The 117,880-nt window shown below is 38.1% G+C and overlaps 21 protein-coding genes across 26 annotated transcripts; 9 read left to right on the top strand and 12 right to left on the bottom strand.

The window, feature by feature from the left end:
• Positions 1 to 5,955: 5,955 nt before the first annotated feature.
• Positions 5,956 to 7,763, bottom strand: LOC137735100 (uncharacterized). Its single transcript, XM_068474477.1, has 3 exons — positions 7,292 to 7,763; positions 6,864 to 6,982; positions 5,956 to 6,298 (listed from the first exon to the last, which is right to left on the bottom strand). Exons 1-3 carry the CDS (start codon positions 7,628 to 7,630, stop codon positions 6,247 to 6,249), a joined length of 510 nt encoding a protein of 169 aa, XP_068330578.1. The 5' UTR covers positions 7,631 to 7,763; the 3' UTR covers positions 5,956 to 6,246.
• A 639-nt stretch (positions 7,764 to 8,402) lies between these two features.
• On the bottom strand, positions 8,403 to 11,579 carry LOC137733665 (protein SGT1 homolog). Of its 2 annotated transcripts, none has more exons than XM_068472813.1 (10): positions 11,328 to 11,579; positions 11,099 to 11,168; positions 10,521 to 10,645; positions 10,264 to 10,396; positions 9,929 to 10,025; positions 9,718 to 9,783; positions 9,315 to 9,450; positions 9,150 to 9,235; positions 8,962 to 9,066; positions 8,403 to 8,805 (listed from the first exon to the last, which is right to left on the bottom strand). In XM_068472813.1, the coding sequence occupies exons 1-10, from the start codon at positions 11,485 to 11,487 to the stop codon at positions 8,698 to 8,700; spliced, it is 1,086 nt and encodes a 361-aa protein (XP_068328914.1). In that variant the 5' UTR covers positions 11,488 to 11,579; the 3' UTR covers positions 8,403 to 8,697. The 2 variants fall into 2 exon arrangements, with proteins under 2 accessions (XP_068328914.1, XP_068328916.1); XM_068472815.1 differs by having other exon boundaries at positions 10,264 to 10,330.
• A 2,450-nt stretch (positions 11,580 to 14,029) lies between these two features.
• On the top strand, positions 14,030 to 16,849 carry LOC137734808 (pentatricopeptide repeat-containing protein At5g52850, chloroplastic). Its single transcript, XM_068474091.1, has one exon. It carries the CDS (start codon positions 14,043 to 14,045, stop codon positions 16,749 to 16,751), a length of 2,709 nt encoding a protein of 902 aa, XP_068330192.1. The 5' UTR covers positions 14,030 to 14,042; the 3' UTR covers positions 16,752 to 16,849.
• Positions 16,850 to 16,979: 130 nt separating this feature from the next.
• On the bottom strand, positions 16,980 to 18,725 carry LOC137734809 (probable NADH dehydrogenase [ubiquinone] 1 alpha subcomplex subunit 5, mitochondrial). The gene is made up of 2 exons (XM_068474092.1): positions 18,320 to 18,725; positions 16,980 to 17,389 (listed from the first exon to the last, which is right to left on the bottom strand). Exons 1-2 carry the CDS (start codon positions 18,630 to 18,632, stop codon positions 17,190 to 17,192), a joined length of 513 nt encoding a protein of 170 aa, XP_068330193.1. The 5' UTR covers positions 18,633 to 18,725; the 3' UTR covers positions 16,980 to 17,189.
• A 5,015-nt stretch (positions 18,726 to 23,740) lies between these two features.
• LOC137733448 (probable WRKY transcription factor 27) lies at positions 23,741 to 25,253 on the bottom strand. The gene is made up of 3 exons (XM_068472599.1): positions 24,580 to 25,253; positions 24,352 to 24,468; positions 23,741 to 24,266 (listed from the first exon to the last, which is right to left on the bottom strand). Exons 1-3 carry the CDS (start codon positions 25,251 to 25,253, stop codon positions 23,753 to 23,755), a joined length of 1,305 nt encoding a protein of 434 aa, XP_068328700.1. The 3' UTR covers positions 23,741 to 23,752.
• A 2,814-nt stretch (positions 25,254 to 28,067) lies between these two features.
• On the bottom strand, positions 28,068 to 31,297 carry LOC137735105 (uncharacterized). The gene is made up of 8 exons (XM_068474481.1): positions 30,690 to 31,297; positions 30,368 to 30,462; positions 30,187 to 30,266; positions 30,003 to 30,044; positions 29,804 to 29,931; positions 29,522 to 29,702; positions 29,091 to 29,269; positions 28,068 to 28,945 (listed from the first exon to the last, which is right to left on the bottom strand). The coding sequence occupies exons 1-8, from the start codon at positions 31,109 to 31,111 to the stop codon at positions 28,429 to 28,431; spliced, it is 1,644 nt and encodes a 547-aa protein (XP_068330582.1). The 5' UTR covers positions 31,112 to 31,297; the 3' UTR covers positions 28,068 to 28,428.
• A 1,981-nt stretch (positions 31,298 to 33,278) lies between these two features.
• On the top strand, positions 33,279 to 38,077 carry LOC137733975 (dnaJ protein ERDJ2A-like). Its single transcript, XM_068473199.1, has 11 exons — positions 33,279 to 33,378; positions 33,987 to 34,210; positions 34,338 to 34,433; positions 34,596 to 34,716; positions 34,839 to 34,945; positions 35,067 to 35,284; positions 35,560 to 35,737; positions 35,828 to 35,947; positions 36,260 to 36,346; positions 36,737 to 36,847; positions 37,138 to 38,077. Exons 2-11 carry the CDS (start codon positions 34,025 to 34,027, stop codon positions 37,972 to 37,974), a joined length of 2,061 nt encoding a protein of 686 aa, XP_068329300.1. The 5' UTR covers positions 33,279 to 33,378; positions 33,987 to 34,024; the 3' UTR covers positions 37,975 to 38,077.
• A 108-nt stretch (positions 38,078 to 38,185) lies between these two features.
• On the bottom strand, positions 38,186 to 40,450 carry LOC137733976 (pentatricopeptide repeat-containing protein At4g21190-like). The gene is made up of 5 exons (XM_068473201.1): positions 40,144 to 40,450; positions 39,934 to 40,032; positions 39,538 to 39,681; positions 39,068 to 39,280; positions 38,186 to 38,893 (listed from the first exon to the last, which is right to left on the bottom strand). The coding sequence occupies exons 1-5, from the start codon at positions 40,225 to 40,227 to the stop codon at positions 38,519 to 38,521; spliced, it is 915 nt and encodes a 304-aa protein (XP_068329302.1). The 5' UTR covers positions 40,228 to 40,450; the 3' UTR covers positions 38,186 to 38,518.
• A 947-nt stretch (positions 40,451 to 41,397) lies between these two features.
• Positions 41,398 to 42,781, top strand: LOC137735194 (protein SAR DEFICIENT 4). The gene has a single exon (XM_068474595.1). It carries the CDS (start codon positions 41,513 to 41,515, stop codon positions 42,533 to 42,535), a length of 1,023 nt encoding a protein of 340 aa, XP_068330696.1. The 5' UTR covers positions 41,398 to 41,512; the 3' UTR covers positions 42,536 to 42,781.
• A 322-nt stretch (positions 42,782 to 43,103) lies between these two features.
• LOC137735193 (uncharacterized protein At3g49140-like) lies at positions 43,104 to 46,533 on the bottom strand. The gene is made up of 11 exons (XM_068474594.1): positions 46,337 to 46,533; positions 46,124 to 46,208; positions 45,786 to 46,008; positions 45,339 to 45,441; positions 45,174 to 45,241; positions 44,896 to 45,054; positions 44,680 to 44,811; positions 44,096 to 44,437; positions 43,850 to 44,002; positions 43,528 to 43,623; positions 43,104 to 43,391 (listed from the first exon to the last, which is right to left on the bottom strand). The coding sequence occupies exons 1-11, from the start codon at positions 46,413 to 46,415 to the stop codon at positions 43,302 to 43,304; spliced, it is 1,530 nt and encodes a 509-aa protein (XP_068330695.1). The 5' UTR covers positions 46,416 to 46,533; the 3' UTR covers positions 43,104 to 43,301.
• Positions 46,534 to 62,519: 15,986 nt separating this feature from the next.
• On the top strand, positions 62,520 to 65,519 carry LOC137735640 (DUF21 domain-containing protein At5g52790-like). Its single transcript, XM_068475084.1, has 13 exons — positions 62,520 to 62,700; positions 62,781 to 62,857; positions 62,950 to 63,033; positions 63,152 to 63,265; positions 63,397 to 63,483; positions 63,572 to 63,711; positions 63,818 to 63,905; positions 63,992 to 64,065; positions 64,214 to 64,344; positions 64,436 to 64,704; positions 64,786 to 64,832; positions 64,990 to 65,341; positions 65,454 to 65,519. The coding sequence occupies exons 1-13, from the start codon at positions 62,520 to 62,522 to the stop codon at positions 65,517 to 65,519; spliced, it is 1,710 nt and encodes a 569-aa protein (XP_068331185.1).
• Positions 65,520 to 68,143: 2,624 nt separating this feature from the next.
• On the top strand, positions 68,144 to 68,895 carry LOC137733172 (uncharacterized protein PAM68-like). Its single transcript, XM_068472331.1, has one exon. It carries the CDS (start codon positions 68,144 to 68,146, stop codon positions 68,696 to 68,698), a length of 555 nt encoding a protein of 184 aa, XP_068328432.1. The 3' UTR covers positions 68,699 to 68,895.
• A 3,683-nt stretch (positions 68,896 to 72,578) lies between these two features.
• Positions 72,579 to 73,696, bottom strand: LOC137735313 (heavy metal-associated isoprenylated plant protein 39-like). The gene is made up of 3 exons (XM_068474729.1): positions 73,601 to 73,696; positions 73,346 to 73,421; positions 72,579 to 73,159 (listed from the first exon to the last, which is right to left on the bottom strand). The coding sequence occupies exons 1-3, from the start codon at positions 73,607 to 73,609 to the stop codon at positions 72,849 to 72,851; spliced, it is 396 nt and encodes a 131-aa protein (XP_068330830.1). The 5' UTR covers positions 73,610 to 73,696; the 3' UTR covers positions 72,579 to 72,848.
• Positions 73,697 to 80,528: 6,832 nt separating this feature from the next.
• Positions 80,529 to 83,957, top strand: LOC137734674 (protein REVEILLE 6-like). Of its 3 annotated transcripts, none has more exons than XM_068473940.1 (8): positions 80,529 to 80,811; positions 81,564 to 81,621; positions 81,784 to 81,907; positions 81,992 to 82,168; positions 82,290 to 82,394; positions 82,955 to 83,064; positions 83,274 to 83,333; positions 83,439 to 83,957. In XM_068473940.1, exons 1-8 carry the CDS (start codon positions 80,582 to 80,584, stop codon positions 83,535 to 83,537), a joined length of 963 nt encoding a protein of 320 aa, XP_068330041.1. In that variant the 5' UTR covers positions 80,529 to 80,581; the 3' UTR covers positions 83,538 to 83,957. The 3 variants fall into 3 exon arrangements, with proteins under 3 accessions (XP_068330041.1, XP_068330040.1, XP_068330039.1); XM_068473939.1 differs by having other exon boundaries at positions 82,281 to 82,394; positions 83,445 to 83,957; XM_068473938.1 differs by having other exon boundaries at positions 82,281 to 82,394.
• A 548-nt stretch (positions 83,958 to 84,505) lies between these two features.
• Positions 84,506 to 87,650, bottom strand: LOC137733806 (heat shock protein 83). Its single transcript, XM_068472995.1, has 4 exons — positions 87,324 to 87,650; positions 86,926 to 87,067; positions 86,339 to 86,619; positions 84,506 to 86,252 (listed from the first exon to the last, which is right to left on the bottom strand). Exons 1-4 carry the CDS (start codon positions 87,459 to 87,461, stop codon positions 84,702 to 84,704), a joined length of 2,112 nt encoding a protein of 703 aa, XP_068329096.1. The 5' UTR covers positions 87,462 to 87,650; the 3' UTR covers positions 84,506 to 84,701.
• Positions 87,651 to 89,080: 1,430 nt separating this feature from the next.
• LOC137734546 (probable serine/threonine-protein kinase At1g01540) lies at positions 89,081 to 90,212 on the top strand. Its single transcript, XM_068473790.1, has 4 exons — positions 89,081 to 89,418; positions 89,498 to 89,584; positions 89,795 to 89,956; positions 90,080 to 90,212. The coding sequence occupies exons 1-4, from the start codon at positions 89,081 to 89,083 to the stop codon at positions 90,210 to 90,212; spliced, it is 720 nt and encodes a 239-aa protein (XP_068329891.1).
• An 821-nt stretch (positions 90,213 to 91,033) lies between these two features.
• LOC137735282 (probable polygalacturonase) lies at positions 91,034 to 93,840 on the bottom strand. Its single transcript, XM_068474696.1, has 5 exons — positions 93,734 to 93,840; positions 92,824 to 93,147; positions 92,310 to 92,605; positions 91,904 to 91,974; positions 91,034 to 91,784 (listed from the first exon to the last, which is right to left on the bottom strand). Exons 1-5 carry the CDS (start codon positions 93,755 to 93,757, stop codon positions 91,081 to 91,083), a joined length of 1,419 nt encoding a protein of 472 aa, XP_068330797.1. The 5' UTR covers positions 93,758 to 93,840; the 3' UTR covers positions 91,034 to 91,080.
• A 3,210-nt stretch (positions 93,841 to 97,050) lies between these two features.
• On the top strand, positions 97,051 to 99,684 carry LOC137734713 (beta-carotene hydroxylase 2, chloroplastic-like). Its single transcript, XM_068473978.1, has 7 exons — positions 97,051 to 97,545; positions 97,657 to 97,716; positions 97,978 to 98,049; positions 98,352 to 98,486; positions 98,732 to 98,857; positions 99,240 to 99,296; positions 99,438 to 99,684. The coding sequence occupies exons 1-7, from the start codon at positions 97,144 to 97,146 to the stop codon at positions 99,513 to 99,515; spliced, it is 930 nt and encodes a 309-aa protein (XP_068330079.1). The 5' UTR covers positions 97,051 to 97,143; the 3' UTR covers positions 99,516 to 99,684.
• A 6,299-nt stretch (positions 99,685 to 105,983) lies between these two features.
• Positions 105,984 to 107,449, bottom strand: LOC137734998 (septum site-determining protein minD homolog, chloroplastic-like). The gene has a single exon (XM_068474347.1). It carries the CDS (start codon positions 107,227 to 107,229, stop codon positions 106,237 to 106,239), a length of 993 nt encoding a protein of 330 aa, XP_068330448.1. The 5' UTR covers positions 107,230 to 107,449; the 3' UTR covers positions 105,984 to 106,236.
• A 1,761-nt stretch (positions 107,450 to 109,210) lies between these two features.
• LOC137733422 (uncharacterized) lies at positions 109,211 to 111,899 on the top strand. Of its 3 annotated transcripts, none has more exons than XM_068472573.1 (2): positions 109,211 to 109,393; positions 110,514 to 111,899. In XM_068472573.1, the coding sequence occupies exon 2, from the start codon at positions 110,922 to 110,924 to the stop codon at positions 111,564 to 111,566; it is 645 nt and encodes a 214-aa protein (XP_068328674.1). In that variant the 5' UTR covers positions 109,211 to 109,393; positions 110,514 to 110,921; the 3' UTR covers positions 111,567 to 111,899. The 3 variants fall into 3 exon arrangements, with proteins under 3 accessions (XP_068328674.1, XP_068328673.1, XP_068328675.1); XM_068472572.1 differs by having other exon boundaries at positions 110,511 to 111,899; XM_068472574.1 differs by having other exon boundaries at positions 109,211 to 109,410; positions 110,511 to 111,899.
• A 285-nt stretch (positions 111,900 to 112,184) lies between these two features.
• On the bottom strand, positions 112,185 to 115,260 carry LOC137733421 (deSI-like protein At4g17486). Its single transcript, XM_068472571.1, has 4 exons — positions 114,701 to 115,260; positions 113,786 to 114,047; positions 113,351 to 113,418; positions 112,185 to 112,747 (listed from the first exon to the last, which is right to left on the bottom strand). Exons 1-4 carry the CDS (start codon positions 114,833 to 114,835, stop codon positions 112,463 to 112,465), a joined length of 750 nt encoding a protein of 249 aa, XP_068328672.1. The 5' UTR covers positions 114,836 to 115,260; the 3' UTR covers positions 112,185 to 112,462.
• Between the last annotated feature and the right edge of the window lie 2,620 nt (positions 115,261 to 117,880).

Below are 117,880 nucleotides of genomic sequence, written 5' to 3'. Positions count from 1 at the left end.
CCGACCATCCGGCGATGGTTCTCGTCTCCAAGCTTTTCAACTAAGACAATTACTCCACTTGGTGTCGTTCTGTGAAGCTTTCTCTGAGTGCTAAGAACAAGCTGGGTTTTGTGGATGGCACACTAAAGGCTCCTGATGAAAGCAAGAAACCAGATGACTTTGCTTCCTGGAAACGGTGCAATGACATGATCGTTTCTTAGATCTTGAATTCAGTTGACCAGACTATCCATGATAACATTGTCTACTACACCACACCCCAAGCGATTTGGCAGGATCTTGAAGATCGTTTCAGCCAAGGTAATGCACCTAGAATTGATCAAATTCAACGAGAAATAGCTTCTATTTCTCATGACCAATTATCTGTTGCTGCTTATTATACCAAACTGAAGAGTTTGTCGGATGAACTTGCATCCTACAATGATCATAAGTCTTGCACCTGTGGTGCTTTAAAGAAGCAAGGTGATCAAATGAAGAGAACCAAATTAATGCAATTCCTCATGGGTCTCAACGAGTCTTATGGTGCTACACGTGGCAACATCTTGATGATGAGTCTATTGCCCTCTGTGCGTTCAGTGTATTCCATGATTGTCTAGCAAGAAAAACAGCGTGATGTGAACGATTCACGTGAAGCTGCAGAGGTATCAGCAATGGTGGTTCGTCAATGGTAGAAGTCGTAAACTGGCAGCCAAATTGGTAGCAGCGCATTTTCCCGTAAATAACTCCACTGCACTTTTTGTGACACCACCCACCATACCATTAACACATGCCACAAACTGCACGGATATCCTCCCAAACATCGTCTTCATCATAGCAACAAAGGTGGTGGGCGTGGAAACAACGGCGGTAAACGCAACAAATGCCATGGAATTTCTGCCAACAATACCACAAATGGGGCTTCTCTGCAAGAACTGCATTCTGATGTACCTGGTCTCTCTGACATTCAATTACAGCAGATATTATCCATCATGAACAACAATGAGACAACACAGAATGCTCCTAAAGCCAATGTCGCTGCCAATGCCACTGAAAACTCATCAGGTTTGTTAAAACCTCTGAAGCGTCTTCGTCGATGGATAATCGACAGTGGTGCGATGGACCATATTACATCTTCACCAAATTCACTCACTCGTTGTACCAAGAGTGTCACCTTACCACCTGTTCAAATGCCTAGTGGGCAGGAGGCTCCTATCACATCCATTGGGAATTTATCTTTAAATTCTTCAATTCATTTGGAATATGTAATATATGTGCCAACTTTCAAAGTTGACTTAATGTCTGTAAGCAAGGTCACTAGCGCCATAGCTTGTTCAATAACATTTTTCCCTTACTGGTGCATTTGGCAGGATTTGGCTACGAAGAAAACGATTGGTTTGGGTAAACAGCATGGAAGACTGTATCACTTGGTGGCGCTCACTTTAGAAAGGCCAACATCTTTTGTCAAACCTTCATGCAACCTTGTCACCTCCTCCACTGAATTATGGCATCGACGTTTGGGTCACATATCACCATCTCGATTAGAATTTATGGCAAAAAATATTTTGCATATCCCTTTTAAGTTGAATGCTGCTTGCGACATATGTCTATTGGCCAAGCAGCATCGTCTTCCTTTTGGCATTAGTTCAATTACTACTAAGAAACCTTTTGATCTCATCCATTGTGACATTTGGGGTCCTTATAAGATAAGTTCTCTTTCTGGAGCCAATTACTTTTTAACAGTGGTAGATGATTGTTCTAGGTTTACATGGGTCTTCCTCATGCATCATAAAAGTGAAACACAAAGCCTACTCAAAAGTTTTTTTTCCTTTGTGCAAACACAATTCCAAACATAAGTACGAACAATTCGAACCGATAATGGTGGGGAGTTCCTTTCTTTACGTCCTTTTTTTAAGGATATTGGGGTTGTTTTTCAACATTCATGCGTCTATACGCCTCAACAAAATGGGGTTGTAGAACGCAAGCACCGTCACCTTTTTGAAATGGCACGTGTTTTGCGTTTTCAAGCTCATCTTCCATTACCTTTTTGGCGGGATTGTGTGTTAACTGCTGGACATCGTATAAATAGATTCCCAACCCCTCTTCTCCATTACAAAACACCTTATGAACTACTTCATGGTAAACCTCCCACTTTTTCTTATATACGTGTGTTTGGATGTCTTGCCTATGCGACCAATGTACATGTTTCTCATAAGTTTGATGCACGAGCTAGGCGTTGTGCATTTCTTGGTTATCCTTTCGGGCAAAAGGCTTACAAACTTTATGATTTAACAACAAAACAAATTTTTACGAACCGGGACGTCATTTTTCATGAAAATACCTACCCTTTTCAGACCTTGCCATCTTCTCCCACGGTAGAACCTACTACAAACCTGCATCCTTACCCTATTGTCGACCTCATTCCTTCTCCATCCATCCTTTCTCCATCAATTCTAGAAACGTCTAGTCCACCATGTCTCCATGCCTCATCCCATCCTACCCTTTCAAACACTTATCCACCCACTTCACCCAATACAACCACCTCTGACACATCTCCACCCAATCCCATAAATCCTCATTTTTCCACTGATGACAGTATAGCTCCACCAGACTCTACTGGGCGACCCCAACGTCATCACACTACCCCTGCTTACCTCGGTGATTATGTATGCTCACAAATGACGTTGCCCACACCCAAACCATCGTCGTCTTCATCGTCAAGTATTTGTAAAGGTACACGGTATCCATTGAGTAATTTCTTATCTTATCACCGTTACTCACCCGATCATTTTGCTTACATTGCTTATGTTACTGATGATGAGGAGCCTAGCACATATACAAGGGCCGCTTCTAGTCCTCACTGGCAGGCCGCAATGCATTCTGAATTACAAGCATTGGTAGAAAATCACACTTGGACTCTTACTTTTCTTCCTCCCGGAAAATCTCCTATTAGTTGCAGATGGGTTTATAAGATCAAACGACGTTCTGATGGAACCATTGAGCGTTACAAAGCACGTTTGGTAGCCAAGGGCTACACTCAAATGGAAGACATTGACTACCATGATTCTTTTTCACCCACATCTAAAATGACTAATGTTCGATGTTTATTAGTTCTTGCTTCTGCTCAAAATTGGTTCATTCACCAACTGGACGTTAATAACGCATTTCTGCATAGCGATCTTCATGAGGAAATCTATATGTCACCCCCTCCTGGTTTTTTGCGACAAAGGGAGAGTTTAGTGTGTCACCTCAACAAGTCGTTATATGGTTTAAAGCAAGCTTCTCGTCAATGGTTTGCTAAGTTCTCCACTGCTATTCAAACTACTGGTTTTGTACAATCCAAAGCTGATTACTCTCTTTTTACTCATAAAAAAGGAAAGTCATTCACGGCCCTTTTGATTTATATGGACGACATCGTCATTACTGGAAATAATATGGCTGCCATATCCTCTCTTAAAAGGTTTCTACACAGTCGCTTTCGAATCAAAGATCTCGGAAACTTGAAGTATTTTTTGGGGATTGAAGTGTCACGTTCACACAAAGGTTTTTCCCTCTCACAACGGAAATACGCTTTGGAGATTTTGAAGGATGTTGGCCTCTTGGGGGCACGGCCAGTGGACTTCCCAATGGAACAAAATTTGAAGCTTTCAGACAAAGGAGAACTGCTTAAAGATCCATCTTAGTATAGAAGAATTGTTGGGCATTTGATCTACTTGACTATCACCTATCCTGACATTACTTATTATGTGCATTTGTTGAGCCGTTTTATGCATGAACCACATAAGCCACATATGGAGGCAGCACTTCGTGTTCTAAGGTATATCAAAGGCACACCAGGTCAGGGCCTTTTCTTTTCCTCACATCACAATTTAGCTCTGACAGCTTATTGTGACTCGGACTAGGCATATTGCCAAATCACCCGAAGGTCTACAATAGGTTATTGCATATTCTTAGGATCTTCTTTGATTTCTTGGAGATCAAAAAGACAAAAGACAGTTTCCTTATCTTCAGCTGAAGCTGAATATAGAGCTATGACGGGTGCTTGTTGTGAATTATCTTGGCTTCGACATCTTCTCAAAGACCTGAGCTTATCACATCCAGGTGCCGCGACACTGCATTATGATAACCAAGCAGCTTTACACATAGATGCTAACCCCGTCTTCCATGATAAGACTAGACATATAGAGATTGATTGTCACTTCATCAGAGACAAAGTGCAAGATGGTTCCGTTGTTACAAAATATGTCTCTTCCTCACACCAACTAGCATATTTGTTCACAAAGGCGTTGGGAAAGGATGCATTCTTAACCATGTTTCGCAAGTTAGGAGTTCTTGACATACACTCTCCAACTTAAGGGGGAGTGTTGAAATAATAATATAAGAACCCTAATGGTAGTCGGTGAGGCCCTCTATCAAGGAATGTCATGTAGTCCCCTTAATTCAAGGGATCTTGTATAGCCTTACAAAAGCTTAAATTCAGGAGTTGCACGTGCAGTGCTTTAACTCTTTCCCCCTTTTATATTTACTTAAAGCTTGCGTAGATTTCTGATCAATCAAAATACAAAAAAATCTTTTACACCATTCTTGATAGTTCTTGCCCATTTCAATTGTCCTTTTCGATGCAAAATTTCAAAACGAAATAATCCATGAAAATAAGGAAAACTAATGAAAATAACTTGAAAACTTTGAGTTTTAACAATAATGGCAAAATAAACGGTAAAATGAATAGTACCATGATTGACTTTTTAGTGTAAAAATATGGTTTTTCGTTAAAGTGAACAGTACCTGAAGTTTTTCGTTAAAATTCCCATGAAAATATCCAATCCGTTATTTTGGTGAAAGACTCGGAGGGATAAGGAGCATGCGTGCGGAAATTTGGAATGAGTCCAACTTGTTCCACCAACTGCACGCAGGTAGGCATTGCCACCCTTGGACCACGGTTGGAGGTGAGTGAGAGTTTGAACACTATTTATTAAATTCTGGAAAATAATCAATTTCCGTAATTGAATGTATCTCAATGTAGCCCTAGTTTCCAGAATCAAGTAGCTTTCAATGCAACATTCGAACAAAATTCCAATCCACGAGAATTCCAATCCGTTTTCTTGGTGGAGGACTCATGGAGGAATGAGAAGTATGCGTGCGTTGATATTAGAGCGCGTCCACCAACTACCGCAAGTAGTGAATGTTGTAGGATTATTCCAATCCATCGCCACCCTTGGAACTACCAATTCATTTTGAGGAAAACTAATAAAAAGAGTTTGAAAACTTTGAGTTTTAACGATAAGGACAAAATAAAGGGTAAAATGAATAGTACCAGGTTTGACTTTTTAGTGTAAAAATGTAATTTTTCGTTAAAGTGAATAGTACCGCAGGCTTTTCGTTAAAACTCCCTTCATTTTGTTTGTCCCTTTTCCAATCCAATCGTTACCAAACACCAATGACATTTTTTGAGGAGGGGAGGATGCGAACTAGGAAATTCGAGCACAATAGTAAATGTTCTTAATCAACTGAACTACAAGACCCTTACATGGAATGACAATTAAACACTCCCGTTGGGGCTGTGGATAATTATTCACTCCTTAATTCAATCTTTTCCATTTCATTCGATCCTTCCATCTATGATCTGTCCCCGCTGACAATGGTGTGTTTCAAGGTTGGCGAAGGAGGTGAGGAAGGGAAAGAGACGGTGCCTGCGTCGATGAGGGGCCTGGTAATGGCATGCAGTCCGACACAGACGGAGGCAATGTATGGGGCTTTGTCATCGTCTCAGTAGGGCAGTATGTGGATGCTTTGCAACTTAGGGAAGGATGGCGAGTTAGCATCAGCTTGCCTGGCTCTTCTGGCCACCAAGTGGCCAATTGGTGGTGATGGGTAAAGGAAATTGCGACATACATGATATCCGAAAAACCAATGAGGAGACTAATTGAAGCCTACGGCAAGAGGTATAGAAACACTAAAAATTTGATAAGAAAAGCCAAACAATTCGGTAACTGATGACAATTAACAAATCATGCTTCCAATATTACATCAAATCAATTTGTCATAATCAAATTGGACACTACATGATGCCACTGAACACATCGAGTCCGCACGGATGAAAATGTACGCTCATATCTCATTGTAATACTCTTAGAATCAAGTTGCAGAAAATATCCACGACATGGTACATTTCAATGACCTACATCTGAATGAACGCAAATGTCCATCGGCTTCGGTCCAAGGTAAGAGTAAATGTCGGCAGAAAGAATGCTAACTGAATGCTTCCTTGAGCTTCTATGAAATGCTCCTGACGTACTGGTCAAGAGTCGTGTTGAATAGCTCACACCTACAAGGAAAACTTACTCTGGAATTCAAAAACCTTTTTCCGATTGTGTGAAAACCGTACAAAGTATACAACCACACATTTAAAAAAGAAATCGCAAGAAACTACAAGACTTTCTAGTGGTGTGACGGAATAAGAAATTGTTTATAGTATCATGACGTCAACGAGTCAGGTACATACGAAGTATCTAAGATGTCTAAGCCACCAAAAATAAATACTAATTCAATATGCCTACACAAGGAATAGACAGACATGTTTCATACATCAAGACACATTTCGACATGCCTACTAAGAACGACTACTTCAAAGATCAGATTTGTTATAATGCAACACAACATATAAGGACACATTTTTTTCATCATTACTTGACCAACCCAACGGGATGCATCGGCGTGATAAGAAAACAAGGAAAGAGTTTGATATATGTTAATGCGGCAGGGATTGCTATCTACCAAACTTCTCACTGTGATTAATTATACGAATAACTATTTGTGACCTATCACATGAAACTTCTTGGTGTGAAGATTATCATTCACCACATTATAACGACGAGAACAGAGTCAGTTACCTGATTGGAGTTCCGGGAGTGTAAAGCGGGTTCTTCACAACGTACTCCACATACAAGTTGTAAATGTACTTCAACGACTCCCTCAAGTCACTAGTTCTAGGATGAGTAACCAATATGATCTGCACACCCAAAACAGTAAGCAGAGCACGCCAATTATAAAGTTAAGTTTTTTTCCATCACATTAACAGTGGATTAAGAATAATCATACAAAACTTGGTATAAACAACGAACACGCATCAAAATTGCCAAGCCAAGCACAAATTCAAGATCAAGAATCTAAATTGCTAATTGGGTACATCTAGTATAATCAAATAGCCAACAGAATCAGCAAATCCTTTCATTCCAATCAAAATTCAAACCCTTTTTTTTTCTTCTCAATATCTAGATCTGAAAGGCAATGAAAAATGGAGAAAATTGAAGAAACAAACCTTAATGCCGGAAGGGGACTCCATGAAAGTGAGCTTGTAGGTGTTGGTGCGGAAGCTATGGAAGGAGCAGCCTTGCCCGGGCAGCTGAGGGACGCCGAGGTTGGACTTGTCCTGCGTGGTGGGGTCCATCTTGGCGGTGAGCGACTTGAGGGAGAAGAGGAGACCGAACATTAGCTTGTGATCCTGCTGCTGGTTCAGGGTGTGAAGCGGCCGATTCCACTCGCGGTAGAGCAGGCACACGCCGTTGCGGTTAAAGACGTACATCATGTGCCCGTTGTTTCCCGACGCCGTCGACGCCGGCAGCGACGGGCTTATCTCCGTTCCTCCGAAGAATTGCATTTCTCCGTGCTATTCCTGCTTCTAAGTATTTCAAAGTCTGAAATCGGAATCCGATCGGACTGATTGATCTTATTTTCCGAACTCGCCGTCGCACTCGCAGACCAAAGAAACAGAAAATGATCAGGACGATGGTGATACTACATAACCTGCAGGTAGAAGGAACGCGGCGTTTTATGCATAGGAATTTAACTAATTTTTACTTTAAAAAAAAAAAAAAAAAAACGGTATTTCTTATTATTTTATGTTAACAAGATGATTCTATTTTTTTTTTTTTTTTTTTTTAAAGAATCGATATTATTTACATTAAGGTTTGAAGGTGGATTAAGTCTCACAATGAATTAACAATAATATAGTTCAGAATCAAACTTAAATCTCTCACTTACGAATGAAAAGAAATATCGCTAATCCGTACTCCATAATACTAAGTGGCAACAAGTTGGTGGATTTTATCAAAAGAAAATGTGTACAGATACGTCCGAAAATTAGATGCATCCGAACTTAACCAAGTATAACAATGTACTCTCCACTCTCAATCAGCACCAGGTTAAAGTTGTAACCGGTTCTATTTGCTCATATCGTCTTAGATGAATAGTACAATTTATACGGTCAAGTTAATTATAACAGTGTACTCCGATCTCACTCAGCACCAAGTCAAAACTGAAGCCGGTTCGATTGCGCATACCGTCTTAGATGAACAATATGATTGATACCTGGTTATCCGTGCCGCGGACTGGCAGGACAGGAGTGCAAGAAGTTAAAGCAGAACTCGGCATCAACGACGCAAGAACAAAGCAATTAGGTATTAAACACTTACAATTTGTCCAGATGGGATCGGTTTTGAGCGTACAAGGCACAAGAAAAACACAAAAGAAAATACACCAATGCGAGTTAATTTCACAGGAGAAAGAGACTAAGAGAGTCATCATCCAAACAGCCAGAGTAGTGCCAAAGACTAACTGCAAAACTATTGTCTGTCCAACCAACAAAATCACACTCCCAAATAGGTTACAAGCACAAAGAAAAAGCATATCACTCAGTTCCAACTAGTACTAGAGTGCAGCAACAGTCTAGAACTCCCATTTCTTCATCTCCATGCCGTCCGGAGCACTTCCCTCAACCTTTTTGTTTCCCACTTCTTTCCAGTTTGTCGAAAGCACTGTCCCGTTCGACTCCACCTGTACAGTACAAACACAAGGATGCAATATGCAAGTCAATATAACGTAGACTGGTTTTACTCCCAAAACCGTGGTGGTTCCACTCGAATCTTTCATGGTGACCGGAATTATGAATTCTACTGGCTATCAAAATACTAGATACGGAAAAAGTCTTACAAAAGATTTTCTCATGGCCCTTCTTGTGTCCTCATCAGCATCCTTGTATATGTCTTGGAAAAATTTGTTCAAAGCTGCATCACCATCAAGCTTCTCTTCTTTTTCCTGGAGTCACAACGCACCGGAGTAAGTGGTCATGCAGTGAAACATACAAGAGTAATGTCAAACCAATTGGGTTACGAGCAAACCTCCTTCTTCACTTGGGCCTCCAGCTTATCCCAGTCGACCCTTTTTGGTTTCGAGGATGGGTAGGATGGCCTTGGCGCTAAAACAACTGCAGGCAGTAAACACATTTTAGCAGCAAATTTCTAATCTAGTTTTAGAATCAGAGGGTTGCAAACATATTAACATACCTGGGCCACTGACCCTTTGTGGAACAGGGCTGTCCTTGCTGAATTCAAGAGATGTCCAGTTTAATGGTTCAATTTTAGCCAAGCGAATTTCAACTTTGGTGGACAGAACGTCAAATCTACACTTTTCAGGTATTATCTGTTCGCAAACAACCAAACCGCACAGTTATTCGAAAATGTAAGCCTTCTGTCATGCTCTCATACATATATAAAATCAACCAATAGCTCAAAAGAATACCAACTGCTCAGGCCAGATTAAATTCAAAGCATACGATACTGCCAATTATTTTAAAAATATAAATAGGAAAATGGAAAGGGCCATCATCTATTTCTCTCATCTTCTGTATATATCCTTGTTGCAAACAAAAAAAAAAAAAATCTCACCAACATAGAATAGGTGCACTACCTTCGCAAATAAACGAGGCTGAAAATGAAACGTATCTTCACCAGCAACATCAATACTAACACTTAGCTGGAAACAACCAATAAAAGTGATTCGTCAGTCATAAAACTTGTATAAATATCCACAGAACTTTTTTACTATGTAGGTTCTCGACAACTATAAAATCAATATTCACAAATAATAAAAAGAAGCATTGGATCAATGAGAACCATACTATTTGTTCACCAAAGTCAACATTAACATCTTTGGCTGGTATGCCCTTGGCGAATATGGTCACAACCACTTCTTCTGGCTTCTGGTAGAATTCATGCCTGCATAAAAAAATTTCCACCAAATCATGCATCTCAGTGACTAAGGAATAAGGATACATAAAGCAAATAAGAGGGTATTACCCAAGCATGCATAGATAGCACGGAGCTTCAACATACACTGTACAAAAAGGTAAAAAAAAATAACAAGAACTGCAAATAGAATGTTTTGGTGATGCTCCTTAAAAATATCAAGACTAAAACACTTGCTGCAACAGAAATTAAATTGATCTCGACTAACCTGTATTTTGGTTTGACAGTTGCTACGGTCACCTGATTGGAAGGTTGACTCACAGGCTGAACATCTTCTGCAGGTATAACATTCTCTGTAATGTTTTTCTCCAACGAAGATGTTGGTAGAACACCAGTTTCCTCTGATTGGAAGGAAACAGCATAAATCAGACCAAAAAAGAAAGCTAAATATCTAACTGTGTGAAAAGGCCCGTCATTTCCATGAATCACTACAAAGGTGCAACTTGAAACAAGCAACCATCGCACCTGCAATTTTCTCATCACACTCTTTTATCAATTCAGCGAATCTTGTCTCATGCGGGGCCAGAGAAGCACCAATTTCCAGGGTTGCCTTTGCAGTCTCATATTCCTCGAGCTTGATGCAGGCAATTCTGTAACCAACAACAGCAAAGAATAAAAATTGTAAAACTAGCGATGACATTGGCAATCACATGTAGAAAGTGCAGAACATAACTGATACCAAATCAAAACCCACACGTAGTACACAACGAGTTTCACAAATGGACTCCACGATACCCCGCCATGAGCCCTCCAAGATTTTGGCCAAAAACAAAAACAAAAGTTTTGAAACACTCAAATTAGCATTAAAAGCCTTTCCCTTTCGCAAAGGACGAAAGATCCACAACAAATACCAATGATCAGCATGACCTTTATTAATTTTCGAGTTGATAGTTACAAGCTTAGACAAAATTGAACACCCTATTAGATTACAGTCCGAAAATATCAAATACAAGTTGCAATCTTTATTGTATTCCATACAAATAGGTGATAAAAAAACAACAAACAGAATTACGAGTTTTCGGTGTTGGTGCATTCGAACTCACCCTTTGCGCAAATACGCTTTGTACAGTGATGGATCGAACTCAATTGCCTTGTTCGCATCCGCAACAGCCCCTGAACAAACAAAAAAAAAAGCACAACAGATAAAAGAGAATTAGAAGACCCAATTGACCATTTTCTTGAACTTATTTCAATTTTCACAGGCTTTCTTGGGAACCAAACAAGAAACAAAGAAAAGGGTTGGCGCGAAATCGCAAGAGGAAAAAGGGGTACCAGTGAGATTGCTGGATTTGATGTTGGCCTGCGCGCGGTCGGAGTGGAGCTCGGCGCTCTGAGGGTTGAGAGCGATGGCCTGGGTGTAGAGGTCAACGGCCAACTCGAAGTGGTCGTCGATGAACGCCTCCTTGGCACTCTTTTCGAGATCGGAAGCCATTGGCGGAGCAACCGTCTGGACTGAGGGAAATGGAAGAGTCTAGAAAAAAAGTAGGGAGACAATATGATTGACTTGGGGTGGCAAATATGAGAGAGTAAGCTGATAAATATCGTATACTTAAAATTATATTCGCTTAACTTAAGGCTAATATTATATGCTTTTATTGTTTATAATTAGATAATTAATCATTTATTAATGTACTTATTTTTTTTTAGTGATACGTTATTTGCAAATATAGTCTAAAAAATTTATTTAACTAGCATTACTCATTCGCTTAATCCGATGGGGAGAGAGAATAGCGTTGGTGGGGCTTTTGGGCTTCGTCCCTTGCTAGTTGTGAGTATCATCATCATAACTATAGTGTATGCTCACTATGCACTTAAATATTTGTCATGTGTTATCTCACTTAACTCGAGTTAATTTTCACATCAAATGTTATCTTTTCAATTTTGAAAAAAAATTAACTAGGGTTAAGTGAAAGAACATGTGTCAAATGATTAATTGTATGATGAGCATACAACATAGTTTATGGTGGTAAAAAAAAATGCTCCTTTTGTAATTACCAAAAATATATATATGGGTAAAGTGTCGATTTAGTCCCTAAACTATCATGTCAGTGAAAATTAGTTTCCTGAATTATTTTTTCGGTAAAATAACTCTCCAAATTCATTAAAAATTACTATTTTCATCCTACTATTATATTCAAAGCTATTTTTCTTCAACTTATATTACTTGACACATTTTAGAGTGTAATATCATTTTTTTCTCACCTATTAGCCCTTAACATTTCATATAGGTTGCGAATCTAACGTCTAAAGCTTCAAAGTTAACTCCATACACTATTTCTTTATAGAAAATTACAATCTACCCTCCAATGTATATCACATGCAAGTAACATGACTTAAATTGACGGAAAATTGAATATAGTAGCTTCGAATCTAATATTAGGGATGTAATTGGTATATTTTTATAATTCAATGACTGATTTTTCTGGAAAAAAAAAAAAGTTTAGGGACCTAATTTTCACTCGTGTAATAATTTAGGAACTAAATTGACGGTTCATCCTATCAAAAATAATAATTATAGAAGATAACAAAATCTATTTGTTGAGAAGGGATTCGAACTTGAGTTAGCTCCATTTTGTTTTAGTTAATTTTGCTAAATTTAAGTATGCAAGAAAATCTATATTCAAATTAGTATGAAATTCTCTATATTTTAATCTCATCTGACCTCACAAAGTATTTCTAGTAAGATGGACATGTCAAAACTTCCTCGCTACATTGATGACTTTGTAATTAGAAAATAGCACTAAATGAAACTCACAACCAAAATGCTCTTTATATAAAACTTACAATTATCAGCGTATTTTACCGATTCATTTAAAAAATTATTACTAATCACACAGTAATCATAAATGATTGAGGGAATCATGCTATAGACCTATCTAATTCTAAATCATCACTTTTAGTCTTGACATGCTTAGCTAAACTATGATTGGATGATATTCGTAGGTATTTTTATATTTCTTGCTTTTGGTAGGAAAGTAAATTTCCAAGAACAACCAAGCAAGGAAGGCAAGTTTACAAACTTTTCTTGGCTTCTTCCATGTTTCTATGTACTTTTATTTATTCCCAGCATATAAATATTATCAATGTGATGTTATATGTAACGCAATGCAAAAAGGAATATAATTTTTTTAGATATTAGTTTTCGTGCGAGCTTCCATATTCACATACCAGAAACCCAACTATTGAGAAAGGAAGCTTCCATTTGTACATGACTATATAAATAATGTTATATGTCTACCAACGACAAATTTTTAACATAAAATTTATATTTAACAGTCTATGTGATCTTGACATCTTTTAAAGTTTTACTCTCAACTCGATATTTCAAATTAAATTGTTATTTTATTACAATTTATTGCATTGAACTATTATAATAAAGATGTGCGCTATTCACATACCTCTTTTTACTTCTTACACGCTTTCTTAATTTCCAATCATCAGATCGAATGAATTGAAGAATATCAAATGAGAAATTAATAAGAGGTATGTGAGGAGTAAAAAGATGTATGTGGATATCACACACCCATAGTAAATACTTTAAAACAAAAAACAGTAATAAATTAATATAATGTATTTAATAATTAATTAAAAAAAGTTGATGCTACAGCTAATTTTTGCGTGAGGGTTGCCAAATATCATGCCACATCAGATTGGGTTTTCGGTTAAAAAATAGGAAGTTTTAACGAAACACTCCTAGTACTGTTCACTTTTAATGAGAATGATATTTTTACTCTAAAAAGTCACTCCTAGTACTATTCACTTACAACATTTTGTCATTTTGATTAAAATTTAACGTTTATAAGTCATTTTCATTAATTTTCCTTAAGAAATATTGTTGTTGTTTTTTTTTTTTACGATTATAATATGACATGTTAACATCTTCTTTGAAAGTACTCTTAGCTTTTTAAAGTGTGACAGTCAAAACGTCACGTGGTGTTTAATCTTTTTATCTCTCAAATTCAACCATACGAAAATGTTGTGAATTTGATGTCTATAGCAAAAGTCACCAGGTTCGTTGTCAACACAAATGAAGTTAACTGTTTCAAAGAAACTTGCCTCCGGGTTCTTTCAGCATGCAACTCACAGTCCCTGCCAGAGGGCATCTGTGTGCACAGCCCAATTACCAAACTGGGTCTTGACGATGACCTCTACTTAACCAACAACCTGCTGTCTCTCTATGCAAAATGCTCTGGAGTTGAGGCTGCACGCCACTTGTTCGATGAAATGCCTCGCAGAGATGTTGTATCATGGACCGGGATGCTGTCCGCGTATGTCAGGAACGGACACTATCATGACTCGCTTGAATTCTTTGATTCGATGATTGTTTCCGGTCAGTGCCCCAATGAGTTTACACTCTCAAGTGTGTTAAAATCATGCTCGTTGTTGGGAGAGTTGGATTATGGGACTCGAATCCATACGTTTGTGATCAAGCTTGGATTCGAGCCAAATCAATTTCTTGGTAGTAGTATGATTGATTTGTATGCCAAGTGTGGTTTAACCGAAGAGGCTTGTAAGATATTTAGGGATATGGAGAGTGGTGATACTGTTTCTTGGACTGCAATCATCTCTTCATTGGTCCAAGCTCAGAAATGGAGACAGGCTCTAGGCTACTACATGGATATGATATATGCTGCTAGGGTACATCCAAATGAGTTCACTTTCGTAAAACTTTTCGCTGCATCCTGCTCTCTTGGTTTGAACTATGGGAAATTACTACATACCCATTTGATAAGATTCGGAATGAGGCTGAATCTGGTCTTGAAGACAGCCATGGTCAATATGTACTCGAAATGCCAGAAGATGGAAGATGCTATCAAGGTGTTGAATCAAACACCTGAATATGATGTGTTGTTGTGGACCTCTGTTATTTCTGGCTTCGCTCAAAGTTTGAGAGTCGCAGACGCTGTTGCTGCATTGCACGAGATGGAGCTCTCTGGAATTGTACCGAATAATTTTACATACTCTAGTATGCTGAAAGCTTGCTCAGCGGTTTTGTTACTGGAATTAGGAAAGCAGATCCATTCGCGGGTGCTCAAGGCTGGATTGGAGGATGATACTTGTGCCGGAGGTACAGTAGTTGATATGTACTTGAAATGTTCTGACCTCATAGAAGATGGTTTGAAAGCGTTTAGGGAGATAATATCGCCGAGTGTCATCACTTGGACTTCATTGATTGCCGGTTTTGCTGAACACGGTTTTGAACAAGATTCTTTTCAGTATTTTCTGGAGATGCAAACAGTAGGAGTCGAGCCAAATTCCTTTACTTTCTCTAGCATGCTTCGTGCCTGCAGTACTGTTAAATCTCTTAGTCAGACACGAAAAATCCATGGACGTATAGTTAAAACCAAAGCCGGCAGTGATATAGCTGTTGGGAATGCTCTTGTGGATGCTTATGCTGCACTGGGGATGGTGGATGATGCGTGGCATGTGATTAACTCCATGATCCATCGAGATGCTATCACGTATACAGGTTTAGCCACACGAATGAATCAGCTAGGTAATTATGAAATTGCACTGGATGTCATCACCCGTATGCAGACTGATGACGTTATGATGGATGGGTTTAGCCTTGCAAGCTTCTTATCTGCATCAGCTGGCTTGGCATCAATGGAAACTGGGAAGCAACTTCATTGCTATTCTATCAAAGCCGGTTTAGGCAGTGGGATATCAGTTTTGAATGCCTTAGTGGACTTATATGGGAAATGTGGGTGCAGAGATGATGCACACAAAGCTTTCAGTGAGATTTCTGAGCCAGATATAGTGTCATGGAACTGCTTGATTTCTGGATTGGCATCAAGTGGATATATTTCATCCGCTCTCTCCTCCTTTGACAACATGAGGTTGGCAGGATTTAAACCTGATTCCATTACAGTCCTGTTAGTGCTTTTCGCTTGCAGCCATGGCGGTTTGGTTGAACTAGGCCTTGAGCATTTTCAGTCAATGAGGGAAAAGTATGGTATAGCTCCACAACTGGATCACTATTCCTGTTTAGTTGATCTCCTTGGCAGAGCCGGGCGACTAGAGGATGCCATGGAAGCGATCATGACCATGCCCTTTAAGCCAGATGCCTTAATTTACAAGACACTATTGGCTGCCTGCAAGTTACATAAAAACATTTCCCTCGGGGAATATACAGCGAGGCGAGGGATGGAACTTGACCCGTCTGATCCAGCTTTTTACTTGCTGCTTGCAAGTATTTATGATGATTCTGGTCAGCCGGATTTAGCCAAAAGTACAAGACAAGCAATGAGGGAGAGGGGATTGAAGAAGAATGTCGGGCAGTGCTGGATGGAAATAAGGAACAGGGTTCATCTATTCGATGCAGGAGATCGATCACATCCACAGATAAATGAAATCCAAGAGAAGGTAGAATCTCTTATTACAGAGTTGAAGAAGAGAGGCTACTCGTATCAAGATTACGAAGATTCATCATATCACATTGAGAAGTTAGCCATTGCATTCGGTCTTCTCAAAACACCGCGTAACGCCTCCATACGCGTGTCTAAGAATGTGCGCATATGCGGCGAATGCCACAGCTTTATAACGCTTGTAACTCAAATTGTTGGTCGGGAGATCATTGTGAGGGACGGGAACCGGTTGCATATCTTCAACAAGGGTGAGTGCTCGTGTAGGGGTACAGGTAATTTGCGGCAGAAGGATTCCATGGACGAAAATGTTAGCCTGTTGACGATGTAGCCTTCTGGTTGCTTTTCCGTGTAAAACGATAAGAACTCAGAAAGCCACAACAAAGAGTTTACATTAGTTCATAACCATGCAATTGTGAGACCAAAATCGAAAACAGAAATCGAGCACAACAATGGAACCACGCACAACCCCGATGCCAAAACTCGAACTGCTAACACGGTGTTACATTACTCATTCTCAACGGAAATCAAGGCGGTGTTACATTGCTCATTCTCAACGGAAATCAAGGGCCGAATTTATGAAAACAAGATCGTAATGGTACCAACACTCGAGTGTAGATTATTGAAAAATTAAAGCGTCCCTCCCATGATTAAAATTTATACAGCCCTGCAAACAGGAAAACTGTCACCAACAATAAACAGGAGAATACAAGAAAAAAAGACTTCAATTCAAATCTGGAATCCCTAGATGCATATGCCGACCGATAGTTTACTCCTTTGCTTCCGACCCAATAGAGGCGACTTTAGCGTCATCCAATTTTGGTTGGTTTGTAGTAAGGCCGTCCAGCGTTTTGTAAAACTCCTCAGGAAGAGGACCAGGTCTGTGCAGAGGAACATGCTTCGGAACTGGAGCATCATTCTCGATCACCTCACATTCGTAATCATCAGGAACACCCCATGGATCCCACTCTGCAATGCAACTCAATACAGAATGCAAACTATTACAAACAATCCATTGTATATCTCGTATATCAATTGAAATAAAAGCTTGCGATGAGATAAAAATTTCAAGGAAATAATCTACCATATCAGTTTCGTTGACACAACTACTTCAGATAACGACAACAAAGCTACAGGTTCCAAATCCAGAACAATAAAACACTGAGACAAAAGAACTAAAGACGCCAAATTAATTCACGCATGAGACAACGACGTCTAGTGATCATTGTTCACACAAACAAAGATTCCCACTTTGGTATTGACCGAGGGTTTGAAATGCATCAAAGCAAAGAAAACGGCATTTTCTTATCATGTGTTCTACTTGAGTTCACGCAAAACTTGTGCACAGTCAGCTAAGTGAAAATGCAGTTTCTTCGGCTGAATGTAAATATCACTCTCTCCCAACTTACTATGCTTCGACCACCTCATATGATATGCATTAACAACACGGCATTCTCCGGATATTATATCTTCTTCGGAACTGATAAAATCAAGTACCCGCCTTTCGTTTCATGACTTGGTGAACATAAATACGGTTGATAACAATTTACAATCTTTACTTTTCCTACCTAATTTCCATGACAGGAATGCACAAACTGAAGTTACCATCACGAACTACACAGGCCAGACCTAATCACCAAAATTTCCAATTCCAATTCGATTTAAGTTTTCGATTTCTCATCAACCAAAAAAAGCACAAAAATTCAAAATGACAAACAGCATTTCCGAGCAGGCACTGATTATTTTGAGCTCTTTCAGCTCAATTCCAATGCTATATGACCGAAATGTCAATCGCAAAACACAAATAAACATTTTCAATTACATTTATTTTCAAAAATATAAAGCTAAATAAATAAAAAACTGGTTTATCAAATAATAAAAGCAATAAATTGTACGGACCGATCATCTTGCCGATGAGGGTGAGCTCGTCGCGCGCTTCCTCGATGAGCTCCTCGACCTGGCCGCAGCCGAGCTTCTTCTCGATCGCCTCCCAGTCCTCCTCTTCGCGGCAGACATTGAGGCGGTGGCGCGTGAAGCTCTCGACGGCCTTGCGGTAGCCTTCGTCCTCGGGGACGGCCTGGATCTCCTTTAGGGTTTTGGAGTAGAGCTCGATTAAGACCTCCCTCGCATTGGGGACCACGTCCAGCCCGACGATCCCCGTCGTCTGCTTCACCCTGGCCAACAACGGCCGTCCGATCGCTCGTAGGAACATGTTTTCGAACACACACTCTCTCTCTCTCTCTCTCTCTCTCTCTCTGTGCGAGGTGAAAGCTCTGAGCGAGTCGGATCGGTTCTTCTTCTCCTTTTCAGAATTCTGTTTTCAAGTAATTTCTGTTGCCACTTCGTCACAAGCCCAATCATGTAAAAGCAATCAAGGCCTGCAAGCCTAAAGCCCAAACACCAAACGTAAGCCTGATAACGCACCCAAGAAGCTTTCTCTAATCCACATCAAAAATGTCATTTCCTTTTTAAAAAAAAATTGACAACTAGTGGTAAGTCTTGATTATCTACTCATTTTGGGTCTGAAGAGGCTATGAGGAATTTCACCATGCTCGTAGCCACAATTAAGCAGACTCACTAGCTAGGATCATCGAACCCGGGACCTCCCACATTTTTTGTTTATCGTGGAGTCACAGCCTGCCCCCTTACTACTGAGTCATTTATTGTGGTTCATCAAAACTGTCATTTAAGTTACACATCATAACAAGAGTTAGGGAATTATTTGATCTAATGAGATCTAACGGCTCTTATTTAGTTGTGTAACTTAGATGTCCACTTTTGATGTAGATTGGAGAAAACTCAATGGAGCACAAACTCGTTTTATTTTGTTTATATTGTTATTGTGGAGAGATTTTTCAGTATGTCCAGAACATGAGGCGGAACACCACATGATATTATACAATTGGAGAATTTTTTTTTTCAAGTGTCTCTCTAATTGTTTAATGACATGTGATATTTTGTCATGTGCTTCGCGCGCACTAAAAAATCTCTCGTTATTGTGTAGTTTGACATATTTATAATTAAGTTGTTTTTGCAATTTAAGGTTGCGTGTCTATTTTAATTCATATTTACCTTTTTTTCTACTAAATTTTATTTGAAATTTGTTACATGCATTTCAACATTATTTGCTAAAAACATGAGTGATTGTATGGTCAAACATAACAACGTTAAAGTGATTTTTTGGTATGGCCACACGGTGGTGGTTGTGACATCCCACATCGCCCAGGGGAGTGATCCTTAAATGTATATTCCCATCCCTACCTAGCACGAGGCCTTTTGGGAACTCACGAGCAACTTCCCAGTGGGTCACCCATCATGGGATTGCTCAAGCCCCCTTCTCGCTTAACTTCGGAGTTCCTATGGAACCCGAAGCCAGTGAGCTCCCAAAAGGCCTCGTGCTAGGTAGGGATGGGAATATACATTTAAGGATCACTCCCCTGGGCGATGTGGGATGTCACAATCCACCCCCCTTAGGGGCCCGACGTCCTCGTCGGCACACACGCGACCAGGGTTAGGCTCTGATACCAAATTGTCACATCCCGGCCCGGGGCGGATCACTTCCCGGGCCCGCTCCAGCACCGTAGCACGATATTGTCCGTTTTGGGCTTACCATTCCCTCACGATTTTGTTTTTGGGAACTCACGAGCAACTTCCCAGTGGGTCACCCATCATGGGATTGCTCTAGCCCTCTTCTCGCTTAACTTCAGAGTTCCTACGGAACCTGAAGCCAGTGAGCTCCCAAAAGGCCTCGTGCTAGGTAGGGATGGGAATATACATATAAGGATCACTCCCTTGTGCGATGTGGGATGTCACAATCCTTGTCACATCCCGACCCGGGCGGGACCCTTCCCGGGCCCGCTCCACCACCGTAGCACGATATTGTCCGCTTTGGGCTTACCATTCCCTCACGGTTTTGTTTTTGGGAACTCACGAGCAACTTCCCAGTGGGTCACCCATTATGGGATTGCTCAAGCCCCCTTCTCGCTTAACTTCGGAGTTCCTATGGAACCCGAAGCCAGTGAGCTCCCAAAAGGCCTCGTGCTAGGTAGGGATGGGAATATACATTTAAGGATCACTCCCCTGGGCGACAATCCACCCCCCTTAGGGGCCCGACGTCCTCGTCGGCACACACGCAACCAGGGTTAGGCTCTGATACCAAATTGTCACATCCCGGCCCGGGACGGATCACTTCCCGGGCCCGCTCCACCACCGTAGCACGATATTGTCCGCTTTGGGCTTACCATTCCTTCACGGTTTTGTTTTTGGGAACTCACGAGCAACTTCCCAGTGGGTCACCCATCATGGGATTGCTCTAGCCCCCTTCTCGCTTAACTTCAGAGTTCCTACGGAACCCGAAGCCAGTGAGCTCCCAAAAGGCCTCGTGCTAGGTAGGGATGAGAATATACATATAAGGATCACTCCCTTGTGCGATGTGGGATGTCACAATCCACCCCCTTTAGGGGCCCGACGTCCTCGTCGGCACACCACGACCAGGGTTAGGCTCTGATACCAAATTGTCACATCCCGGCCCGGGGCGGAACCACTTCCCGGGCCCGCTCCACCACCGTAGCACGATATTGTCCGCTTTGGGCTTACCATTCCCTCACAGTTTTGTTTTTGGGAACTCACGAGCAACTTCCCGATGGGTCACCCATCCTGGGAATGCTCTAGCCCCCTTCTCGCTTAACTTCGGAGTTCCTAAGGAACCCGAAGCCAGTGAGCTCCCAAAAGGCCTCGTGCTAGGTAAGGATTGGAATATACACTTAAGGATCACTCCCCTGGGCGATGTGTGATGTTACAATCCACCCCCTTTAGGGGCCCGACGTCCTCGTCGGCACACCACGACCAGGGTTAGGCTCTGATACCAAATGTCACATCCCGGCCCGGGATGTAGTCCCGCCCGGGCCGGGATGTGACAGTGGTTCTGGAGAGATTAAAATGCCTAAGTGAATTTTTTCAATTTCGAAAATGATGAACTGTCGTGACAAAAACTACTAGCTAGTCCTCCTTATGCAAAGGATAAAAAACAAGAAAATACAAGTAAGAACTATGGGCAAATCAGATCTACTTCTTTCTCTTTCTTTTTCTTTTTCGATCCTACTCCTAATTCTTAGATAACATTTTAACACAAAACTATTATTTACGAAATAATAAAATTGAAATTACGAGCAATAGTCTAATAGAGCGAGCAGGTTCAAAAATTAAAATATTTTACAATACTAAGAAAAGTATGACTGAATTATTAGTTTTATTTTAACACAAATGATATTTTATATTAATCTACAATTAAAGTAAAAGTTTAATCTTGAAACGCAGTGAAAGATGGCCTAATCACTTGCAAATTATTAGTTTTATAAGTATGAAGTAACTGAGATTTTTTTTTGTTCTTTTAATATAAAACTATAACCTAGATCTTCTATTTAGTAAGAGATACATAACATTAACAAATAAGGACTCTTTATCTTATTTTTGTTGGTTTATAAGTCTTGTTTTAGACATGGACTTCCTCATATTTCTGGAATATAATAACCCAACAACTTACTTTCCTGGTATTTTCTTCAACCTGGCTATTAATATTTTTTTCAAAAATATTATTATTATTAAAGACAACATGAAAGTTCAGAATTATTATAATAATTTTAAAAAGTTGAAGGTTTCAAATTTGAAACGCATGATGATCTGAATATTCCTTTCACATAAAATAATCAATAATATTGTCTAAATTAAAATTAACGACAAAACCCTAAGTAAATATATTTGACTAACTCCAATCCTTATTACCCAAAGAGATTATTTAATTAATCCGAATTTTGTCTTCATTGTATGATCAGACAAATAGAGGATCTAGTGTTTGTCTCGTGACAAAGGAGACTGAACCGGAGCGGTTCACGGTATGACAAATTAAACCATGGGGCTGACAAGTATTTAATATCCCATGATTTATAAAAGGATATAAAAGAATGAAAATTAATGAAAATGATTCGAAAATTTTGAGTTTTAACGATAAGAACAAAATAAATGGTAAAGTGAATAGTACCAAGATTGACTTTTTAGTGTAAAAATGTGATTTTTCGTTAAAATGAACAGTACCGGAAGTTTTTCGTTAAAATTTCTTATAAAAAAACTTCTAAAAGAATGAACATTTCTCAAATAAAATTATTACCTCAGAAATTAGACATTACTGACAACTTCATTAGTATAGGTGACTGCTATGCATCTTTGTATCTAAGTTTTAATGTGGTCTAATTAAAAGCAACATTGATACATAATCTACTCGAATTTTTCACATTTTCTTAAGAAAGTATTGAAACTCAGTTTATAGAATGCTTTTTTTATTGGATATTGTCATAAATACCATAAACTTAAAAAGGAGAGAAAAAGTGGATTGCATATAATTACAAAATAACCTTAATTTCAAATGATTTAGTAAACAATTTTTTTTTTTTTTTCATTTGTAAGTGAAAAATATCTTAAGTTCAACTCTCATAAATAGCAAATTTGATATCAATTATTGATGTGAATTTATAGTTGAACTTTTGACAGTTATTGATGTGAATTACCTTATTAAGATTTGCACAATCATATTTTCCTACTCTGATTAACTTACGTGAATATGATGAAAGCTGGTTAATGAGTTATAAATAGTTTTTATTATTAAAAAGAAACGCATATCTAAGCTTTTAAAGTTGATAAATCAATTATAAGCATCATATCTGATAGCCATATTACTATCATATTTCTCCACGCGAATTAGTTTTCTGTAATATGATGAAATTAAAGTTGGTAAATTTGTTGATCCTTATAAATAAGATATTTTTCTCATTAAATGTTAAACACCGGAACTATTAGCTAAAAAAGGAGACCATTCGTATTCAATTTAAAAGAAGAGAGAAATACAGCTGAACTCTACGAGGAAGAAGGAAAAGATTCTTTTCTGTCTCTTCTATACAATCTAATAATATAAGAACCCTACCTCTCTCTCTATCTCTATCTCTCGTTGCAGAAATTTGTCATTGTGACCGGAACATGAGTGGTACACTACTTATTTTTATAAAAGTGATGGGAAATTTTATTTTTTAAGTTATTAACTTTTTAACACACATATTACATCATTCGTATATTGACATATGGTGTACCATCCCGTGTACCGATCACACTAGAAAAATCTCTCCTTTCATAGAACTAACACCGTAACACGGTAACAAAAGGTTAAATAAAAAACTTACGCATCTTCCCTACTTGTTGGCTACTAGGAACCACCGCCAGCGGAGGAGCAATTAGCAGCAGCCCAAGAAGACTCCAAACTCAATGCCCTATTATCCGAAAAAATAATCACCGGAAGCACAAACCAGAGAAACTTCCACTCCCAGTGCCATTAGAACTAGTACCACCCAGTTCCTTCAGCCCCAAGAATATCTCATCCGACATGTCCATGTCCGGGATCACAACGTCATCGTCCTCGACCTCGTTCTCGTCCTCATTCTCATGATCCGTCTCCTCCTCCTCATCAAATTCCTCATTTTCTTTGTCAATTGAATTGTCAGAATTGACCTTATTGGCTACAGGCACAGCCTCAGCTTGGACTGTCATGGGTAGTCCGGTGGTGGGAGACGAGGGGTTGGGAACAGCTGTCGAACCGGAGTCGTTGTTGATTGGCTGATTTTGACTCGCAGATGCAGCTGACAGCTTGTTCCTGGAGCTCCCGGCAAGCGAGTTTCGATGAGTCGGGCGAGCGTGAGTGTGGTCCCCGGTGTATGTAACTATGAAGATGTTGGGTTCTGTCGTGCTCTGCTCCACTTGCCTCCTCGCCGGGCACCCTTTTGAGCTGCTGCATCGGTAGTAGTTCCTGCAAAGAACCATGATTCAGAGAGAAAATCGCAAAGAAAAGGAAAGAGAAATTGAAAGTGGAAAAAATTAACCTAATTACGTACCTTGGGTGTGGAGAACCCTTGATAGGTTTTTGGCCGTACTTCCGCCACGCCCATAAATCCGCGCTGATGAGATCCTCCGCCTTCACTTCATGAACATTTTTCTTTTGCTGGGTTTTCCTGTGAGTCAATTCATGTAATCCACATCCACACCATGCGAAAAAAGCAAAAACAAGAGCATAGACTAATTGTCGTTCAATTAATGAAGAGCGAATTTTTGAGTATATATACCTTCTTCTTTGTGGGCGAGTTGGTAGCCGAGGATGAGGATAAGCGGGATTGATGAACCTGGGCCTCCTAAATCCCTGCTGAGTTTGGAGCTGCTCGGGTTGAAGATTTTGATCCCCGGGTTGTATAATTTGTTGTTGTTGTTGTTGGCCATAGATTCCTCGAAAACCAGGAGCCGGAATTCCCCGGGTGAAACGAGTAGGCATCGAAAGATGTTGCTGCTGCTGCAGCTGTTGTTGTTGGAGTTGTGCATGATGTTGCTGTTGTTGTTGTTGTTGATGTTGGAGGTGATGTTGGCCACTACCACTAGATCCTCCAAAGTCAGAAATAGTGGGGGAATTTGGAATAATATTATTAGGTCCAAAGGTGGTGTTGTTAGTGGTGGGATTGTGGTCGTTGTTGGTGGTGGTGGTGGGGTTGCGAAAAAAGGACTGCTGCAGCTCTTGGAAACCATTGGCTTCTTTTGGGTCGTCTAGATTGGTAAAAGAGAACAACGGATCGGTTAACTCGTCGGAGTCCAACAACTCCCAAAAAGGATCGTTTTCGAATTCATCCGGCGGTGTGTGGATGGGGTTTGTGGGTGCGATACCGGTGGCGGTGATGGTGATGTTTCGGGTGGTTTGGGTGGTTGATTTGCAACCCCTTACCACAGCGTAAAGATCCCAATCATCTGCCATTTTCAGAACGGTGGCGGCGGCTGCGGTGTTTGTGGAGTTCTTTTTGTTGCAGCTAGAACGAAAGAGAGGTGGAAGGGACGGCGCTGACTTGGAGGAAGGGAGACATAGACACAGAAATGGACATAGATTGTGGCTAGTGAGAGGAAATGATGCCGCACTGACTTGGTAAATTGTTTAATTATTTATACTGGAATTTAGTACTAATTAATTAACCCAAAAAAAATTGAAAAATAATGAGTGGTTTTGATGGATTTGAACCGCAGCTTTTGATTGACTTTTGGAAAAATGTCAGAGACGGAACCGGACACTGACGAAGGCACGGACAGTTGTTACATATGTCCCAGTCGAAAACTGATTGGATGTCGAAGTGCGAAACCGTCGTGTGTGAGCGTTGGAAAACCACCATGCGAGCACACGGCACCACTGCCCTGTCATGCCCTACAACTGGAGGGTATATGGAGTGCTGGGTTTAATATCTGTATAACGCATACTCAGTGGTTGCGAGTTCATAAAAAGTATTATTTTTGAGAGAATTGTACTTTTTATTGACTTGCTGTCAACTCACAATTTAACTTTAATTTTCGTTAATCGAACAGACATGAAAAGTACCTCTTCAATGAATTGAATAGACATGAAACAATTAAATAAACAAGCAACGCTTATGGTCGCAAAAAGATGTATCAATTGACATTCTTATTAATAAACAATGTCAAGTAATTAGTTGAAGGAAAAAGATGTCCTACAAAATGGTACGTTGAATTAGCCAAAGCACAATTATTTTTTGTTATTTTAGATCAATAACTCGTGTTTTTCACAATGAACATAGTCCTGGGGAAGGATTCTCTCTTCACCTATTTACATCTCCTTCTCTCTCCTCCTCACACATATTGTTTTTTGTCTTATTGTCTCTATAAAAAAATCAATATAAGATTTTGACATGACTAAACCGTAACCGTTCAAATAGAAGGGGAGGGAAGGAGAGGGAAATTAGGAAGGGAGAGAATCTTCCTTCCTTAGGACTAGGAGGGAACAAAACTTTAGCATTTTAGTATGACGATACCATACTCTAAAATAATCTATTTATAAATGATAACTCAAATTTAAGTGCCACAAAATAAACATATTGACCTAACTTACGTATACAAAATAAAATTTTAATTAAAAAAAAAAGTGATTTGGGACCACCACTGGTCCACTACCATGCCCTTACCTTCTTCTTTGTATGGAGGATCCAAATCTAGTTGGGGGAATAAGAATCTGTGATTGATAGTTCTTCATGTCTTTTTTTGTTTGGTTGGAAGTTGAAAGGGCATTTGAACCTTTTCAAGTTTAAAGTCTATTACATATAGGAAGCTAATGAATGCGTAGCATTATATATGAAGGGGGGAGCAGGTTGACTTTGGGTTTGCCGAAACAAATTCTCAAGCAGGTTGACTTTGGATTGTGGATGACACTATAGAGCTTCATGGCTTTGTGGAGGTTTAAAGATTGAGGAGATGAGTGATGCGATGCTCTGTTGTCAATGGAGAGAGGGAGATGGATTTGGCGCAGGAGGAAATATTAGGGTCTATTTGATACTCTACTTCACCAACTTTTTAAACTTAAAAACAATTTTCAAATTTTAGGTCTTAAAAACTTGTTTGATATGACTATTTTAAAAAACTGAACTCAAATACTAAGTTAAAAATATAGTCTATTATCTAAAAATATAAAAAGTGAGTTTTTAGAGTTTTTAAACTTAAACTCACTCACTTCTTTTTTCTCCCTCCTCCCCTCTCACTTCAAATCTATCTATCTTTTCTTCTTTCTCTCTCCTCTTTTTTTTTTTTTTACCTTTTTTCGTCTCTCCTCCAATCTGCTATCTTCATTCTGTCGGTTCTTTCTCTCACTCATCTTCCTCTCTATCTCATCCGATCCTCTCTCTTCTTTTTCTTTCCTTCAATCATCTTTTACTTTCTTTCATTATCTTTTCTCTTTCTCCCTCTCCTGCGACCCCTTCTTTTTAGATCTCTTTGTCTAAGTTGTAAGATTTAAAATTTTTAAATCGCAAACCAATCAAGTTTTTGAGTCTTAAAGAAAATAGTTTTCAAGAAATGTTTTGAGAAATGATAAAAATTTTCAAATAGGATATCAAACAGGCCCTAGTGATCATGTATGGTTCTTTCAAGGGATGGATCTAGAATAATTTACCTATCATAATAACAAAAAAACTGACTTGAACGGTCCTGTGTTAAGAGCTAAATTGGCTAAAGGGATGGGTCAGCATAGCCAAACGATCTTTTATATACTTTTTTGTTTATACACCTTATTTTACGTATTCAGACATCATTTGAGGATACAATTTTTTGTTGTACCCAAAAAATTTATTTTAGTTAGAATCATGAACTTAACTTCGTTATCGTATTGAAATACTACCATCACCTTTTGCATGCTGAATCATGCTAACATTAGCCTTTCACACACCGCAAGCCATTGATGGATGCATGTTGCTAGACACGCATGCATTAATGACTAACAATCACTCGGCAACTATGGTGGAAAGGCTTTGAGCAAGATTGGGCGTGGTCATTAAAATCCACTTTATGGTGTGGGAAAAGTGTGCCACACTCTAGGAGGTAGATGTAGATTGTAGAGGGCTCTCACACGCCAATGCACCAAGGGAACCATCTCCACCACCACGACCACCACCATTCGTTATTCCACCACCACCACATTTGTTATTGTTGTACGTATATCATAAAGAAGTGGGTAGAAGAGAATAAGAAAGAGGCGGAGTAGTCCTTGACCGTTCCTTGTTAACCCGATTCACATCCGTAAACACCAATGTAAATTACAGTTTTTATTTCACTCCAGGCGAACACTTTCTTATCTATTCCATTACACATCTGCTCTTCTACCCCTTGTACAACAAGGGTGCGATAACAATGGCATACCGTGAAAATACATGATACTTCGAAATGCACAAGAAATTTAGAGATATCAACATCCCATCATCAGAAGAAATACGCGGCCTCTGAACAATGTATTTCCGTTTGATTTGGGGGGGGGGGGGGGGGGGGGGGTGTGGTGTGGCGGGGGCGGGCGTGGGGGTTGGAGGGAGAGGCAGTAATGTATCATAAGTATATTCTCCATCATACCCGAAGAGAACACAAAAATGTTGCCACGGTGAGGCCCCCTAATTGTTTCCTCCACGAACCCACCTAGCTGAACGCGTCTTTGCCATGCCAGAATAATAATCACCTACGTTTGCCACAAACAGTGGATCTCTATCTTCAAATCTCAACTCATTACCTGTATCGCTACCAAAAGCATTTCCCGAATCCGTCTGCTCCAATTCTTTTGTTAAATCCTCCATCGTCTTCTTTAAATTTGCTTTACTCATCGGCCCTGCCTCACCAGTTGAAATGCCAACCATAGTAATCTTCGGAAGGTTTGGATTTTGCAGTGTGCTCTGCTTTATGCATTCCTTTGGCAACTCTTCATTTTGGTCCTTTTGTTTTGACCACAGATGACTAAACCAATCACTGAAAGGAAATCGTAGATCTGTTTTGTTTCCTTTATTGGTGTGAATATCATCCTTTAATTTAATCTCCGAAGTGCTACAATCTAGAGAATCTTCGTTATCATTTACTGCTTCCCCATTGGTAAGGCATCTGGCTGACTGAGAAGCTCTAAGAAAAGAGGCTGCACTCCTGCAGCGGAAGGAACATAATTTTGTTAGAAAAGCCTGAAAGATAGAACAAGCGAGTTTACCAATGTTAAAATTCAAAGAAAGATTTAATTAGAAAACAGAAGGTATTTGATATCCGAGAAAGCAACTGCTAAATTTTAATGTACCTTCTTTCGAAAGAGTCAACCATATAAGGGAATTTGGGTTGAATGCCTGTTGCTTTCCGTAGCCACCTATTACCCAGAAGTACTTTATCAACAGCATAAAGGAGCTGCATTTCAGCGGCTTTAGAAATGACACTCAAGGGTATTCCAGGATTCCCTATCTCATCCATTACTTCCTGAACCTGTCAAGAAACATATATTCCAACGAACAAAATACAAATACGTGAGAACTGGAAGAAGGTGAACTGGGTTGTTTTAACTTCACAAACTTATACATCTACATACGTAGTTATGTCAGACAAATGATAATAATTCTAAGCGTATCATTGACGATGGGAATCCAATTCTCGATTCTTCATCTTAAAATCTTGTACATGTCTCACTACCAAACTACTTGCTACATCAAAATAATACTTCAGTATTGGATTCCATACCTCTGGAGGCTCCCACAAGTTATCGCTCATCTCTTCAATTACTTCTGCTGGTATGTTGTCATCAATCACATCATGTCGCCGCTGTGTGTGCCGAGTTTGAATTAAAGAATGGAAATGCTGATCTACAGATTCCTCAAGAATGTTATCAAGCATGTTTTTATCAAAAAAGTAGGGAGTATACCTGTTGGAACAAAAGATAACAATAGAGCATCAGCCATTCTACTTAAAATTCACCAAAAGAACAAACTTGATTAGAAGCAAGCACGAAACATTAGAACACACCATTTGATCCCATCCGAGCTTGCTATTGCAATATCCAAGTTTTGAGCACTAAAAACCGGAACTCCGTCAACCCTTTTGCATTTGCCACTCTGCGGCATTGTCTTGAGAAGTTTGTTAGCTGCCTTGACCTGTAGGAGCATACAATTTTGAGAAATGTATACAACGTTAGCGAAGACGGTTGTCACTTGTTATATCATACCTGTTTTTCATTTGGAACAAACTGGAATAGGTGCGGCTTTTCCTGCATAAAACATGGAGAACGACTTACTCATTCATCCAAGATCATCATAGCATGCCACAGAAATTACTAATAAAAAAAAAATCTCAAAAACATAATTAAAGTATCAATAAATCCCTGATGTGGCAGTACAAGTTGGGATTACCTTGAAATGTTCATATGCTAAATCGAGACGACAAGCTCCCACCACGCCACTCGGAATATTCAGTCGTTTCACATAAGTAACTAAGAACAAAATCTCAGTCAGAATGCCGGTCACCTCCAGATAGAAATAAATTTGACCAAATAACCACTAAAACCAACCGTTTGTTTATGTAGAATCCTACCTGCATCGCCTAAATCCATGAAAAATCGAAACACAGGGCCGTTTCTCTCACTGTTAGTAATTGATTTAAACATCTTCTTCAGCCACTCGGGAGTTCTACAAGTAAATGCCATGAAAATTAAACAAAATTCAGCAAAAAAGCCCTCAAACACACTGAAAATTTCCTGAATTTTAATAATCTCAATTCAAAGGCAGCATCTTTATCAAAAATTCAATGTCGAAATGAAATTCGAACTACATATATGATAAAATCTAGCAAGAAATTAAATTTCTATAAATAAAATAAAGTACCAATGTTATTAAAAGTTGAAAAAAAAGGGTACCTTTTGGAAATAAAGGGGATGTCGAAGTGGGTGGAGACGGCCATGAGACCAGTCCCGGAGAGGTCGCACATACTGAAGACCTGGCCCACAAACGCCGGCCCACCGCTGCCCTTGATATTCGAGTTCAGCCCTGCAATCCTGACCGTTGACGGGAACCCGGAGGTCGACTCGGGCAACGAAGCCACGCCCTTCATGGCGGAGGGTTTGGAGTCGGGCTGGAAAGCGAGTGGTTTTGGCAAGTTGGGGAGGAAGAGCGCGACGCGGATATCCGGAGGAGCCGTGGACGGCGATGGCGATGGCGACGGCGTTGTCTTGGGGGAGGCAAAGAGGGAGAGGAGATTGGATGTGGTGGAGTGGACCAAGTGGGTTATGGTGGGTCTGAGTTGCTGCTTGGTGTGGGGTGGTTCGGATGGTGAGGCCATGAATTTGGAAACTTCTGCAGACTTTTGATGGATTTATCAAACTGTTTGTGTGTGTGTGAGAAAGAGGATGAGGATCGTGAGAGAGACGCAGAGATATCTGCTTAATTTTGGATGTCGTTTTTTTTATTTTAATTTCTAACATATTTAGTCATATCTTATCTTTAGAATTTGATCCAATGTTATACCTTTTTTAGCCTGGCCGTGAATTTCTCAGTTAAATGTTGACGTGGCTTGATCCGAGACCCACTTTTTATTAAAAAAATTAATAAAATATTGAAAAATAATAATTTACCCTTCAAACAAAAATAAAACACCCAAACACCCATCTTCCCCGACCCCTTCCCCTTCCCCGCAACCTAGATCCCTTCCCCTTCCCTACAACCCCCAACCCCTTCCCCACCCACGCCAACATCTCCCCCCAATCAATAATCTCAATTAGGTCGGCGGAACTTTTCCTGATTTTAATTTAGAACCAAAGATCTGCAAGAAATTGACCAAAAATAAACACAATCAAGAAACAAGAGAAATGAATGAAAATGGTATAGAGATAGAGAGGGAGAGAGAAAAGGTTACTTGTCATGTGTCTGAGGAGGAGGAATTGGAAATCGAATCATTTAAAACAGAGGTTGGCGCAAGAACAGCCATGGAAGAGCGAAAGAGAGATAGAGAGAGATGAAATGGGAAATGGGTTTCAATTTTGAGAGAAGAGAGCGTTTAAAAGATGGTAAGGAGGGGAAAGGTGTAGGTGGCTTGGCGTGGGTAGGGAAGGGGTCGGGGGTTGCAAGGAAGGAGATTTTAGTTTTGAGAGAATAGAGCGTTTAAAAGATGGTAGAGAAAGGAAAGGTGCGGGTAGGGAAGGGAAAGGTGTGGGCGGGGAAGGGGCCGGGGGTTACGGGGAAGGGGAAGAGGAAGGGATTTGGGTTGCAGGGAAGGGGATGGGGAAGATGGGTGTTTGGGTTTTTTTTTATTTATTTATTTTTAATGGTAAATTATTATTTTTAATTTTTTTTATTATTTTTTAATAAAAAGTGGGTCCCGGATCAAGCCACGTCAGCTTTAACTAAGAAATTCACGGCCAAGCAAACGGAAGGTATAACATTGGACCAAATTCTAAGGATGAGGTATGACATTACCAATTTTAAAAGATGAGGGTATGATAGTGTTGTGAGACCAATAGTTGAGGTAGTTTTGTGTAATTTACCCTTATTTTTATCTCTTTGTCAACTAAAAGAGGGTGAAAAGACAACTTAGTCTTTTATCACACAAAAAAAATGATGGGCAATAATGTAATTTCACAGGTCCAAATTTTATTATTTTTTATTGAAGCCTCACATACAGATGATGTTAAAATATCTCTAATATTAAAAAAAAAAAAACAAAAAACAAAAACCTCCCACTCCCCCACGTTCTCTCTCTCTCTCCCCCTCTCTCCTTCTCATTTTCTAAAAAATGTGTTCATACACACAAAATGTGTAGGCAAATACTAGTTTTCAAGAGAGAGCTGAAATTTTAATTTTCCTCAAGGTGTGGTATTTTCTACGACAAATTTTCTTACTTGTAATCTTTTTGTTTTTTTAAAAGATCATAATTAAGGGGCGTCGACATTTTGTGTTGATTTTTCTATAGATAGAGAAAAATAAGAAGTAGGAAGGGAGGGGAAGGAATAGAATTTAGAAAGAGTGAAAATTATACTCTTGTTAGATATTATGTGTCATGAGGAGGAGCGTTTGTCAATTCAAAATCAATAAAATTTAGTTAATTTAATCCGGTTCAAATTATATATAAATTCGAATGTGAATTGTTCATTGGATGGAAAGTGAAATTAAAGTATAAGATAGTAAGCATATTTCAACCAATAAACTTTGATTGTTTAAATTTTTTTATTTTTCCCCCTATCCAAACCTTAATCGGCAAAAGTTGAGAATCACATTATCGATTTAAAACACATAGGACCAAAATGATAATTTGCGAAAACGTAAGAGACCATTCGTGATTAAACGTTTTTAATGTGTCACCGACCTTTTAAAGTTTGGGCTGATTGCCCAACGAGCCTCCGCCGGAAAGTGTGATTAATTTTCCTAAACGACAGGTCGTGTTTGAAAAATTATGGGCTGGGCCGTCACCAAATAAAACCCAAAACGAAGCTATCTGTTCTCTCCCTCTCTCTCTCTCTCTCTCTCTCTCTCTCTCCGTCTCTGTAATCGCGCCATCGTACGGGCAGAGGGCCTCCGAATCAGATTGCGACCTCCGGATTTTCCATTTCCCAGGCAAGCATACATATATATATATATTTGTACATATTTCTGCCATATTTTTCATTTCGATAGTTTTAATTGGAAATTCAGTTCGTCGAATTTTGATTTAGGTGTGCATGCGTTTTAATTTTGCGGCAATTTTGATAATTTTATTAATTTATTGAACGTGTTTGAGTATTTCGAATTGATTTGTGTGATTTTTTTGAAACTTTGGTACTCCATTTTTGTCTGTACGTAGGTTAATCAGCTATCAGTATTACTATTCAATTGGCTGTACTGAGTCTGAGCTCGCTACCCCAGTCATTGGTTTGATCTACTTCACAATTGTAGGCTACTGTTTGTTATATATATATATGTGTGTGTGTGTGTGTGTCTCATAATTTGGCTGAATCACCGAGCTTCGGTGATTTTGATTGGCCTTAGCCATATAATGGCCTAATTTTGAGTTTGATTCAGATTTTTATAAATCCCGTAACGGAAATGAAATTGTTGCGAATGATGTTTTTGGCGGTATATCCTAATGTCATTGCATTGGAGATGTTTTGAAATTCGTGGTGCAACATTGGTCGTTGCTCTGGTCTTTGTGAACTGATTTGTTCTAACCAAAGTCAATTCTGTAGGCATAATACGGACATAGGACTAGACTAGGGAGGTCGCCATGGCTGCTTCGGAAGAGACTAGTGCTTTGTTCCCAATTTTCATTTTAACCATAATGGCACTTCCTCTAGTGCCTTATACAATTACGAAGTTGTGTCGTGCTGCATCCAAGAAAACAAAGAGCATCCATTGTCAGTGTTCAGAGTGCTCTCGATCAGGAAAGTACCGCAAGTCAATTTTTAAGCGGGTTAGCTCCTTCAGTTCTTGCTTAGATCTTTTATTCATTTAGTCACTGCGAGAAGAAAACCAAAATATTTGTTATATAAACCATCTAACGAGAGTCTGAATGTATGTGATTATGCTCGCATTTGCAGATTTCAAACTTATCGACGTGGAGTAACTTGACACTAATACTGCTCTGGGTTATCATGATAGTCCTGGTTTATTACATCAAAAATATGAGCCGCGAGGTAAACCTTTTTTAACCCTTATGAGGCATTAATGAAAACTGTTATCATATGGTCTTCCTGCAGCTGTTTTACTTTGCCACGGCTTTTCAATTTAGTTAATTCGGACCTCATATTATATTTTTAATGTTGGATGCTTGTTCTGAGAAACTTCTAAAATTTCAGATTCAAGTTTTTGAGCCATTCAATATTCTTGGACTGGAACCTGGAGCTTCTGATTCGGAGATAAAGAAGGCATATAGGAGACTCTCTATACAATACCATCCAGATAAAAATCCAGATCCAGGTTGATATTGTTTTAAAAGTTCAGTTTATGAATTGCTTATTATCTGAACCTGTAGCGGGAAAGATGAGGTCTTTATGATATTGTGTATAGACTAACTGTTTATTTAATTTTTCTTTTTCTAGAGGCCCACAATTACTTTGTTGAGTTCATATCAAAGGCTTATCAGGCTCTGACGGATCCAGTATCTCGTGAGAATTTTGAAAAATATGGCCATCCAGATGGCAGGCAGGTAATGTGCAATTTCATTCAAGGAAAAAAGATGGCAACTTTCTTTTAGTGTTCCCTTGTCAATATTATATGAAGTCGAACTGATCATGTTTTGAAATTAAACCAATGCTTTATTCAAATAGGGGTTTCAAATGGGCATAGCTCTTCCTCAATTCCTGCTGGACATCGATGGAGCATCTGGTGGAATACTCCTACTCTGGATTGTTGGTATTTGTATTCTATTGCCATTGGTGATAGCTGTTGTATATCTTTCAAGATCAGCAAAATATACCGGCAACTATGTCATGCATCACACGTTGTCCACTTACTATTACCTCATGAAGCCTTCTCTGGCTCCCAGGTACTCAACTGGTTTAAAAGATATGTTCATTGGCAGTTGAATTCATGTAATATTTTATATTCCAAAGGTAATTAAGTAGAGAATGATGTGTACCACAACTGCCGAAGTTAGCTTTTACATGTTTATTATTTTCAGTAGCTGGTTGCAAGTCTGAAGAGTCAAAAATTTCTCATACATGTATAAATATTCTTGATATTTGTATGGATCAGGTGTACATTAAGCTGTACTCGTTGTTAATCCTTTTACTGATCTTATGACATAATTTGATTATACAGCAAAGTAATGGATGTCTTCATAAAGGCTGCTGAATATACGGAAATTCCAGTTCGTAGAACTGACAATGAACCCCTTCAGAAGCTTTTTATGCTAGTCAGGAGTGAGTTGAATCTGGACCTTAAAAATATCAAGCAAGAGCAGGCAAAGTTTTGGAAACAGCATCCAGCCCTTGTAAAGGTATTTTGTGCTCCAAGACCAGACTTTATGATTAGCAAAGTTTGTCCCGGTCCTTGATGTATGCTTAACTTTATGCCACTTTCTATGCAGACAGAATTGCTGATTCAAGCACAGTTAACTCGTGAGTCAGCATCCTTATCTCCATCTCTGCAAGGTGATTTTAGACATGTCCTGGAACTTGCCCCTCGCCTCCTTGAAGAATTGATGAAGGTGATTTCTACATTTTCCTGTCTTATCTTACATTCTATTAGCAAACTCTAAAACAAGTGCTTATTCTTCTTAGAAGATGCAGACTTTCCATATAAGCCTGCATTGATTCACTCATATTTGTGTTTAGACTTGTTCCAATACTCTACTTAAAATTTGACCAACAGATTTAGAAGGGGGTACAGAAGTTGGTACCTTGCTCCTAGTATTTCTGGAAATCAATTGATCAACAGACGTGCTAGCATATCTCATGACATTTGTACAAAATTTGGAAGCCATGTTGTTCTAGTTTTACTTATGCTTTATTCTATGCAGATGGCAGTTATGCCACGCAATGCTCAGGGGCAGGGATGGCTGAGGCCTGCTATTGGTGTGGTTGAACTTTCTCAGTGTATAATTCAGGTGATGGTCCATTATCCACTTTTGTCAAGCATGTAGATCTTAAAAATATACTAATCATGCAAAACCCTAATTTTGCAAAGATTTAAGATTTCTCTCATACAATCACTCACTGTGTGGGCATATACGTTAGTTACCGTGCTGTTTTTTCCTCTCGCCCAAATCTTATTCTGAAGTATCACGCAAGGGAAAATTTGTGAGAGCTTGTTGTGTATGATTTAGTTTCTTGTTAATTAAGGATTGTTGAACAATATGGTAGTAAATAATTTCTTATTTCTTATTTTCTTTTGGTTTGCAAATATCATTAAGCACATAGCTGCGACATTTATCATTTGTATCTTACGAATGCGTACTCTTTTTTGAAGTTCATGTTATTTCGTCACTATGATGCAGGCTGTTCCTCTTAGTGCAAGGAAGGCTATTGGAGGGTCCAGTGAAGGCATTGCCCCCTTTCTGCAGCTGCCACATTTTGGTGAGGCGGTTATTAAAAAGATAGCCCGCAAGGTAAACAGTCTTTGTTTGGACAATGCCATGCTGGAACACAACTGTATAATCTGTCTCTTGCCTAGCCGCAGGCAGCAGGCGTTAGTACTGTATTGCTACTTGAGATGGTTAAAATTGTAAATATTCTGTGAAATCCCTCTTTTCACGACCGAGTGAGCAGCAAATCTTAATTTTTTGTAATAATTAGTCGTGTTTGTTTCTTTCACTTTTTTCTGCTGCTTTATTTTCCTCTCCTGCTAGTATTTTTCTGTTTGGTCTTGGCTTTAATTATTCTTCATCTTTTTTTGTAGAAGCTGAGAGTGTTGCAGGATCTTCAGGACATGTCTGTGGAAGATCGTGCTGAGCTACTTTCTCAAACAGCTGGATTCTCATCCGCCGAAGTCCAGGATGTTGAAATGGTATTGCAGACGATGCCTTCGATATCAATTGAAGTTAAATGTGAGACTGAAGGCGAAGATGGTATACAAGAGGGTGATGTTGTCACCGTTAATGCTTGGGTGACACTGAAGCGTCCCAACGGCCTAATTGGTGCCCTTCCCCATGCGCCTTACTTCCCATTCCACAAGGAAGAAAATTTCTGGTTTTTGCTTGCAGACAGTGTCTCCAACAACGTTTGGTTTTGGCAGAAGGTAAATTTCATGGATGAGGCTGCAGCCATTACTGCTGCTTCCAAGGCAATCGAGGACGCAATGGAGGGTTCGGAAGCAACAATGAAAAAGACTAGTGCTGCTATCAGAGAAGCAGTTGAGAAGGTGAAGAGCGGGTCTAGGCCAATAACAGGCAAGTTACCAGCCCCAGCGGAGGGGAATTACAATTTGACATGCTACTGCCTATGCGACTCTTGGATTGGCTGTGATAGAAAAACAAACTTGAAGATGAAGATTTTGAAGCGTACTCGGGCTGGTACCCGGGGAGGTTTTGTGGCAGAAGAGGGACCGATCACGGAAGATGGTATTGAAGAGGAGGAGGAGAACGAAGATGAGGATTATGACGACGATTATGAGAGCGAGTACAGTGAAGATGAGGCGGATGAACAACATGACACGAAAAAGAAAGGCCCTGCTACGAATGGCACTGTGGATAAACAAAACTCGGGATCAGAAGGTTCAGGTTCAGAGGAGGACTAAAACAAACAAAATTTTATGTAGTTTTCGACTTCGTTTGCTCATTTACCGTCTACTTGGTGAGAATTGAAACAACCATCACAGTGATAGTTACCCTATTTCCATCTTTTATTTTACTACAAAACTTGGGTTCCAACCCCATTTTAGCCCTTGCAGTTCTCAAAAATTTTAGACCTCTTTTACGTTAACAAATTTTACTTATTTGCACTATAAATTTTGTTTTTTCGTGAGCAAAAAGATGTGTTTTATTTCCTTGTACCACTCTCAACTTTGACAATACGAAACCGACAGACATATCGTAGATTTGTGTTCAATTGACAACATAATTATACAACTTTGCTAACAGTTTACGCTCTGGACCCCTTCCAGAGACCTCACGGTCAACATTCTTGTTTCAGGCCTGTGTCGAAGAGAATACAGCTGAGTTCATTTTGCCTCGAACGCCTTTCTCACCGGACTACCAATTGTGTAATGTCAAGTAAATGAGGTTACGGATGATTGAAAACATCTTAAACCTCTGATGTAATCTGGTTGGCCAAGAACAGTATCAAGATTGAACCCTAAGTTGATCTGAACTTGCTTCGGCTTCCTCCGATAAATCATTTGAGTTCTGGTCCTCTTCCTCGGCTTCAACAATTTGTTCATCTGGATTCGATTCAGTTTCTAACAACTCTTCGGAGCTGCGGACTGTTTCCTTCTCCTCACTAATCACCTTTGCAGCACCATCAGACTGGTTCTGATAGTTTGCTCGGACTTTAACGCGTTTTCCCTTGATGTACCGATACTCCCATTTTGGTGGCGGATATTTCTTCTTCAACTTGTTGTATTTGTCCAGCATACCTAGCTCCTTAAAGACATTTCCAACCTTCGTAACAATTGAAACATTTGGTTGTACGCCAAGCTCCTCCATATCAGCAAATATCTACAACAAGAGAGTTTCCAACAAGTTAAAAGACTCCTCCCAGCAGGATTTACAAAGGATCCAACACAAAAACTACATGACATTTCGCCTTTCCGGCACATCAGAACGAATTCATTTCTCAATCAAAATCGGAACAATCCACAGGAACTTCAAAATGTGGCAGGGCTACAATACCTCAAACATCTTATCGTGCAATCCGTGCTGGTAGTAAATTGAAATCATTTTGTCGAAGAACATGCGAGGCATGCTTTCCAAGTACTGCGAAAACAACTTAGTCCAGAGCTCTTCAGCTTCTTCAATCCTCCCATCCTCGGCCAAAGCAGTTAACAGTGTGAAATAGGTCCCCATTGTTCTTCCTTGCCCTTTGCTCAGCATCCACTTTGACACCTACAAAACCCACATCGGTTTCCTGAGTATTCAAAACTTAAGGTCCCATTCATAATTTATTGACATTTTCTTCATCCTGACAAAGCAGTAATCTAAACTACATAAGGGAATTCGAACTTTGGCACAAGAGAGCCAGCGCACTGCCCTAGCCAACCGGCCTAACTCATGTCGACATTACATATTGAGCTACACTGACCAACCAGGCTAACTCACGTCTACGTTACATATTGAGCATTAAAAGAAGGTGAAAAACAAACCTGAATTATCCTCTTCCATTCCCTTTGGTTCTCAAGGGACTTGAGTGCCTTCTTCACTGTGATCAACGGGAATTCTAATTCCCAAGCAATGAAAGAATCAAGGGCTCCATAAACTTCCTCTTTCACATTTGACAACCCCTTAACCTACAAAAATTAATAAGCAATCCCTTAATCAAAAGAAAACTAATAAAAAATGTTTGAAAACTTTGAGTTTTAAAGATAAAGACAAAATAAAGGAGTGAATAGTATCAAGATTGACTTTTTAATGTAAAAATATGATTTTTCGTTAAAATGAACAGTACCGGAAGCTTTTCGTTAAAATTCCCACTAATCAAAACCAAACACAAATATGGAAAATTGAGAAGAAAAGAAGGCCAAAGAAAAGTAAAAGCTCACAGATTCAACAAGTTTGAGGGATTTGGAAACGGTTCCGATCCGTTTATTGGCTTTCCAGACTCTTGGGTATCTGGGTCTTGGACCCTTTTGAGCACATACCTGAAAACATCATTGAAAAATATAAACTTATGAAGAAAGTAATTGTCTCTCTAACCACAATTTCAAAGCATGCAAAATTCAGGAAGCACTTTTTTGAGAAGCAGCTTTTACCACTACACTGCTTCTACTGTGGGAAGATTTGATGGATTCCAGTCCCCGAGTGAAGGCCGGAAGTGAGTGTTGCAAGGTAAGCATGCTTAGTAAGCATTTAAAATGTCAGCTCCAGTTTATTCAGGCAGCCCAGGGAGGAGAAGAGAGACGCACGGGGAGAGAAAATGAGAGAGACGGAGAGAGAGGAGGTCGCCGGCGAAGGATCTCTCGCGGAGGTTGTAGGGAGTGGGTTGGGTGGCTGTCGTGTATCGGATTAGGCGGGTTGGGTTGGGATTTTCATTGGTTTCGGGGGAAAAATCTCATTGCAAGGCATATGGGTAAAACGGGAATTTTGAATTTTTTTTGGGTGGATATTTTGGATTTTATTTTATTTTCCATTCTGTTACAGTTCTTCCTAATTTTGTATGCATGACTTTAACTACATAAAAATAATACAAAATAAATTTAAATTAAGAACATTATGAATATTTGAGGCGAGTATAATCAAAAACCTAATTTGTAAAATGAAGTCAAGTGTAACCAAAAACAAAATTGTAAAATACGTGACGACATTTTTAAAATACGCATATATTAGTAGGTTAAGTGTTTGAGGAGAAGATCTTGTGTGAGGTTATTATTAATGGTGGATCATGGGTGTTATGTGAGAGGAAGATGAGACACAAATGGGGCTGGATGAACTTCACAAAGTCAGAGGGGGTGGGTAGGGGAAATTTTTTATGTCTTGTTTCGTAGAAACAACTTATTCCGTATCCAAACCGAAGAATTCTCATTTTTCAATCGACCAAATAAGAATAGTCATTTAAATGCACCTTCTAAAATATGAGAAAAACGCGATAGGGCAATTTTTCACACTGAATAAAACCACCGTGAATTTAGTTGGACCAAGTGTCGTGTCCAATTCTATGTAATCATATTCATTATTTTTTGTTTAATTTATTTAATCTAACAATTATAATATGCGAAAAGTACCTTCCTTTTTTCGTTATATTATTTGTCTTTTCCCTACTCAGGCTATTATATGGTCAAACAAATATGTATGTCTTGGTCCACGCCTACCTTCCTCCTACCTTTGTAAATAGAATTTTTACACCGTTACTGTAACATTGTGTTACAGTCAAACAAATATGTATGTTTTGGTCCATGCCTACCTTCCTACTATCTTCGTAAATAGAATTTTTTACGCTGTTACTGTAATGTTCTGTTAATATTGTTTAAACGTAACGCTATATGATATGCTCGTCCGTCCAAGTTTTCTGATAGACTCCACCAGTCACAGAAATTAGAGCATATCGCAGGTCAATCTTCTCATATCTTTGCCTCTTCTCTCAGACTCACACCGAAGCCTCCCGAACTATCAACTCTGATATCAATGGCTTCCGCCGCCAAATCAACCACCACCACCACCACCACCACCATAACATCCCCAATTTCCGTCACCGCCGAGTCTCTACACTCCATCCTCTCTCACCAAACCCTAATCAACCACTTCCAATCTTCCCTTCCCGCCGTCTCAGCTTCTCTGCAATCCCCAATCCGCCAAAGCTACGACGTTTCGCCCTTCTCCTCTCTCCTCCTCATGCCCTCCTGGTCCTCCTCCCCTTCTCTCCCCTACTTGGGCGTCAAGCTCGTCACCTACTTCCCCGGAAACTCCACCATAAACTTACCCGGAGTGCACGCAAGTTATGTGCTCTTCAGCTCCGCGACCGGCCAAACCCTCGCCACCGTGGACGGTACCACCCTCACCCTTTACAGAACCTCCTGCGTTTCAGGCTTAGCTTCTAGGATTTTATCCCGAAACGACAGCGAAATACTTGTTATGATCGGTGCGGGCGCTATGGCGCCGCATTTGATCAGAGCACATTTAGCGGCACGGCCGAGCTTGAGGAGGGTGATCATATGGAACCGGAACGCGGAGAAGGCGGAAATTTTGGCTGAGAAAATGAGAGAATGTGCGGAGTTTGATGGGGTTTGTTTTGAGAGCAATGGGTGTTTGGATGAGGCGGTTGGGATGGGAGACATTGTGAGCTGCGCCACCAATTCGGAGGCGGCCCTTGTGAAGGGAGAGAAGCTGAAGGCGGGGGCACATTTGGACTTGGTTGGATCTTTCAAGCATTCCATGAAGGAATGTGACGATGAGGCGTTGAGGAGAGGGAGGGTTTTCGTGGACAATGAGGCGGCGCTGGAGGAGGCGGGGGAGCTGGTGGGTGCTTTCGAGAGAGGGGTGATGGAGAAGGCGGATGTTTGCGGAATGTTGGTGGAGTTGATCAACGGCGAGAAGGTTGGGAGAACAAGTTGCGAGGAGATTACTGTGTTCAAGTCTGTTGGTTCTGCAGTTGTGGATATTTTTGCAGCTCAGTTGGTGTATGAAACCTACATCCAGCAACAAAATTAGTTGGATCGAATGGAGATCGAACACATTGTACAACGGTACAACCTCAACCGGGGTTTGCACCCGTTGTAGTTTTCCGGTCTTTGTACACATTTTGTTCATCAATGTGTACGAGAACATGATCGCTGAATAAAATGCTTGCTTGTAGTTGTAGATTCGAAATGTTGTATAAGCGAAACACTGCGTTTGGATCATAAAAAATAATGCAGCCAGTTCATCCTGGAAAATGAAAACTACTTTGCTAAAATCTCTTACTCTGTTCTGCAATACAGTTCCTACGTTGCTAAAAGCACTATAACATCAAAGTAACACGATCTCAACAGCCGCCGGAGAAAATATATTTAACCTGAGCTTATAATCCGATCAGTTGAAACAACAGCAATGGATTGCTAGGAAGGAGAATAAAAACTGATTCAGGAAAAATGCTACAATACGTTCTCGATATCTTTGTTAAATCGCAGTGTTTCTAGTTCGGAGTTACTTCTGAATCAAATTTCAACGGCATGAGACCGAGCGGCAAGATGAGCAAGTTCAAAAAATTATTTACGAGGCCAAGAATCACAAGGCTTCGGGAAAAAAAAAATGAATTTTCATAAATCATTAATTGAAATTAACAATACAACGACCTGGTGGACTGTGCGGGTAAATTTTGGGCAACCTCTTCAGCTGTTATATCCAAATCTCTGCAAGGAGGCACGATGAAGAAACGAGCCGGAATCAAACTAGAAGATGACACTTCACGGTGTTGATAATGTTAGCATTCAATTTGCTAATTTTGTTTCACCGTTTGTGGTTTGTGCTGCATCCTTGGGAATAGTAGATCATTGAGTTGTCTCTCCGCACTGTACTCAGAAGTCGCCTGAAAACACATGAGTAGACGGGGTAATCATAGGCAACCTTACTTTTCAACATAAGCACATTGTATTGAATGGTTCCAAAGAGTAACAACGAAAGACGAAATATTAAACCTCATGGCTCAAGGATGATTGACATACCCGCGTATTAAGCGCAAACCGCAATGTCTGGACTTGTGTCCCTGAGCAAACCCTTAAGTCAAATCCAAGGGAATCTACACCAATAAGTACTGCCTCCTGCAATAAAATTCAACAAAGATCAATCCTCTTCGTGGGTGTTAAAGACGACCTCATATAAGTAGGGCATTTCACTCTAAAAACAACCTTTTTCCGGAGAGCATATGTTTTGAAATGGTTCAAAATTGTAAAAAAAAAGTTGTGCAAAACCTACAGCTACGTCTTTGAAATAGATTTGGAAACTTGTATAACAACTTTGAATATGTTGGCCAAAAAAAAGTTGTACCTCCACTTGAAGACCCTTTAGTCTCCAACACAAGGACTTGAGAGCTTGCGTGGTCTTTTCTCCACCAGCTTTCAAACGAGATATAATTTTAGCTGCCGAGTGTGCAATGCAATCAGGTTGAGCTTTTACAAAGTCTTCTACTTCAACAAGAGTCTGTGGAGAATTGCAACAAAAGATAACTATTAAAAAGGAGCTCGCACCCACTTCAACCAAAAAAATACAAGTAAAATCCTTCCTTACACAAACCTGATTTCCATGTGATGAAAACAGCTGAATTTTAACCATCTCCAGTTTGTAAAATGTAGTCCCATTTCCCGGTGCTTCATCTTTCTTATTCTCCAATTCCTCTGCCAAGTCTGGACTATCCTTGGAAGTTCCTGATTTATAGCCATTAATCGTAACAGGATCTTCTAAATCATCTTCGACAGTCCTCCCAACTTCGTCTATGCCACCATTATCAGACTGATGATCAGACAGATGCTTTTGGATGACAGAATGTTCTTCTACAAGTGCAGGCCTTATAAGGCCCTGAATAGCCAAACTAGCTGGAGCCTGCTCCGCCCAATCTACAGGATCATCAGAAGCAACCTGAAACGTAAAAACAAAAGCGGAAATATGAGACACAGAAAAAAGAATTGACAACTTCATGAAAAACCATGAAATGGGATACGACCGCAGCTAGATGCTTCAAATGAAAAAGAGGTACAACAAGTAAGCAAATGAAAAGCTCAAGGATTCCCCGTTGTTACAAACAAAACAAACGAGTTAATTTTTTCAGTTACTTCTACATCACTCCATGATAGGTTAAGAAAATTACAATGGATAATTACCTCACTTAGCTTCTTGGCAAAATACATTGGGTGAGAATAACGCATAGTCTCCAATTTTGCCCAGTCTCCAATAGACTTGTCAGAATCATCCAGATCATCTTCGTCTTCATCTTCAAGAACAGCAACCCAGTCCTAAACACAAACCTATTAGATAATTAGAAATGTCTTACAACATCCGTGCATCCCACATCTAATGAAATGAAAACACAAACAGACCGAATCGTAGTCAATGTCTTCTTCATCATCGTCCTCCACATCATCGTCATCATCTTCAACATCACTATCTTCATCTTCAATCCCATCTCTTTCAAAATCAATGCCTGATAACTCCATCTCATTGATCATTTCCATAGCATCTAACCCAATAATAACTTGCTGCATTATTATAATAACCCACAAATTTGTAAGAGAAAGTCCAAAGCATAGAATTGCTGCTAGAATTCAATCATTTTTACAGACTATTATTGTTCTATTTGTTCATAAAAATTGCATACCACAAAGTTATTTTCCGAAGTTAGGGACTGAAAAGTGTCTTCACTATCCTTCACTTGAAAGTAGATATCTGCAACATGCTCGAGCGGGTTAAAATCTTCACTTTGAATGAAAGAAAAATATTCCAAAGTCCAACATATCATGAGAAAGTCATATACTTGACTTACTTCCATGTTCATCTGTTACATAAGGCAAATCCGGACATAAAATATTTTCATGAACCTCGTCATTGATCAAACTCGTAAACATAAGTGTTGCTTTGCTGTTAACCTGAAAATGGCATACTATGGGCAACATTAGCAATACACTCAATATGAAATGGGGAGCATCCATAAGTGAGCAAAACTAGTCCAATTTATGGCTCGTTTGGAAGTGCTTTTAAAATGATTGAAAGCGCTTTTGGTGAAAATGTTTTTGGACCCAATCCTTAGTAAAAACGCAAGTGAACCTGGAAAAGCACTTTGAAGTGCTTCATTGAAGAAGCATATATGGAATCCAAAAATATTTTCTTCAAAAGCGTTTTCAGTCATATTAAAAGCACTTCCAAACGAGCCCTTAGTAATTAAATTTTCGAACTTTCGTCTACTTATCAACAATCGAATGCAATGTACTACCTCAATAAGGGTTCTAGCAGATTCTGCAGCTGTAAGTCTAGCAGCTCCGCTAGTCTCCAATGTGGACTCGGCAATATCCTCAAATGGGTGGTATTGCGGCCTCCCATTTGGCTTTACAGGCTCTGAGCCGGGCCCTAACTGCCCGGCGGATGCCCGAATCCCACTCTTAACAAAACTGCCCCTTTTTGCAACTGAACCATTCTTTGATCGTCTAATTCGATTCCTGTATAAAATTCTTATCAAATTTACGCATTTTCGGAACCTCGAAATTCAAGTTGGTTTATTCAGCAAGAAAATGCTCAGCTGCTCGAAAATAAAAATCAAACTAGTTTGCTTACCACGGCGCGGCGAACCCGCCGGTGCAAGAAAGGCGGCAGTGTACGGCTCCGGTCACCTCGTCTGAGCTCCACGTCGGACGACAAGCTGCAACAAACAAAAGAAATTAGATTAGAAGCGTCCTGTGTGGGAACAGAGATAAAGCGGGGAAGAAATGTGAAGAGAAAGTTGAGCTGTCAAAGTGAGGCGGCGGAGAAAGAGAGGGAGGGAGTTACAGCGCATGGAGGTGGAGGAGCAGAGGTTTGTGGCGGCAGAGTTGAATCGTACGGCCATGGCTGACTCGATCATCATCATCGTTTTCGAGTTGCTTGTAGTTAATGCAACTGCAAGTGTGAGATCCACAAACTCTCTCTCTCTCTCTCAAGAATCTGAAAGGATGAGGTTTGCTCTTTCTTTGGTGTCTGGGCTACGATTCTCTGCACTCACAAATAGGGTAGCGTCTACAACTGAAATTCCAACGTTTTAGTACTTTTCGTACTTTGGGCCCTTGGTACTTGAAAGTGCCTTTGCTAATTATAAGAACTATTTATTTGTGTAGAAGTGTTTTTAGAATGACTGAAAGAGTTTTTAGAGAAATTATTTTTTGATTTGAAGAGTATTTCAAGTGTTTTTTTTGCAATAAACACATAATTTGATGCGTCTTGAACACACAATTAGGGATGAGCAACGGTTATGGCGGGCAGGTAACCGCGATTATTTACCCATAACCGTTTAAACTTTTACCCACTTAAACTTTTACCCACTTAACCTTTTATCCGTTGGCTATTTACATAAATGGGTATACTCATACCCATAACCGTTTATAAACGGTTAACCATACCCATAATCGCATACCCGTTTACATTTTTTTTTTTACCCGTCTGCCTATTTTTTTAACAACTTGAAAATTAAAATGAAATTTGTCATAATTTTCATTTTTCTAACTATTAAATACCATTATAAGTACATTTAACATGTATTTTTATATTAACAGCAATATTATTTATGAATATATGCGATGTCTCCCAATTATTTGATGGTTAATCTATGATAAGAATCATGTATGGTTGTATGTTAATTAATATTCTTGTATATCTATGATAAGTATGTGACAGCCCGTTCCAAAAATTTTAAAACGTATGCGTGAAAAGACGATTTTGCCCCTAGTGTGAATTTTCGTTGTGTGGTTGTTTTTGAGTTTGGTGTGGCTGGTTGTGGACCACACACCTTTCTACACACTCACCCTCACCATTTTCTGCCCTGCACTCCCTGTCCCGAGCCCTCTCTCTCCCATTTTCCCTCTCCATGTGTACGGACACACTCCAAAACCCTTGTAATCTTCACAGATCGAAGAAACAAAGTACATATCCATGCTCGTGAGGTCCGTAGAAGTTCAACCATACCCATTTCAGGTAAGGATACCTTCGTTTTCACGTCGAACTCGGGATACCCGATTTTTGGCACTGTTTATGCATATGTAAATTCTTATGTTTTTGGGAATTTCAAGCTTGTAGGAAGCTTGGTGAGGTCCTTAGGAGGCTCGGGGTGGTTCGTTTGAAGGTTTTGGACGTCGGGATCGTGAGTTTCGAGGTTGGCCGGAGTTGGGGGCATTTTCCCGGCGAGATTTCATGGATTTTAGCACTTGAAAGTGGTATGATTTTGTTCCTCTCGTTGTAAGCTTCATTTTGGTACCAAATTTGTGAAATTTGGTTGAAAAACGAAGAAGATAGGATGATTTGAAGTTTTTCCCGATTTTCCGGCGCCGGCGACGGCGCTGGAGAAGACGACGGAATATTCCGTCAGTTTGGACGGAATATTCCTCACGCCATTGACAAAATCCGTTAAAGTTAACGGAATATTCCTGACGGCGTTAACTGACGCCTTCAGCGTGCCAGGCACGTGCCTGCGCGTGGCCGGCGCGTGTGGCCATGCCTTGGCCAGCGCGTGCGGGCGCGTGCGGCGGTGAAAATTTTTTCTAAAAATATGGGGATGTTCCTGAGGTTGAGTAGATCACGTTGGTGTATTCATACACCCCATTTGAGCATTGTATGAGAAGTTATTTTTTAAGGTTGGTTATGTGTTTTATAATTAACGTTTTTATAGTTGTTTCGCATATAGGTGATACCTACCCCGAGGACGAGCGTGGTCACTCGATGCAAGGGGGTTACGACTCTTCCACATACTAGTGAGTGGGCTTTTGGTTTTCCGTATATACCTATATACTTATACTTTTCCCAGAAATTGATTTAGAACGTTTATTCGTTTATATGTCATGCATTATATTGCCGTTTGTTATGCATTGTTAGTTGCATATATATATATATATATATATATATGCTTGGTGCTGCGGACGCACAGGTAAGTGCCAGGTGAGTTGTGATTTATGTTTACATTCAGTAGTGATTTGAGATGCATAGAGAGCTCATAACTTGCACCCCCGGTGTTAGTGCTCCCGCCCAGAGTTGGGCACAGTCCTTCACGTAATGTTCACCTCCCGCACCACACGCTCAGCTTGGATCCAAGTTAGGTGCACAGTCCTGTCGTACAGACCACTTTAGGTGGTTCCGACTCGTAGGTGACCCGCGATTATTCGCCCAGCCTTCACGTAATAGTAGCACTTGAGCGTACTTATATTACACCCAGGCCTGTCGTACAAACCACTTTAGGTAGTTCCGACTCGTGTGCAGGTCTAGTTAATGAGACGGAGATTTGAGCTCTAGATTCAGCCGTACAGGTCACATTAGGTGACTCCGGCTGACAGATTATATGATATTGATGCGATATTACCTGAGCACTTGCATTTTTCTTCGAGGTTTTGGCATAGCATATTTCTGTGCATGACTTATATATATATATATATATATATATATATATATATATATTCTATTTTCTGGGAAGTATACAGGTTTTACGGTGAGGGGTTAGAACTTATTTATTAAATGGTTTTCGAAAAACTTTGTTTTTGCCCACTCACGCTTTTATTTTGCGCCCCTACAGGTTCTAGTTGGCTAGTACGTTTGGTGGCTTCCCTGAGAATTTCCCCGGCATATCTGACAGACCACCACCAGTGTAGGACCACCTTCGGGTGTGCTTTTGTTGTGTCGTTTTCTCCCGGACTGCATTAGGTTTTCGTGTTATGAACTTAGTGTTCACATTTACGCTTGCACTTGTTCGTTATTACCTTGTGTAAAGCTAGTTTTTAGTTATTCGTACTATTTATATTATTATTTTATTAGCTTCCGCACTGTGCACATGATTACGTCACTTCCACGTGACGGCCAGCATACCCTGATCTCGATCGGGCTGTGTCAAGTACGCATCAGTCTGCTAATAGGCTAATTTGATAAATATTTGGATTTTTATTTAGAAATATATGTTCATCGATCCAAGCCATTTAATCGATTTCTAATTTTTGGGTCAAATATTAATTGAAAACTCGAGGCTAATTAAATATATATATATATAGAGGTACGCATCATCTAATAATAACATGTTTCTAAATGCTCAAGGTAATCATTACATTGAATTGGTCAAAACCAAAAGGATCCAAAACAAAACTGTCGAACACTAATGCTTTAGCACATTCAATCACATATATTAAACATTAGCCTGTTCTATCAACTATATTTTTCTCTTAAGTGGGCATGACACACCCCGACCGAAATCAAGGCGTGCTAGCCGTCACGCGAGGGTGATGTAACCATGTGCACAGTGCGGAAGCAAAAATAATAATAAAAGTACGAATAAATAAAAACCAAACTACTAAATAATGTAGTTAACGTACAAGTGCAAGATTAAGCGTGATAAACAATATTCAGAGCATAGAAAGCCTAGTGCAGTCTAGAGGAACAAAAACTAATTAAACACACCCAAGGTGGTTCTAAACTGGTGATAATCTGTTAGAGATGCTGTGGATTCCTCGTAAGCCACCAAAAGAGTAATCCAAACTAGAACTTGGAGGGTCACAAAACAGAAAGTGTGAGTAGGCAAAAACAAAGTTTTTCAAAATCATTTCATTATCAAAAGTTCTAACCACTCGCCGTAAAACCTGTATAGTTTTCCAAAAAATAGAATATACACATATATCGAAAACATGTTCAGAAATATGTCATGTCGAATGCCTTAACATAAAGTGTAAGTAACCCAGGTAATGTCAATCAATGTAAATAACATGTCAGCCGGAGTCACCTAACATGACCTGCACGGCTGAACCTAGAGCTCAAATCCATAACTCACTAACTATACCTACACACGAGTCGGAACCACCTAAAGTGGTCTGTACGACAGGACTGGGTGTAATTAAATACGCTCAAGTGCTACGATCACGTGAAGACTGGGCGAATAATCGCATGTCACCTACGAGTCGGAACCACCTAAAGTGGTATATACAACAGGACTGTGCACCTAACTTGGATCCAAGATGAGCATGTGGTGTGGGATGTGAACATCATGTGAAGGACTATGCCCTACTCTGGGCCAGAACACTAATACCGGGGGTGCAGGTTATGAGTTCTCTATGCATCTCACATAACTACTACGTCACAACCATAAATTATAACTTACTTGGCACTTACCTAAGCGTCCGCAGCACCAAACATACATATATGCTACTACTTATGCATAAATAAATATGCAACCACTATGCATGACATTTTAAAACATATAAACATTCAATTTCATTTTCTGGGAAAAACCACAAGTATATAGGTATATACGGAAAACCAAAAGCCCACTCACTGGTATGTGGAAGGGTTGTAACCCCCGAGCCTTGAGTGACTGCGCTCGTCCTCAGGATAAGTCTCACCTATATGAGAAATAACTATAAAAAGGTCAATTTAAAGCACATAACCAAAACTAGGTAATAACTTCTCATACAATGCTCAAATAGGGTGTTTGGATACACCAACGTGATCTACTCAACCTCACGAACATTCCCATATTTTTAAAATAATTTTTCGAGACCCCACGCGCCGGCTAGTGCACGGACCTACGCGCCCCCCACGCGTGGCCACGTGACAGTCACACTAACAACGTCAGTTAACGCCGTCAGGAATATTCCGTTAAACCCTAACGAATTTCGTTAAAACTGACTAACGGCGTCAATATATTCCGTCTTCTTCTCAGGCGAGCTGCCGGTCGCTGGAAACTGGAAAATCTTTAAAACATTTGTTTCTCGCTTGTTTCTTCACCATTTTCTATGAAATTTGCACCAATGGAAAGATGGAGATGAGTAGAACAACGTTATACCTGTTTGAAACCTCAAAGATCTCAGGATCTCGCCGGAGAAATTTGAGAAAACCCGGCTAACTTCAAAACTAGCTTTCTCGACGTCCAATTTCACCCAACGAACCATCCTGAGCTTCCTAAGGACCTCACTAAGCTTCCTATAAGCTTCAAATTCCCTGAAAATCAATATTCCACGTGTGCATGAACAATGACAAAATTGGAGGCTCATGGTTCGACGTGAAATAGAAGGATTCCTTACCTGAATTTGGTATGGTTTAACTTGTATGGTCCTCACGAACACAAAGGTACTATTTTCCACTTCGATCCGTCATGTTTGCAAAGGTTTTGAGTCCCGTGCGTACAAGTGAGAATGAGAGAGAGAGAGAGAGAGAGAGAGAGAGAGAGAGAGAGAGAGAGTTCACGATAAAGAGAGAGACACATGGGAAAAAGGAATGGGTGTATGTGAGTGTGTGTAGTCCAGGTGTAACCAACCAAAACAACAAAACAACCACCAAGGGCAAAATTATCATTTCACAATTATGGTACGAATAATTCGAAACAAGCTGTCACAGGACATATATATATATATATATATATATATATATATATATATATATATTATATGGCCCTTTATAACCAAATATATCTTGGGATACCAAACTTAGTTAGAAACTAATTTTTTTATTTATTTATAGTTTTACATATATTAAAATAAACGGTTAAATGGGTACCCGCTTATAACCGCGGGTAATACCCATAACCCATTTAAATTTTATGGGTAAACGGTTATACCCATAACAATTTATTTATATAAACGGTTACCCATAACCATAACTATCAAATTTAAATGGGCAGATAACCGTGGTTACCCATAACCAATGGGTATTTACCCATCCCTAGTGAGGATCCTCCTGACCAAGCCCATCAGACCGTTGAAATTTTATCCAATGACTACAATTATTATAATTTTTAAAGGGCCCCCCTGTTTGTAGCCGTTGGATAAAATTTCAACGGCCCGATGAGCTTGGTCAGGAGGATCATCACCCTTTGCTCAGGAAAGGATCCTAATCCGCATGTTTTGATATGGGTCTAATGTATTGCACAGTAATAGGTAGGGTCTAATAAGTAGAGCAATTAAAGTGTCCATAATTTGAAAACAAAATTGCATCGACTGTCGTTGAATGTTTTATTATAACTCTTCCAGAATTAACATGGAACTTTAAGTTACACATCAAATCTCATCATTTCATAAAAAACTCTCTTTTTTTTTAGTGTAAAATATATCGTTGTATTAAAAAAAAACAAAAAAACTACTCATCAAATCTCGTCGTTTCATCAAAAATTCTATCCGACTCTTGTTTTGAATTTTCCTTGCGATTCCTGTAAATTAGTATCCAAATTTGAATTTGAATTCACATGAAACTATGAGAACTCCAAGTAATTTTACATGTTTTCGTTGAGTCGTTTACAACAGTAAGCTTCATTTTTGCTGGTATTTGTTACATGATTCGCAAGCATTATACATTGATTGTCTTATGTAAATAATTGCTCAAGAGGCTTTTGACATTGATTGTGTTAGCTTTGGGGGCTTTTAACATTACCATGATAGAGGACTACATCTTACTGTTAGAATCATGTAAAATTACTTATTCCACCGTGATAGGTAGTTTAGCTTATACAAGTACTTATATGACAGGTAGTTCAAACTGTAAAAATACTTATATAATAGGTAGTTTAGATTATAAAGGATCAGTTGAAATCTAAATTTATGCCGACTAATATTATAATATGATAGGTAGTTTAGCTTGTACAAGTACTTATATGCAATGTAGTTTAGATTGTAAAAATACTTATATGATAGGTAGTTTTGATTGTAAAAGATTAGCTGAAATATGGGTTTATGCGGACTACTAGGGTACCTGAGTTGAAAAAATATATATATAACTAATAGCGAGGCCCCCCAAGAGATTTATAGGTGTCCGAAATTAATTTTAGGAAATATGTGGTGCGAATAGAACGACTCTAACTTTGGATTAGAGCAATTTCACATCTAAAGACTTTGTGCCAACACCTAGCTCATTTATCCACTCAAGTGAACAGTAATAGACCCTAATAAATAGTAATAGGCCAAAGCATCTCCACCCCTAACAAAAAATAGCCTAGTCAATTTTATTAAAATATTATTATTTTTTATTACAATGGTCCTTTTGTCCGACTCGTCATCGTTAGCCTCCGTACCTTCTCCGTTGTCCTCCACTTTTGCTTTCCCTTTCTCCTTCTTGTTCTTCGCCTCGGCCTCCACTTTCTCCTTCCCTTTCTTCTTCTTGTTCTTGTTCTCTCCGCTTGGGTTAGTACTGAAGCTGGGCCAACCAGTCTCAGTCGCGACCACGAGAGTGTTCTCGTATCGTGCAACGACCATGGCTCTGATGATGGCGTCAACCATCATGTCGAGAGGTTTTGGTATCGAACGTCGGTGGTGAGGTAATCTTGGAATCCGAATGGGTGCTTCTGAAACAAGGGAAACTCGGCCTCTGCCTTGCTCTCGCCGGAGTTGTCCTATTTTTCCTTCACGGCTTCCTCTTCCTCTTCTTCCGCCTCCACCTCTTCCTTCTTTGCCTGCTCTTTCTTCTTCTGAGCTCCCTTGACCTTCTTCCTCGCCGGCGCCACGGGTCACCAGCTTGATTTCACTAACGCCACCAGCTGCTTTTCTTCTTGCTCAGTTGCCTTGCGTTTCCTCGGCGCCATTCCCACATAACGCATGCTAATAGGCCAGTCCCTGGCTCTATCAATTCTGGGCTGGCCTAGAGACCAGCTTGGGTTGGGTGCCAGACAATTGAACGGACTGGAATGGATTGACTGAGTCCCGGTCCCTTTTTTTGACTGGGTGCCGGCCTAATGGTGTTCCTGTGGAAGTGCTCTTATAGCACACAGTTTTTTGTGAAAAAAAAAATTTGAAATTTTTAGTTTTAAGAAATATTTTGCGCTGGAGTTAAGGAAAATATTGCAAAACCTTTGGATGTGATCCTACCGATTATTAGGTCTTGAAACTATTTTTTATTGATTCTTAAAGTGAGAAAATAGGAAAATATCTTTATATTTAGGTTTTAAATCATTGATTACAAGTGTTTAAAAATGACTTATAATATATTTTGAAAAACACGAATATGATAGTTTGTTGTTATGGTAAGAGAAATAAAAGAAACATTAACAAAATAAAAAAATAAAAAAAAAACTGAAAAAAAAATTAAAAAGGAATGGATCGGTATAAAGATAGCGATGTTATACACTATATATCGCTACAGTTTTAGCGATTATAATTTTAAAAATCGCTAGTAAAGTACCGATCGTATCATTTTGTTTTTTTTTTCTTTTTCCATTGAATAGCTATAGTAGAGTAAAATAGTAATCACAATGCAAAACATCAACCTAACAACAAATAATGCTGACACATGGAGTCATATTCATGGACTTAAATAAAAAAAAATAACTAAAAATTGGACTAATCTAATTGTTAGGCCATAAAATTGGGAAAATGATCATTTCCGGATCTCTTCCACCAAATCCACCCAATCACCTAATTCGGACCCTTGAAACTTAGTCCAACAGCTAAAGTAGTTATAACTTTTAAAGGGATGCCATGTTTGTAGCCGTTAGATCAAATTTTAAGGGCCTGTATTGATTGACTGGGTGGATTTGGTGGAAGGGATCCAAAAAGGATCTCTTTCCATAAAATTGGACCTATTTCAAGTTAATTTATTTGCACATAACATATTTGTAAAGAAGAAGTTAATTTAAACTACATATTAATGAAACTATTTTTGTCAACTATAAGAGAGTGAAAAAACATTTTTGTCTTCTATCACAAAATAAAATTATGGAAAATAAAGTAATTTGCACAAACTAAATTTTACAATTGTTTTTAAAAGCATCATTTAGATGTAATCCTAACAAATCACCTACAAAAACTCCAGATTTTTATGGGTGTATTGTTTTATGAAACTTCAAATTTCTATGGCACTTATTTTCAAAACTTCAAGTTCGAGTTTAAGTATGAACTCTAGTTCATGATACCTGCAAACAAACACAATTTACATATGTAGTGAACGGGAATAGTTTCAGGACCTATGTGTGAAAAGAATGAGTGACGACCCAAAATATAGGACTGTTGTGACTTGTAGGCCCAAAAGAGTGGTTGTTGGGTTGCTGGGTAACAAAGGAGAAGTAAATGGGTTAACAGATTATATACCCAATTATTGGGCTAAGAAGGAAAAGTGAAAAACAAGGCCTAACCCATGGACTTGTTATTTCATACGAGCCAAAAATAAAACAAGGTCCAAAAGAAAAAAAACCAAGTGGGACGGTTTGGTGCATATGCCTAATTGGGTTGCGGGTCGACTACAGGCAGCCCAGGTCCATAAGAAAGGTGATGCAAAATGGCTTTGTTTTGGACCTTAGAGTTTTGGAGCAGGAACGACTTGGTGGCTCGGCGCGCGGCTTCAGGCTGCGGCTCCCAAGTTTGAAAAATCACATTTTTTTCTTCTCTTATTCACGCATATTCAATTCACCACAATTATAAAAACAATAAATTTAAGCTGAATCCATAATTTGAAGAAAAAAAAAATGTAAAATTAGAGTTCATGCTTCATGGTGAATGTTTCATGCAATCATTGCTAAAAAAATATCGAAATTGAAACCATGTTTGATAGATTACTTGGATTGCTTGACGAATATTGTGAACGGCTTTGTAGTAAACAAGCATTCAGTTCCTTAGCTCAGTGTTAGGAGCATGTTTAACAATGCGTTGTGGCCTAAATTTAACTGAAGGAGAGAGAGAGGGGTGCAACTGCATAAAGAGAAAAGATAGGCTTGAGAATTATTGTGATGATATTTCTCTGTACCTTGTGCCTTTTTTTAAGAAAAATAATGGGGTTACTTGCCCTACAAGTAATACAAAGTTGTGCCTTTTTATTTTTTGTAATTAATTCTTGAATTGTTTCTCACTAACATTAGTAGTTGTTGAGACTATAAATACTCAAGTAATGATTTCTGTTATGAAATTGGTGTGAATGCCCACATAAAGAAAACAACCACATATGGCTAAGGGTGGAAAGTGGAATAGTAGAAGTCAAAATTAAATTGCTTAAATAGTAGAAGTTTGATTTTTATTGTTTTGGTGTGTAAGCCTTTTACATGCATTAAAAGAGACGTATGCTTGTATTGTATGGGTAGTACAAAAAGATGAAAAGTAGAAAGTAATAATAATGTTTTCCTCATTTGTCCCTCTCTACGTTCATTTTATTTGATACTAGCGAAGAAAATAAACAGAATAATACATGGCTCCCGTTTCACTTCAATCTCTAACAACTCTGATAATATATATAGGTACGCATCATTGATAATAACATGTTTCTAAATGCTCAAGGTAATCATTATCTTGAATTGGTCAAAGCTCCAAAAGACTCCAAAACAAAACTGTCAAACACTCCAATGCTTTAGCACATTCAATCACATATATTAAACATTAGCCCATTCTATCAACTATATTTTTCTCTCAAATGAGAAATATATATATATATATATATATATATTATGGCCCTTTGTAACCAAATATATCTCGGGATACTAAACCTAGTTAGAAACTAATTTTTTTTTTTTTTTTTAGTTTTACATTTATTAAAATAAACGGTTAAATGGGTACCCGTTTATAACCACCGGTAATACCCATAACCGTCCATTTAAATTTCATGGGTAAACGGTTATACCCATAACCGTTTATTTATCTAAACGGTTACCCATAACCATAACCGTCAAATTTAAATGGACAGATAATCGAGGTTACCCATAACCAATGGGTATTTGCCCATCCCTACACATAACTGATGCATCTTGTTAGAAGTACTTCCAAGTGCTAAACTAGGATTCATTTACAATTTTTTAATAATTGATTCCAAAAACATTTTCAAAAAAATCGTTTTTTTTTTTGTTAAAACCAAAAGTGTTTTTAATTACTTTAAAAACATTTTCAAATGAGTATTATATATGTTTTTTTTAAAGAAACCGCTTCTTAAATGAAATGCACTTATTTGTTGTTTTGTCAAATGTATTAAAAAAACATTTTGGAGTCTGTGAACGAGTACTACGTGTTTCGTTAGAGAAGCCATTTTAGCTCATCAAAATCAATCATAAATCTTTATAGAAGTCGAGAGAAACAAAAAAAAATCCATATTATTTGATATTAATTACCTACAAATGTTCCCTATGCTTGTTGGATGGAGGCTCCCAATCTAATCGCTATTTCCCTACAAATCTCAATAATCATCTTAAATCCTATTTTGCGAAGGATTGCACAAGGATTAGCTATTTCAACACACCATTTTTTACTTTTTGCACACCTTCTATTAATTTTGACTATTGATTTTACTTCTATTGTTCAGTATAACAGCTATGAAACAAAAGACTCAAGGCCTTTAGTACCCAGCACGCAACAATTTTGCAATCTAGGACGAAATTATGGGTTCGGTTAGTTTCTCTAAATATCTTTAGGGAAATTGGCCAAAATACTCATGGTTTGTTAGTTTCTTTGTAACTTCAAGTTGTTTAATTAAGATATTTAGTACGTTTTAAACATATAACTTAACATTTTAGATTTGGTATTTCATTTTAGGTGACGGCGGAGTTTTGTGATTTAATTTGATTCACCAAGTTATATTCCGTAGAAATTGATTCATACATGATTAGTTAACATTAAAAATATTTAGTGACACGCCTGACCCGATATCCTCCAAACATCAAGGTAGGCATGTGCTGGCCAACACCCTGAGGTGATGAAGCCACACTAATATGCATGAGAACCAATGAATATAAATAAAACTTATAAATTTAAATATAATTAATATGCAAATGAGGAACGTGTTCAGAAGATACAACTAATCTAGAACACTAAAAAGAAATAATATAAAATTGAATGAACAAAGGAATAGGTCCTACACCAAGAAGACTTGAAGATGCCGATTCGAAATGCCTTGATGCCAGGATTGTACACCTCGATTCTAAGTCCTGAAGGGGCGCAAAACAAAAAAGGTGAGTGGACTAAGTTCATATATAAGTAATACTAAAACAGTTAATCTTTAACGTACTAACCCCCAAAGTTTATGAAAACTCATTAGTATAATATGTAATAGGTTTTCTGAAAACCCTAGCATGCCATAAAACTTCATAAAACATATGTCATATATAGTGTGCTAAATAGTGGCATCATACTCGCCCCAATGCAGGACATTCGTTCGTAGGCAGGACATATGCCTGTAGGCAGAACATACGCCCGTAAGCAGAACAGTGACCACTAGATAAGCACAAAAATCATTGAACATAATCTTTCCAACATAAGTACATATATCTCAACGGAGCTCAGTAGCTCAAACATCATATCTCAAAACATCTTCATAGTATATAGTCATCCATCGTATATACTACAAGGAACATGAAATCGATAAAGCAAGGTATTCCAAAACATTCTCAGTAAAGCATAATATCTCATAAAAAGTAAAATCTAATTTACTCATAAAACGTAACCATTAATGCTTTTCATGTATGCATTTCTAATAGCAAAATTATGCATTTTGGAAAGGGTCCACTCACAAATACTTCGCCATCGAAAAACCATGCAACTAACGAAGTCGGAAACGCCGCCATAAATGCACATAAGCACATAAAGGGTCCAATTAATAAAACTATACTTAAATAATTGAATTTTGGGAAACGGATGTCATAAACGGATTCAGGACATCAAAAAACATAGGGGGGACATTGGGTACGCCCATACGCCACCCACGTGTTGGCCAGGGCTTTGGGATCTGACTGGGTCTAGGCCGAGGATTTGGGCCGCAAGGTTGGGCTTGGGCAATAAACCCGGGCCTGGTTCTCAGTTGGGCTTGGGTTTAGTTCTGGGCTGGCCTAAGGATTTTTTGGGTTAAGTTTAACAAATGGGTTTGGACCTAGGTTCATTGGGCCGAAAGCTTGGGTTTACACGGCCTAAAGGCCTGGGTTCATTAGGTTACCAGGTTGAGTTGACTCGGTTTCAAACTGGTTTCGACGGAAAATGAGGCCGGAGCTTCTCGAGCTTCGTTTAACTCCGATTCTCCACCTTAGCATGCGATTTACCCACCAAGAGTAAATTAGGATTTTACCAATTTTAGGTCTAGCCGTGGCCGGGAATTGGCTTGAAGCCGTCGGACCTCGCCAGAAAGGTTGGTGTGCTGGGTTCCAAATGGGTGTCTCTGTGCTTCACAAAGGATGAGGGAGAGAGAGGAAGCCTATCACGATGGTAGTGGTGTCGTCATTCGTCGTGGTTCTTTGGGTGGGTGTGTATGTGTATGTGTGTGTGTTGGTCATCGGGGAATGGAGGATGCAGTGATGTAGGGAGAAAAAGAAAAGAGAGAAAGTGAGAGAGAGAGTGTGAGAGAACGAGTCATGGAGAGGGAAGAGGAGAAAAGAGAGTGGACTAGGGGACAACCCAAAAGCAAGTGGCCCCACAGGGCACACAAAATAAGGCCCAAGAGAAATTCCCAAAATATATTCCACCCGAAAAGTGTCCAAAATGTCGTCGTTCCAAAATCCGTAAAAATTACCGGGCAATCTTTGACAACTCATTTATGAAAAATAAACCTTAATTTTCGACCATGGCAATCTCTGACAACTCATTCACAAGCAGGAGGATCAAGGATTTCCATTAAAACAAAAAAAAAATATTCTCTAAAAGTATTTTCAGTTACTTTAAAAGTACTTTCAAACAAGTATAAATGTATAATTTAAAAGCACTTATTGGTTGTGTTGTCAATGTATCTAAAAACGTTTCGAAATCTGTTGAAGTCAATAGAAACAAGAAAATCCATATAATATTTGATGTTTCATTCCCTACAAATGTTCCCTATGCTTGATGGACGGAGGCTTCCAGCTAATCGTCATTTCCATACAAATCTCAATAATCCTCTTAAATCCTAATTTGTGAGGGATTACTAAGGGGTAGCGATTTTGCCACACAACTTATTATTTTTTCCACATCTTATGCTAATTCTAACCATTAATTTTACTTTAATTGTTCAATCTAACAACTACAAAACAAAAGACTCAAGGCCATTGGTGACCAGCAGACAACAATTTTGCAATTTAGAACGAAATTATGGGTTCAGTTAGTTTCTCTAAAAAATTTAGGAAAATTGGCTAAAATACTGATTATTTGTTAATTTCAATGAAAATACTCACTTTGTAACATCATGTTGTTAAATTAAGATATTTAGCATATTTTAAACGTATAACTTAAAATGATTTGCTATTTCACTTTATGTGACATGGAGTTCTGTGGTTTAATTTGATTCACCAAGATGTATTCCGCGGAAGCTGATAGAAATTGATTCGTACATGATTAGTTAACATTGGAAATATTTAGTGTGTTTGATTGGAGCATCTTCAAAAGAAACATCAAATTCAAAATATTAAATTTCAATTTGATAGCTGATTTGGTAATTTGATAGAATGTCAATATCTTCCTTCCACCCAATATGTCGAGATTTATTGCTTCATTTATGTGTTTTTTCAAATAAAAATAATAAAAGTTGTGTAGCTAGTGGTTTAAAAACCATAAAAAAAATAATAAATAAAAAATAAATAAATAAAACACTTGAATATACTATTCATTTAATGTAAGGAGGCAAGTTGAATACTTTTGGACAAAAACAAAAAACTGATTTGATGCCTATGCTTCTTGGCGTCAATTTTGACATCTGAAGCCCAGCCTGCATTTGCACGTCAACTTCGACATTTCGATTGGAGTACAATAAGACCAGTTCGAATCAGTGGCCCCGGAACTCATGATTTTAAAAGATTTTTAATTTGTCGAGAATACAGCTTGGTACACTAAGTATTATAATACAATTAGTTGGAAATTTGAACAAATAAAAGCTTTCCAACTAATAGCATTATGACACTTAGTGTATAAAGCTGTGTTCCCGGCACACTGAAAAACTTATCGATGATTTTAGTGTGTTTTACCTCTAAAGTCGAAGCTTGCTGTGACCTTCATGCAGAAAAGCATTCAGCCTCCAATTTGGATTGTGCCTACTTATTTTGTAACTTCAAGTTGTTTATAAGCTGTTTAAATATGTGAATGCACTTATCGGATGATAAGGGGTGACACTGATATGTTTTGTAATGTTGCTCTAGATGTTGGTTTGGTCGTTTGATTTGGATCACCGAGTTGGTCAATTCTGTGGAAATTGCCACCTGAGTGACGATTAATGGAGTTGTTATTTCCTTGAGGTACCGTAAGCTATTTTTCATCTCTTTGATTTCCACCAGCAGGATATATAGTATGCCAATTAATTTTTTGTAGTTGTTAACCGACACACAAACATTTTGGTTGTTTGATTCACCAAGTTGTCAATTTCTATGAAGACTTATTGGTTTCAACTGTTTGGTATTAAACATATGTACTGACATTGATTAATGGAGTTGTTACTCTCTATGAATACCTAGAGAGACGCGTGCTTCCATGAGAGTTGCGATATGAACGATCCCGTCACTGCTTCACAAGTTTTCCAACGAACCATATGAACGCATGCTTCTATGAGAGTTGGAATCTTGGGTTTTGGTGCTCAACAAATAGAATCAAAAGGAGTCTCTTTTGGTGATTGGATTTATGTATATGTATTGGAGTTGAGTACCGGATAAGCTGAGACCGGATGAGTTGAGCACCGGATACGAGCTTCCCTTGTTAACTTACGTACGTCCATTCCATACATGCATGCTTTAGTAATTAACTTTCCAACTGTCACAATCCAATGGAGGTTTTGATGCCTTAGGTTTCGTTTTTTAGTATTAAAATTGGATATTACCAGTTTTATTCCAACTTTCTTGTTTTTTAATTACCAGATTAATTATTTTTTTTTTTTATTAGGGACTTGGATTTGGTGAGAAGACTGTACCTATATATATATTCACATCTCATACGTGCTCTGATTGTCTTTGTCCAAAATTCACAACACTCGACACTATTTGTTTCGTTGTTTTGTTTGTTGTGATCGATACAAAAGATAGTCCTTCGCGTGTTTGTTCAAGCGAAAGTGCATAAAGCCAACCCTTCTGTTTGATCAATACATTGTAGTTCATTGTTGCAATATTAGTACTAACTATACCACCATGAGAGACCACGACATACTGTGCTGTGAGACCGATTTCTGGGTGTTCATAGTCATATGTGTGGTCCTTGTGGCATTTGCCGGCATTGCATCAGGCCTTGCCTTAGGACTCCTCTCCTTCAGCCAAGTCGATCTCGAAGTCCTCATTAAGTCCGGTCAGCCTCAAGACCAGAAGGATGCAGGTTGCTAGCTACGCCGAATTTCATTAATTACATCATTGTGAATATTAATTGCTAGCTTAATCAGCTTATTATATTTGCAGCGAAGGTTCTGCAGCTTGTTAAGAATGAACATCTACTTTTATGTACTCTCCTCATAGGAAAATCGCTGGCAATGGAGGTACGCCGCTACAACATGTGTAAATTGTGCTAGTTTTTATGTTCTGAAGTACAAAATTAATTGGCCTATTGACTAATGTATTGTTCTATAAGGCGCTTCCCATTTTCCTGGAGTCGCTTCTTCCCTTTTGGGCTGCGATTCTTGTGTCAGTCACCCTTGTACTCGCATTTGCGGAGGTAAAATTTTTGTTTTAAGCCATTCACTTTGATTTTTGTCCCAGCCTAATGCACTTTAGATGTTGATAATACATTATCGTTGTCTTAAGATCATTTATCCTTCGCTTTTTTCTCTTAGGTCATTCCTCAAGCTGTATGTTCTCGATATGGACTACATCTGGGTGCGAAAATGACTCACTTGGTACGATTGCTTATTGTGGTTTTCCTCCCCCTATCGTATCCTTTCAGTAAGGTAAAACACATGTTCAGTATAGCTCAGATAAATGTCCAGTTTGGCTGCCTTCACGTAACTCAACTCTTTCGTTCTAAGCATAAACTGCACAGATTAAGACTTTTTCGTGTTTGGAAATTTGACCATGGCAGCTGCTGGATTGCCTCCTTGGCAAAGGGCATTCGGCGCTCTTAAGACGAGCAGAGCTAAAAACATTGGTGGATCTGCACGCCAATGAGGTAAATTTGCTAAAGATTCTTGTTAAATGTTAACCGTCTATGCATACCGTGTCAAAAGTCTAAATACTGTGATCTTGTTCATCACTAGGCTGGGAAAGGTGGAGAGTTATCGCATCACGAAACGATGATTATTGGTGGTGCTCTGGATTTGACTTTCAAGATTGCTAAAGATGCAATGACTCCCATATCTCAGACTTTCTCTCTTGATATCAATTCAAAACTCGACAAGTATGTTACGATGGTCAATTGAATCTGTTCATACCAAAATTAAATTATCTTTAATTACGTTTGAGTGCTATGTCATTTTGATGTGTTTTTGTCCATGGATCTTTAGGAATACACTTGGTTTAATAGCGAGCAAAGGTCACAGTCGTATACCTATCTACTCCGGAACCCCAACAAACATTATTGGCCTCATACTGGTAAGCAGGCCTCATTGTTTACTATTTTCTTAAAGCTACCTTTCATCCTCGTGTAACCAATTTCACGTTTTCTCGGAATGTACTAGTTGAAGAACTTGGTCTTCATCCGTCCTGAGGACGAAAAGACAATTAAATACTTGACTATCAGAAAGATTCCAAGGTAGTGTATGAGTGTTTCCTTATCAAAACTGGCAATTGGCTTCATGCTAACACAAGGTTCTTTTTTTCCGGTTACAATGCTAACACAGGTTTTAGGCAAAACCAAAACTAGTGTTTGTTAACGTAATTCTGTACATAATCTTTAACAGGGTCTATGAGGATTGGCCTTTATACGATATACTGCATCAGTTCAAGAAAGGTCATAGTCATATGGTTGCTGTGGTGAAGAGTAACAAGGATATTAATTCAAAATCAAATTCAAAACTAGCAGGGAGCGGAGGTAATGTTACATTATACTGAAAATCAAGTTTTTGGTAAAAAAAATGTTTTTAGACTAGTAGAATTCTTGGTTGTTGAGCGCGATTCTACAGGATTAATTTTTCCACAAGAGCAAGAGCGTCTGAGCACTTCCGAGGACATGTCATCACCTCTATGTTCAAGTGAAACTGCATACAGTATTCCTGCATCAAAGCATGTTGTGGAGGAAGCACAAGAGTTGGAGACACAAAATACGCAACAGAGGCAAGGATTGCGGACGCAAAATGTATCATCTGAAATTATTGAATCCGTTCAAAGTCGCATGGACGAGGAGGTAATCGGTATCATAACAATGGAGGATGTTATGGAGGAACTGCTGCAGGTACCCAAGTTAATATATGTTTTTTCATGTCGATATACGTTTGAAAGTTGAACTAACGAGTCTATTTATTCTGTCTTCAAGGAAGATATACTGGATGAAACAGATGAATATGTCGATGTTCACAAGAAGTGAGTGGTGACAATTTTCTTGTTTTCTACGTAAACTCCACATGTCTGTTACAAAAATTAGAGCGAAACCCTAAAACCCAAATGATTGTTAATACTTTTAATGAGCATTAATTATATTTGATCTGACTATTTGCTTTGTTTTTTGTTTAATCCACAGAATCAAAATCAACCTCCTACCATTTTCAAGAAGATCATCACCCTCAAAATCTCCAAGAAAATCTGCGCCTCTAATTTATTGGAGAACTCCACAGCAGTCTCCACTGTCTTCATACAGCACTCCTGCAGCTGGGTCTCCCCTCCTGCCATATTCAAGAAGGTCATCAGCCCCAAAATCTCCAAGAAAATCTGCGTCTCCGATTTATTGGAGAACTCCAGAGCCGTCTCCACTGTCTACATACAGCACTCCTGCAACCGGGTCTCCAATTTATCCATATAATCAACAATCTTTTATAAGACCTGCCCTGCATGCATCCGCAGGCCCGGTTCGCAGCTGTCCATCCTCACATCGAGTGAGTTAATATATCCAATCCAATTTTAGACATCAAACGTGACGTAACATAACAATCATTGTGTCGCATATATACGTTCACCTTGTTTATATGAAAATTTTGATCTTAGCAGGCCTCAAGAAAATCGGATGATGAGAAGCTGCCAAACCCCAGTGACCATAAAGTTTACAGGTGGTAAATTTAATTAAAGTAAATTAGTTATGGAACGTAACAAAATTTTCTTTAGGTTTATTCTTAATCTGTAATTATATAGTATGGTGTGCATGCTATTTGCAACATGCAACATGCAACAGTAGAAAAAGTAGTTGATGATATATATTTATATATTCACGCTGATATATTTTATACATTCACAGTTAATCAAGTTGAGTTGTTTGCATTTGTTTATGCTTCCTTCTGCATGCTTGAAGACCATCTTAGTTTTAATTAATTAAACCAAATAAAATAGTACGTGTTTGATCAAATATAAGAAACAACGTGCCCTTACTGACGCAACAGTTGCTTAATAATTAAAATAAAAATTAATTCAACGCAGTTTGCTTTCTGTACTTAGTTTATTGTTAATGACTTAAGTTAATACGCTTGTTTTGGACACTAATGACGACAGATCTTACCAAACATATTTGATCATGTCTTCAGTTGCGTGCAAAATATGAAAGGGTGTGGCTACGCACACCCCTTTCCTTTTTTAACTTTTCAACACTCTACTCGATTTTTGTCTCGAATTGAAAGAATTGAAGATTATTATTTAATTAACTAAAATTAGCAGAGGGTGTATAGAAGATTAAAAAAAATGTGTGAATAACACAACCCAATTATTAATCACTCTCAGTTTGAACCTTGAAACATAAAAATGCCAAGAAGGAAATTATCTTTTTAATTTGTTGATGGCCCAAAATAAACTTCGGAATATACTAGAAGATATGTATGAAGGCAAAACATACCTAAATTACCTAATCTGATTTCGATCAAATGTTAGCCTTGTTCAGGTTGTATATTTTTTTGTTACGTTAGAGGAATTGTAATCTTCAATTTATTTGAAGGGTGGGGCCACATGCGAAGCTACAGCAGGACAAGGAGGGGCAGCCACCCCTCAGCCTGCATCAAAATTGTTCGTCAAAATGCTTGAATGAAGGCTGGGCCGCTGTCCGAAATTTTCATGATTTGGATGCCCAAACACAAGGTAAATTAGCTAATATTGATCGGAAAAAAATGGTGTCACGGCTGCCGCTTGGTTGCAGAAGCGCCCAACTTACTCCGCGTGGAAGAAAGACTCAATCTGACCCAACATTCATGATGAGACGACGTCGTTTTACTACAAAAATGGGGTTTGATATCTTAGCTATGTTCCGTTTAGTTTGGATAAACTCCAAGATAGGTCTACAAGATTAAAAAGATAATGATATAATGAAATATAATTAGATATAATTAGATATAATATACTAAATTTATACCAAATATTACTTTATATATGAAATATGTTCTCTGTGTGGAAGATAAAAAAGGGTTTTGAATATCACTACCTATAATCCTAACTCATCTGGTTTACAGGGACCACTTTCTCTACAAAATGAGTAGGGGTCCAACTTCAAAATTGGATATGATCAACCAGAAATTGATCTTAATATGTAATATTGTTCATACCATTTTATCGAATACACAATTTATAAGTACCAACCACTTCTATATATTGTGGAGTTCAATTACACACCCTATGGTTAAAAGAAAATACTTTTATATATTCTGCTCTCAACTCTCATGAGAGGAGAAAAATAATTAAGAACGGAAAATAACACTTTGGTAAGGAAGTTTCTCTCCCTTTGGTTGATTGATGAGCTAGTGATGACATGGATCAGGATCCCTGGGACACAATCGCCTTGACTTACTGTGAGTTTTGCTTATAGGCTCGTATGCACGCTTTTGCTTATACAATCTCTTCATTTCTCAATCCGATATTATATATTTCTTCCTTGGTTGTTTTGACCAATAATTTTCGAATCGACTTGGTCTTAGAATTGAGAGAGTAAAAACCAAACCTAAAATTAAAAAACAGAAACAACATTAATACTATATAAATCACAAAACATCTCAAGGTAGACATTTCTCTCTAGTAGTACTACACGATATGAAGTTAAACTAGGAAGTATCATGGATTGACATCATAATTAAGTAGGTTGAGTTTCTTCATATCAGAAGCAGAGTTGTAGAAGTATTATGGATTGACATTTTAAGTTGTTTTTCATTTTTTAGATTTTGTTTTCATTCGTTCTTCTCCTCCCTCACATCACGCTTCCTCATCCATCATTTTTCTTATACATTTTTGTTGTCATATATCTCAAGCACAAAAAGTAAAATTAAAATCTAAAAACGAAATGGTTACAAAACACGACCATTGGTTTATGTCGCTTGCAAGAGCACAAGTAGGTCGAGTTGTGATTTACTAATTTGGTTCCTTTCTCACTTTATTATGAGTTTTGCTTGTTCAGTATAGAACAAATTATCCTAGCTTAATTTGGTGATCAGAAAATTAAAAAGGTAGTGCATACTCATTTTTACCTTTTACACATCTTTTTAATTTTTGGCCGTCGGATCGAATGAATTGAACAAGAACAAGGGACAAAAATTAATGATATTGGGACATAAAAAGAGATGTTTGAATAGCACAACTAATTAAAAATCTCAAAATAAATCACAAAATATCTCTAGAGACCATGTCACCACCATTCATTTGTGATAAGGTTTATAGCAATAAGACCATACAACTTAACTTTGACGTTATAAAGAAGTAACCCAGCCTAAGCCATGAAAACTCTGATTTTTTCCTTCCAACCATCTCTCTATCTTTCAAGCTCTTCGCCATGGAAGCCCAAAACCCTAACCTTCCACCCCAGAACCTTGCAGAACCAAAGCCACCCTAAAAGAAGTACGTACAAAACACATGCAAATGCAAAAGGCTTTGGCAGTGAGCAACCAGCCACCACAAACGAAACGCCGACAAGCAAAATCTCCGGCAAAAATGATAACAACGATGGCGACGAGGAAGTTCCACAGGTTGTTTTCGAGAGAATGCTAGTGAGAATTATCGCCGCCGTGGGGCTGCCTTTGGCCACGGGCTTTGCGTTTTTGAAAGTTTTTGACGCGGTGAAGGAGAACCACTTGTGGGACGTGCCACTTTGGCTACCATTCTTGACGACCTTGTTGACTTTTGGGACATCGGCTCTTGGGATAGCGTATGGGGCATTGTCTACAAGTTGGGATGCAGAGAAGAAGGGTTCAGTTCTTGGATTGGAAGAAGCTCAAAGCAATTGGGTTGAGATGTGGAGGGAGGAAGACGAGAGTAATAATAGTAATAAATGATGGTTTAAGTTTGGTTTATGTAATTAAATTGATAGATTTTGGTTACCATGGCTTCAAGCACCATTAGTTAGTTTTTGTTTTCCCCTTATTCTCTTGACGTAAATTTTTGAGTGTGTCGATTACACGGTATTATTGATTCACTTGTTATAAAATTAGAATGATGTGCCATAAATTTATATGCATTATTTGAAAATAAATTTGCCCGTACTATAACATAAATAACTTAATAATATATATATATATATATATATATAACAGGTACGTTAAAAAGGTTAATGCTAGAAAAATTAAATTTACAAACTAAATGATGTGTCACTAATAAAAATAGGCATGTTTATTAACGCTTAAGTAATAATCTAATCATCAACTTTCATATCATTTAGCCTTTAAAAATATTATCTACAAATTTAATTTTCCTAACATTACCTTGTGCTAAAATTAAACTTCTCATATGTATATATGTTAACGTGAGTAGGTGATGGTTTGCACAGTTTTACATTCTTCTTTCTATTCATTCAACTTCAATTTAATTGAAGGCTGTATTTGACTTGCACATTAATCCATGAAAAATATTAAAAGGAAAACTAATGAAAAGAGCTTGAAAATTTTAAGTTTTAACGATAATGACAAAATAAAGTGTAAAGTGAATAGTACCATGATTGATTTTTTAGTGTAAAAATATGATTTTCCATTAAAATGAATAGTATCAGAATATTTTCGTTAAGGTTCCCAAATATTAATCATTGGATTGAAAGTTTAATAGAAAAGCTGTAAGATCTCTAAAATTTATTTTAAACAGTCCAATTGAGCATACTCATGTCGAAAATACTTTATATAATATTAAAGTGAAAAGTTACTTTTTAAATTTATAGAATCAAGATTCAGAACTAAATGGTTTAACAGTGAATCAAAGAAAAAGAAGAAGAGAGCGAATATGGTTTTAAAAATTGAGTGAGTTGAGTTTGAATTGTTAGTAACAAAATATTTAAAGTTTGTTAAAATAGAGAACTGGCCTATTTGATTAATCTGGGTTTGACTCTTAATAAGAATAGAAAGATTAAGGTCTGATTTGATATTGAGGTGATTCTGAAAAAAGTTGGTATAAAAAAAAGCTATGAGCTGTTTTTGTATTTGGTAAACATTCAGCTTCAGCTTTTTTTCATAGTTTTTGGTGAAAAATAGCCAAAAACAAGAAGCTGCAAAACCCAACTTTGAAAAACTGGTTTTTTTTCATATATGTTTTATATAAAAGTTTACTAAACACGATAATATTGCTTTTTTTTTTCAAAAACACTTTTACAAAAAAGTTTACCAAACACTCTGCTGCTTATTTTCACAATACAGCAGAAGCGACTTTTTTCCAAAGCACAGCAATACCAAACCAGCCCTAAGTTTACTTGATCAATCAGAGAGTAAGGATGTACGGGAGGAAGGGTCAAAGTAACTCAGCTTAAGGAAGATGGGACCTTTTTTGAAAAACGGAGAACGAAGAGATGAAAGAAGCAAAGAATCACCAGTAATATTTTTCGATGCACCCGAAGAAAGTACACAGCAGGTATCCATCCGCTAAAATGAGGATTCTTTTCGGATCTTCAAATCGTGTCCGTTTATCATATATTATACGGTTAGTCATATACTATTCATATTTAATTTTAAATAAAAGTATTTAAAATAATTTATGATCGCACAATATATAATGAACTAACATGATTTGAGGATCCCTAGATCCTCACAAAGAAGATCCGGAAAGGATCCTCATTCCATTGGCTAAACAGGGCCAGGAGCTACGAGCCTAGGAACTGAGACTTCAGTTTTCTTGGTTGCCTTACTTGTTTAGGGCTTAGTCTGACTCATCATGAAATTGTGTAGAGTCATGTGCGAATTTCCAACTTGTTTGGATTCAAACATGTTGTATGAAAAATAAAAGAAATTAAGTAGCTCAAATAGTTTTTTAACATTGTTCGCTTGTTAATTTAAAAAATTTGCAACTTTTTTGGAGAGTTCCTAGGTATGTTTAACTTAAGCTACTAAGCCTACTATTAAATAATGAGTTGATGTCACTGCAAGTTGTAATACAAGGAGGTGCTTAGATCTGAGCTCTTACATTGCATATGGATTGATGTCATCTCAACAATTATAAAAAGCTTCTAATGAATCATTTTAAAAGAAAAATTAATGAAAATAATTTGAAAACATTGAGTTTTAACTAAAAGGATAAAAATGTGTTATAAGTGAATAATACCATGATTGACTTTTAGGATTAAAATGTAGTTTTTCATTAAAGTGAATAGTACCGAAAGCTTTTCGTTAAAGTTCCTGATTTTAAAATGAACTAGACGACAGTTATGTGTTAATCAGTGTTTAGTGATCATATTATATTCTCTAATTAAGTACTATTACGTTTTCTATTTTCTTTTTATGTGGTTCAATGTGCTAGTTAGAAGAAGTAAAACAAAATACACAACTTAAATTTTTTTTTTCCTCTTAGTATTACGGTCTAGTGGTTTTCTTATTTACTTGTAAGTGAGAAGTCTTAAGTTCGATTCTCGTCAAAAACAAACTTAAACCACATTATTATTAGTCTATTGTGAGGCTAAATTTGTCCTCTTCCTTGTAGATAATATCGTTTGTTAAAAAATAAATAATCAGTTTGTGATTTTACCACGGTAGCCCACTCATTCAAGGGCTAAAAAAACCCACATAAGTATTTCAGCCTCCTCTAATCATTATCGTGTCATTCACGATTATCAAAAATTGAATTCAATATATATTGTATGAAATACAAGTATGTAATTCGGTATTAACCATTAAATCACCCCGCAAATAAATGCACAACTTGATTAGACATAACAAACTCTGCAAACATTAACCAAGCTGCATTAGGAATTTAAAAAGTAACGATATATATGTACCACACAAATAATGGTTAATTAGTACCGACATTGATGATAACATAATGGAACCATCTACTGGCCGGCGACGACGTTTTCCATTCGATGTTGATGTGGGGAGAGATCACTAGAATAATTAACGAACCAACAGGAAGCCTACTGTTATACGTCTACTTATATCATTACATCATACAGAATCCTAATCTTCTGTGCCGATTGAGACATTTTGCATCTGTATTTGTTTTGCACACACGGAAGTCTTCATCGCATTTGATTTAAGAGGTATGATATTCACACATTATTTTTTACTTTTCATACATTCTTTTAATTTTTGATTATCGAATCGAATGAATTGAAAAAGATCAACAGACAGAAATTAACAAAGGATGTGTGAGAAGTAAAAAGGGATGTGTGGATAACACACCTCTTGATTTAATTAATCAGGCTTGTTAGATAAAAATTGTTATTGTGATTAATATAATTTTTCACATACATTTTGATCACGTCGATAAAAGTAGTTCATGAGTTTGTTCATCGTTAATTATTTTGATCATTCTGTGTAAAAATTTGTCAATTTTCTTATTAAGTTAAAGAATTAAATTGATAAAAATACCCTTAAAAAGATATAGTCGCTGAGATCTATCAAAAATGATATGAAAGTTCTCAAATTTATGATCAAATATAGAAAAAGTATTGTCCTCTCGCAATCACGCAATCACACACGTAATATTGCCCCTTAACTTTTGGTGGACGACGATTACTATGTTTGTGGCATGATGTAAACCTCAACGTTTTTCCAAAAAAAAAAAAAAAAAAAAAAAACAAAAACAAAAACCTCAACGTTGACATTAAGAATCAACCATTAATCTCAACTTTGCATTCTCAAAGTCAACAAGTGATTAGCAGATAATAGTGCACTAAAAAAGAAGCGCGTAATCAACAAGTGATAAGCAGAGTGTTTTACACTAAACAAAAAAGTGCGAAAATCATTTTCACTTAAATATTACTATTTTTTTTTTTAAGGAAAAAAACTTGTGGCAAGTCACGACTATCCATTCTTTTCGGAAATCGAAAAAACTCACAGAAACATTTCAGCCTTCTTAATCACAAGTTTGGCGTCCACACCAAAAGAAAAATACAAAATAGTACATAAAAATACCACAGAGACTTCTAGATCATAGAAAGCCAATACCAACTATGTACATCCGATTTCTCCTCTTGAAAAACACCATGCATGTCAATAAAATTTTACCAACCATTCAGCAAATGACACAAGAATTGGGATCCTCTTCTGCACTTCTTACGCAGTAATATGCAGGCATTGGAGGATACTGAGCTTGGTAGGCCCTCATAGCCTCAGCCAATTCCTCCTTTGGATCTTTCTTCTTCGGCTCCTCCTTCTTTGGCTGCTCCTTCTTTGGCTCCTCCTTCTTCTCCTCCTTTGCCGGTCCGACTGAGACTATCTCAGTAGGGTAAAGCTTCCTTAATCTTGCCACCAACTCCACCGGATCTATGTCCCCTGTGACCGTCAACTTCTTGTCCTTCATATCCATGGAAATTGAATCAAGCCCTGCAGAAAGAGAATTCCATTAACAAAATTAAATAAGTTCGTCACTTAATACATGTGGATTTGAACTTGAGAGACTAGCAAACTGCTGTAACTAACTTGGCTACGCATAAATCTGCTAGTTCGAAAAACTATTGAAATCGGAGTAAAATGTTGAAGAAGAGAGTAATATGGCCATGGATTTAGTACCTTCAAGCCCCGACACGGCCTTCATGGCTTTCTTCTTAGACTTCTCGTTGTATACTTCCAATTTCAACACTACTTTCTGTCATGTAACAAAATAGTATAGTTTAGACCCGCAGCAAATTATAGTCAGAAAAAATAAGCAAAGATCAAAAGTAGTAGCATTGGTCATGCATGCATATCTTTTATGTAAAAAGCATCACATAAAAAAGTTGTCTGCAAAAAGAAAGAGCTTTTGAGCAGAGTAAAAGCCCTAATTACCTTCATCATTTTCTGTGGAGCTTGAGAGATCTGAGAGCAAGAAGTTGAATAAAAAGCTTCAAATATTTAAGCAGAATCCAAGAGAGACGTTGAAAGTGTCTTGGTGAAGTGAAGAGTCCTGGGACTGCAATTTATACCGAAGAACTGAGGAGGGAAGGAAAGAGAAAGAAGGAAGTTACAGAGGAAGGAGCCGAGTCAACGTCATTATGGTCAAGACGCAAGCTACACAACAGAACCGCAGTCTCCGGTCAACAAAATCATGTGCTATTTTTGGCTGCAAGAGAAAATTAATTAAATTTTAATTGGTATTTTGCATCTTCAAGATATCAAATAATACTAATTCAGACCTTGAAGAGAAGGGATTTACATTTTTTTTTTCTTTCCAAATGTGGATTATTCATGTGATTCACTTCACATTAAATTTCAACGATTCGAAACATTTATTTGGTAAGTCTCGATTCATATATCATTTTTGCAAAAATTTAATTCAATTCGAAATTATTTGCATATTTAATTATCACGATAAAATTGCATTAGTTTTTTAGAACCTAGTGTCTGTTAATTTCTTATAACTCAATTAGATATCTCAAATATTTTCGATTTGACTAATATTTTGCAAGAATGATCTATACAGTATAACTTAAAAAAAAAAACATTCGAATTGTTGAAATTCGATATGATGCATACTTCACAATTAATCTACATTTAAAAATTAATTAGAAATCGAAGATCCCTACTCCGAAAAGTTTCCGAATACTAATTAAGGCTTACGAAACTTTATTACATTATCAGTGATCTGATCTCCCACTGCCAAACGGCACCCTAGTGGCTTCTTACACTTTTTGACGAGTAGTTCAGTGGGTTTTGAAATGTATTTTGCAATCATAGAGTTCGTATCCAATTTCCAGGAAGGAACGGTTGGCATTTGCATGAGCAACTTTTTTGTACGATTCCAATTTCTCTGTGGGTCGTCGTCGTTGGTAGGGCTTCCACATCCCCACCATAGCCACCTTTTTATTTCTACGATCTCCACGCGTATTTCAGATCATGTCAGGCGAGAAACTGTAGAAAAGACTTGACTTTGGTTCGAATTTTGGTTTGATACAGGTATCACCCCAATCAGTGACGGATTTAGAACTTGACAAGATCAGGATATAAACATGATTGAAAAAAATTTAAACGATAATATCAAAAAAGAATTAAACGGTAGTATATTCATTCACGATTCAAGGTAAAAGTAATATTAAAAGCTATAATTGTTCACGGCGCTTCTTTATATTTTGAAAACATTGCATTATATATTTGTTATCAATACAGAGGACCACAAGTTCATCCGAGGTGCTCACCAGTCATATTTCCTGTGTTCACGAGTCACCTGACGACCCAATTTGACCCTTTGTAGCTCCGTCACTGACTCCAACCATGTGGAAGACAAATTCAAGGCATTTTTTTCATTGAATCGACCTTAATGCATGTCAATTTCATACTCATTTAATGAGTGGCCATTGTCCGCACCCAAAAATCCTTCTACGTCTTTATGTATCGCATCATGTGACTATGAAACCACTTACCTCTTTATAAAAAGGAGCTATACTTCACTGCCTTTTCTTCCGTTCCCATCCGTGGTCCCATGGGCTATTTTTAAAATTGTATACGGCCAATCGGACATGAAGGTTTTCTTTTTATGGTAGGGGCGCTCATAGTGTGAACGGTAATTAAGCTAAGGTCTCTGGTGTCACATGGGTGGAAGGTATAGTGTCTTCTAAATAGCCTATATCTTTTGCTGGGTTTCTACTTCTGCCTCTAGTAGACTAGTAGATCCTCTATTTTCAAGATTCTCATTGCGTTAACCCAAGCTAGATTAACATGCTTAATTTAAGCAGCAGATAGAAAAGTTTATTTTTTGAAATATGAAAATTAAACTAATCATTTCGGGATGATTCAGTGGTTAAGAACAAATTTCGAATCTTATTCCACGACACCTTTCGAGTTTGATCCTGGTGCTCGTGAATCACACGATGATGATCAGAAGAAGACTGAAATGTCTTTTTGAATCTTTTTAAGAGCATTCCCACCGTAGCAAATTGCTCGGGGGACAGTGTGGAAAACAAAGGCCCGAGGGCCGGTGGCAGGCCTCCAGCGTGAGGAAGCCCGGCGGAAGGGGGAGGCCTGAGCAAAGGGCCCGTGAGGGATTGCCAGCCCTTGAGCCCGAGGTGGGGATGAGGTCATGCTGACGCCAGGGTGGCGTCAGCCTAATATTTTATTTTTTTTGTGTCAGGCGCGTGCACCCCACCCGCGCGTGGGGGCGCGTCCCGACAGAAAAATCAGAAAAAAAAGGTTTTGTCAGTGACCGTTGGGAAGCCACGTGGCTTCCCACGGTGCGTTAGATCTTAACGGCCACTTAATGTGGACCGTTAGATCTCAACGGTAAAAAAAAAAAAAATTAAGTCAGATTTAATATCCACCGTTCGATCTGAGATCAACGGTGGATATTAAAATGCTTTATAAATAAAAAAATAAATGAAAAAATAGTTTTAAAAATCTGAAAAGTTACCGTTGTGCCACGTGGCACAATCTGGAGCGTTGGAATTCAAATTTTTTTTATATCCAACGGCAGAGATTAATTAATTGAATAAAAAATTCAAAAAAATTCAAAAAAATCTGAAAAAAAATTGTTTTTACTTTTCTATAAATACCTTCTCATTATCATCTACCTTACACAACAATTTCATATTTTTTCAACTACTTTCAATCACATTCCTTTCTTTGTCTCAAAGTTTGAATCCATTTTTTTTCAACAAAATGACCACTGGTGCAGGTACGAAATAATCATCCAATAGTTCCATACCTCGTCGTTGCCTGCTTCTATCAAGGTTTCCGGAACGGCTGGGCCTGCAGATCTGAGCCGCAGCTTGGATGACTCGACGGGAATGTGAAGCTCTGCCCCTTCTTACTTTGTCATCTCTCATTTGACGCTCCTCATCCTCTTCCCTCTCATTTCTTACCCCCTGGTGATTGAATGTTGCTTCTGATTCGTTAAACAATTCTTCCTCTTCCTGATTGAATTCCCACATCATCCTTGAGGAAGAAGAAGAAGACATTGAAAGAAAGAAACAGAAACTATGAATAATGATACAGATTTTTGTGAATAAGGAAGCAGAAACTATGAATAATGATAAAGAGCTTGAGAATTTTGGTGTGAGATTTGTGAGGATGGATGGTGGATTATATAGAGGATTCAGAAAGGATTAGGTTGTGCATAATGCCACGTGGCATCCCGTCATTCGTTACAAATCTGATGGAAATCTATCCTCAAAGATTGTAAACAGATTATGACACGTGGCATGCCGTCATTCGTTAAAAATCTGATGGAAATCTATCCTCAAAGATTGTGAACCGATTATGACACGTGGCGCGACGTGATTGGTTAATAATCTTATCAGAAATCCATCACCAATAATTGTATTATTTTGTAATATTTTGTATTATTTAATAATACTTCGGATAATGACACGTGGCGCAACGAGAACGATTAAAAATCTTATCCGATATTACAATTAAAATTATTTTGTATTACTTTATAAATAAAAAAAATACTAATATTTTATTGCCTATTGCCAGGGCTATTGAAGTGTAACGGTGGAGATGCAAATTCTATTGCCAGGGCTATTTACTGTTCATTAAGGGTAGTTACTGTTCATTATGTGGATTGAATAGTGTATTGCTAGGGGGAGGGCTCCAACGCTGGAGTTGCTCTAACTCTAAAAAAAGTGGATTGCTGTGTGAAGCCACCAGCTGGACCGTTAGTTGCCTTTAAGAATTTATTACACTTGCGAGATGAAGCTGGATTTTGTAAACGGATTGGGCTATTTTCTTTTAATATTGGGCCTTGATAATACCCCAACTTTCTACCAGCAAAACTTGCTTAAATATGAAAAACATATAATTTGATACCATTTCTAATCTTCTATATTAATTAATGAAACTCTTTTTATCAACTAAAAGGTGGTGAAAATACTACTTAGTCTTCTATCACACACAAAAAAATTATGGGCAATAATGTAATTTCACAGGTCTAAATTTTACTGTTTTTTTATTGAAACCTCACCTCTAGGTGAAGTTCAAATACCTCCAATATTAAAAAAAAAAAAAAACTCAAAAAAAAAAACCTCTCACTCCCTCCACGTTCTCTCTCTCCCTCTCTCCTTCTCATTTTCTAAAAAAATATGTTCATACATACAAAGTGTGTAGGCAAATGCTAGTACTATTATTAAGAGAACCCTCATTGTCAACTTTTTGCCTTTTTTTTCCTATTTTGCCCTCACTTTTGATACACAATGTTTACATAATGAGGGCAAAACAGTAATTTTGTATCTTTTGAGAAAATGACAATCATATCCCTATTTTTCCTATTTTACTTTCACTTTTGATACACAATATTTACATAAGGAGGACAAAACAGTAATTATGCAATATTAAGATAAAATGTGCACTTATTAAGAGAAATTGTCACACCATCATTTTTTTATACTCTTTTTAAAATTTTAAAAACTAATCACACTTCTTAATAAAATAAAATAAAATTATTCACACACACAGAGTGTGTGCTCATCGGCTAGTACTTGATTAATAAAAGCTTGCTGTTGACCAGAAGATTCGATTCACAAATACCTTATTTTTTATACGTGTTTTATTCTTATCCTAATATTAATGTAGATCCTAATTATATTTTGAACTTTGAAACTTCCAATTAACTATTTGTTTGCACATGTGCACTGATTTTATTTCTTATTTAATTTTTGTTTAAAGAAAATATTTCAATGCGACACTAGTCCAGTTACGATTGACAACCTTTTATCATAAAATAAGATGTTTATACACGGCCACACGTGCCTCAAGTGCATAGACATGTTTGCAGGGCTGCATAGCCGATTTGTGCGATTGAGATTTTACTTTCTTTGCTCTTAGATATGTACACCAACTTCGAACTTTATCGAAGATGTAAAATAGGAGGCAAAGATTTATCCTCGTTTAAAAAACCAGCTACAAAGCCACTTCATAATGTAAACATCACATTTCATATGCCAATTTCAGCAAAAAAATAAGAGGTACAAGTTATATGCAAGATTTTACCGTTGTATAGATTTACAGAGGCATAGCTCTGAATGGACCAAGATGGTCCTAGGCCCATCCTGACATTTTTTTTACGCATAAAAGTTTAATGTTATGCTTGTGATTTTCAAGATTTTTCATAGGCTCAAGGACCTATCCAATGTTTTTACTTTAATTTTTTTCATCAGGGTTGATTTGAAGCTAGTGGCTCCTATGAAGTTCGGCAATCCGTTGCTTGTGAGCTTTGAGGAGGACTTTGGTCTGGGATCAGTGGAGGGAGAGAGAGGAAGAAAGTTAGAGAAGCATGAGATTTATGTTTGAGGAAGAGGATAATGAGGATGACACCATTTTAGACCCCAAACAACGTTGGTTGGTTACTCGTCACACTACAAAGTAATTTTTGTAAGATTGCGATAGCGTTTCGGATTGAGACATTTGTAAATTTTTTTATTTATTTTTATATCAAAATTAACCAAATGTTTTTGAATCATTCTATAAAAGAAAAATTGCTAAAGGTTACAAAAAGAAAAAATGATTAAACAAAGTGGCATGAAAAGCAAAGGTGATGGAAATATCATGTGGCCTAGTGTGCGGCCATTCATTCAAATAATACATGGAGAGGGAATGGACCATAGATTTTTCCAGTCTAAAGACCATGTGTCTGCATCATTCGGGTCCCTAATTTGCAAACCCTAATCAAATCAAATCATTTTCTCCACGATCCACACTCTTCTGTTGTCCTTTTGAGTGTTGGTTGGCTGGTAAAAATTGAGAGGTGATGAAGTACTAGTTCTTGGCTCACACAAGTCCACCGTTACCACGACCCAACGTATAAAATTAATTTTGGTGGATGGGAACAAAGTTCTGTTTTTTGATGGGAGTGATTTCTGCGTTTTTTTTTTAAAAATCTTTTGCGTGCCTTTATATTTGATTTTTTATTATTTTTTTTCAATTCAACGATTAAAATAAAATATGTGTAAAATTTTTTTTCATAAATTTAAGATCGTTGATGTCATTTAGTATTACAATATAGTGATATTCTTATTTATTTATAATTGAGAGGTTTTAGGTTCGATTCTCATCAAAGAAGAATTCGAACCATATTATTATTAACTCATTGTTAGGCTAAACCCACCCCCTCTATTTTACTGTAGATTATACAATAAAAAAAAAAAAAAAAGATCGTTGCTTTGGTTTCGCTACGCTTAACTAATGTCAATTGAATTATGATTGAATGATCAAAACCAATTTGCCAGCCATGTTCATCATGTCGTCCTCCTTTTGTGAGGTGCTCTACTTACCTCATGTCCTCTTCGTAGCTTGGTCACTAATTAGGCATGTTTCTTAATTCTATTTCGACATCTGTTCATGCGTTTCGATGGTCAAGAATTAAGAGGGATTTTCAAGAAATCTTTAAAATGAAGCTAAAGTCTTTAACCATCTAACTAAACCGTTATTAGCTTGTTTCCAAATTTGAAAAAACTAAGGTGATTTTTTCAAAATGTGACTCTTCATAAACTTTATGTCACTTCCTAATTTAACATCAATTTATATGCTATTATAAAATATAGTGCTAAAAATATAAGAGGACAAAGAATCTATATAAAATCTCAATCTTAAGATAATTCCTAATTCACTCAAAATTTCCTTGCATCATCAATTAAAAAAAAACAAATCAGTCAATGCCACGGGACCCTTAAACGTGGCAAGCAACTATTGGCCAGCTCTGCACACCCCAAAATCTCCGCCGCGTGGAACAATCCCCATGTCCTTATATAAAATTTCCGCCGCCTCCGGAAGAGCCGCAGTTCCTTTCGCTCTTTCAATAAAAAGAAAAATAAGAAAGGGAATCCGACTCTTCCGCAATTTATGGTATCCAAAAACCCGAACCCGCCAGAGGGCTTGTACTTGGATCCGAACGACAACGGCATGCCGTTGCCCGGACTCGGGCCGTTCGCCTCGGTCACTGCGACGACGTCGACGACGTCGTCTTCGGCGGAGGATCTGAGCAAGAAGATTCGGAAGCCCTACACAATTACCAAGTCCAGAGAGAGCTGGAGTGAGCCGGAGCACGACAAGTTCCTCGAAGCCCTCCAACTGTAATTGTCATTTCTCTTCATTTTTATTATTATTTTATGCTTTTAATTAGCTTCACATTTCTCTAAATTCTTCAATTCTGCGTGTATGAATTTCTGGGGTGCGGGGGGAGTTGTAGTTCTGAATTGGGTTTTGAAATGTGGTGAAATAAACGGTGTAGATGTTATGTGTGTGTTGAATTTTGTAAGGATTTGTTTGGTTGCTGAGAGAATTTAGGAATGAAATAAAAGGGAGAAAATTGTGGAAAAGGAGTAAGATTTTTAGTTTTAAATTGATTTTAAAATGTGGGAAAAGGAATGATAGAGTTTTTGTTGTGTTTCGAAAATTTGTATGATTTGTTTGGTTGCTGAGAAAATTTAGGGAAGGAAGAAAAAACGAGAAGTTTCAGGAATCAGGAATGTGGTAGGATTTAGTGTTGAATAGGGTTTTAAAATGTGGAAAAAGAAATGGTATAAATTTTGGGGGTTTGTGTTTTAAAATTTGTAAGGACTTGTTTGGTTGTTGAGAAAGAGACGGCTTTAGAGGAAAAAGAGTAGGATTTTAGTAGGAAAGAAAGAAAATAGAGAAGTTTTCTCATTAAACTTCTTAATAATAATTTGGGAAAAGAGTAGGATTTTAGTGGCAATTCATTTTCTCAACAATAATTTGGATTATTATTTGTTATGATGCTGAGCCCATTTGAGTTTAAGTCAATTTTGTTATAAATTTTGGGGTGTTTCCCTAATTTTGTTCATGTTCCCTCTGTTGTATTCAGCTTCGATCGCGATTGGAAAAAGATTGAAGCTTTCATTGGGTCAAAGACGGTCATACAGGTTAATTTTCTTTAGTCATTCTATAGTTTTGGATGCAAAGAGGAATAACTGCTTGAGTTCCAACTATAACCAACTTATGCTTTTGGTTTAGTCTTACATCTACAAATTTATAGATTAGAAAATAATGAATTCCCTTACTCATAAGAAGGATTCCTTTCTCAGATACGTAGTCATGCACAGAAGTATTTTCTGAAGGTTCAAAAGAATGGGACGAGCGAGCATCTACCTCCCCCTAGGCCAAAAAGGAAAGCTGCTCACCCGTATCCTCAAAAAGCTTCAAAAAATGGTAAGGATAGTTTCAGTTTTGTGAATCATATTTTTCATATGACAAAGTCATTCAACCCTTACTCATATGTGCTTTGTTTTCCAGCTCTGGCACTTCCGCCGGTATCTTGGTCCTGTCAGTCTTCATCTGCTTTACTTGAATCTGGGTTTAATCAAAGGCCAGATTCATCATCAATGCTTATGAGTCCCATCCCCGGCCCTGTGGCCCCTTCCTGGCCTAATGGTTCTGTGCAAACAGCCAATCCATCTCATGAATCCAAAGGTGCGACTATTAAATAAGTTAAATATTCATCACAATGACTTGTTCTCAGTCTTTAATAATGTTGTTGTTTGCAAACTTGATGATTTAATTGCATCTCTTTTTCATGTTGTAGTTGTTTCAGGGCCAACTGTGCCAAACAACAGTTGCAGTACCACAGAAAGCACCCCCAAAGCTCAACCAGTTGGTGGAACAACTGATCAAGTGAACCATAGCCATGCATTGAGAGGTGAGGTTTCAGTCTTCCTGCTTGCATTTTTTTCTCACCCGACAAGTATAGTCACATAATGATTCTAATTCTTTGATATTGAATTTGAACTCCTTTTCACCTTGAGGTGGGATGAATTGTGGCAAGAACATGGAATTTCGTTCTTGTATGTGCACATGGGTTTTCTGTTTTGACATGTAATTGGGTACTCAACATATCAAAACTTTTAGGAGGTAAACACAGCCATATGCACTTTTCCTTCATTTGTTCTGTTGTAAACAGTGGAAAAATTCATGTCTTTGTCATCATTGCCTTGATTTCCATTTTTGTTGAGCATAGGGTATGTGTCATACATGAGGAATTGCACTATTTATGTACTCTCTTTCTTATCTGGATAAGTCTACACACGGCATGTCACAATTCGAACCAGTAAAGAATCTGGATTTGTATTAGCAAGGCACACTTGCAACTTTTGAATTTGTATGTCACCTGTTTTGTGTTGTGGCCTGAGATATTGATTGTAATTTATAGCTAGAAAAAAGCTTTCTTCCATGAATTTAATACCTAATTGTTTCTTGCAGTTCTTCCCGACTTTACTCAAGTATACGGATTCATTGGCAGCGTCTTTGACCCTAATGTTACAGGTCATCTTCAGAATCTGAAGAAGATGGATCCGATAGATGTTGAAACGGTACTCTTTTCTCCTTTATGACCTCACGTGCCATCAGTTTTAAGTTATGATTGTAGTCTATATATTTGTTTGTTATCTAAACTAGTGTTCGTGAAGAAGTTACCGCTTAATCTTGAGCATTATTACTGCCTCGTAAAGGTTTCCAATTTTTTTTGTAATTGATAATGACATGGTTGTGATCTTATTATTATTCTTTCACTCCTCTTCAGGTGTTACTGTTGATGAGAAACCTGTCCATGAATTTGACCAATCCCGAATTTGAGGATCATGTAAGTTTCCATTTCACTAACCTCTGATTCGCTCTTAGCTATAGTTTGTTTAGTTGATGATGTCGTAAAAGCAAGTATATTGATGAACTTTTAAATTGGATCCAGAGACAGTTGCTTTCATCCTACAAGATGGATGCGGATACAGGGAATCTCAGTGATGCAACTAAAACCCTTTGCGACGATCAACATGAGAAAGTTGCTTAAGTGGTTGTTCTGGAACTTCAACGCTTTCTTCTCATCCCGTTGGCAGTGCTTGAATTTCGAATCTAATCTTTGCCCACCCGGTGTTGGCATCCAGCAGATGAATTGTTGGGGAAGACCTCAATTAGTAGAAGCATCAGGTTTCATCTAGGTATTGACTTGTCATGATACCGCGTTGTATGTGTAGCAAGCTCAACGACCACAAAGCAAGTCAACTGGTATGGCATTCTGATGTGGTTGTATATATCAAGATAAAGGTAATGGAATTTTGTATAGTTCAAGTTTATCTTGTACATCCTGTTGTATTTAAGTTTTTAGTTGTTGACTATGTGATGCTGGTGCGGTATTTGCGTGCCTGTTTGAATTCCTCTTGAAACTGTGGGGTGTTTGAATTTCTGTATACTATGATATCGGGTTTCTTTATGCGTATTATCGCGCCGTAAGCCCTTGCAACTCGGGCAGCATCCTTACAGATTGGTAAAATCTGTGCGTAAGCTGATGTCCAAAAGCTCGGTTTTAATCTAAATTTCACCCCTATTTTTCAAGTGTTAAAACACCCAATTTTAGTTTTCACTCTACCCAATCTTTAACAATTCCTACCCTTATTTTTAAAGAGTAGTAAACATCTTGTTTTACTTTTCACACTTTTATTATCTTTAACAATCGAGTTTTTCTTATCTTAATTTTTTATATTTATACTCTATTTTTTTATTATTTCTTGAATCAAATTGAATGAATCAAATTTTAAACTCTCAAATCGAAGAATGAATCAAATTTTTAACTCTCAAATCGAAAAATTCAACGGATGCTCAAGTCAAATTTCTAACTCTCAAATGGAAAGATTCAACAGACGCTCAAGTTTATTTTTTATCTTCTCAAATCTTAATTTTTAACTGTCGAATTGAATAATTATTACTCAAATCAATTCGACAAATACATATTAACACTACGTTAACAGTACGCCTGCACAATAAATATGAAATATGAGACTCAAATTCATATTAAATATATAACAGAGATCCGGAATTCACCACCATTATTTTTACAGACTCAAAACTAACAGAAGACACAAAATAAAGACGGTGATTGTCACACCACGGCGACAACCTCCCACCGACAAGATCGCGACAAATACCCGAAACATCCACATACTCAAACCTAATCTCATTAGTCCACCTCCTCCATCTTGCTCTCCTCAGCAGCGTCTTCCTCCAAAGCAGGCATGTCATCATCATCGCCGGCGGTCTCCTCCTCTTCAATGCTCAGCCCCAGCTTCAACATCCGGTGAATTCTCGCCGCAAAAGTGTTGGGGTCATCCAGGCTGAAGCCGGAAGTGAGCAGAGCAGTCTCGAACAGCAGCAGCACAAGGTCCTTCACAGACTTGTCATTCTTGTCAGCCTCCGCCCTCTTCCTCAGCTCCTCCATGATTCCATTGTCGGGATTGATCTCCATCGTCTTCTTGCTCGACATGTAGGAGCTCATGCTGCTGTCCCTCAGCGCCTGCGCCTTCATGATCCTCTCCATGTTGGCGGTCCACCCGTATTCTCCCGTCACCAAGCAGCAGGGAGAGTCGACTATTCTGTCGGAGACCACCACTTTCTCGACCCTGTCGCCCAAAATGTCCTTCATTGTCTTGCAGAGGTTCTCGAATGACTTCTTTTTCTCCTCTTTGGCCTTCTTCTCTTCCTCCGTCTCATCGTCGAGCTTGAGACCCTCCTTGGTAGCAGACACCAGCTTCTTGCCGTCGTATTCCTTCAATTGCCCGACGGCATATTCGTCTATGGCGTCCACCATGTAAAGAACTTCATATCCCTTCTTCTTCAGCCGCTCCAAGAACGGGGAATTCTCCACCGCCTTCCTCGATTCACCGGTGATGTAGTAAATATCCTTCTGACCCTCCTTCATTCTGGTCACGTAGTCCTTCAGGCTGGTGAGCTCATCGCCGCTCTTGGTGGAGTGGTAGCGGAGGAGGTCGGCCAATTTCGCCCTGTTCTGGCTGTCCTCATGGATGCCCAATTTCAAATTCTTGGAGAAGGCTTCATAGAACTTAGTGTAATCCTCTTTGTTCTCAGCAATCTCATTGAACATCTCGATGCACTTCTTCACAAGGTTCTTCCTGATCACCTTCAAAATCTTGTTCTGTTGCAGCGTCTCACGAGAGATGTTGAGAGGCAAATCATCCGAATCGACGACACCCTTCACGAAACCAAGATACTCTGGAATCAGCTCCTCGCAGTTGTCCATGATGAACACCCTCCTGACATAGAGCTTAATGTTGTTCATCTTCTTCCTAGTGTCGAAAAGATCGAAAGGAGCCCTCTTTGGAACAAAGAGGATGGCCTTGAACTCGAGCTGGCCTTCGACTGAGAAATGCTTGACAGCAAGGTGCTCCTCCCAGTCATTGGTCAAGCTCTTGTAGAAGGCAGCGTACTCCTCCTTGGTGATTTCTTCGGGCTTTCGGAGCCAGATGGGTTTCTGCTTGTTGATGAGCTGCCACTCGTGAGAAACCTCCTTGATCTTTTTCTTCTTCGATTTCTTATCCTTGTCCTCATCAACCTCCTCAACATCTCCTTCCTCTTCCTTCTTGGTTTCCTCTTCTTCGTCATCGCTGATTTCCTTCTCGGTAGTCTTCTCAGTCCAGAGATAGATTGGATAGCTGATGAACTCAGAGTGCTTCTTCACAAGGTCCTTGATCCTCCTCTCGTCCAAATACTCCAACTGGTCACAACAACCAAAAATTAGTACCTAATTTTTCTCTTTAATCATATAAAGGAAATACTTAATCAATTAGCTTGGTTCTTTACCTGATCCTCCTTGAGGAAGAGGGTGATCTTGGTGCCTCTGCCGAGCTGTTCGCCACTGACATCCCTTGTGACAGTGAAGGAACCACCGGCCTGTGACTCCCAGATGTATTGCTCATCGTCGTTGTGCTTGGTGGTCACAATAACCTTCTCGGCAACAAGATAGGCCGAGTAGAAACCGACACCGAACTGCCCAATCATGCTGACATCGGCTCCGGCTTGCAATGCCTCCATGAACTCTTTGGTTCCAGACCTTGCAATTGTACCCAAGTTGTTCACCAAATCTACAGAAACCAATTACCATCAGATTCACAGCTTATTAACATAAGCATAGACGACTAAGTCACGATCACAACTTTTAATTAACAAAACACCAAGCATAATTAAGCATTCCATAACCAATATTTTGATTTTTGGGCAATTTTAAGCAATTACAAATACAATAGTTTTAAACAGGGGAGTAAGCTTAAATACAAGATGCAACTTTTACTAACAAAAATATCTATGCGAATCAATTTTCTAAGATTTTCTCGGAAGACAAACAGATCAATTAGTGAACTAAAAGAAATGAAATTTACACAAACATTTACCTGCTTTGGTCATGCCAATACCACTGTCGATGATGGAGACGGTTTTGTTGACCTTGTCAGGCACAATCCTGATGAAAAGCTCCGGCTGAGCATCGAGCTTGCTTTTGTCTGTAAGGCTCTCAAATCGAATTTTATCCAAAGCCTACAAAGATACAACCAAATTCCATCATTTCCAAAATCCTACAAATTTCTGGTCATGCACTATCGCCGAAACAGATTTCAGTGTAGAAACAAGATCATTGAACACAAAACATAGCGATTAATCTGTAAAAATCAGGGGCTTTTAACGCAAAATACAGCAATTCATACGAAAATTAGAGAAGAAAAATCGATCAAATTAGAGAGAATCAAAACGAAGACATGCAAGAGAGAGAGGGGGAGGAGAAGAGAAGACTCACATCAGACGAATTGCTGATGAGTTCGCGAAGGAAGATCTCCTTGTTGCTGTAAAAGGTGTTGATGATCAAACTCAGAAGCTGGTTGATCTCGGCCTGGAAGGCGAAGGTCTCAGCCTCGCCCATCTGAACGTCCGCCATCGATCGATTAATTACTCCGAGAAAACGCGAGAAAGCGAGAGAAAATTTGAGCTTGTTTGGAAGAAAATCGAAACGTCGCGATCGAGGGTTTGAGATAGAGACTGTGAACTCTGATTATCTGCTGGATTAGGGGATGGGGAGTGAGGAGGCTTTTATAAGGACGAGGACGATGACCATGATTCTGGATGCTTCTACTCTTCTCTCGACTTGCATATTCTCCCGCGTATGGTTGGGGTTCAAAACGATGTCGTTTCCGGAAGAAGCGTAGGGGTTTAATGGCTATTACGGCGTCGTTTGGTCGGGTTTAATCAATTCGAATCGAGAATGTTCTGCTCCGTTCGGCAACCTTCTCTACCCGTGAAAATTATGTGACGTCATCGTGGGCTCTCCCACTTATTTAATGGCACGTTTACGTAAGGGTAATCGGAAAAAGGAAAGGAAATTGAATTCCGATTACGAAGTATTTCGGTGTTTACTAAATATTAAGGAATAAAAAAAGTGGTGAAGCCCACATGAAACAAGGAATCCAATTCCTGAAATTGGAGGAACAAGATTCTCTAGTTTTGTGAGGTATTTGAGTTCCTTGAAGGTAAGGGAATCATGAATGCATCTTTTATTCCTATTATGCCCTCACTTGTTTCTTATTATCCCAACATTGCCCTTCATTTGACACTCATTATGTCATTTTTAATAAATAAATAAAACCTATTTATATATTTATATATAGATAATTTTATTATATAAATTTAATTAAGAATTTAATTTAATTAATTAGTATGAAAATAATTTATTTATATAAGGGTAATATAGTAATCAACCTAGTTTTTATTCCGATTGAAGTGAATTAGTAAACAACTTATATGGACTCAACATCATTCCTACTCCGATTCCATAGAGTTTCAGTAAACAACTTCAACAGAAATTTGATTCTGATTCCACCTCATTTCAATTCCTCCTCAATCCAATTCCCTCTTAATCCAATTCCTCTCAATTTGATTACGGATTAGTAAACGCGCCATAAGATCTAAGGCCATTTCCAACCAACTCGGTCAAAATGTCATAGACTAAAAATAACTCGGAATGACATGAAAATCATATTTAACAGAAAATTAGGCCAAAGGGTTTGTGGGCTCCACCAAACCAAAACCCGCAAATTAAGCTAGCAGGCTAGCCATTTCCAACCAGCCAACTAACCTATCCCTCTAGCGTCAGAATGTCAAGCTTGACATTTTGCCAGCCCTCCAGCTCATTCCATTTGAATGCCAACGGCTATCTGACATCAGCATGACGCCAGCTAGCAACCTCATACTATCGTCGGGTTATCATTGGAATTTGAATTTTTTTTCCTATAAATACCTAAGTCATTCCTATACCATTTGTTACATATTTTTCACCATTTCATATTATTTTACCTTATTTTGCGGAGTCAAATTATGGGATTTGCTTGTCATCTTCATAGCTCTATTCACAGTTATCACTCTAATCACTCTATTCACAGTTATTACTGTCGACGAAAACCCTCCAAATCCAACTTTCGTTTCCCCAATCCCATTGTTTCCAAAACCACACACAAAGTTTATTGTAATTCGTCCCTGGAGCAGAGGCTGCTCTCCCTAAACATGTCTGAGATTGAGATGAACAGCGGGAAGCTGCAGCAGCACGGGCGTGTGATTTCCGATCAGTTGTCATGCAATAAGGCTAGTGGGAGAATCCGAAATGGTAATGTGATGGAGTTGGGACCGGTTTCTGTGCGCTCGCAAATGGTTAAGGATGTGTTGGGGGGGGGGGGGGGGGGAGGGGGGTGGGGGGGCAACAAGTTTAGTCTCAAGGAGCTTGAGGTTGCCGCGAATGGACATTCCAAACAAAATCTGATTGACAAGGGGGACTATGGAGTTGTTTATCATGGCATTCTGTCCGATAATACTTGCGCGGCAGTGAAGAGGCTAGTGAGTGACAGGTACTCAAGTTTATCGAATCTATATATTTTCGGTGATTATTGTCAAGGTGAATGCTACATATTCTGTATAAATCAACAGATTCCAAGTTGAGGACTTCACAGCAGCGATTGTGAGGCACAAAAATCTCGACAAGTTGCTTCGATACCGCATCGAAAGAGTGTACAGGTAAGAGAATTTTTCGACATGGCACAATTTTAGATGTTCGAAAGACAGCTAATGATTTGATTTTCCTCGCAGTAGATTGCTTGTGCATGAATATGTAGATAACAAATGTCTGCACCACTGGCTCCATGACTGCTCTTTGGACTAGTCAGCTAATGATTTTATTCAACACACGAACTTGTGGTCATATGATTTCAAGTGATGTTTTTGCAGATTGGACTACCTGCACGAGGATATTGAACCGAAAATCCTACGTAGAAGCCTAATATCTAGCAATGTGCTGCTTGATCACCAATGGGATCCTAAGGTCTCCGATTTTGGCCTTGCTAAGCTCTACAGTCCTGAGTGGGGAATCAATACAATGGAATCATTACGGTTAGTTTGTGGAAAAATCCGTATGCATATGCCTGCTAAAGTGCTGATGTTCACTATTGGAACATTATTAATTGTTAGTTGTTGATGATTTTCTTATCGTTCTTGAATTGCATGAAAGTTCAGTTACATTGCTCCGGAATATGCTTCTACTGGTGATTTCACTGAGAAATCCGATATTTATAGCTTTGGAGTACTCGTAATGGAGATCATAACGGGGAGGAGCCCTACAGATCGCAGTCTAAGTATGAGTTCTTAATTTCGAAACATGTAAGGGTTTGTTTTTTTTCGTTCAAGTGTGTGATACTTACATAATGACTACTCAACTGCAGCCATATCTGGTCGACTGGTTAGAGTCCATGGTTGCCGGACAGAAAATTGTTTGCGTGGTTGACCAATGCCAGAGAAGCCATCTTCGGAGGAACTCAAAAGTGTACTTTTGGTTGCTCTTCGTTGTGTTGATCCCGATTCAGAACATAGGCCTCGATTGGGAGAAGTTATTCACATGCTTGAGCTGCGTGGCTTGCTGCTTTGCGATTTGAGAACAAGTATTTCCTTTCAATTAGCCCAAATTTGCAGATTCGAACTTTATTTTCTGCCTAATTTTTTAATATATTATGTTTCATTTTTTTTCTCTGAAATGAGAAGGATCAATGGCTTAAGAGACAAACTTCTTCTCGTTCTATTTGCCGAGAAGAGAGCTTCAGCAAGACCAGGTGATCAGATCCCTAGAAAAACAAAAGTGCAAAGCAGCTGCAAAATCGCTACAAGAAGATCGTGTTGAAGTTAAAACAGTAATCCTGAAACTCCGCTTAAGTTAAACGAATAATCCTGCAACTCTCTCCAGACATAACATTCATCAATCGGGGATTTTCATCCAAAGGTAAATGGAATAATCGGAAATCTTCCTAACAGAACAGAGATTTCTTGTACATTCGTTTTATGCAGTTGAGATTGTTAATTTTCTTAGTTTTCCACCAATTAAGACTGTTTGCTTGTGGTGATTAATTAGTAAAACGATGGAGCATAAATAGTCTGCAGAAAGAGAAATAACGAAATTTTTTTTTATGGTTATTAAAGTTCATACTGCAATGTTCTTTTAGTATAAGAATTCCCATCTAATACTCTCAGAAGAAGGGGGTGCTTGCAGAGCAAGTCACCAACTTAACATCCTCGATCGCCAACCTATCCTCAGGGAAAGCACAATCAACCACTTCTTTCTGCTCGGGCAACAAATCGCACGTCTTTGGGGTCACATTACTTGTGATTCCCTCAACATTGGTGCAGTTCCATTGCAATTTTTTCGGCTTCTCAGTTAGTGTGATGGTCACATTCGAAATGCAAATTCCCTTAAAAGGATCATTAGGGATTCCGTCCAGCCTTGCGGAATAAGTAACATTTTCTGCCACAACCTGCTTGTAATTGATGTTTGTAATCTCAGGCAACGCTTTAGGATCAAAGCTGGGGTCAGGGTGCGATCCATAAGAGCCGGTCATCCAAAAGACATACTTCATTGTCTTCAAGGTCATTCTTCTCACATAAATGTCTTTGACATAAGCTCCTCTTCCTACGGCAGTTTTGATCCTCACACTCGATTGAGTGTCAATGGCTGTGATGTCCTCAGCTCTAACGTCGTGGATTCCACCCGACATTTCACTACCTAGGGCAATGGTGGCACTGTCAGGTGAAATGCAAGTGAGCCTTCTGATCACAAGGTGCTCCGTTGGGATTCCTACTTTGATTCCGTATTCGTCCCATCCACTCTTAACTGCAATGCAGTCATCTCCAGAGACAATGTAGCAGTCTTCGATTCTTGTTTGTGAACAAGAATCTGAAAATTAAGCAAACAAAAAGGGTGAGATTTAAGAGCTTATTAACCATGTTTATTTCCCAATTAAGCACTAATGACCAACAACAAGAACAAATTAAGCGGTAGCAAAAATTAGGAACCTGGGTCAATCCCATCGGTGTTGGGAGAATCAACTGGTGCAAGGATTGTGAGCCCTTGGATTGTTATATTGCTGCAAAATTTAACCCAGATTAATGTTAAAGCACATTGACAAATACACATAATATATAGGGAACTTTAACGAAAACATCCTGGTACTGTTCACTTTAACGAAAAACCACATTTTTACATTAAAAAGTCAATCCTGGTACTATTCACTTCACCCTTTATTTTGTCCTTATCGTTAAAACTCGAAGTTTTCAAGCCATTTTCAATAGTTTTCCTTAATATTATATATGCATGTATAGTGCGAGAAATTTTTTAGAGCAACCGTCACATTGTCACGTGAGTACCACTACATGTCGATGCGACCGTCGTGCATTGATTATAAAACAAGGGGCACATTACCTGCTGTATATGGGATGGACAAACCACGAAGGGGAATTGACCAAAGTGAGATTAGAAATTTGAATCTGATTAGAGTACATGATCTCGATCATGTATGGTCGGGTGAGGGTCAAGTGACCTTGTTTGAACTTGGCCCACCAAGAAGCACCTTGGCCGTCGATTGTGCCGTTGTTACCTGTAATTACAACGTCGGTTAGGTTTGTTCCGAAGACGAGACTGCTGAACCTTCCACCGGGGGCATCTCTGCCTCTCCCATATGAAGGCAGTACTGGAAGATGAGGCCACTCTGACTCATCCTGTGTTCATCAAAAGTATGAAAAAAATATAAGTTCAGTGAAATAGTGACCAATTGATAAATATACACGAAAAAAAAATTGATTACGCGATTGTTCAATCACCATAAATATGCGTCGGTTATATATAACTTCTTGTAATTACGATCGAGCCCAAAATATCTACCGAAAAAAGGTAATAACTGAAGAAATATTGACAAAAAAAGGGAAGAAATACAAACCTGAGTTGCAAGAATCACGGCATCCTTATGGACGAAGAGGGTAAAGTGGCTAGTGAGGTTGAAGCTTCCGGTGAGCCACCTCCCCGGCGGCACAATAAGCTGCGCTCCGCCGTCGGATGCAAGCTGACTTAGATGACCAACGGCAGCCTTGAAGGCCTTTGTGTTGGAAGTTTTTCCGTCTCCGACGGCTCCAAAGTCGGTCAAAAGAGCACTATGTTTTCTACAGTTTATGGCCGAGTAATTGATCGTGCCCGAAACCGGTTTTCGACATTCTGCCGCTGTTAGGAAGAATAATCCCAGCGCAACAATAATCGCAGAAGCAACCTGTAATTGTTTAAAACGACATAAATTTGTTAATAATAACAGAAAAAAAGGAATTAGCCTTCTAAGCAAAACATACGGGAACAAACTAGCCCTCGTTGGCTAGATCATCCCCTCCCAATAATTTAGATTAGATTAAAATAAAATATCATATTTAAAAAAAGAAAAAAAATCATCTGGGAATGATTTTGAAAGTCCCATATCGGAAAGATTGATAAAAAAAAAATTACAAATAAAATAAATGTTTTTGTTTCTAAAAGGCTACAGTGTAATTAGCAACAAAACCATGTATTTTATTTGTAATTAGACTCACAAAGTCATTTTAATCTTCTTTGACCACCATCATGTGACACACCAATGGTGATAATCAAAACTCTGGACCTGCCGTGTCAAATACAGGACTAATATCCATCACCAACTACTGGGTCATCTGGTGGTAGTTAATTTAGAAATAATATCGATGTTGGATCATTGACCCGTTATTTTAAAATTTGACAAACAAAAATGACATCACTAAATATTGAACCCAGAAAACAAGCAAATTAACAAAAAAGTAATTGAAATAGTGGTGGAAAGCAAGAGAACTTACATGGAATTTTGAGGAGGTCTCCATCGTTTGAAAAAAGAGGAGTTGTTGAATAATGTTGTAGTGCAAGGAGGAAGGATGTGGAAGTTTATTTATAGGGGTGCAATGGATTTCCTACACATGGTAAGATATCTGAATGAAGACCGAAGGGACGGATACGAAATAATAACTAACCACCTTTTGAAAATTTACCGTATGTATTTGGTATGCCAAATATTCAACTCATCATAATTAATACCTAGACTTAAAGGGAATTCAATCCATGTAAGTGAACAAATTAAACCATTACGTGCAAGGAAAGTTCAGCTTTCCTTAAAAGTATGGGTCTTGTAGCCTTAGTGCCTTGTGTCTTCATCTTACCTTGGTTTGATTCGTGAATCCCTTCGCGCTCAAGTCATGTTATTGGCAATCCTTATTGATGGCTGTAAAAATCCAAAAAGAGGCTAAGACTCCTCTATAAGTCCCCCAAAAAGAGCTTTCAATCCTTTATCGAATACAAAGAATACTGTAGTATTGTACAAATAGAGTAAAGAGAAATATATATCATTTTATATATTTCACAAAACGAATTTACAAGTATTAAATACAGTTTTGACTGTTCCAAAGTAACAGAATACAAGTCATTTAACAAAAGAATAATCAGTTAGCAGTTACAATAGTCAAGTAAATAAGAAGATAGTCAATCGTGAATTAGGTGTAATTGCCATGATTTGAGATTGTTGACATTAGTGGAGAGGTTTTTGCCATGATTTTAGGACAGCCCTTCTATGTTCATTGAGTGGTTAAAACAGATAAGGGACATGAATTTAACTCGCTTATTGTTTTTCAAGGAAGTGGGTCGCTTCTGAAAACGGCCTTGCTAAAAGCAATCACCGTTTCAAAAATTTCCGCTTAGTTCCATTTAGGTCACGTTTTTGCTTAGCGTCGTTTAAGTCATGGCTAGTTGCTAGACGATTAATTATCGTCTCGATTAATTGTAGGTGTTTGAAAATTAAGAAATGAGGCCTATACTTAATTTGCTAGGTTGTAACTCTCACTTAGACAAAAAATCGATAACTTTCAATTTGCATTTTTATTTTCAATAAATTGTAAGAAACTTGTTGAATACTTGGATAATCATATATTATGTACTAGTTTCTCATGTTTTAATATGTGCTAATACTTTATAATATATGTCAATTTATTTTATAATTTATGTATCTCAATACAATTATGTACTTTTAAAAAAAAAAATTTAATTACATACTTATTTATATATCATTTGTTAATTTCAATGAAAATTAAAAAATAGCATAAACGTCTGGACGCTAAGCCTTTGCAAGCCACTAACCTTTTAAAACCTTGGAAGCAGCTAATCTAAAGAGAAGTGAGATACAGTGCCAAAGTTGAAGCTCTTTGGGCCTTTGGGCTCAATTCGATGGGGTTAAAAAATTTCTCTAACGCACATCACTAATTACACATTTTATATTATATTATATACACACTAGCGTATGGACTTACATAAAATGTGTGGAAAATTTTTTTATTTTTGTTTTTGAAATAGAAGGAGAGAGGAAGAGAGTAATAGAAAATGTGGGACTGAGAAGTTTTTTTTTTTTTTTTTTTTTTTTTTATATATATATATTTTAATTAGAGATATATTAGGATTACATGTAGATGAGGTTTTAAAAAAAATAGCAAAATTTGATTGTGTGAAATTACATTTCTACCTCACATTTCTTATTCATTTTCTGCTTTAATTAGAGGGTTAAACTGGTAATTTCATAGAATTTTGATTGATAATTAGTGTTTTATTAATTAGTAGAAAAGAGATATAATAAGAACTGTCAGATTAAAATGGACGGGCGAAATGAAAGCTTTAATTCAAGTTAAAACCGGGGCAAATAAACCCGACTTGCAAACCATAAAGTTGAAGACCCGGTTAACATCACTCCCTATTTTCCTCCCTCTCTGGCGAGGCCCATTGGGCTTAACGGGCCTTCCAAAAGTATCCTTTTCAGCCAGAAATTAATGCATGCACGTTTTTTTTTTTTTTTTTGCTTCCTCGTAATTATGGACAAAACAAATTAATGACCATTGACTCCCGTTATCAGCAGATTGTCCACGTGTCGGTCTTCGACTACTAGGAATTTGCCACGGTACCTACCTACCCGTCGAGCCCAACATTCCCCGCCAATTAAAATCCCGAAATGTGCTCGATCCGTTAGTGTGTGAATACGCAAACTGCTACGTGGCATTATCCAAACAGATAGCAAACTGGAACCCCAAAAAGGGCCAACCCGGTGTCGTTTTGTATCAACATGTTGTTGTGATTCGCTGTCTTCTTCTTCGCAATCCTTCGGTGGCCCATCAGCCTCACATTTCTTAGACCTTGCCCGGAGAAGGGAGAATAATTTATATAACGGATTAATTTTTATGGTGTATTTTTTTAGCTATTAATGTATTGTTATGCGCATAATCATTTTACGCTTAATAATATCTTATTAGATTGAGACGTGATCTGATAAATTTGTTTTATGTTAGTTTTTTTCTCTTGCCTAACAAATGTCATTCTTTTGCATCCCCACTTTTCTAATTCTCACCCTTCTTGTTCACACTAAATTACCAAAGTGGCATGCCATATTCAAACCGTTTGTTTCCCTTTTATATTTCATGTGTTTTGCTAATTTTATATGTGAGTTATGTCAGCTAATTAAAGTAGTGTTTAAAAAAGTAATAAAACTTCAGTTCAGATTTCTATTTTGAAAATTATAATAAATTGGAGAAAATACTACCTCATTCATTACAAAAATAAAATCACTCATTAACTAGTAAGATTTTACACTCCTCTTTTTCTCTCGTTCACTACCTACTAAATGAGAAATTTTTTAGTCCATTGAGAAAACAGTATGGCATACCAAATATTATGACATAATTAGAGGTACGTTTAATTGTTTAATATCTAATCACTTATATTACAACACTTCATACATCAGATCGTAATCACGCTAATCTCGAAAACTAAATTGACTAATTTTGGCCACGTGAATGGTTTGCAGTAATTTGCCCGACTGGCATCATTTCTTTAAAAGTTTTTGTGACTTTTGTCCATTGAGTGAGAAATTTTATATTGCGATGGAAATATGGATGATACATTATGTGTTTTTATGTAAGTGGTGGAAAATTTTACTTTTTAAATTATTTACTTTTTAACACTTATATCTCATTATTTATATAATAACACGTTATTTACCATTTCGTGTGTCGATTATATTGAAAAATCTCTTCATTCGACTAGTATTTAAAGACGTTTTGGTTGCGTATTGTAAGTTTTGAGGGACAGAAACTTGTGGTCTCCCCTGACTCCATTTCCACCCACCTTCAACTCTCTCTCTATCTCAACGCTCAACCTCACCACCAACAAGTATACTTCCATGGCGGTCGGACTCTTCGCCGTCACAACCCCCACCCCCTTCCGCCTAATCCACTCCTCCTCCTACCACCTCCCAAAACCCAACCGCACCACCGTCTTCTTCCCAAATCTCCGCCACCAGAAGTCAGCACGCCACAGGGCTCGCCGGAAACTCTGTTTCACCGTCTATGTAGTGATGGAGGACCAAAAACAGATAACCAACCTCGACAATTCCGCCGGAAAATCCCCGGAAGCCGCCGATTCTCAGATCCCAATTGTAATTCCGTCGGTTCGCGTGGCGGAGAGGCTGTCGAGGAAGAAATCGGAGAGGTTCGCGTATCTTGTCGCTGCCGTGATGTCCAGCTTAGGGATTACTTCCATGGCTGTCATGGCTGTTTACTACAGATTTTACTGGCAAATGGAGGTAAATTTTTAAATTTCCAAGTTTTAAAATTTGTCTCTGCTCTCAAAATTATAAATCCCACAAAAAATCATAGATTATTATTATTTTTTATATATTTTATTTTGTTCATAGGGTGGGACTGTGCCATTGTCTGAAATGCTGGGTACATTTGCTCTATCTGTTGGTGCTGCTGTAAGTTCACTCACCGCTTCTTTTTTACCAAAAGCAATATTCTATGCTACAAGCAAGAGTTTAAACTGCTTCTGGTTCATGCAAGCGCTTTCTATAGAAGCACTTTCAAGCGTCCTCAAGGAATCATTTAGATTTCCGATAAAAATAATACAGTTATATCAGAAACGCTTATAAGCAGAAGTGCTTCATTCATAAGTAGTCCTAAGACAACTTCTCAATTGGGGAAAATGCTAAGTTGAATTTGGTTTTGTATGTTTCTAGGTGGGAATGGAGTTTTGGGCAAGATGGGCACATAAAGCTCTTTGGCACGCTTCCTTATGGCATATGCACGAGGTTTGTACCTTCAAATTTGGCTTCTTTTCACTTCTTAGGAACCCAAAAGATTGAATTTTTGCTATTTTCTTTTGTTTTCGAGAAGCAAACATGCAATAACAAATCCAGTCTTCTACTAAGATTTCAAATACCTGTCGCAAATTCAATTTGATTATGTTTCGCCTCTTCATCGGAGAAAGATGATCCAATAATTCCCTCTTAGCAACCAGACAGTGTTTGATATGGTTGATACGAATATGTTTTTAATACGAGCGACATTCTACTTTAAACTAATTTAAACTACGCGATGAACTTCAATGCAGTCGCACCACCGACCCAGAGAAGGTCCGTTCGAGCTTAACGACGTGTTTGCGATAATCAACGCCGTTCCGGCAATAGCCCTTCTCAGTTATGGTTTCTTCCACAAAGGCCTTGTTCCTGGCCTTTGTTTTGGTGCTGTAAGTCTCCCACTTCCTTCCATCTTTATGAATACATGTGTTTACTGTTCTATTAACGATCTTAAGAGAAGTGTTATTAACACTTTAAAAATCTCATTTTAAATATATTTTTCTTTTTAAATATAGAAAATTTAGAATATAAAATGTGAATTTTGAAGTGCCAATAATAATTTCTAACTTTAATCATAATTAATTAAATTAATTAATCTAATTTCTGCTGTTAATATATTGACTTGAAACGACAGGGCCTTGGAATTACGGTATTTGGGATGGCGTATATGTTTGTCCACGATGGCCTAGTGCATAAAAGATTCCCGGTGGGGCCAATAGCCGACGTGCCCTATTTGCGAAAGGTTGCTGCAGCTCATCAGGTGAACTATACCCCATACGGATTTGGATCTCATTCGGATCCAAATTGTGGAGATTTTTAGGATTTTCATATTTTAGTTATTTATCGTACATTATACGGTTATAAATTATTTGATTTTTTTATTTAAAATTAAACATAAATAGTACCTAACGAAAATTGATTGTATGATGCAATCAGTTAGGATGTGAGGATCCCTACAAAATAGATCCGGAGAGGATCCTCTCCCCCATACATAAACGCACACTATGAAATAATACTTATCATATTAATTTGCGCCCATAATTATTGATTAATAAAATGATTAGGCATTTAAGTATGAATTTCTGTTAAACTGAATGTAACTGTCAAGATTTTGTTTTGATTTGGATGTTCTGGACCCTCAGCTCCACCACTCGGAGAAGTTCGAGGGTGTTCCATATGGTTTGTTTCTTGGACCTAAGGTTAGTCATCAACTTTGTCCCTGACTTGAAAATATTTTTTTTAATATCGAAACTTGAGTACAGATGGAGAAACAAATTGATTTTGACAACTTGACTAATTTCAAGTCTGTTTTTTATATACTGTGTAATTTGCGGTTGTAGGAACTCGAAGAAGTGGGAGGACTAGAAGAGTTGGAAAAGGAGATCGATAGGAGAATCAAAGCATACAAGGGCTTATAACTAGATCGAAATTTTCAGTGTAAAAAAAATGATAGAGATAAATTAAATGTGTTTTTGTGATCAATACTGTGTTACATGCATGGCTCAGCCAGCCTACTTGCATATCTTTGTATGTTTTGCCAATCTGCTGAGTGTATATTTTGCAATGAAGAAAGAAGGCATTTGTGTATTTTGCTCCACTTACGTACCATGACGTTGGACCACCATTTTTTCGTTGTACACAACTTAATATTTAAATGAGTAGTGAAGGTTGCATTTTCTAACGCCACGTAAGGTCATAGAGTGTAAAAGTAGTCCTTGACTATGTTTTTTTTAATTTTTGGAACAAACAATATTATTTACGTTAAGAAAGAGGGGTAGGTTAAGTCTCACAATAAGCTAGCAATAATATGGTTTAAATTCGTCTTTGGCGAAAATTGAACCTAAAATCTCTCACTTACAAATGAAGAGGAATATTATTACGCTGTAGTGCTAAGTAGCAATCCTATGGTCATTGACTACGTTTTAGTCTTTAAAAAATTAATATTTTAAATACTATGCTAGGGTTAAATTTTTTTTTTTATGTCCAAAGGTGCATGATTGTGTTTTATTTCTCTTCATATTTTATTACTTTATGTGGTTAAATTTAGTCCGCCCTGAAACTACATATTACCTGCTGTCCTGAGGTCAAATTTAGCCTGATGCCCTTTTGATTACAATTTTATAGGTCAAAAGGTTAAGTTAGTTCATGGATTATCACATCCATGATCAAATATGCTATCACTTTCGCCGACGTTTTTAAAAATGTTACTTCTAACTGTGCATGAAATGCGATGAGGACTGAGGGAAGACTTATCTTTAGACCATTTATTAATTTTGTTTAAAAAATATTATTATTAAAGAGATAGAGAGTTCGAAGCTATCATCTTAAAACATTCGTTTATTTATGAGTGTTACATTTATTGTCGAACAAACTCGTACAAAACTTACAATTGTATGTGCAAATTAGGAGAATATTTGGAAGGACTGCTTCGAATTTAATTTATACGTTTTATGCATGAAACATTTTGGGGAAGAGCTTAACTTTAGATTTAGACGTTCGTTCATATATATACAACTTACAAGGAATTACTGTGAGTTAGGCCTCATCATGCATATTGCGAGCTAGTTTTTAGGTTTTTTAAATCTCACCAGTACGAAGGGAGTTTTATTGATAATATATCTAGTCAGATACGACATAAACATCTTGCAAACTAGCTAGTTGCTCCACAGTAAACGTAAGTAATCATGTTTTCACTAACTAGGAAAATTGATTGGAACTTTTTCTTCTTCTAAGCCATCAAATTGATTTTAGTTGGAGGCCACTTCTATTTTTCTAATGAGTAATCTAAAACCTATTTATCCGTTAAGTAGCTAGATTGACACCCGAAAAGGTCAAGATTTAGGTTTGGTTTATGTTGGTTAAAGATCAATGAAGGATGGAGGAGCTTGTGTTTGGTAGGTATGCTTTTGTAGAAAATTGGACATGCATCCCACGCGTAGAAAGCTTGTAATAATACATTCAATACTCCTCCATAAAATAATCTCACAGGAATATCTTCAACTGATAAAAAAAGGCGACCTCAAGTCAATAAAACTCTCTACTTTTTGAGAGTCGGGAGATGAATGTCTATCTTATACAGCGCTGTTTCTACAACTCGAACCCATGGCCTTTGATCACAAACGAGCAATTTTTTCGTTGCGTCAAGGTTTGCGACGCAAAACGGACATCTCTAACTAATAAACAGAAAAAAGTATATATATATATATATATATATATAATTTCAAAGAAAAAATAAGAATGAGTCGTGTTCATATCAAGTAGATATGATATTATTTTTTTCCAACTTTATTGTGTTTCAATTTAAACTACTTCTCTCAATTTGTTCTAATTTCGAGTAAGTAATATCGCTTAGAATAAATAAAATCAAAGTGTGATTGAGTTTGAACAATTTTGAATTTTAATCACGTCCTTTTCGAATAAATAGGGTTTATGTGTGATTCAATGGGGGAAGAGATCCGGATCTCTTCCATCAAAGGTTTAGAATCAAATGATTCAGATCGTTGAAATTTGATCAAACGACTACAAATAGAGAACTCTTCTAAAAATTATAATAATTATAACCGTTTGATCAAATTTTAATGATATACGATTTTGACCGGAACTCTTCCCATTCAATTATGCAAAAGTTTGTGACATGAAATAAAGTATAGTAACTATAGTTACTCAGATATACATCCAATATTTTGAGGCCACGTATTGTATAGAGGTCATACTCCAAACTCTAGGTTTCGTGATGCTGACTCAACTCAACCATGCATATAGTTAACCTAATTCATATTGTGTGTGTGCTGTTGCGTCATGAAGCTACCGCGTTTTGTCCATTTTGTTTGGTCATGCCATTGCTCGACGTGTGGAGTCTCGTGCGTTTTGTGTCACAAATGATGATGTAAGACTCCAATAATTTGAATACAATTGGATTAATATATACAGTTGCCTTCCAATCGAGGGAGAAACTATTTGTTGTTAAAAAAAAAAACGAATTCATACAAAGGATGTAATTTTTGTCGGACGGCTGGTTGAGACGTGAATCCAACTCCAATCTAATTATTTAATTTGCTTTTTATGATATGTGAGTAACTTGATTAAGTTGACGCAAACTCAATTTAAGTTTAGCATAATAGACGTATATTTAGCTGAGTTAACTAGAACGATGTGTTCTATTTCTATACTTAAGTTCAAATTAACTCACAATTGATTTAGATTGGGCTTGGATTATCCAAACTATTCGAATAACTCGTTTGACAAGTGCTTTTAAACGACAAAAATCGTTTTTAGATAAAATATTTTTGGAATCAAATTTTAGTAAAAATGCAAGTTAATTTTGGAAAAGCACTTGAAGTATTTCCAACAAGAAACTCAAAACTAGTATTTCTAGCAAGAAACACTTCAAGTACTTTTGAAACTCAAAAACATTTTTTCTAAAAACACTTTCAGCCATTTAAAAATACTTACAAAACGAGCGTTAATTAAGCGTAATCAGCTTATGAGTGCATGGTTTGGAATACCATAATATCTTTGGTGCAAGTCCTTTTCCTTCTTTTACCAGTAGGAAATTAGAGTTATCCATTAGGTAAAAGTATCTTGTTACGCATCTGACTTTATATGACTAGTGATTGTTTGAAAAGTTTTCATTTTGTTGGTTAATATTCTTTTATCTTTTTTTTTTTAATATTATTTGGACTAAATTTTACACTGAACTAACCATAATAATATGATTTAAATTCATTTTTAACTGAACTAATCACAATAATATGATTTAAATTCATTTTTAACGAAATCAAATTTAAAACCTTTTACTTAAAAATAAAAAAGAAAATCATAATTTCAAATATTTGGTTTGATGTGGTCAAGGTCGGCGGAAATTCACCACCGTGGGACCAAATAAATTGACAAGCAAATTTAGGTTGGGGGCCTTTGGAATTGGGACCACGTTGGATTTGACAAGCAAATTTAGGTTGGGGGCCTTTGGAATTGGGACCACGTTGGTCAGTTGGTCTCCTACTGCCTCACAGCCTCAGGCCCAGAGTAATGAATTCACTAAAAGCTTTTGCCACGAGTGGTGGTGTTATTGCTCAATCAAATTAACAAGCCGAAAGTTTTCACAAAAAAAAAAAAAGAGAGTAATAATAATAATAATAATAATAGCATGCTAAATTGAGTAATATCATTATAAAATTAGTATTTTGTTCTGTCCATTTTAATAAATCGGGTGCGTGTGTGGAGGTAAAAATAATTTGGTGCTCGTAATGCAATAGTGTTTATTTTTATTTTTTATACAATGATAATTTATTAGGCGATAAGGTATTTGAGCTAAGTCACTATGCCACACAACTAGAACACCACATATGGTATTGCACTCATTATTTATGAGAGTTGAATTTAAAAAATTTCACTTACAAAGCGAAGATAAATAATAATGAATACCGTTGTCTTGTAACAATATTTTCCTTTTGTTTTAATTAGTGATTATTTTTTAATTCGAGAAAAATTTACAGTGAAAAGAAGCTACACACTTGACTGTATTGATTTAGATAATAAAAATTACAGAAAATAAAACACATTGTTTGAAGTTAAAAAATAAAAAAGGTAAACTGGGCCTTTTGGATATCAACTTAACTAATAAAGAAGGATTGGGAATTATTGGGCCGATGTAATGGGCTTTATAGCCCATTTCAGATTGTTAAACTATCCATTTCTATATCTAGGAATCCACGATCCAACTTCAAAACCCGTTACTTTCCCGGGAAAATCTGTGTCAGTGTCACACCGATGGATTTCCCGGGAATATCAACGTCCAAAACCCTCCATTTTCCGGCCAATATCATCCGGACATCGAAGATCGACTTCTAGATATTTATCAGGGAGAGCTTTGTCCAGTGCAAAAGCAATCGAATGTCGAAATCCGTGCGCTCCTCGAGTAAAAATAGCGGCGGCAGCATCTCAATCTCGACGGCGTTCTCGGATGATAGTTATCGATAATCAGGTGGTTTGAGAAACGAAAAAGGGCTTGGTTATTCACTTTTTGGGGATTGGAGGTTGCGGATTGTCTGCGCTGCCCATGGTTGCCCTGAAACAGGTAAAGTGAAGCTTGATTGAAGCCTTGATTCTCTGTTTGGTTGCTGAGAAAATGTTGGCAAATGACAGAAAATGAAAGAAAACAGTGCAATTCCTTAGTTCAGGAAACAATAAAAACGTGATGGAATTATTACAATGTCATTTGACTTGGGTCAATTTCAATGAGTGTAATAGACTACATAGAACTGCGCAATTTTTAGGTTTCTTGAATTCAACACTTTTTTCTTTGAATTTTTTCGTAGGGTTATGAGGTTAGCGGCTCGGATATTGCTTGGAGTAGCTTCATGGACGGGCTGCAGGAAGCAGGGGCATTGTTGCACACAGGCCATTCGGTGGCTAACACACAAGGGAGTGGCGCCTCGAGATTACCTGGAGCTGCGGTTGTTTCAAATTCTGTTCCCCATAACAATGCTGAGATTTTGTATGCAAAGTCCGTCGGAGTTCCCGTGTGAATACATCTCTGCTAATTGGTTTTTGATCTGAAGCAATTAGAAGTTCTTTAGGTGTGTAATGTTATAACACCGAAAACTTCGACTGGAAACTGTAAATCTGAATTCCAAATTGTTAGTCTAGCAGTTGTGCGAGGCCGAGTTTGTAGATTGTGTGCAACTGTATATATGACGATTACGCTCATCATCCAACAGAATTTAGTGCAGTTATTCAAGCTGCACGCCCGAGGTTCCCTGTCAAGTCTCTTATGGTCATATTCCAGCCTCGTACGTACAGGTATTCACTCAAGATGAGAACAATGCAGAATCCCTTTAAGCAGTTTCTGGTATCACTAGCACGATTCATATAATTGCGCTGGACTGATTGGTGATACGCAGTCGTTTAGCAGCACTGAGGGATGACTTCGCCGATGTCCCCGTGGTGCAGATCATGTCGTAGTCGCAGATGTAAGTTGCCTTGGCAAAGTCCTTGGGTTGTCTTATAGCTAAAGAGCTAAATGAAATGGTGTATGATGTCAGGTTTATGCTGCTAGAGAAATAGATGTCCAGAATGTATGTGGAAGGGAGGGAGCCCGCCATCTGAATACATCCCTTCTCTGGTAATACCAATGTTTTCAAATTGTTTAGAACACAATTGTTTCTGAATTGCACGCAAAATATGACTTTAAAAGATAAAAATTCACACGTCGGGATCAAACGAAAACTCGTTCGTGCTCCAAATGGTTACCTACGAAGGATTCTGGTAACCGGATGATTTGAAGATTGTTGAACATGAGGTTTGGTGGCTTTACAGGGTGATGTGGTTGATATGTTAGCATCTCAAATATCGAAGAAGCCTCATCGGGAAATCGTTGTTTTAACGCTTGGAGCAGGTACTCAATCTTCATATAACTCATAACATTATGATCCGTAGAAAGGTTCTTGCTCCACTGCTCTGCTTCTCCATAGATTCATCACTAAATTTGGAGACTGAGGCACAACACAAACCGGAGATGCAAAGTATGTGACCCGTTCGGAACTACTCTTTCGTATGCAGTGAATTTGGTTAGATGGAGAGGCAACTACAGGAAGAAAAAGGTTACTAAAGTGGTCGTTTGGAGGAAGCAAAAGCAAAAGCTTCGACTTTGGCTGAAAGAGATCACCATATAATCGAAACATACTGTCCGGAAAACTTATTGTGAACGTTTCAAGAAGATGAAATCGACACCATAGGAACTCTGTAGTGAAGAGGAGAAGCGGAACCCAACCGATGAAAGTGATTGGGTTGGAAGTTAAGCATTTGAATCGGTGCAACGAAAAAGAGAGCTATTCGATAACAAATTCATCAATGGCAAAGATCAAGCATGAACTTTTCAATACGAATAATCGAAGGAGAGGTACCAATTTTACTTGTTTCTCAATCAATATAAATACATCACACTAATCCTTGCATTCCCTAAAAATAAAAACTAGAAATCTATAATTCTAGCTATCACTAACAGAGACACAATCACAAAATTGAACTGACTTACTCTGTACACAGCTCCACTCAATTTCCCTCCACTCCTGAACATTCATCTGCAGATAAAAAACACAAGCAAAACAATACTTGCAAGCTTCAAAATTGCAGCACTTTCTACCCTCCGAAAAACGAGAAGAAGCCGCGCTTCTTGGGCTCTTCCTCCACCATGACAGCCTGCATACTATCCTGCTCAACAAGCCTCCACGCTGCCTGCTCGAAGGCCAGTCCTGCCAATGTGGGCGGCCTATTCAAAACCAGAGGGTACCCTCTGTTGGTGCTTCTGATGACCTCCGTGTCCTCCGGAATCATCCCCAACAATGCCAATCCCAACATCTCCTGCACATCGAGCACCGACATCATGTCCTCCCCTTTGATCATATCTGTCCGGACCCGGTTCACCATCATCTTTATATCCCTAATTCCATCACACTCCAGCAGCCCAATGACTCTGTCAGCGTCTCTCAAGCTTGTGATATCCGGCGTGGTCACCAGCACGGCCTCATTGGCCGGCGTAATGGCGGTGATGAAGCCGGCGTCGATTCCGGCGGGGCAGTCAATGAGGATGAAGTCCGGGCAGCCCTCTTGCCTGGCTTTCAAAGCGTCGACGACCCAGACCAGGGCCTTTCCGCCGAACCCCATCGGCAATTTGGACCGGGGCTTTGAGATGCAGAGCAATTCGAAGTTGGACCAGCGCTTGTCCCTGACAAGCGCCTGGTCGAGGCGGCAGTCGCCGTTGAGGACCTCAACGACGGTGTAGTTGACGCGGTTCTCGAGGCCGAGGAGGAGGTCCAGGTTGCGGAGGCCGACGTCGGCGTCGATGGCAACCACGGAGAAGCCGAGGCGGGCGAGGGAGAGGCCGACATTGGCGGTGGTCGTGGTCTTGCCAACGCCTCCTTTTCCAGAGGTGATGACGACGACGCGGGGGGTATCGCCGGACAATTGGGGCTTCCTGTTGTATTGGAGGATGGCGCGGACTGTGAAGGTGGGAGAAGGTTTGGGTTTTAGGGTTTTGGGTTTAAAGGTTTTTGGTGGGTTTGCGGCGGTGAGGGAGGAAGAGAAGGAAGGCTTGGGGCTGAGGAGGGCGGGGAGGAGTTGAAGAGAGAGCATTGCGGCTTTTGTGGCCCTTGGATGATGAGATCAGGTGGGATCATCAAAACGAAAGGAAGGCGATGAAGGTGAACATTTTGGTGGGGAGTCTGGGGACTCTGCTACTGCGAGTGATCGTCGACTATTGAGCAAAAGGAAGAGTTGTAAGAGCAACCCCACCCTAAAAATCAAGTTGGGTCTATTCAATCCATCCAAATAAATAGTAATCGATGAAGTGCATTTCTACTTCTAAATTAAATAGCCTAGTTAATTTTTATTAAAATATTATTATAAAAGAATAATTGTATTTTTAATTTCTGACATGTTCTTTATTTATAACTAAAGAGTTTATTAATTTCTGACATTTATTTATTTATTTTTAAAGTTTTACAAAAAAATATGGATCATTGATCATAAATCGAACGGTCCATATTATACCACGTCACTAGCCGTTGGGTTTGAATTTCATTTTTTTTTATCGTTGGAAATCCAACGAACATGGATGTGCCACGTATCCCACGCCCAGCATCTTGTAGTGCGCATGCACGGCAGGCCCCCCTCTACGAGTTGTCGACAACACACGGCCACGTGAGCGTGTTTTCTATGTGCATGGCGCAAAAAAGAAAAGGGTTCACATGGCAAACGTCATATGACTCTGTTTCTTGCTTAGTCCATTATGTGGTGGGCTCAAAGCTGACCTCCACTTTAGGCCAGCCTATTAGGTGGGGTGGAGTGGGTTTTGGGTGGACTAGGATGGAAAAGTGGACTTTGGGCCAACTCATTTGTTAGGGATGAACTTGCTTTGAGACAGTGATTGAGAATTTGAGACCCACTCAGCATCTCTATGTCCTGAGCTTGCGGACCAAGAGATGGCTTTTATTAGCCAATCTTACTCACCCACTTTACAATAATAATAATAATAATAATAAATAATAAATTGAACGACTCAGATCTCTTTCCTGTCTCTCGAATGATCCGAATTTCTTACTCTTTACAAAGAAATCAGGAGTGGATCTCATTCCGTGACAAAAATAACACTTGAACAAGGATTGTGTAAATTAATGAACATAATTAACCTTCGTCATACCAATTAATAATTTTACACATCAAAATTTGCAAATTGATTCATTCAAAATTGTACGAAATTTGACTTTATGATTATTTTTTTGTAAAAATTTGTAAAACCGATTAAAAATAACAGTGGAGGCAAGAACGTAGCCTGAATGGAAATTTTTGGTCAGAACATCTAAAACATTAACCTATGATACAATGAAAATGTCACCAAAACTATTTTTATGACGACTTTTTGTGGAAATTTGCAAATACAATTAAAAAGTGTGAGTTACTGCTCCTATTTTTTTTTGTTAAAAATTTGCCATTTTTTAGCTTTTACAATATCTTTGTACGTGACAAAGATTTTAGAGAAAAAGAGGTGGAGAAAGATATAAGAAAGTTTAGAAAGAGATTGTAAGGAAAAATATGACGTACTTGACGCAAGCCGACTTTAACGTTCTAGAATTCACGAAACCAACTTCACTTAATGCAATAAAACTCAGTTGTTGTTTGAGTTTTTACAAGATGTTCGTATGCGTTACAAGTTATTTGAAAGCAGATCTGATATTTATTGAGTCCCACCTCCTTATACCTAGGAGTAGGCCCGATGTAGAGGCCTTCTGCCATTACCCCATCTACATCACAGCCCCCCCTTCTTATTCCTGTACTAGAATCCTCACCGTCAATCCAAATCCACAATCTTCAGATCTGTAATCCACACCGTCAAATAAACAAGCCAATAGAAACGCTTTGACGGAAAGCAAGTGGGCACCCACAGATTGCCTCGCCCCCCAACAAACCCATGAACTGAACCTAATCCCTAAAGACCAAAGAAAAGTCAGATATTCCAGAATTTTACCCTTTCAAAGATCAACTCCCCCGTCCTCCCGCCACGTGTCCCCAACCAATACTTAAATTACACGACGACCCCCTTCAACTTCAATCTCTCTTTCTCTCTCTCTCTGGTCGGTCGGTTATCAAAATCAAAACAAACACCAACTCCCTGTTTCTTCCTTCCTCTGTTTCTCCCTCAGGAATCCGATTCCTTCCCCATTTTTTTTTTCCGATTTCGTCATTCCGCGGATGAGATTCCGAGCTCGAGGCCCTTACCTCTACCTTTGATTTCAATCTGGTTCGCTTTCTCTCTCTGTACGTTTTTGATTTCGTGTATTTGAATTTGGATTTAGTTGTTGATTTTTGTTTCGATTTATCTGTTTGGATTAGTTTTTTATTGGATCTGGATTGATTGGCGTTTGAATTTGATGCTGCCGTATCCGAATTGATTAGATCACGCTGTTATTTGTACGGATTTGTGAAGCTGTGCTGGTTTTTTGTACGGATCTATTTGGTTTAGTGTGGATTTGAACGAATTGGATACTAGAGTCTGTTTGGATGATGAGAAAATGGAGTGGAAGTTCAATTTGTGGTTATTGAATTGAGTGAGAGAGCTTATTCGTCGGTTTTTTGTGTGTTATTTCATCATCTCACCTATACAATTACGATTGGATTAATTGGATTGGTGTTGTTTTGTAATTCATAATCGAAGCGGGTTTACGGAGTTGACTCGATTGGTATCTCTTGTTTTTGTGAGCTTTTTCTCTACTCTTTGGTCCAGAGCTTTATGACTAACAAGTATCCGATGTGTATCTTTACACTTAATCAAATGATTGTTAACTCAGTGTTTGTTGGGATTTTGGATCTAGCTTGCGAGGTCTATGAGACTATGACGACGTTATGTAGATCCAGTTTTCGGTTATTCAGGTCTCTTTCCTGGGAAGCTTGACTTCACTTGGGGGGATGCATTCCTGTTTTATGTTGCTTGCATTTGTTGCATGTGCTTCTGCCTGTGAGTGTCTATTTTCGTTTTCAATGGCGCAGCGCGCTATGTTCATGGTCGTGATTAAGAGGTGTTTTCTTCCTTATTGTGGTCGGCTAAGTCTTTTGGGCTATGATCTTGATATTATGTGTTGTTTCTTTGGATAATGATATTTGTGTCTATTTTTTGTTATCTTTTGCTTTCATTGAGAAGATCGGATAAGTTGTTTTTAGATTCCCAAAACAGAAATTGGAATTGAACTGCTTTCTCAAATGTTTTCAATTGGGTTCTTTCGGTGTTGGTTGTGGTGTCTGATTGTCGATGTTCAGACACTTTTACAAGACGGGTTGCACGTCTGTTAACTGTGTCTTATTTGTTTATTTATTTCGTTAAGTTTTGGTTTAACTTGTTACTCTCTTTACTATGTCTGCAGCAGGGAAGGCCATGTGAGCTGTTTGGAACAAAGTTTCGTTAGTGCTTCCACATTTGGTATTGGATGATCAGTTCCTCTGGTATGCTCAAGATGGGTAAATGCAAGGGTTGTGGGAAATTAGGAAGAATGATGCCGAGGGGTGGATCTGTGAGTGCATATCGGTTTTCCCTTCGGTTGTCACCTGTTGTTTCTGTTTGGGATTGCATCATTCGCAAAATGAGGTACTCTTACGGACCTGAGTGGGTGTAGTTGTTAGGATTATAGTAATTATATTAGTTTTCAACAAGAAGATAATTAAGTTTATTTACTAATATAGAAAATTAAGGGAACACAGTTATAGGAAAATGTATACACTTTAGGGGAATTCTCGGCAAGTTAAACAAAGGCAACGTTTTGGAGGTTGTTAGTTGAATGGATAACATGGAGTGTAATAAATTGCAACCTGTTGTGAGAAAAGTTAAGAAAAAGCAGGTGAAGGACGAATTGGATCGTCAAAAGCAGGCTGAGAAAAAGAAGAGGCGCTTGGAGAAAGCCCTTGCTACTTCAGCAGCCATCATTTCTGAACTAGAAAAGAAAAAACAGAAGAAGAAAGAAGAGCAACAGAGGCTTGATGAAGAAGGTGCTGCAATTGCCGAGGCTGTTGCGTTGCATGTCCTACTTGGTGAAGAAGACTCAGATGAAACATGTGAAATTGTTCTGAACAAAGATCAAGTGTTCAATCGTTGGAGTTGTCCTGGCGACGCTGACCTATTTATGGGTGGAAGGAGGGCACGCTTTCCTTATCAAGACTCTGCAAAGTGTTCACTCGAAAGGATTGGGTGGGTGTCCAGTGCTTACAGATCGGGATACAAGTTGGGCGGCATAGGGAACAGTGAATGGTCGCTCTCTTCTGGGCCTTATGGAAGAGAGTACCCTGAATCATTTTGTGAGGATGGAGGTTGGGGTACCACCGGATTTGCAGCTGGGCTCATTGCGGCGCAGGCTGTTTCATCTCTACGGATCGCAGAGGATGCACATGAAGGCACGCTAGTGCTCGATGGAATGCTAAGACGGTAGATGGACATTTCAGTCAAGCTGCCATGTTACTGGAAGAGCCCTCAGCTGTATTTCGTTAACAGGGTTATGTATATAACTTCGTGGATGTGTACTAGGTGTTTATCATAAACACGCGTATCTTCTTCGGCTTGAAGAATGTTGCAATGTCATGCTCTTGTGTTTTCTTCTTCTGTTTTCCCGTCGAGGGCTGCTATATTTTTACGTGCAGTGACATTTCATGACCTTGAGGCATCAGCTGACTCATCTTTCCGATATTTTTTTGTGGATTGTATCAAAACTAATGTGGTTTCAATAATGTTAAGATCTTTTCTGGTATGAAATTATTGTGATTTATGCCGGTCTACCAGTAACTTGTTGATTTTGTGTTACATCTTACCATGTATGTTCTTCGTTTCTAAGACGTACCTCAAATAAATACGCCAAACTATATTATTCAATCCACTCATAGGCACCAAGCGAACCATCGGTGTTTCAGAGTGAATTAGATTGGATACCCTAACAAATTCAAAGGAATGTTCCGAGTAAATAAGATCATTTACGTAAAACTAGTCACACTACAGAGGGCTCTGATAATATACAGCTGATCAACCGCATTTTGCGGCCGATGAGAAAAGGGTGTGCGAAAATCATTTTATATGCACAATTAACCATTCAACAAATACCATATCAGAGCTTCCCTAACTCTCTTGAAAACTCAGCTATATATCAAATCATGTAATGAAACCAACTACAAGCTGAGCAATCTAATGAATATATTCCAGTTCTTTGGGGACATGAATGGGTCATAATTCTGTTCAACAAACAAAAGAAATCTTTTCATTGGTACACGACGAGGGGACTCGTCGAAGGCCCTTGCTTGGATTTGACTAGTGCACATTGGCAAAGTGTCCTTGGAATTACATACTTTGCCATGTCCTAGAATTCTGCTGCAGCGGCGGCTCTGCGTCTGGTTGCTGGTGCTGCCGGAGTGCATCTTCTTCCTTGGTCTCGAGATCTGAACTACTAGATGGCTTTGCTCCTGTGGTGATTAGGTTTTTAAACCAAGCTGCTTGAAATCTAGGAGCACCTCTGTTTGAATTTCCTGCAGACTCGGGAGAAGCTGTGGCGTTATTAGTAACACCCACAAGGAAACGATATGCTACTTTGCTAGCTGTAACAATCTCTGTCTTCGCTTGTCTAAACTGCAACAACCCAAGAAAACTATCAGACATGTAAGCACTGAAGCAACCAAAAGTATTAAGAAATTATTGTAAACCATGGTAACAGGTAACCAAATTTCATTTGATTATGCAAACTATTATTAAAGCCACACCAACAATGAGTTGAATGCCGAACAGAAAGATTGGAGGCAAAGTCAAGCAAGCATGGTTATCCACATCTCATATAACTCGCCAAAGTATTATCGAAGTAAAGTGAACTGTAAGCACAAGGCAAAGAGGATGACAAAGAAGTAGGCCGTGCTAAGACTGTAGGTAACTTCAATTAAACACATCCGTAATGATAGTATGTTCATGGGACTCTTGGATATGTTTCAGATAATTATGCTGTAAATTACCCTTTCCATTGATGATAAAACGTTCACGTAAATATGATATTTAGCATATTAGAAATGCAGCCGAATCATGTATACCATGGTAATAATAAGGATTGTGAAACAAAACTAATACTTCTACAGAAGAAGATCCAATCAACTGACAATGACAGACTTCAATAAGCAAAAATGACTCCAAAAGAAAAGTTATTCTAAAAGGTTATACAAGTTATGCATTCTGAAAGTAACTCACCCGTACTGCAGTGTTTCCTGCAACTTCCATAGCAGCATCACCAGCATGCGCAAAACGATTAACCCAACCTGTAAAAGAAGCTATAAGAACACATGCCATGTATCTATTTACAAGACTACATTTTCAAATTCAGAGGCACAGTTCTTTTATTCTTAAGAAAAAGCTTAAGCTTCTCATCAAGTTTGTAACCATAACATTTTTATCAATTTTGTAAGTTGACCAAAATTAAGACCAACAAAACTTGCACATCAAGAGCAAAGTCACCAAACAAAAGGAAGCAACAATAACACAATTAAAATATCTCAACATAACATACACCATATATGAAACAGGAACAAATCACTGACCATTGTACATAGTTGGTCAAGTACACTCAGTTGCATAGCATATAAATCTTTAGTATAGCCAGTAAACCCTACGATCTCACAAAGTTACCTGGAAGCTTTGGCACCCCAAGCCTTTCACAAAGCTCATCACAAAAGTGATTGCAGTTTTTTGCTAACAGGTCATACGAATACCCAGGCCACTCTCTACTGAGTTCCCTCAAGATTTGGTTAACCTTGAAGATCGAACAATCTGTTGTCCCAAGGACGATGCTTTCACGATATGTGTACATTGGATTTTTTCCAGAAGGGCAACTAAACACACCAGATCCTTGTTCACAATACCCAAATGACCATTCATCCTCACCATAAACCTGTCAAATGAAGCATAAACAATTTTGATCAGAACTTTCTGCTGATAAAGAAGACACCATATGAAAATAAGTAATTAAACGGAACTACATACAAATGTGTTAATTTTCGCAGTTAAAAGGTCTTATGTAACAAAACAAAGAACCAAACTTTAGTCATTCTTCGTAAAAGAGAGCTTCTTGGCTGACCATGAAATTCAACAATAACGCACTTCCATCATACCACAAAACATCTACTAAGGCAAACTCATAAGCAGTAAATTTCAAAACTGATAAATCGCAAACACAATAATAAAGGCAAACTCAATAACCCATCTGTACTTAGATACCAAGAATCCAATAGAAATATAACTAAATTTTGCGAAAATTTTCACTATTCAGATCAAAATCTCCATCAAGATAAACAACTTATCAAGAAATGTAGTACCTAATTAGCAACAAATAATCAACACGCCATTTCTATAATCAATTAACATATACACACACAGAATCAAAGTGAAAATTTCCAATTGCCTAAGAAAACCAAGATCTCTCTTCCAAATTCACAGCACTCCAAAATTACACTAGCAATACAAAATTTACATATCTAACTTCAGATTACATACATTCATACACGAGCAAGCGCGAGTACACGAGAAAGACGAGAGAGAACGAACCTGAACGGCGCTGTGGAAGATGCCGCCGAGGCCGATACCGTCTTTGAAGATCTTGTTGATCTGCAGAATGGTGCTATTCGTCTTGTCCGATCCACTATTCGTCACATCGTATATATGCAGCACCACCTCCGCCATCTTCTCCAAATTCTTCACCAAAAACCCTAAATCCCTAACCCAAAACTCCCCCTCCCTCCTTCCTCCCAATTCAAATGACAAACCCTAATCCTCTCTGAAACGAAGCAATTCAATTCAATTCGAACAAAAGCACACCACTTTTCGCTGCCTCACGATTTGAATATTCTCTCGTCTCGATTTGCTCAATTGCTTTTCTCTTTCCTTTCCTTTTCTTTTCCTTTCTCGCTCTAAACTGGTCCAAATTCTTCAACTTTAGAGAGAGAAAGTGTCTAGAGAGAGAAAGTCTGCTTCTCTGCGGGTGGGTGTGTTTAACAAAAAATCTCAGAAACCGGGTTCGTAAGGTAATTTTCGCGGGCGGAGGGGTAACTCGGAAACGAAACAGACCCCGGAAGTTGCGAGAAATTACGGAACTGACAGCCGTTGGCGAACCGTCCAGTCTGTCTGCCACTGCGGTGCGCACCTCGGGTTATCATTAGCGCGACTTGGATAAGTGGGGCCCACGTGCCCACGCCACGCAATTATTAACGGCAAAAGGCACCGTCTGCTTTTTGTCAAATGACCGACCTGCCCTTGTCTTGTTCCCCGTGCCGCCAGAAAAGTCTGCACCCGTCGACGTCGGTGATCTAAGATCTTTTCGGCTTTGCGACATAATTGGGCATCCGACGTCGGTTTCATACTATTCCTCATTGTGTTTTTTGTTGTTTTGTCATTTTTTTTTTTTTTACGAACGAAAGATATTATTCACATTATAAGGATGAGAGAGTTGTCTATGCCTCATAACATGTTAGTAGTAATGTAATTTAAATTCACTTTTAGTGATAATCGAACTTAAAATTTTTCATTTAAAAATGAAGATAAATATTAGCATTTGTTATGATTCGAGTTTTCAGTATTACAATGATGATATTGCGATATAATTATGTATTATTGCGTCAAAAAATTAAAGAGTACTTGATGATATTTTTATTCTGTAAAATAGTGCCACAGTGACATTTTAAATTTCGCTCTCCCATTAAAGCATCTTCAAAAGAAGAAATAAAAAAGTTCACACCAGCTATAACTGTATAAAAATAAAAGTGCAAATTCCTATGTGGTACTATGATAACAATTTCAAATCTATTTTTAGTGATCAATAAATGGATTTTATAATTTCTTTTTTGTTCTAAAAATATTTATAACAATTGGGAAAAGTAAATAATCTCTACTAATTAATAAAACACTCTTTGTTAACCAAAATCCTATGAAATTACCGGTTTAACCCTCTGATTAAAACAGAATATGAATAAGAAATATGAGGCAGAAATGTAATTTTACACAACCAAATTTTGCTGTTTTTATTTTTTTAAACCTCACCTACATGCAATCCTAACATATATCTAATTATAAATAAATAAATAAAATTTCTCACTTCCATATTCTCTATCACTCTCTTCCTCTCTCCTTCTATTTCAAAAACAAAAAAAAAAAAATTTCTCATACACTTTGTGTGTGCCCATGTGCTAGTATAATAGATAATAGTTTAAATTTGATATATTGGATGGAGAACCAAAAGAAAAAAAATTAAAGTGCCACATAAACTTTCAAATTTGAATTTTATATTTAAAATTTGACATTAGCTTTAAAGATGCTCTTAGCTGATTGATCATAGTATTATTACTTTGCTAGGCTCCTAAATTTGGAATAAACTCTCAAACAAACTTTGTTGAATAATTGTAACAAGTCGTCTTCAAAGTGAAATGCTAGTTTTGTAGGCCATAGGTGTCGCATCACTCTTTTTGTATATCAAGTCGACGATACCCAAAGAGTAAATTGTAGTAATGGTCTATGAACTTTAATTAAATTAGAGTAATGATCCTTCAACTAAAAATTCATTACCATTGGTCCATCAACTCATCAAAATGTGTAGCTATGGTCATTTTCGCCGACTTCATTAGAATTTTGTCAAAATAAGTTATGTTGGAATGACCATTGCTACAATTGAGATCCTTCAACTCATCAAAACGTGTAGATTGGTCATTTTCGTCAATTTCGTCAGAATTTTTTCAAAATGAGTTATGTTGGAAGGGTCATTGCTACAATTGAGTTAAAGTTGAGGGACCATTGCTCCAATTAGGTTAAAGTTAAGAGACCATTGGTTAAAGTTGAGAGACCATTTCTTCAGTTGAATTAAAGTTGAGAGACCAATTGTAATTGATTTTTAGTTAAGGGACCATAGCTACACATTTTGATGAGTTGAGGGACCAATGGTAATGAATTTTAGTTGAAGGACCATAACCGTACGTTTTGATGAGTTGATGGACCAATGGTAATATATTTTTAGTTGAGAAACCATGGCTGCACGTTTTAATGAGTTGAGGGACTAATGGTAATGAATTTTTAGTTAAGGGACCATTACTTCAATTGAGTTAAAGTTGAGGGACTATAGCTACAATTTACTCATACCCAAATATACATTAATTCATTTTATTCATATTTAGTAGTAAGTAAATTCATTATTAACATCAATACCATGGTACTAAAAATATAGGTTTTTTTATTAGCATTCTACACCTTGTTAATATAGCCCAGATAAAAAATTAAGACTCCTTAGAACTTGATTTTAATCTTATTTTGCTCTTTATAACTCAAAGTCACTACTTTACTCCTTAAAACTCAAAATTCGTTTCACTTTGCCCTCTGAAACTCAATTTTGATCCCAGTTTGCCCTATGAAACTTGAGAGCCATCTCTACAAAACTCAAAATTTGCCCCCACATTGCCTTAAATCTATTAGTTTCTTATGTGGAATTGATTTTGGTAAGACAGGCCCAAGCTAATCAATCTTTTTTTTTTTTTTTTTCATTTCTTCAATTTCTTTTAAAATTAATATTCTCTGGTTGTCGAAAGTTGAATAGAAATTTATAATCAAATTTATTGCACATATATGTTTTAGGAGACGACCTATAAGTTTCAGGGAGGAGAGAGTCCACAAGTCAAAGTGGAACAAATTTTGAGTTTCAAAGAGTAAAGTGGTGACTTTTAAGTTACAAGAGGCAAAGTGAGACTA

This window comes from Pyrus communis, chromosome 5, assembly GCF_963583255.1.
Source record: "Pyrus communis chromosome 5, drPyrComm1.1, whole genome shotgun sequence".
Taxonomy (NCBI): Eukaryota; Viridiplantae; Streptophyta; class Magnoliopsida; order Rosales; family Rosaceae; genus Pyrus; species Pyrus communis.
Note: the sequence above shows the minus strand (reverse complement) of the source record. Positions and strands in the feature narration are given on the sequence as shown.

What these genes read in the sequence shown, in the direction of transcription:
- LOC137735100 (XM_068474477.1), bottom strand. Translation starts at nt 7,630, where the DNA reads ATGCAATTCTTCGGAGGAACGGAGATAAGCCCGTCGCTGCCGGCGTCG. An exon ending in AGTCCCCTTCCGGCATTAAG is followed by an intron (nt 6,983 to 7,291) that starts GTTTGTTTCTTC and finishes TTGGGTGTGCAG; the next exon opens with ATCATATTGGTTACTCATCC. An exon ending in ACTCCCGGAACTCCAATCAG is followed by an intron (nt 6,299 to 6,863) that starts GTAACTGACTCT and finishes TTTTCCTTGTAG; the next exon opens with GTGTGAGCTATTCAACACGA.
- LOC137733665 (XM_068472813.1), bottom strand. Translation starts at nt 11,487, where the DNA reads ATGGCTTCCGATCTCGAAAAGAGTGCCAAGGAGGCGTTCATCGACGAC. An exon ending in AAAGCGTATTTGCGCAAAGG is followed by an intron (nt 10,646 to 11,098) that starts GTGAGTTCGAAT and finishes TGTTGGTTACAG; the next exon opens with AATTGCCTGCATCAAGCTCG. An exon ending in ACTGTCAAACCAAAATACAG is followed by an intron (nt 10,026 to 10,263) that starts GTTAGTCGAGAT and finishes TTTTTTATGCAG; the next exon opens with GCATGAATTCTACCAGAAGC.
- LOC137734808 (XM_068474091.1), top strand. Translation starts at nt 14,043, where the DNA reads ATGTCTATAGCAAAAGTCACCAGGTTCGTTGTCAACACAAATGAAGTT.
- LOC137734809 (XM_068474092.1), bottom strand. Translation starts at nt 18,632, where the DNA reads ATGTTCCTACGAGCGATCGGACGGCCGTTGTTGGCCAGGGTGAAGCAG. An exon ending in CCTCATCGGCAAGATGATCG is followed by an intron (nt 17,390 to 18,319) that starts GTCCGTACAATT and finishes GTTGCATTGCAG; the next exon opens with AGTGGGATCCATGGGGTGTT.
- LOC137733448 (XM_068472599.1), bottom strand. Translation starts at nt 25,253, where the DNA reads ATGGCAGATGATTGGGATCTTTACGCTGTGGTAAGGGGTTGCAAATCA. An exon ending in ACTCGCCCACAAAGAAGAAG is followed by an intron (nt 24,469 to 24,579) that starts GTATATATACTC and finishes ATTGACTCACAG; the next exon opens with GAAAACCCAGCAAAAGAAAA. An exon ending in AAGGGTTCTCCACACCCAAG is followed by an intron (nt 24,267 to 24,351) that starts GTACGTAATTAG and finishes GGTTCTTTGCAG; the next exon opens with GAACTACTACCGATGCAGCA.
- LOC137735105 (XM_068474481.1), bottom strand. Translation starts at nt 31,111, where the DNA reads ATGGCCTCACCATCCGAACCACCCCACACCAAGCAGCAACTCAGACCC. An exon ending in TAGCATATGAACATTTCAAG is followed by an intron (nt 30,045 to 30,186) that starts GTAATCCCAACT and finishes TGTTTTATGCAG; the next exon opens with GAAAAGCCGCACCTATTCCA. An exon ending in ACTTGTGGGAGCCTCCAGAG is followed by an intron (nt 29,270 to 29,521) that starts GTATGGAATCCA and finishes GTTTCTTGACAG; the next exon opens with GTTCAGGAAGTAATGGATGA.
- LOC137733975 (XM_068473199.1), top strand. Translation starts at nt 34,025, where the DNA reads ATGGCTGCTTCGGAAGAGACTAGTGCTTTGTTCCCAATTTTCATTTTA. An exon ending in AGCATCCAGCCCTTGTAAAG is followed by an intron (nt 35,738 to 35,827) that starts GTATTTTGTGCT and finishes CTTTCTATGCAG; the next exon opens with ACAGAATTGCTGATTCAAGC. An exon ending in TCCTTGAAGAATTGATGAAG is followed by an intron (nt 35,948 to 36,259) that starts GTGATTTCTACA and finishes TATTCTATGCAG; the next exon opens with ATGGCAGTTATGCCACGCAA.
- LOC137733976 (XM_068473201.1), bottom strand. Translation starts at nt 40,227, where the DNA reads ATGCTTACCTTGCAACACTCACTTCCGGCCTTCACTCGGGGACTGGAA. An exon ending in ACAGTAGAAGCAGTGTAGTG is followed by an intron (nt 40,033 to 40,143) that starts GTAAAAGCTGCT and finishes TGATGTTTTCAG; the next exon opens with GTATGTGCTCAAAAGGGTCC. An exon ending in CCCTCAAACTTGTTGAATCT is followed by an intron (nt 39,682 to 39,933) that starts GTGAGCTTTTAC and finishes TAATTTTTGTAG; the next exon opens with GTTAAGGGGTTGTCAAATGT.
- LOC137735194 (XM_068474595.1), top strand. Translation starts at nt 41,513, where the DNA reads ATGGCTTCCGCCGCCAAATCAACCACCACCACCACCACCACCACCATA.
- LOC137735193 (XM_068474594.1), bottom strand. Translation starts at nt 46,415, where the DNA reads ATGATGATGATCGAGTCAGCCATGGCCGTACGATTCAACTCTGCCGCC. An exon ending in TTTCATCACATGGAAATCAG is followed by an intron (nt 44,003 to 44,095) that starts GTTTGTGTAAGG and finishes AATTCTCCACAG; the next exon opens with ACTCTTGTTGAAGTAGAAGA. An exon ending in TAAAGGGTCTTCAAGTGGAG is followed by an intron (nt 43,624 to 43,849) that starts GTACAACTTTTT and finishes ATTTTATTGCAG; the next exon opens with GAGGCAGTACTTATTGGTGT.
- LOC137735640 (XM_068475084.1), top strand. Translation starts at nt 62,520, where the DNA reads ATGAGAGACCACGACATACTGTGCTGTGAGACCGATTTCTGGGTGTTC. An exon ending in TCAAGACCAGAAGGATGCAG is followed by an intron (nt 62,701 to 62,780) that starts GTTGCTAGCTAC and finishes TTATATTTGCAG; the next exon opens with CGAAGGTTCTGCAGCTTGTT. An exon ending in AAAACTAGCAGGGAGCGGAG is followed by an intron (nt 64,345 to 64,435) that starts GTAATGTTACAT and finishes GCGATTCTACAG; the next exon opens with GATTAATTTTTCCACAAGAG.
- LOC137733172 (XM_068472331.1), top strand. Translation starts at nt 68,144, where the DNA reads ATGAAAACTCTGATTTTTTCCTTCCAACCATCTCTCTATCTTTCAAGC.
- LOC137735313 (XM_068474729.1), bottom strand. An exon ending in GGCCGTGTCGGGGCTTGAAG is followed by an intron (nt 73,160 to 73,345) that starts GTACTAAATCCA and finishes CTCTTTCTGCAG; the next exon opens with GGCTTGATTCAATTTCCATG.
- LOC137734674 (XM_068473938.1), top strand. Translation starts at nt 80,582, where the DNA reads ATGGTATCCAAAAACCCGAACCCGCCAGAGGGCTTGTACTTGGATCCG. An exon ending in TTCCTCGAAGCCCTCCAACT is followed by an intron (nt 80,812 to 81,563) that starts GTAATTGTCATT and finishes TGTTGTATTCAG; the next exon opens with CTTCGATCGCGATTGGAAAA. An exon ending in TCAAAAAGCTTCAAAAAATG is followed by an intron (nt 81,908 to 81,991) that starts GTAAGGATAGTT and finishes TTTGTTTTCCAG; the next exon opens with CTCTGGCACTTCCGCCGGTA.
- LOC137733806 (XM_068472995.1), bottom strand. Translation starts at nt 87,461, where the DNA reads ATGGCGGACGTTCAGATGGGCGAGGCTGAGACCTTCGCCTTCCAGGCC. An exon ending in TCATCAGCAATTCGTCTGAT is followed by an intron (nt 87,068 to 87,323) that starts GTGAGTCTTCTC and finishes GTATCTTTGTAG; the next exon opens with GCTTTGGATAAAATTCGATT. An exon ending in TCTTCCTCAAGGAGGATCAG is followed by an intron (nt 86,253 to 86,338) that starts GTAAAGAACCAA and finishes TGTTGTGACCAG; the next exon opens with TTGGAGTATTTGGACGAGAG.
- LOC137734546 (XM_068473790.1), top strand. Translation starts at nt 89,081, where the DNA reads ATGTCTGAGATTGAGATGAACAGCGGGAAGCTGCAGCAGCACGGGCGT. An exon ending in AAGAGGCTAGTGAGTGACAG is followed by an intron (nt 89,419 to 89,497) that starts GTACTCAAGTTT and finishes ATAAATCAACAG; the next exon opens with ATTCCAAGTTGAGGACTTCA. An exon ending in CGCATCGAAAGAGTGTACAG is followed by an intron (nt 89,585 to 89,794) that starts GTAAGAGAATTT and finishes ATGTTTTTGCAG; the next exon opens with ATTGGACTACCTGCACGAGG.
- LOC137735282 (XM_068474696.1), bottom strand. Translation starts at nt 93,757, where the DNA reads ATGGAGACCTCCTCAAAATTCCAT. An exon ending in GTCCATCCCATATACAGCAG is followed by an intron (nt 91,975 to 92,309) that starts GTAATGTGCCCC and finishes TAAATTTTGCAG; the next exon opens with CAATATAACAATCCAAGGGC. An exon ending in CACCGATGGGATTGACCCAG is followed by an intron (nt 91,785 to 91,903) that starts GTTCCTAATTTT and finishes CTTAATTTTCAG; the next exon opens with ATTCTTGTTCACAAACAAGA.
- LOC137734713 (XM_068473978.1), top strand. Translation starts at nt 97,144, where the DNA reads ATGGCGGTCGGACTCTTCGCCGTCACAACCCCCACCCCCTTCCGCCTA. An exon ending in GATTTTACTGGCAAATGGAG is followed by an intron (nt 97,546 to 97,656) that starts GTAAATTTTTAA and finishes TTTTGTTCATAG; the next exon opens with GGTGGGACTGTGCCATTGTC. An exon ending in CTGGCCTTTGTTTTGGTGCT is followed by an intron (nt 98,487 to 98,731) that starts GTAAGTCTCCCA and finishes TTGAAACGACAG; the next exon opens with GGCCTTGGAATTACGGTATT.
- LOC137734998 (XM_068474347.1), bottom strand. Translation starts at nt 107,229, where the DNA reads ATGCTCTCTCTTCAACTCCTCCCCGCCCTCCTCAGCCCCAAGCCTTCC.
- LOC137733422 (XM_068472573.1), top strand. Translation starts at nt 110,922, where the DNA reads ATGGATAACATGGAGTGTAATAAATTGCAACCTGTTGTGAGAAAAGTT.
- LOC137733421 (XM_068472571.1), bottom strand. Translation starts at nt 114,835, where the DNA reads ATGGCGGAGGTGGTGCTGCATATATACGATGTGACGAATAGTGGATCG. An exon ending in TCTTCCACAGCGCCGTTCAG is followed by an intron (nt 114,048 to 114,700) that starts GTTCGTTCTCTC and finishes TTCATTTGACAG; the next exon opens with GTTTATGGTGAGGATGAATG. An exon ending in TGGGGTGCCAAAGCTTCCAG is followed by an intron (nt 113,419 to 113,785) that starts GTAACTTTGTGA and finishes CTTCTTTTACAG; the next exon opens with GTTGGGTTAATCGTTTTGCG.